The sequence below is a fragment of the Lithobates pipiens genome, unplaced genomic scaffold (assembly GCF_037356315.1).
Source record: "Lithobates pipiens isolate NorthernLeopardFrog02 unplaced genomic scaffold, aLitPip1_a1.2 Scaffold_19, whole genome shotgun sequence".
Taxonomy (NCBI): Eukaryota; Metazoa; Chordata; class Amphibia; order Anura; family Ranidae; genus Lithobates; species Lithobates pipiens.
In genome coordinates, this window is record NW_027507764.1 from 548528667 (window position 1) to 548672845 (window position 144179).

At 44.8% G+C, this 144179-nt stretch overlaps 1 protein-coding gene across 1 annotated transcript; it reads right to left on the minus strand.

Moving 5' to 3' along the window:
- Positions 1-9909: 9909 nt before the first annotated feature.
- ZHX2 (zinc fingers and homeoboxes 2) lies at positions 9910-100681 on the minus strand. The gene is made up of 4 exons (XM_077493273.1): positions 100429-100681; positions 45056-45127; positions 22972-25486; positions 9910-10978 (listed from the first exon to the last, which is right to left on the minus strand). The coding sequence occupies exons 3-4, from the start codon at positions 25345-25347 to the stop codon at positions 10973-10975; spliced, it is 2382 nt and encodes a 793-aa protein (XP_077349399.1). The 5' UTR covers positions 25348-25486; positions 45056-45127; positions 100429-100681; the 3' UTR covers positions 9910-10972.
- Between the last annotated feature and the right edge of the window lie 43498 nt (positions 100682-144179).

Here is a 144179-nt window from a genome sequence, read left to right on the forward strand (position 1 = left end):
CCCTGATGGCATGACAGTATGCCATGATTGAGGATGTTGGCACTCTGTGCTTCTATAGCAGCCTTTCTCAACCCGGGTGTGGTGGCATCCTGGAGGAAATAAAAAAAAAAGCTCAGAAGATGAGACTGAACTCCCAATCTCCAGCTGAACTGTACTTTGGTAAAAAGGAAGGGTGCGCAGTGCTCTCTACCTCCCCCTACAGTGCAGTATCTGGCTCTGAGTGACGGTATTGTACTGCAACGTTTTAAAAGGGGGTGTGTGTGTGTGTGTCCTATTTAAGAATGTACTATCAGAACTGATATTTTTAGAACTGGTTCGTAATCGCAGCAATGACTACCACTCCTCTGAAAAGCATTCCATGCCCAGATTGCTTTTCAGAGGCATGACAGGTGGTGGAAAGGCAATAAGTTGCCTCCTCCCCACCTATTTAAACCCTGTAAATGCACCATCACCACACTGCAACCGCCTGCAATGCACACAGTTGTGGGGTGGTTGCAGTGCAGCCCTATTCACTTGGGGGTATACTTCCAGTCACATGTAAACCCCCCCAGCTGCTGTCTCTGCAGCTAAAGGGGAGCAGTTGAGGGTGGTAAAATTGGCTTAAACACATGGCTTTACTGCCCCCCAACTTCACATGTGAACAAGCCCTTGCTTCAAATGTGTGTGGCTGCGTGTAGGGAAGTCCACTCATTTCAATGGGCTGCCCCACCCGCAGAAATGCAGGAAAAGAAGTTCTCAACCCCCTAAAATTGGCCAGTACCAAAGCACCCCGCATTTGCCAATGTCTGGGGTACCATTAGCAATTAGTAGCACCCCTAAAGAACAGATCATTGTGTGTCAGGAACAAATGCGATTTTGTACGTTCTTTGGAACACACAGTAACATGAACTAAATCTTGGACAGGGGTGCCTCGAGACTGAAAATACGTTTTGGGGCTGAGAAGCCGTGCTCTATAGTGGTAACAATACCATAGCAGGAGACGGGCAATAGATTATCAGGATGTGGGCACACTGCTGGAGGAAGAGCACACGCCGCTTCCTAACACAGGCAGGTGCTGCACATCATCACACCATGGCTGCTACAATAAGGCTGAAAGAGCTGCAGATTCAGCCATTCATTTCATTGACACTTACATTCCTTTCATCTAAAGGTTTCTACTTTTATTCCTGGTTTTCCTAAACAACAATCCTTGGGGTATTTAGCGCACAAGCAAAGTCTTGTTTTATCAGTTGCCGATTACCAAGTTGCCCAGTACAAGTACAAGGACTGTGGAAATGTGCATTACATGCCGTGCATAGACTCCCATTCTATTTAACATGCCCATGTACACCACGTCCAATATTCAGCACTATGTCGTCTTCACACAAAAAACGCACCTCACATTGTCTGCTCCAGACTGTCCCACCTTATAAAAGTCTAAAGTTGGGAGGTATGATTGTGAAGTCATTGACACTGATCCTGGGGTCCATGGCGGTCACTGCCACCAATGGCATAGCGCCCAACTGTCCCCGATTTTGAGGGACTGTCTCCGATTTGGAGCAATGTCCCTCATTTTGGTCTGATCTATATAATTGTATATAAAATGCACTTTTTATCGTTCAAAAAGTGTTTCCCAGTCCTAAACCTTTCACCTGATTTCAAATTGTTGCATTTGAAAATTCCAAAAGCCAATATAAAGGAACAATAGTGGTAAAAAAAAATAAAAAAAGCACTTGTGGGTTTAACCAATCTTGTTTTTTTGTACAATTCTCTTTAAAGGGGCGTGTGCTATGCCTGCATACTTTTGGCGGTAGGTGTCCCTCATTCCCATCTCAAATAGTTGGGAGGTATGCCAATAGCTGGGACGATGTAGTCGCGGACATCAACTCTTGGGGTTTGATTGCAGTCACTGACCCCAATGCTGGAGGGCTAGAATTGCAGTCACTAACACCCATGTTAAGGGATTATTATTGCCACCAATGCTGGAGGTTATTATTGCAGTCACTGACAGCATTGCTGGGGGTTATTATTGCAGTCACTGACACCAATGTTGGGAGCTACTAATGCAGCCACCAACACCAATGTTAAGGGATTATTATTGCCACCAATGTTTGGTGTGATGATTTCAGTCACCGACACCAATGTTAAAGGACTAGCCGCCACCGACACCAATTTTTGGTGTGACAATTGCAGACACTGACTGCAATGCCTGGGGCTACAATTGCAGTCACTGACATCAGTTGTTGGGGTTTTAATTGCAGTCACTGACACCAATGTTAAAGAGGAAGTAAATCCTGATGAGTTTACTTCCTCTTTGATTCCCTGCAAAGGTAAAGCATAATGGACTACTATGCATCGCATAGTAGTCCATTATGTGTCACTTACCTGACACAGGAGCCAGCGAAGTCACCGCTGTCCCCTGTAGTTCCGAGCATCCATCTTCTTGGTGGGTCTCGCTGCTCCGGCGCTGTGATTCACCGGAGCAGCGATGACGTCACTCCCGCGCATGCGCACGGGAGCCGAGACTCGCGGCATATGGCCCGCGATCTGTGGCTTACCCAGTGCGCCTGCACGCCGCTGTCTACAGGTAAATATCTCCTAAACCATATAGGTATTTCCTGGACCTACAGGTAAGCCTTAATCTAGGCTTACCTGTAGGTTAAAGTGGTTTGTAAGGGTTTACAACCACTTTAAAGTGGTTGTAAACCCTTACAAACCACTTTGACCTACAGGTAAGCCTAGATTAAGGCTTACCCGTAGGCCCAAGAAATATCTCCCAAACCTATATGGTTTAGGAGATATTTGCCCGAAGACGGGCACCGCTGTCTGCGGCGCATGCGCTGTAGACAGCGGCGCGCAGGCACACTGAGCGTGGCATCGTTGATGACGAAGATGCCGTGCGTCTCGGCTCCCGTGCGCATGCGCGGGAGTGACGTCATCGCGGCTTCGCCAAATGACAGCGGCGGAGCTGCGAGACCCCACCGAGAAGATGGATGCGCCGGAGTACAGGGGACAGCAGTGACTTCGCTGGCTCCTGTGTCAGGTAAGTGACACATAATGGGCTACTATGCGATGCATAGTAGTCCATTATGCTTTACCTTTGCAGGGAATGAGAGAGGAAGTAAACTCACCAGGGTTTACTTCCTCTTTAACAGACCATTATAGACACCACTGTTTGGAATTATAATTTAAGTCACTGACACAAGTTTTTGGCGTTACTGTCAGACACAAATGTGGGAGTTTATATTCCCCATTATGAAAAGAAATAATAAAGTGGACACTGTTTTAAATATCAGACACTAAATATCCTTCCAGCCATAGAATTTTTTTTTCTTTCAACAGGCATCCCATCATAATGCATGAATAAGAAATACAAAGTATATATATGCAAATATATATGTTTGCTAGTGGCTAAGACTTCTATCCTTTTTTTATACTTATAATTTAGGAAATCCTGTTCTGGCCATTGCCACGATGATTGTGGGCACGTGAAGCCCAATCGCATCCTCTTCCTGGATTAGCGATGGAGAGGTGCCGTAGCGCCGACTGTTTAGCAAGTTGCCATAAAAGGCAGGGACGGAGGAAGGTCCCGCCCCATTGTTATGGCAACATAGATAGATCCGCCTTAAATCACATCATTTCTTGTTGAAAAATAACACAATTTTTCACAACTTCCTGTCCATTAACTCCTGGGAAATTATGACTCGCTTTTTTTTTTGCCAGGAGCACAGGCGAGGGAGGAAGTGATGTGGAGCCGGAAGTGGCAGATTAGGAGCCACCACCTAGCAACAGGTCACTTTGGGTAAGTAAAAAAAAAAATTCACTCCGTTTCTCATAATTGATCAAGGACTAGGAAAATGGGGGGAAAAAAATAAATAAAAATTCAGAATGGAATGCTGCTTTAAAACATTTTCACACCATGAGTGCATGAAAACTGATGGGAAAACCACACAGATTGCACATGCAGAGATACCAGTTTTCATGCACATCAGTTATGTGACTGATTCACACTGTTGATGTCATGTCAGTTTTTTTTCCCATGCAGGTTGCAGATTCCTGCACAGAAAAAAATCCACAGGGTGTGGTGTGAACAGAGCACTTTATTTTTTTTATTTTTTTAACCCTGTTGTGGACATTTTTATTAATGTATGTTGTCAGATGTCCCCCAGTGTCAGTTTTGCTGTAATACTTTCATGTGAGGGTATTTGCATATACAGACGCTGGTGGAAGACCTTTGGATGCGGAAACCTTCCCGTGGACATGGCCGATCTGTTTGCTCTTTTAAGGATGTTTATGCCTCACCAGGGAACTGGCCACTCCATGGCGATCGCATTTAAACTTCTAAGTAAGCAGGTCTGCGTATTTGGGAACTATAGTATAACCATACAAAATAAAGGGCATGACAGAGTATGGCTCGCGTCATTGGTAGCAGTGTTAGTGTGCACACGGTTGTGTTCAAAACCATGTTGTTGCTGCATGGTTTTGCACACCACCGTCTGCACACGTCACTACTGCATTTCTATTTGAATATATGCATGCGTGTCATAGGTTCTTTTGAATGAATACAAGTGTCCGATTCCGAAGGCAGCAGTCTCTTTTGTCATCAAGGTGTTTAGTATAAATAAAAGTAGCTTGGCTACCTGGTTCAGGATATACTGAGCTTGAGGTGATACCAGCATCTCTTTGTGTTATTTGGATAGATAAATGAGCTTGCTTTTCCGGCTTTATATAATAGGGCTGTATCTGTGCTTTTAAGCGGAGGTCCACCCTAAAGTGGACCTTCCGCTCATTGGAATCCTCCCCCCCCCTCCGGCGCCACAATTGGCACCTTTCAGGGGGGCGGGGGGTGCAGGTACCTGTACAGTACAGGTATCTGCACCCACTTCCGGGATAGCTCTCTGCGGAAAGGGGCGTAGATTACGCCCCTTTCCGAAAGTGCCCCGCTGCCTGCTGGGAAACACACAGATCCCAGAGGCAGCGCGGCTCGCGCATGCGCAGTAGGGAACCGGGAAATGAAGCCGAAAGGCTCCACTTCCTGATTCCCATACCCAAGATGGCGGCAGCAGCACCCGAGAGACGATCGAGAGATCGGCTTCGGGTGCCGACATCGCGGGCGCGCTGGACAGGTAAGTGTCACTATTTTAAAAGTCAGCAGCTGCAGTATTTGTAGCTGCTGGCTTTAAAAAAACAAAACAAAAAAAACGCAGACTCACGCTTTAAGCGCAAAGAAATGATAGGCTTATAGGGAGAAGCTTAAATTTTCCCTGACAACCCTTGCAGAAAAACTGATGTCTCTGCACCATGCTGTGAACAAGGCCTAAAAGTTCCCTAGGTTCCCGATCTTAGAGGATAACGGCCATGAGTTTAGCTTCCTTCTATATAAACTATCAGCCAACACAGAACTGGTATATTAATTCCAATAATCTTATTTGGTGTCCAGAGGCCTCAGACATCACAGAACGCAATTTTTTTTTAAAATTTTTAAACTTACCTTGACTTTAAGGCCCCATGCACATTGGACATTTTTACAGCAGCTGTTTTTGACTGCAGATGTTTTTTGCTACAGTTAATAAACACCTCATCATGTTATCCTATGGCCCCTTTCACACTGGGGCAGTGCGGGCATCGGTGGTAAAGCACCACTATTCCGTCACTTTAGTGGCACTGTTCGGCCGCTAGCAGGGAGGTTTTAACCCCCACTAGCGGTCAAAAAAGTGCCGCACTGCCCCATTGATTTCAATGGGTAGGAGCGGTAAATACACCGATCCAAAGATGCTGCTAGCAGGACTTTTTTTTTACTGTCCTGCTAGCGCACAACTAAAGTGTGAAAGGAGCCTCTTTTTTCAGGTGCTATTTTTAGCGCTGTAGCTCCTGAAAAACGCCTCAGTGTGAAAGGGGCCTAAGTGTCCTTGCACACATACTCTGTTTTTGGCCGGGGCATTTTTTGGCTTTAAATAAAAAAAAAAAAAAAAAACGAGTGGGTTGGGAAGAGTTTTCTAGCTGTAGAAACGCTCTGTCAAAAAACGCTTAAAAACGCAGATAATGATCAAAAAGGCGGCTCGCCAGCATTTTCTGACGTTTTTGATCCATTGAAAAAAAAAAAGAAAAGGCCATTGCAAAAACGTTGAAAAACGCATTACAAAGCTTCTGGTGTTATTATAACGATATTTTAACACCCAGTGTGCAGGAGGCCTAAAAATGCAACTAAAAAAAATGTAAATTTCAAACCCTTTTTTTCTTTTTTTGGTAATGCATTAGAATGTCTGTAAAGTTTTTATTCTTATCTGTGTTCAGTGATATCTCCCTCATTTTCTGTTATAGAAGTTGGGTGAATCCATCCAAAGGTGACACAGACATGAATATTAAAAAAAAAAAAAAAAAAAAAGCACCATATTGGTAAATGGATGAAGGTTTAGAACTTTCGAGGTTTGTGTTGTCTGTGGGGGACACCTGATGAGTACCCCTTACATAACTTGTCCCCTTGACTCACTACTGATGCAAGGAGGGACTCCGATAGGCACACCTGATATAAGAGAGCACAGGTTCTGTTTATTCATCCTAAGGCCGGCCTTACATGGGTTGAATTCTGAAAGAATTTGCTTTTGGAAAATCTCATTGAAGAATTTTTCGCACCAGTGGTGGGCCGCACCAATGTACGATTTTCATGGCGCCATCGAATTTGAGCGATCGGACATGTTGGAAATTCTTTAAAAAACAAACTATTTTCTAATCAATGATGAGAGAATCGTGCGAGAAATATAATCGTAAAAGAAATGAGCATGAGTGCAAGAAAATAAAATTCTCAGAAAGAAAAAAAAAAAAAAGATTCCCGGCCACGAAAATAATTTTCTGTAGTAACATGAGGTGAAATTGAAAGCTTGGTTGGTGGAATTTTGAAATCTATATCCAAGTCTATAGTGAATCACAAAAAAAAAATGCACAAAACCTTCAGAATTTTGAAAGAAAATTTGTTCAGAATTCGATCCATGCATGGCCTGCATAATACATACTAGAAATCTTGGTTCCTTTCTGCATTGCCTCTGCACTACCTGTCAGACGTTACTTCCAGGTTGTGACTCGTGGTACAGAAGTGAACAGGGAATACTGGTTCCATGCATCTCTGTCACTACGGCTGCAAGTAAAGATTATTTTCATAATCGATTAGTTGGCCGATTATTTTAATTAATCAGTTAATAACCTTTAAAAAAAAAAAAAAAAAGTGTGATGTATAATTTAGTCAATAAGTTTAAAAGAAAAGGCAATTTATTCTTAAATATCTCTATGCAGTGGTAAATATAAATAACCAAGTATAAGGTTAGGTAGCAAAATATCTAATCCACTCTGAGGATAACAGACAGAAGAGAGATACCGCATATACTAGGGGTGCACCGAATTGTTTTTTTGGCTCCGAAACTGATACCAAAAATGAAAAATACACTAGGCCGAAACAGCACCGATACCGAAACATATTTAAAAAAAAAAAAAAAATTTTGTACAAGAGATGGTCAGAGACTGGGGACATGGTACAGGAGACGGTCAGAGACAGAGGACGTGGTACAGGAGATGGCCAGAAACTTCACACATGATACAAGAGATACAGTGATACATGATACAATGCAGCCTCACCAGTTGCCGTCAGATGCAGCCAGCCATTGTCCCCCGTTGCAGCCAGAGTGTCCCCCCATTGCAGCTAACCTGTTAAGAGAAGAGCTGCCTCCACCACCTGTTTGATCACAGCGCCGGGAACATCACAGCTTTCAGTTCAATAGCTGTGTGTTCCCGGCGGCGCGCCGTCAGGTACAGCCCCCCCCCCCCCCTTGTCCGGGCACTTTGATAGACAGATCATCCGTCCAATCCTGCGGGTGATCTGTCTATCAAATTGCCCGGACAAGGGGGAGGGGCTGTAAGTGATGGCACGCGCCCGGGAACATACAGCTATTGAAATGAAAGCTGTGATGTTCCCGCACTGTGATCAAACAGGTGGTGGAGGCAGCTCTCCTGCACTATAGCATGATATAGCTTTTCATGATGGGTGGCACCAGGGGCAGGGGGCGGAGCCCTGCCCCTACCCAGGCCACGCCCCATTTTCGGCTCCATTATCAGCTGTTTTTCTCTTTTGGCAAATTGCCGAAAAGGGCATTTTCAGCCGATATGTTTCGGCGGCCGAAATTTCAGCGCATCCCTAGTATATACCACTAAAGGAGAGAGATACCGTATATACCATTAGAGGGGAGAGATACCGTATATACCATTAGAGGGGAGAGATACCGTATATACCATTAGAGGGGAGAGATACCGTATATACCATTAGAAGAGATATACCATATATACTATTAAAGGGTGAATCTGGTAAATATCAGACTCCGAGATCATTTTTTTTATTTAAAAAAAAAACTAATTTCTTCCTTCAAAAAAAATAAATAAAATGTAATTTTAAGAACGTTTTTCGATTTTCTAATAATTAGTGGGGGTCAGATCGACATTCATTTTCAACCACAGTGACGGGAAAATGTGGAAATAGAAAACTTCATGGTCAATGGAATTTTCAGACACTATGTGGTTTTCGTTCAGAAATGACATTTGTTTTAAAAACAGAATGTTAAAAACAAGTGAAAATTTCAAACAACGTTCTTTCATTCAGCGAATGTACAAAGATTTTTCGTCTAAATATTTTCGCTTGAAAACTGGGCAGCATAAGGCTCGGTACATATTTATAGTTTGCTTTTGATCTGTTTCTGCAGTGCGTTTTGATTTTTGCACATGTGATTTGGTGCGATTTGCTGCAAAAATGTAGCTTTTCTGCAGCTTCTCCATTGAAGTATATTGAACCAAAAAAACACAGAAAAAAAAAAAAAAAAAAAAGTTCCTGACCCTTTCCAAATACACAGCGGCTGAAAAAAAAAAAAAAAAGCATAGATGTGAACGTAAACCATGTAAATGAAATGTAGTGCGTTTCTGCAAAAAGCATCAAAAAACACATAGAACCAGGTCTAAAGATATTTAGAAACATAATGGGGTTAAAAAAAATAAATAAATAAAATGTATCCCTTTATAGTACAAAAAAAAAAAAAATCAGATAATCACTACTGTAAGGGGTTACATTTTTTACTGTAGAACTGTGAAAATAATATTTACAGTAGAGCTGGGAGATTTTCACAAGAACAAAAAAAAAATAAAAAACTGCGATTTAATAAAAATAAAATCTCGATTCACTTTTTTTTTTTTTTTTTAATGGGACACCGCGCCGGTCCTGAGGAGCTGCGGGCAGGAGTTTTTAGGCAAGGCCGGCCTCACGGACTAGGCCTAAGCCGCGGCCTCGCCTAGAAAATCCTGCCCGCAGCACCTCAGGACCGGTGTGGTCCTGGTGGAAAAAAAAAAAAAAAAAATCGATTTGCTGAAATTTTTAATCTATTTGACCTCTCAATTCGATTCAAGATTTAAATAGATTTTTTTCCCCAGCCCTAATCTACAGTAGCGATTTGCCCCTTTTGTATTATAAAAGCTTTTAGGTTTTTTTTTTATAACCCATTGTTACTGGCCGATTAATAGATTATAAAAATGGTAATCAATTCATTTCATAATCGATTGTCAATTAGTTGTTTCAGCCCTATCTGTCATTCTACTGAAATTATGCCACCCCCCCCCCCCCCGCCCTCCATTTTTATTTTTACCTGCACCCCTGGATCAGATAGGCTAGATTTGGCTCTGCTTGCACAAGCGTACGCTATAGAACACTCTGGTGAATGAGGCTTAAGCCCCACTTTTGTTCATGGAAGGAGATAAAATCTTTACCAATTTTTAAAATGACAGCAAACACAAGGTTACAGATAAATACCTATAAATATATACAAAACGGAGAGAGAGAAAAAAAAAAAAACACAACACCACTTTTTCAATAGCAGCAGAAATATAAAGAAATGCTATTAAATCTTATGAACAAAGCAATAAAAATGGTTTTATTTAAATTATCTTTTGTAAGTTTTATTCAAACCTCCTAGTATATTTGTGCAGTGTACTGAAATGAGAACTATTTTTTTTTTTTTTTAATCATCATATACATTTAGGAGATGAGGGATCCAAACTGAGAAAATAAAAAGTTATTCCGAAAGTGCACTCACAGGGTAGGATAACCTAGGCCTAAAACGCGACAAACAAGTCTTTAGTTGTGCTCACGTCTTTCAGATCAATTTTATATATTAAAAAAATACAAAACAAAAATTAGTCTTTCTGAAAAATTAAACTATTCCACACATACATAATATTAGCGACTCCTTTTCTACGGTCTCTCTTTAGTACTTGAAGAACGATTGGGTAAACCTAAAAACCCCAGGAAGCCCTTTTAAATTTTAAGTTTGTGTCTAAATTGGCTGAATGTTGAAACCCTGATATGCCAATGATTGGTTATTCAGGAGAAGGCAGTTCATTCTGATAGAATAAAAAAAAACAAAAAAAACAACAACAGCAGATATTAAGATATCAGGTGCTCTCCTTGAGCTGGACGTTTTGCACCCCCCTCTCCCGCTAAGAATCTGACCCTCCCAGCTCGACACCCCAATAAAGGCTGTGGTCCCATTATTCCATGGCTCTTCCACAAGGACTTAAATATATATGTTCTATATACACAACAAAAGGAACAAATTAGACAACTTAGTGGTTACTAATTCTAAACAATGCAAATTTTAATAAAAAAAAAAAAAAAAAAAAGTTGCCATATTTAAAAAAAAAAAAATAATAATAATAATTGCGTATCCAATGAATCCCACACTTGAAAGCAGTTCCAGTAAAGAGGATATGGGCAGGGGGAATTGTACAAAGTCTGAAAGGATTTTAGTTCTTTGGCAAAAAAGAACTTTTCAGTTTTACAAACAAAAGACGAGTGCATCGACAGGGGGCTGATCCAAAAACAAAAAAAAAACAGCATGAATTCTTATTGACAGTAGGAAAATAAATCTCTGCTATAATCGTCAGTATTCATGATCTTCTCCACTTGCCCTTACACCTGGGGAAAAAAGAAAAAAAAAATTAATAGGCAGCACAAAAATAAATAAAAATAAAAACCACCCCATAAAAACACTGTTTTTAAGACTTCAATCCTGATGCTTGCAATACTCCACTGGGTCCACTCCCTCCTACCTGTAGGTTATTTTAAAGCTGAACTCCAGGCAGTGGAGCTGTGCCTGCCCTGCATGGGTTAACTGCTCATTTTTTTTCTAGGGGTTCAGAGAGCAGATACACACCACCTTAATCCTCTGATCCTCCCAGCACAAGACCAGTCCCTGTGGCTCCTGTCCCCCCCTGCAGTCTTGTGCAGTGGACTGTTCCTGACATCACCAGGCCCACAGACCTGCTCTGAAAATGAGCACGTCAGGGACAGTCCACCGCTGGATCGTGGGGGAGTGCCCTTTGCCGCAAGGATTGGGCGAGTATACATTTTTCTTTTTGTCCCTGGGAAAAACGAACAGTTAGTTAAAGTGAATGTAAAGTCTTGTTTTTATTGTTCCCCATTAAACTAACTATCCTTACCTGCTCTGTGTAGTTGGTTTTGCACAGAGCAGCCCTGATCCTCCTCTTCTTGGGTCCCTGGCTGGAGCTCGAGTGCCCCCACAGCAAGCAGATTGCTATGGGGGCACCAGAGCCGAGCTACAGCTCTGTGTCCATTCAGACATAGAGCTGCCGTTCAGCCCTGACCCCTCTCTATCCTGATTGGCAGCTGCGGGAGCCAATGGTGCTGCTGCTGTGTCTCAGCCAATCAGTAGTCTCGGACGGCCGAGGGACTCCTGGACATTGCTGGATAGAGATGGGGCTCAGGTAAGTTTTAGGGGGTGCTGCTACACAAAGGTTGCTTTTTATCTTAATGCATAGAATGTAATACAATCACATACAGTGCAGACACAGCCCCCAATTGCATGGGAAAACTTTTTACGTCCAGAGTTGGGCTTTAAAGCCTAACTGAAGTGTACAGTATATGCGGCCTTGGGTTTCAGAGGTTATACTGGGATGATGCCCGCAACTGCAGGGATCATCCCGGTCCCGTTTTTTTTTTTTTTTTAGAGCGGGCGATTGGCTTTCCAGGGATAACAACCGATGCGGCTAAAAGACACTTGATTGTCATCCTGAAGTAGCGGGCATCCCTGCCTCCCACCTCTCCGACCGGGCCTCCTGTCCCACTGGGAGACCCGAGACGCGATCCGGCACTTCCAGCGTCTAGCGCCACAGACTGGAACAAAGCTGTAAATGGCTTTGTTCCAGTCTCCTGAATGCAAATACGGAAGCAACGTCACAAAGTCACTTCCGGTTTACATGGCTGCCAATGGCGCCGGATTAAAAAAAATAAAATAAAAAAAATACAGTATTCAGAATCACCATTTTTGGTGATCTGAATACTTTGAAGTGTAAAGGAGAGATTGGAGGTCTTTTAGACCCCCGATCCCTCCATAAAGAGTACCTGTCACCACCTATTACTGTCAAAAGGGATATTTACTTTCCTTGTGAAAGCAATAAAAGTGATCAATTTTTTTTTTTTTTTTTAACACAATTTAAGAATATAAAAATAAATAAATAAGAATTTTTTTTTAAAGCACTTGATTCCCGCGACCTCGTGCAGCAAAGAAAGCACATACAGAAGTCGCACTCGCATATGTAAACGCTGTTCAAATCACATGTGCGGTATTGCCGTGATTGTCAGAGCAATAATTCTATTACTAGACCTCCTCTGTAACTAACCTAGTTGTTATACCTAAAGGGTTTCACATGTACTGCCACTTTAAGGCTGGCTCCACCCAGGAGTGATGCCAAGGGTCAAGGGGTATAGTAGCCATCTTGGACACATGTAAGCAGCCTAATAAGATGTACTGTCCTGAGATGCATGTTGCAGTGTACAGTGAGTACTGGAAATAAACTTCCATTGTTCCAGAGTCTTGTGTCTCTCACAACACAGAGGATATAACAGTGGCGACGAGGATGGGATTTACAAAGTGTCTATCAGTCTGAGAGAGAGAGACAAAGACATTGTGGATTGTTACCTGGATAAAAGCAATCACAGATCCCAGCAGGAAAATGTCATTGATCGGGACATTAAGTGAATTTGATGGAGAACAGACATCCTGGAGTTCCTGGGTGGAGAGACTGGAACAGTATTTCAGTGCAAATGGCATCCCAGGTGAAAGGCAAGTAGCAGTATTTCTGACAGTGGTCGGTGCTCAGACATATGACACTCTCAGGGATCTCCTTTTTCCTGTAAAACCAGCAACTAAGACATTGGCAGAGCTCCTGACACTGTTAGAGGGTCACTTCCAGCCTAAACCACTAGAGATTGCAGAAAGATTTCGTTTTTATCAGAGGCAGCAGCAGCCAGGTGAAGAAATTAAAGCTTATGTGCTCGCCCTTCACAGACTAGCCTCTACCTGTTCTTTTGAGGAGTACCTACCTACTGCACTGAGAGATAAGTTTGTCATGGGACTGAATTGGGACTCTAGCCAAAAGAGACTGTTAACAGAGAAAGACCTTACCCTTGCAAAGGCAATTGATATAGCTTCAATGATGGAAATGGCTGTGAAAGATACAGAGGAATTGAACCCCCAGGGCAGAAGAGAAGAGGTGAAACAAGAAGTTTTCAGAACAGCAGTCAAGCCCACAGTTGCAAACTGGAAATACAGACCTCCACCAAGCCGGGGGTCAGCTTGCTACCGTTGTGGGGATACAGACCATGATCACAAAGTCTGCAGGTTTAAGGATCAGACCTGTCATAATTGTGGTAAAACAGGACATCTGAAACGAGTTTGCCGGAGCAAGAAGGTGCGAGATAAACAACCTCTGAACCCCAAGACAAAGACCTATATGGTGGGAAGATATACATCATCATCTGAGTCAGAGGATGAGGAAGTGCTCCACAGATTAGACATACATCATATGCATTCAGCACCCTCTGCAATGACTGTAGAGGTAACCATTGAGGGAAAGAAACTAAAGATGGATGTAGACACAGGAGCAGCAGTTTCAGTTATCACTCAGAAACAATGGAGACAACTTCAGACCCGAACAACTGTCCGCCCAACGCCAATCAAACTGCAGACATACTCAAAGCAGATACTCCACCCACTGGGTTATGCAAAAGTGCAGGTATTGTACAAGGGTCAGACAAAGAGACTGCCATTATACATACTAGAGAATGGGGGACCCCCTCTCTTTGGGAGAGACTGGATTGCTCACTTTGGTATGCCAGACATCGCCATAAATCCCTGTAACACTGTGACAATTCCATTAGGAGATAATGAGGGATGGGTGGTGTCCCTGAAGCAGCGGTTCCCAAAGATCTTTGATGACCAGTTGGGAAAAATAAAGCATGATTGTGTGAGACTCAAGCTGAAACCCAACGCCCAGCCTAAGTTCTTCAAAGCTCGCACAGTACCTTTCGCACTCCGAGCAGGAGTGGAAGCAGAATTAAGTCGGCTGGAGGAACAAGGTGTTATCTCAAAGGTAGAGCACAGCGAGTGGGCATCACCTGTTGTACCAGTGAAGAAAGCGAATGGGGACTTGCGCATTTGTGGCGATTTCCGCATGGCACTGAACTCCCAACTGGAAATAGACCAGTACCCTCTACCCAGAGTAGATGACATTTTTGCCTCTCTTGCAGGGGGTCAAAAGTTCACCAAGCTTGATCTCAAACAAGCATATTTACAGTTTGAGGTCCATCCTTCTTCCCACAAGTTTCTGACCATCAACACCCACAAGGGACTGTATGAGTACAATCAGATGGTGTTTGGTGTAGCCTCTGCCCCAGCCATTTGGCAACGAAAGATGGATGAGATTTTGGCGGACATTCCTTTCACTCAGTGCCTGTTAGATGACATGCTCATCACGGGACGGACGGACCAGGAACACAAGCGAAACGTGGAGCTTGTGTTGGAAAGACTCCAAGAGCAGGGTCTGAAAGTGAACTTGGCAAAATGCCAATTCATGGTGCCGAAATTGGAGTTTTGTGGCCACCTTGTGGATGCAGACGGTATACACACCACAGAAGCCAAGGTTGATGCCTTAGTCAAAGCTCCTGCCCCAACCAATGTCCAGCAGCTGCGATCATACCTTGGCTTGCTGAACTATTACCACAAATTTCTGCCAGATCTGGCACACACCTTGTTTCCGTTGAACAAGCTTTTGGAGAAACACTCCAGATGGGACTGGTCGGCTGCATGCCAACGCGCTTTTGAAGTCTCTAAGCGGAAGCTGTTGGCGTCACGCATGGTTGTTCACTATGACCTCCAGAAGCCTCTGACCTTGGCTTGTGATGCCTCACCCTATGGTCTGGGGGCTGTACTGTCTCACATCTTACCTGATGGGTCAGAAAAACCAGTGGCATTTGCCTCCAGGTTTTTGACAAAAGCAGAAAGCAATTACTCTCACATTGACAAAGAGGCTCTTGCGCTGATATGGGCAATTAAGAAGTTTCATCTTTACCTGTATGGTAGGGAATTCACCATACTGACAGACCATAAACCACTCCTTCAGATCTTTAGCCCTGACAAAGGCATCTCTCAGACTACTGCGGCCCGCCTCCAATGCTATGCCCTGTTATTGGGAGCGTACAGTTATAAAATCCAGTATCGCGGTCATGATGCCAATCCTAATGCGGACGCAATGTCCCGACTGACAGGGAGGTCAATGGACTCCTCTCCACCGGTCAAGAGTTGTCGTTACACCAGCCTGTCCTTCTTGTCTTCTGGGGAGATAGCAGCCCATACAGCCAAGGATACCTTTCTGAAAACAATACTCTCCTGGGTACGGTCCGGTTGGCCTGCAACCGTCACACAGGATTATGAACCTTATTTCCGTAGGCGTATGGAATTAACTGTGGCTGGTAACTGTGTTTTATGGGGAGACTGAGTGATCATTCCACAGACCCTCCGGAGACACATTCTGGACTTGCTACATACTGGTCATCCCGGGGGGCACACGTATAAAACAAAAGGCCCGAGGCTATGTGTGGTGGCCAAACTTAGACTCGGATATCACAACATATGTGAATGCTTGTGCTGGATGTGCACAAACTGCAAGAGACCCTCCTCGAGGGTGCGTCCAGCCCTGGACTTGGCCCACGGTTCCTTGGTTTCGACTACACTTGGACTTTGCAGGTCCGATCAGAGGACACACCTTCTTGATCATAGTGGACGCCCATTCAAAGTGGCCTGAGGTCATTCCTGTTACTCAGCCAACAACTAAGGCAACAGTTTCCATACTGTTACATCTCGCTGCTACATTTGGATACCCCAGAGAAATCGTCACAGACAATGGTGCCCAATTCACCAGTCAGGAGTTTCAGCGTTTGACTGCCCACAACATCAAGCACAAGTTGACCGCACCTTACCACCCAGCTACAAATGGTCAAGCAGAGCGGTTTGTGCAGACTTTTAAACGCTATTTCAAAGCTACAGTGGCTACAAGTAAACAGCAGTCCCTGTCACCCCAGCAGCTGGACTCCTCCTTTTCTGCTTACAGAAACACACCACATGCAACCACCGGGAAAACTCCAGCAGAACTCCTTCTGGGTCGGCAGCCATGGACTGTTTTGGACATGCTCCGCCCACAAACAGTCCAGGAACATGTACTGCAGTCCCAAGACAAGATGGTCAAACACCATGAGGCCCCCGATTCACAGCCCAACAAAAGGTATGGGCCCGATCTTATGGGGCTTCCAACACCCGTTGGCTTCCTGCTGTCATTGCAGAGACTTTGGGACCCAAGATGTATAGGGTCTGCCTGGAAGATGGTTCCATTTGCAGAAGGCATGCGGACCAACTGCGCCCTCGTTTTCAACTGCATGAATCTCTGACGCCGGCTGAACCACCAGTGTTGCAAGGAACTGCTCCCAGCGGATCAGGATGCATGGGAACTGATGATTGGGGGGACTCTGATCTTTTGAACTCAGCTCCAACAGAGCCCTCCAGCCCTGGTCCGGAGGTTGGTTCACCCACTGAGCTGGGGGATCCCTTCTTGGCACCGCCAGTGCCCATTCCAGTCGACCCTGTTTCCTCCGATCCCGAGTCGATGGGTGCCCGCCCTCAACGACACTGTCGCCCTCCTGACCGGTTTCAGCTTCAAGTCCGGTTACGAGACTTTCGACGGGGGCCACCGAAAGTGATCCAATGACATTGTATCCCCACAACTGTCCCTGGAATCTTGCTCTCACATCTGGATGCAGGAAAAGTCCTGTGCATCTCTTGTGTTTGGAGGACTGTTATTGGACAGTTATTAGTTAATGTTTTGTGCCTTTTCTCGTTTTGTTTTTGTTTTGTTTGTTTTTTTAGGGATGGATGGAAGGTGTTATACCTAAAGGGTTTCACATGTACTGCCACTTTAAGGCTGGCTCCACCCAGGAGTGATGCCAAGGGTCAAGGGGTATAGTAGCCATCTTGGACACATGTAAGCAGCCTAATAAGATGTACTGTCCTGAGATGCATGTTGCAGTGTACAGTGAGTACTGGAAATAAACTTCCATTGTTCCATACCAGAGTCTTGTGTCTCTCACAACACAGAGGATATAACACTAGTAACCGTAAAAAAAAAAAAAAGCGCCTCCTATGGAGATTTTTAGGTACCGTAGTTTGTCGCCAGTCCACTAGTGCGTGCAATTATAAAGTGTGACATGTTTGGTATCTATTTAATTGGTGTAATATCATCTTTCACATTATACAAAAAAAATTGGGCTAACTTTACTATTTTTTTTTTTAATTCATGAAAGTGTCCCTTTTCCCAAAAAGTTGCATTTAAAACCCCGCTGCACAAATACCATGTGACATAAAATATTGCAACAATCGCCATTTAATTCTCTAATATATATATATGACAGTTGCTCTTTAAAAATGATGATTTAAATCAAGTGGATTTAAATCAAGCCTTTTTAATAGGTCCCTCCAGCCAACTCCTACGTGCTGTAGCGATGATACAAGACAGCAATTCCAACTAGTTGAATAAAACGATTTTTATTTTTTTATATTTTTTCTCCTGCCATTCCAGATTAGGGCAGTAGGTGGCACTGCAGGCAAGAGATAATTCCAGCTGCCTGTACACACTGAAACCCAGGAGCCGTCACACATGGTACCTCGTGGTATAGGGATGACGAGAGAAACTTAAAACTAATAGCTAAAAAACGTCTATAAATATTTATGGATGAGCAATCTTTGCACCTTTTATGGACACAAGTGACACCATTTAAATTATAAGTTCACCTTTTAACAAAAAATAAATAAAAAACACTTTTTTTTTTTTTTTTGCAGGTAAAAAAAAATTAAAAAAAAGCATTTACTATTTGTTTTGGGAGCCTGTAAAGCATCGCACCCACGATCAGTAGATCACCAGTGTCATGCAGGAATCCTACAGACTTCTCAGTGTATTGGTCTTCTCTTACGGACAGATACACTGTCAGGAAGAATGAAGAGCTACCAGAGCGCTCAACCGCGCCGTGGTAGTTCATTGAAATTTCAAGCCGAGAGCTGCAAAGGCTGTCAGGACTTGTAGTTTCCCATTCACAGAGGACTGTAAATGAATAACGTGGCAGAGCCCAAGATATGGGTGGAACATGAAACATGTTCCAAAAAGGTGAACTTGCATATAGTTACATAGTTAGTAAGGTTGAATAAAGACACCAGTCCATCCAGTTCAACCTGAGTGAGTGTCTACAATTATCCCTGTACATTGCACACTTACATCGGTCCCCACCCTCAAGGAGCCCACAATCCAACGTCCCCATTCATATACTAGGGCCAATTTTGTACAGAAGCTAATTAACCTACCTGCTTGTCTTTGGAGTGTGGGAGGAAACCCAGGGTACCCGGAGGAAACCCACACAGGCACAGGGAGAACATGCAAACTCCAGGCAGGCAGTGTCGTGGTTGGGATTCGAACCAGCGACCCTTTTTACTGCTAGGCGAGAGTGCTAACCTCTACACCACTGTGGTACTTATCCTTTAAAGTGTAAGTTTACCTTTACAGAAAATCTGTAAGGTGAAATTACACTGCATCCCATCCCCCCTCAGTCCCGCTGTACCCCAGTCCCGCGATCACCCGCTGTGAGACATCGGGTCACCGCCTTACTGGTCCAGGGATTTGACATCTCTGCGACTTTCTCTGCTCTTCTACAGCACCGACAGGAGGGCCTAGCCGGGTTCTGATTGGTCAGAGCTGTCCATGTGACGGCGCCAACCAATTAGAATGCCAAATGTACATACTTTTACGAGTTACGTTTAAGAGATTAAGCCTCAAGAATTTAAAATCCCGGACTGGTGAAGCGGCGACTGAATGTGTCGCAGCGGGTGATCACGGGGACTTCTGTATAGCGGGACCAGGAGGCGGTCCAGTGTAAATTCATCTTACAAATTTTCTGTAAAGGTGAACTTATCCTTTAAGGATGAATTGTCTGAACATTTAAAGTGACACCTTTTCAGCATGCCCCCATTGGCTGCTCCTTCCTCAAGGGACACAAAATAACCCAGTGCCTCTACTGTAGGTATATGTGACCTCCTCCCGTGTGACAGTGCGGACAAGTAAGAACTAGGCCCGAGCACTGCCAGAGGGATGTCACTACTCCCTCTAGGCTTCATCAATAGCCAAACACTGGGTATTTAGGTGGCCACTGCAATGGAGGAAAGGAGTGGCAGGTAGAGGACTGCAAAGCTATCTGTCAGTAGGGGGGTGGGGCGGGCATAAAACTTTCAATTTTCCCTGAAAAGGTCCAGTATCTCTTAAAATAAAACCTAAAAAGCCAAGTATTACCGATTATATTTCGATCCCACTGGACCAGTGCTTCCCAACCACTTTTCTTGTACCCCCAAACAGGACGTTTTGGAATTTCCCTTAGATAAAATACAGAGCCATTGATTTAAAGTACCTGTGCAAGTTGAATGAAATCCTGTAAACATGACTTGTTGGGGCCCTTTCACACGGGCCGTCCAATCAGGTCCGTCTGTCAGTTTTTCAGGTGGACCTGATCGGACCCTCTGTTCACCACTATGGAGAGGCGGATGTCAGGGGACACATGTCTGCTGACACCCGCCTCCATCCAATCTGATCCTGTCCTCAAAAAACACATGGATTGTTGGTCCTAATATCAATCTGTCAGGCGTTCCGTATCCATACGATTTCCCCATAGAGAGCGGGACTGTGTCTGTCCTGCACAGTGGAGTGGACACGGACTGGTCATCCGCCTGTTCAGCGGGCGTCAGTGGAACGATCCCCCGCTGAGCAACCAAAATCCGCTACACAGTGGTGCCCGTGGGAAATGGGCCTTAGTGGGAACTTGAGGACTAAGGTTCTGAACCACTGCCCTAGACTAAACAAGCATTAGACCTACTGCAAGGAGAATATCTGCTGCCTGCAGTTGGCCTTTAAACTGTCCATAGATATCAAAGAACAGTTAAAGTGTGGAGGTATGACCATTTCATTGTATTTTTTTTTTCCTGCAAGCTTGATGGCAATGTTGGGTTGCCATCAAGCTTGCAGGAAGCTTGATGGCAACCCAACATTGCCAGTTCACACAATGGTAGGAGGGAAGGAAAGGCACAGGGTACATACCAAAGACTTCACTGGTTAAGCTTAGGGAATAGCACCAACTAAAGGTACTTTAAAGTGGTTGTAAACCTCAGACATAAAATATTAACAAAGCATATTCCTCTATAGTGCTCTTAGAAGTGTAATTTCCCTCTTATCCAATTTGTTCCTCTGCTATCAGAATGAATCACGTCTGTCAAGTTTTCCTGACACCAAGAGAAAAAGGTGACAAGGGACGGATTTACAGCACACAGGCTGTTATTGGCAGCCTCAGCTCTGTTCCTGTGTGAAGGGGGGGCTCCTCCAATCAGCTATCACATCTCTCCTCACTGAGCTCTGCAGAGTAACTTCAGCTCTCCGCCCCCTTTTTTTCCTGACACCACCTGTACCGATTTTCCTCACTGCTGCAAAGACCACCTATGTAACCCCCCCTTTAGATTGCAAAGCACATATAAGCATGTGGACACGAGTGAGGTCTATGAGGTCCCGAAGAAGCGGTGTGCTGGTGACATATACTGCTCATGTGCTTCTGGGGTGGCACCATCAATCCTGTCACAACACCCATTCAGCATCCAATACATTACTCTTCAGACTACGAACCAGATTAAAAAGCCCGATTTCAACTTCAGTTAATATGGCATTTAAGTCAGGTATTTTGGTTACCTACACTGAACACTAAATGTCTTTAGAATTTACAGTGCCTTGTGAAAGTATTCGGCCCCCTTGAACTTTTCAACCTTTTGCCACATTTCAGGCTTCAAACATAAAGATATAAAAATTTTATTTTTTGTGAAGAATCACCAACAAGTGGGACACAATTGTGAAGTGGAACGAAATCTATTGGATATTTTAAATTTTTTTAGCAAATAAAAAACTGAAAAGTGGTGCGTGCAAAATTATTCGGCCCCTTTACTTTCAAGTGCAGCAAACTCACTCCAGAAGTTCAGCGAGGATCTCTGAATGATCCAATGTTGTCCTAAATGACTGATGGTGATAAATAGAATCCACCTGTGTGTAATCAAGTCTCTGTATAAATGCACCTGCTCTGTGATAGTCTCAGGGTTCTGTTGAAAGCGCAGAGAGCATCATGAAGACCAAGGAACACACCAGGCAGGTCCATAATACTGTTGTGGAGAAGTTGAAAGCCGGATTTGGATACAAAAAGATTTCCCAAGCTTTAAACATCCTAAGGAGCACTGTGCAAGCGATCATTTTGAAATGGAAGGAGTATCAGACCACTGCAAATCTACCAAGACCTGGCCGTCCCTCTAAACTTTCAGCTCAGACAAGGCGAAGACTGATCAGAGATGCAGCCAAGAGGCCCATGATCACTCTGGATGAACTGCAGAGAGCTACAGCTGAGGTGGGAGAGTCTGTCCATAGGACAACAATCAGTTGTACACTGCCCAAATCTGGCCTTTATGGAAGAGTGGCAAGAAGAAAGCAATTTCTCAAAGATATCCATAAAAAGTCTCATCTAAAGTTTGCCACAAGCCCCCTGGGAGACACACCAAACATGTGGAAGAAGGTGCTCTGGTCAGATGAAACCAAAATCAAACTTTTTGCCCACAATGCAAAACGATATGTTTGGCGTAAAAGCAACACAGCTCATCACCCTCAACACACCATCCCCACTGTCAAACATTGTGGTGGCAGCATCATGGTTTGGGCCTGCTTTTCTTCAGCAGGGACAGGGAAGATGGTTAAAATTGAGGGGAAGATGGATGCAGCCAAATACAGGACCATTCTGGATGAAAACCTGTTGGAGTCTGCAAAAGACCTGAAACTGGGACGGAGATTTATCTTCCAACAAGGCAATGATCCCAAACATACAGCAAAATCTACAAAGGAATGGTTCACAAATAAACGTATCCAGGTGTTAGAATGGCCAAGTCAAAGTCCAGACCTGAATCCAATCGAGAATCTGTGGAAAGAGCTGAAAACTGCTGTTCACAAACGCTCTCCATCCAACCTCACTGAGCTCGAGCTGTTTTGCAAGGAAGAATGGGCAAGAATTTCAGTCTCTCGATGTGCAAAACTGATAGAGACATACCCCAAGCGACTTGCAGCTGTAATCGCAGCAAAAAATGGCTCTACAAAGTATTAACACAAGGGGGGCGAATAATTTTGCACGCCCCACTTTTCATTTTTTTATTAGTTAAAAAAGTTTCAAAAATCCAATAGATTTCGTTGCACTTCACAATTGTGTCCCACTTGTTGGTGATTCTTCACAAAAAATAAAAATTTTATATCTTTATGTTTGAAGCCTGAAATGTGGCAAAAGGTTGAAAAGTTCAAGGGGGCCGAATACTTTCGCAAGGCACTGTATAACCTAAATGGTTTCCTACTCTGAAAATTTTTTATGACATGGTTCATTAGTATCAATATTAGCGAGAAGCAAAAGCACACAAAATTTACTCTTTTCAACATATTGCTTATCTTTGTGTTAATTACCTGGTTAGAGTCCTCATTGGGAGTATTTTCATACTCATAGTCCACCGTGTCATCTAGGGTATCCTGTCCAGTATGGCTCCAGCTGTCTCCACCATCTGAAATAATGTCCTCATCATCATGTAATGACCTGTTCCAGTCCTTGGGTTCACTCTCCGTATCGTATTTATCATCCTGATCAATGTCGAGCTGATCTTGAGCCGCCTGTTCCTGCATTTCCCCTAAACAAACCTTGACTTGCTCAGAATTCATTTTAGTCTTGAGCATAAGAAGATCAAGGTCCTCTTCGTGCAGCTGGCCATATTCCTGGAAATACTCCACTAGAATCTCTTTGCCTGCCTTTGTGGCCGACACCATTTTGATGAACCTTTTCCGCTCTTCTAAAGAGCGTTCATAATTTTTGCGGTATTGCTCCATCCATCTTAAACTGCCAGTTCGGAGAACACAGCGGTGATCCTTAAACCATTTTACAATTTCCGTCCTAACGAGCCCAGTCTGTGCTGCTAGTTGGTCATACTCCTGTGGAGACGGCCACTGGGTTCTTGCAAAGGTACTTTTTAACAGGTGAAGCTGCTCCTGTCTTGATTTGATCTGTGGGGAAGAGCCCCCAGAATGTGTTGTTGCCCCGTTGATAAATCCATCATTTTCAGAGCCCATAGAGTCTAAAACTTCTTGCTCCACAGAATCTTTCATCTTCCTTCTATCGGAGAACCACAAATCGATGTCCCTTCTGGACAATTTTGCCTCCGATCGCAAGCGATCAATTTCCGCTTGTGTGGGATACGGGCTTTTTGCAAAACTGTTTTCAAGACACTGAATTTGATCCTCTGTCGTCAGTGCAGCAGCCTTCCGGCCCAAATCCCTGTAATGATAAGGGCGACGGGTCCGGCCAGACAGCTGGTCTTTGATTAAGGTTTCACTGGTGATATTAACAAGACCTCTCTGGCTTCTATACCTATGGTCGCTAAACCATTTCTTAATTTCACTTCTGGGCAAGCCAGTGGCATCTATTAACCTGTAAACTTCGGCATCATCAGGGAACTGGCTTATGACAAAACTAGCTTTCAAAAGCGCTATCTGTTCATGGGTCTTTTTGCGCTCATGCCTTGAGGACACAGAATGTAACCTGTGAGTAGATGGAGATGGAACCTGTCCGGTACTCTGACGCTTTGGCTCAGGAGCCTCTTGGGGGCTCTGCATGGTGCGTTTCTGGGTTTGACTTGGAGTAGTGCCAATACTAACAGGGACGGAAGGAACCGTAACCACAGGAGCATTTGTTACTTGAGTAAAAACTAGACCGGGCTGACCGATGAATTGACACGGTACTGCAGTCTGGATGATCGGCTGTGCAATTTTAGCCGTAGTAGTTAAGGGGGCTGGTAATACTGTGAAGGTCTGGGGAACAGACTGAATAGTCCCATTGAACATTTTCTTTCTGGCCTCCTCTACCTCTTCTGGGGACCAACTTATACCATGCTTTAATCTCTGGGTAGCAAACCAGATTCTGATTTGCTCTTCAGGATGTTTTGAAGCCGCAGTCAACCATGACAGCTCTGCTTGTGTTGGGTAAGGAAATTTGTTAAATGAACTGATCAAAGTTACATTAGTGTCAAGAGCTGAGTTATATTTGTTGCTGTTCAGGGGCACCGCAACTTTTGGAAGAAGGTGGATGTTGGGTGGGAGTTGAACAGACGGCATGACGTGAGTTAGACCATCCCCAGAAATGCCGTTTATTTCTGGGAGAGATGCACTGATGCCAAACTGAAAGTCAAGCAAAGATTCCTCGTTCCTCCTTGATGTCCTCCTTCCATCCAATCGGCTTTTTCCAAGCTTCATAATGGGCATTTTAGGCATCGATATGCCTGACGCATTATCATCAGTCTCCGTGTTGTCGTGGGTGCTAGAAACATCACCACCACCACCCTCAATGGATTGTTCTAAGATAGTCTGATTATTGCGCTTCATGAGTTTTAATTTGAAGTTGCTCTCTCCGGGGTGATTCTTTGAATTGTGGTCGGATAGAGAATCATATTTTTTTGTTGTGAAGTTACATTCAGCACAAACATAAAGAGGATTAAGAATGACGTTCGGGTGTTGCATATCTACATGTTCAGTAAATTCATTAAGGTTCTGTGTTACGTATGGACAATACTTGCACTCGTAACCACCCTGAAGCCTTCTAGATTGATTTTCAGGAGGCTTACTTTCCACCACTTCATTGTTCTCAGCTGCCTTTTCTTTGTCCCCAGCCCAGTCTTTCTTGATTTCAGGACTGGGTGTATTAGCATTACTTCCAATGTCCATATCCTGATCATCTTGGTCCACAAGCTCAGAGGCCCGGACCATGCACGGTGTTGTAGATTTTCTCTTACTAGCCATGCTGCTCCTTTACTACTTCTTCAGTAGGAGGTTGAACAAAAAAAAAAAAAAAAACTTTTATAAGTTTATAATCCACAGATCATCCAGGATGAATTGTATTGTACTTCTGGAATCTGCATAGGTTTGGAATTTGTTACACCTGTGGGAAAAAAAAAATACATTAGTATTTAGCTTCCAGTACAGATATCAGCCATCAGGTATTTGTATTCTATCATCTTAAAAAGAGCGAGTTCACATGAGTGTGTTCTGTGGCTTTCAAACCTGCCTGCTTTGCTCTTGCACAATTATACAATTTTTTGGGATAAAGTAGACCAGTAGTTGCAAACACAGGGCCTCAACTGCAGTCCTTGACATCCCAAGGGGCACATGTTGAATATTCAATTTATTTAGTGACAGGTTACATTAAACTTCTCAAGATCACATCCATGATAGCTCCTTTTTTTAAATGAATGCTCCCACTACTGGCTGCTGGGCCTGAGGGCTGTACTATAAGACAGAGGGCGCAGATTAGGCAACATTGGAGTACAGAATGGCTAAAACCCATCAAGTGGATCCAAGGCGGGATTCAACAAAGCTGGGGACCAGCTGCAGGTTGGACCCCTCAAGTCATAAAAGACACTACTGAACTTTTTGGTTCCCTAGACTCTACTTATGAGATATGACTTTTGGGTAGACTGACCATTTACCAATTTCTAGTGGAGAAATGTTACAGCTGAACTCCTAATAGAAAAGTTAACCTTGCAATGCTCCATCCAATGCTTAGACTAGTGTAGATTTTTGGGGTTGGAGACCATGCTGGACTGACTCATGCAATCACTGGTCATGGGTGGGTGATGGGAGTGGGCGGGGGAGAAGAAGATTTTGCTTCCAGTGGCTTATGTGGCACAACTTTTTGGGTCCTGGGCTGCTACCTCTGGGTACAACCTCAAAAGTAGTTTCCACATGTGAAGATCAGACTGATGTATGTCTGAGTGTTGGGTGTGCTCGCTAAGGCAGGGTAGCTCACACATACATCATCTGATCCTTGTGCTACAGACACACCTAGTCGAGATTGTTCCTCATTTATTATCAGGAACAGCCCTCAAGAAGGGTAAGTCTTTGTTCCCCCGATGTTGGCTTGTCATACTTGCTACAATCTCCAATAAACGCCTTCAAACACGCCTTCTAACTTGTATATACTGGACACCGGATTGTCCTTTCTACGTACTTTTCCTATTTAGTCTAGGCAGATTGGAACATAATACTTACCTTAAACCACCAACCTACTCATGCCCCTCCTTGTCTTCCTTGCCTTGACTATTGAAACTCCCTTCTCATAGGGCTACCTCTCCATGGGCTATCCTCTCTTCAATGCTGCTGCCAGACTTGTCTACCTTATCTACCCTACCTGATATTTGGAAAGCCTCTGCTCTGTGAGTAAGGAATAAGGTAAGTGTTGTGCTTAATCCTTTTCAGACATGGACTGAGCCCACCCTTTGCCACCAAGACCAATGTGGCTGTTATTGCCTGAGTTTTGTCCTAGCGATAGTCATTTTTCTGTTTAGGAAAACCATAAATGAACAAGGCCATTCCTCACCTAAAACAGCAGCAGTGTTCATGCATACCTTTACGTTTTAATGCTATTCAAGTGCAACTAAAGGCAACATTTTTTTTTATTTTTTTTTTTAGTTTTGGATAGAATGGAGGATTAGAACCCTAGGGAAGTAAATTTTCCAAAGAGGACACTATTGGTGACGTGGGGATCTCCAAGAGATTCCCATAATTTGCAGGGATTTCCTCCAACTTCCTGTTTGACTATGGGACAGGAGGTGAAGGGAAATCTCAGCAATGAGACACAGATGACCAAAAAAAAAAAAAAAAAAAAAAAAAAAAAAAAAAAAAACACCCCTCCATCTACAATGAAAAAAAAAAAAAAAAAAAAGTTTGAATCCAAGCTGGGGGTGGCCTTGTAGCCACTACCTGGCTCGAGAAAACCGAAAGAGCCAGGAATAAATCAGCCACTCAGTGACTACATCAAAAGGCAGACACTTACTATTCAAGCATCTGTAAGCGCTATGGATGCTTCAACACAATAGCCAGCAGTGCAGAACCAGCATGGATGGGGGCATCTATTGATTTTCTCGTGAACCAGCATAAATCTCACCTCTACATCAGGGGTGGACAAATTTAATTCAGTAGCCAGTCTGCGTAATATGGAAGTTTTTTTTTTTTTTGTTTCGTTTTTCTAGACAACTAGACATAACCTCAAAAAGTTTGAATTTGAGGTACATTGGCTATCTGGCTCCTGGGATTTGTCCAGCTTTGCTCTACATCAGGGGTCTCCAAACTTTCCGAACAAAGGGCCAGTTTAATGTCCTTCAGGCTTTAGGGTGGCTAGTGGGAGTAGAAAAGGCCATGGCATCAGTGGGAGTAAACACTGCCCCATCATTGGTGTTAGTTGGAGGAATAGAGCCCAATTGTTGGTATGACCGAGAGGAATAATGCTCCATCAATGGTGAACCATCATTGGCGTCAGCTGGAGGAAGTGTCCCAAGGCCAGGGTAAAGGCAAGCAAAGGGCCGCATGTGGCCCCTGGGCCAGACCACTGCTCTACATTATGTAACTGCTGCAGGATCAGCAGTAAACAGATGGTGCACCCCTGTTTCAGATTACTATAGTTTTCAGGCACAAGTCCACATTATATTATGTGAGATTCGTAAAAAAAAAATAAAAAAAGAAGGCCTTGAATTAATCATTGTTCTGCCGCACACAAGACCGGCATCTCTACTCCTGCACTGAAAGCTTGTTACATATTTTAGCCGCATTTATCCTCATCAGAATAAGGAATGGGTTTGGTGCAGCGTGTACGCAATTGTAGGGCTCCGAGTTATAAATACACGACAGATGGCACTGCGACACCTTACTTGGGACCAACATCTGGATTCCTGACACCCACTGAAAACGTGTTATGTGTGGCTGACGGACTGCGGTAGAAAGCCTCTCTCGCTTCGAAATCTTTCAGCTTTTCCAACACACTAGAGAGCTACAACTTTTAAACATCCAAGGACATCCTTTAACATGAAAATATTTTTCTTTCAATGTCTCTTTGGTGATGGAACTGCTTTATGTGATTTAGATCCTCGAACGCACCAAATCCCTAATACGGCTATAGATAACTGCAATTATATAGCAGACAGTCTGTAGAGGGCTGCAGTCTATGGCCAATATGTGTATATAGGTTAGGGTTTTCTCCAATGGGTAGTCTTTTTTTATGTAAAGAAGCTAAGCGTTAGTAAACCGCACTTTTATTTTTATTTTTTTAAACCTTGCAAGACAATGGCATCATTTGCATACTAGCACATTATGCAAATACCTTAGAATGAAGCCCTCCAGCGCCGTGTTGTCACCACTGACAGGGCTTCCATCAAGGTTCCAGTGCTCCAGCCTTCTGATTGGCCGAGCACGACATCACTCCTGCGCATGGGAGTCGCGGCCACGGCATGGCGCTCTAAAGGGATGGCACAGGTATGCCGTCCCTTCAGCACGCATGCGCCGGTGATGTCAGAGGCTGCATACAGTGTGAATAACTCCTAAACCGTGCAAGTTTAGAAGATATTCACTGTACCTACAGGTAAGCCTAATTATAGGCTTACTTGTAGGTAAAAGTTACAAATAAGACTTTACTACCACTTTAATACTAATCTGTCCTCTCCATTTTCTTTAAACACAGCTAAACTGAATGTACTGCAGCTACACAGTGTGAATGATACAATTTAGGATCATCACATGCATTATTATGCCTTAAAGAGGAAGTAAACCCTAATGGGTTTACTTCCTCTTTGATTCCCTGCAAAGGTAAAGCATAATGGACTACTATGCATCGCATAGTCCATTATGTGTCACTTACCTGACACAGGAGCCAGCGAAGTCACCGCTGTCCCCTGTAGTCTGGAGCATCCATCTTCTCGGTGGGTCTCGCTGCTCCGCCTCTGTCAGCATACAGAGATGCTTGTGGATATTAATTTTAGTAAAAGAGGGGAAATTGAGCATTATGAAATGCCCTATAAACATGTAGGCAGGTTGAGAATGTGTAAAGTTTAGTTAGCCAACAGCTGGCCCAGGTTGGGGAAAAGGTTAACCGTTTTTAGCCCAGTTCCCGGGCCTTTGGTCCTAGCCAGTCCAACTGTGTTATAAAAAAGGGGCACCGTTGAGGTCCAGAGAGCGTGGGTTTTGGTGGGTCCAGTGAGTTCCAGCAGCATTTGTAAGGGCAGTCATTGGCGCTACGAAGGAAGCAGAGTTCGACGGAAGACATGAAAGCCATGGACAATGCCAGTATGGACTATCACCACATGGGAGGTATGCCTGGGCCACCACATTATTGTAGGTAGGATTAAGAAAAGGAGGTGGTTCACATGCTGCATTTCTCCAGTAAAGTTACGTTAACCATTCTGAGCCTGGTCCGCAGTTATTCAAGGGGGTGCATACGGGTTCTGGTGTATCAAAAGCACCTGGATCTGTAAATGCACTACAGGGTATGAAGCAACACCGCTGCGAAAGGGTAAACTTGGATAAGTCGAGGAGCATAGTTGCTATGGCTTACCAAGGAAGAAGGAAGCTACAAGCCACCAGTCGCTAAGTGTGGTAACTGGTAAGGTGACGGGTCTTGTGATAAAGGCTCAATGACTGGCTCCCTTCCTAGCGGTTGGTTTCCAATAGCAACCGGAAATCTATGGCCTGGTCAGGAAGTATGGAAAAGGAAAGAGTTAAAGAGCATCCATAAGGTTTGCGCTAGGTGCTCAGCGGGACCCCCCTCTGTTACTGGGAGGTAACAGTGGTAGCGCACTGGACTGGTGGAATGGGGGCAGGCTCCACATGTCCCTTCTAAAGCAACATACAAATTACAGTGTGGAGTGACAACATGGAAGAAGTCACTTTTCAGAGGAACTCAGTACTTTAATTACTGCACACAGTCAGGGAATTGCCTTAATGTTGGATTATTCACAGGACCGCAGTCTTTGCCAGGTCCCAGGCACTGGTGAGCGTGCTCTACGCGAGAGGTACCCCCACATGCATAGGTGCAGATGACACCGCCCACAAATACATGCTGTATTTCATTGACAGTGTGAATGAGGCGCAAATAATTGACAGAGGGTCTAACCCTGCCCCCATTCAATCCAAAATATGTCCACTGCAGATCACCGCTATTCCTTTACTTGGCAGTGCCTGTTTGCTGAAGCGACCATAGCTTCCATTGACATAAGGCTTACAGACCTGACAAGCTGGAATAGTCTTGTTCAGACTTGCAGTGAGAGGAAAAAAGTATTTGATCCCCTGCTGATTTGTACATTTGCCCACTGAAAAAAAAAAAAAAAAAAATCAGTCTAGAATTTTAATGCTAGGTTTATTTTAACAGTGAGAAAAACGCATTTCAACAAAAAAGTTATAAAATTGATTTGCATTTTAATGAGCGAAATAAGTATTTGACCCCTTCGCAAAACATGACTTATAGCGGTCCAAAATACCAAGCCATTGACTGTGCAAGATACAGAAAAACCAGAAAACATGCCCTGTTGGAGGTACTTTAGGACTGAGGTTGAAAACTACTGTTCTATGGGATTAAGGTCTGGAAACTTGCTCAAGAAGAAGCACCTTAAGGTCCTGGAGTGGCCTAGCCACTCATTTGTTGCCTTGGCCATGTGTTTTGTATCATTGCCATGCTGGAATACCCATCCACGACCCATTTTCAATGCCCTGGTTGAAGGAAAGCGTTTCTCACCCATGATTTCACAGTACATGGCTCTGTCCATTATCCCTTTGATGCGGTGAAGTTGTCCTGTCCCCTTAGCAGAAAAATACCCTCAAAACATAGTTACTACCTTGAGGTTTGACAGTGGGGATGGTGTTCTTGGGGTCATAGGCAGCAGCATTCCTTCTCCTCCAAAACAGAGTTAAGTTGATGCCAAAGAGCTTGATTTTGGTCTCATCACTTTCACCCAGTCCTCCTCTGAATCATTCAAATGTTCATTAGCAAGCTTCAGACGGGCCTGTACAGGTGCTTTCTTGATCAGGGGAACCTTGTAGTCGCTGCAGTATTTCAGTTCTTCATGGCGTAGTGTGTTACCAATTGTTTTCTTGGAGACTATGGTCCCAGCTGCCTTGTGATCATTGCCAAGATTCTTACATGAAGTTCTGGGTCAATTCCTCACCGTTCTAATGATGATTGAAACTCTACAAAATGAGATCTTGGAGCCCCCAGACCGAGGGAGATTGACAGTTATTTTTATTTTTTTTCCCATTTGCGAATAATCGCACCAACTGTTGTCACCCTCTCACAAAGCTGCTCGGCGATGGTCTTGGATCTGGTCTACAATCTTGTCCCTGACATCCTTGGACAGCTCTTTGGTCTTGGCCATGGTGGAGAGATTGGAATCTGATTGATTGCTTCTGTGGACAGGTGCCTTTTATACAGGTAACAAGCTGAAATTAGGAGCACTCCCTTTAAGAGAGTGCTCCTAATCTCAGCTCATTACCTGTATTAAAAAAAAAAAAAAAAAAAAAAAAAAAGACACCTGGGAGACAGAAATCTTGAAGATTGATAGGGGATCAAAAACTTATTTCACTCATTAAAATGCAAATCAATTTATAACTTTTTTTAAATGCGTTTTTCTGGATTTTTTTTTGTTATTCTTTGTCTCTCGCTGCTAAAATAAACCTACCATTAATATTATAGCCTGATCAAATTTTATTTTGCTGGGCAAACGTACAAAATCAGCAGGGGGGAATCAAATACCTTTTTTCACTCACTGTAAGCCTTACGTCCACGGCAGGGGAAGTGTGACATATTCCGCCTAACAGGCAGCCATCTAGTATGCTTAGCTTCAGCCCCAAGCCCCAGCTTTTGCTGCACACATTCACCGCTCAGTATATCCATTCCTATGGCTGCAACCGTACTCTATATAGCTGGGCCCATTAGTTCCTATGGAACTGCCATAGGAGCTAATGTGCAAGGATGATATGGACAGGCCTTTTTGCATAGACTGTGCATTACTGGGCAGGGCTGCACAGTACAGAACACGGAAACTGAGATAAGTATTTTGCTAGGTATTTTGCTAGGTGGCTGCCACAATACAGTAAAGAGCAAATTTGGAGGGCTTGTGCATGTCATAAAAGGGCAAGCCTTGAATCGGCAAAAAAATTGCCAGCATCCAGGCTGTTATATTGACCAAATGTCTTGAATTTGAACAGGAGTTTCAACATAGGGCCCATTCATATCAGCAGGCACAATTTATGCTTTGCATAACGCACACTCTTTGGTGTGTGTGCGAACCTGTAGGGACAGTGTAATGCACTGATGCTTTTTTTTTTTTTAACTTTATTGAAAGATCAAAACGACATTTCATTCAACTATACATCCCACACTGCAGCACACTGCTACACAAAAATTTCAACCCATCCTACTTTTTTCAAGCGCACACCAGTGCAGGGCATTGTGTGAACTGAAATATTAAGACACTTGCCTGGTTTTTGCTTTAGGACTGCCTTGGGCAATGCTGTCCAACATAGCTGGAGTGAACAAGCTTTTACTTGCTCCCTTTCAATAAACGCAGAGTTGGGGTTTAAACCATTCCCTTGTAGAAAGCCACAGGATGATTTTAGCTCAGAGTTCCTCTTTAAAAAGTGTTAATGTTTTAGTCGAGCACACAAAACGACTTCTTCCCTCGCTGCACAGGCAATGCTGGGAATCTGGTAACATTGGTGTGGCATGGCGTAACGCTTTCTCAAGCTCGCAAAATGGCTGCCTCTGTTTACGTGCAATGTGCACACTTTAACACGACCCCCCACAGGGAGAGGAGTATGGATCTACTCATCCGTACATAGCAGAACTCGGGAGCGGCTAAAGACAGTCACGTAATCAACGCATTAATAAGCCTAGCAGTAGACAAGCTGCGAGCAGAGAATGAGGTCATACTGCAGAAGAGAGCCGCCTGCAATTAACCACCACAGGGCTCAGTCACCAAATGACGCAGACTCCGGGAAAAGGACGCTACCTATGGGGAGAGGAGAGATTTAAAGTAATGCTGTCCCTTTTTCAAGGAAAATAAATAAAAATAAAAATGATTCAAATGTTATGGTCACTAATAGACCATGGCTGACTCGGTTACTGGCTAATACTGGTGAATGCACCACAAATCGATTTTCCGCAGAAGAGGAGAAAGGATAATGCATCTCTATGGAGACGGCGTAGGCTACACAAGAACGGACAGTACGGCTGAGTGAACCGCCTATCAAGCTTTGTTCCTTCCCTGAAATGTGCTCCGGTTTATGGTTTTCTATATAGTTATATTCAGGAAACAACTCAAGGCTATTTCTTAGGATTTAATCACATGGATGCTGTTTTTTTTTTGTTATGATCATCTCCTAAATAAAGAGGGGCACCATTGATGACCCAATTATGAAATATTGGGTCTATAAAAACGCGTAGCACTCAGCCCTTTACGATGGCAATGTCATATTGGCCAATCTTATAAAACATGTTTTAGTCATTATACTACTTGACCACACATGGTGACTGGGCCTGACTGGTGACACACGGTGACTGGGCCTGACTGGTGACACACGGTGACTGGGCCTGACTGGTGACACACGGTGACTGGGCCTGACTGGTGACACACGGTGACTGGGCCTGTACGATTCGCATGCTGCATGTCAGGCTTAGCAATCACGTGGGCGACCTCGAGAGGGTACCTGAAGCATAGTCTGTAGAAATGCTATGCGTTGAAACATGACCGTAACCCGGAAGGCACGACCTTTCTGGGTATTGATAAGTTTTCAGCTCACTGGAGGGGGGGGGGGGGGGGGGGGGATATTACTCGGGCGGGTTCCCAATTACAAACCAGATGGATCCATCAGGCACAGCCATATTATCCACATGGAATGTTCTGAATAATTCTGTATTCAATTTTATATTTTTTATTTATATATAATTTTCTTTGGTTGTTTGACTTTGACATTGCAGCGGTCACTTTTGAAGCGCTGGTTGCTTCATATTTTTCGCTAATTATTCAACTAAATGCGAGTGTAATTTTTATTTACAATGAAGTGGGGAATATATTTTAAGATACTTGCGCAATGAGCGGTGTCTTTATCTCATCCATACGATTATTGAGCCACATAAGGATCCCTATACCTGTTTCAAGCTGTGAGAGTGCCTGTTCCATTGTACTGACTGGAAGGAATCACCATTTTGAATTGGTGTCATATGTGCATTACCCATGCACTGACGGTAAGAGTCAGTCTTATTGGGTGACGGTGACAGGACCCTACTACCTTCCTATCCGTTTGATATGGTGGAGGGCGATTTGCTCCTGATTGGTGGAATCTCTTCTTCATATTGGGACTATTCATGCTTATGTTCTCCTGTCTGTACATATGTCTTTTGATTAATTTTTGGATTGTATCTATTACTTTTTGTGCACCACATTTTCTTTATTTATATCCTGTATATTGTCTCCAGCAATAATGTGTGAGCAGCCGTTTATGTTTTAGGTTTGTTTTTAATTAGTTACGTTTTTTTTTAAATTCGTTGTTTACAATCTGTGTATTGTGTTCAGGAAGACTCAAAAAATAAATAAATAATAATAATAATAAAAAAAATAAAAAATAAAATAAAAAAATCGAACATATTGAAAGCCAGAGCTCCAGTATAAGCAAACATGGTCTAAATAAAAAATATTCTCATTTGAATCTTGGTGTGTTTTGGGGAGAATACTCTCCACTTCCTGTCATGGAGATACAAGGTAAACAAGAGGAAATTTCTACCATAGTTTCATTGCAAGATACAAAAGGGGAGCAGGAAAAAAATCTCTACCTATGTCCCTATTGGAAGATACAAAAGGTAAGGGAACATTTCTACCAATGTCCCCATGAAGATACAAAAGGTGAATAAGAGGACACCTTGACCGATGTCCCCATTGGAAGATACAACAGGGAAGTAAGAGGACATCTCTACCAATGTCCCCATTGGAAGACACAACTGGTAAGTTAAAGGAAATCTGTAAGAAAGTAATGTCCCATACACACAGTTGGACATTCCGACTACAAAAGCAAGTCCGATTTTTTTCCGACGGATTTTGGCCCAAGTTCGTCTTGCATACACACGGTCGCACAAAGTTGTCGGAAAATCCGATCTTTCAGAACGCGGTGACGTAGAACACGTACGACGGGACTATATTTAGGGCAGTAGCCCATAGCTTTCGTCTCGTAATTTGTTCTGAGCATGCGTGGCACATTGTCTACACACGATCAGAATTTAAACGATCGGATTTTGTTGTCGGGAAGTTTTAGATCCTGCTCTCAAACTGTGTGTCGGAAATTCCGACGGAAAAAGTCAGATGGAGCCCACACACGATCGGATTTTCCGACAAGATCCGATTGCACATTTTCCGCCAGAAAGTCTGACCGTGTGTACAGGGCATTAGAATTTTAAGCTATGAGTTGGACCCTCAGATCCCTCCTGTATTGAATTGTATGGTAATGGTACTGTCTGCCCCCATGTTGTAAAGCGATGTGCAAACTGTTGGCGCTATATAAATCTCTACCAAAGTACCCATTGGAAGATCCCTTGCTTCGCTTCTTCTAGCGACAAGTTTTAGTTCCAGGGACAATCTCCAGGATAAATGGAGGGGATGACACTCCCACTGGGGGATACAGAAAGCAATAAAATCTTGACAGAGGTTGTAGCCCTTCCCTACACAATACAAAACAAAGTTCTGGCTATATATACTGAGACATTGGGGGCGTTTAGCTGATTTAATAGATGCATTTTTCCAGTGAGTCCACGGCAGCCCGTTATCAGTTTTAAGAGCGTAGCAGACAATTTTTATTAAAAGGAACAAAAAGGTTTATACACAGGATTTCGCACACATGGGTTCTTCTCCGGCAAATGCAACAATGAAAAAAATGCCAAGCCACCTGGCCCTTAGGCTTACTCCGCCTCATTTGCAGTTCCTTGCTGCCTAGGCCTACTCCTGGCCTCAACAGGATTCCCCAGCCCCCTGGGTTTGCTCACTGTCCCCCAGACTGCAGGACTTCCTCCAGCCTCCTTAGACTTGCTAGTCACCTCAGCTCTCCCGGACCCTCTTCTTGTCTCCTAGGCCCTTGTAGCCATCCCGACCTTCCCAGTCCTTCAGACCAAAAGTCCCCCCTCACCAAGGATATAGTCTCACACAGGGCAGACAGTTTTCCTAATAGGGGGTCTGTCTTTCAACAGCAGCCAGCTGCTCACACTCCACCTTCCACTTCCTACAGCTCTTACCAGCCCCTCGTTATATGGGCTGTGTGCATCTGGGCACAAACCCTGCTGGCTGTCCACAACACCTGGACACAGGGTTGGAGATCCCGTCCCACCCAAGACTCTTAGAAATCTCCAAACTACAGAGTCCCATCTGGCAATCGAAAAATCCGGAGAAAGCTGCCAAAGCAGTCTACTCCTCTCAAAATGTACACTCTGTAGTCGGCAGACATGCAACCTGTGTGTCCATTTTCAATCCCTTTCCATAGGGACAGAGCCTCGCTCTGTCACAATACCCCATTACCAGAAAGGTCATGCTGGTTTTTCAGTTCCACAGCTTTTTGAAGCGGCAAAAGATGCACACAAAGCAGAGACATAAGTTGCAGCAAGCACGCCATCAATATGCGTCAAGTTCTTTATTACAGAGAATCCTGGCACCTCATGTGCTTATTTCCAGCCTGGTGACAAATACCAGCTCTCCACAGGCTGCTGCAGAATTTCACTGGTAAATAGAAGTTACTACCTTGTTTAGATAGGAAATTTAGGACAAAACCCAATGTTCACCCAAGGCATGGATACTACGTGCCACAACACATGGTATATGCATGCTGTAGTGTGCTCTACTGGACACTGCATTGGGAGTGCCGTTCACAATGGCATACCAACACACAGAAAAGGTGCATTGTCATAATGCAAAAAAGTGTGAATGGGCCCAAAAAAAAAAAAAAAAAAGCCCATTCAGGGCAAAATGACTGTCTATGAAAAGTATTCATCTCTCCAATGATCTGATCCCCAGCTACTCTAGCCTCCACGAGTTGTAAAGGAACTGGGACTTTTATCAATGGCACCCACCCACAATGTAGTGCTTTGGCCTGCACGGTTTAGGAGATATACACCTTGCAAGCAGCTGCATGCGCTCTGAAGGTCCGGCGGATGCTCCCGGAAAAATCAGAGCTCCTTGCCGGAAAGGGGATGTCATCACGACTCTGGCCACTCACAGCGCTGGAGCCGCCGCGAACCCAGAAGATACGCAGAGGGAACATGTCAGCTCCCTCAGCGGGGACCAGGAGGTGATGCCGGCGCTTCGTTCCAATGTATTTCATAATGAGCTAGTATGCGGTACATACTAGCTCATTATGCCTTTGCCTTACAGGTTGTTGTTTTTTTGCGGGCATACAACCGCTTTAAGTCTATGAAACTAGCCTATGCTGGTTATTAGGTGCTGGCTGCAATGGAGGCACACATGGAAAGGGAGCAATAAGTTGCATGTGGTGGGGGTGCTTTTCAGAGACAATGTGACAGCATCTCTTAAAATGTCATGCCCAATGGTGACCAGAGTACTCCCTGAAGACATATGCCCACCACTAGTCACAATAGGTACCTCCTTTATAATGGCGATAACAGGTCCAGTACAAGTTCACTCCAAATGTCAAAAGTAAACCCATCAAATGCTCTGCAAGCGAGATCGCAAAAAGTGTCCCATTGCTTATGTGATAAAGCAAAAAGGGAACGTAAAGTTGATTTCTCTTGAACTACATTATATCCAAATTACCCCTAAAAGTCCCCTAAAATCAGAGAGGCTTATCAATAGTGTGCATCTTGCGGTATCTGCTCCTAACCAGGGCTTTTAGTTTTTGAAGTATATCATGAAACACAGATTCACTTCATAAGTTAGAATCAGAAATCAATCAATCACGTGTTGAAAAATATCATGCATCACATGGTCTAGTAAAATATTGAAATATACTCTCAATGGGCAGTATAGTGGCTTTGTGATCAGCAATACTTTGAAGCACTAGGGCAGTGATGGCGAACCTTGGCACCCCAGATGTTTTGGGACTACCTTTTCCATGATGCTCAACTACACTGCAGACTGCATGAGCATCATGGGAAATGTAGTTCCAAAACATCTGGGGTGCCGAGGTTAGCCATCACTGCACTAGGGTCATCTTTATCTGCATGGAGTTCGCATGTTCTCCCCGTGCTCCCAAAAGTTTCCTCTGGGTAATCTGGTTTCCTCCAAAGTCTAATTGGCTGCGATTTAAATTGGCCCTAGTGCAAGTGAGATGGGGACTTTAGATTGTAAGCTCCAGGGGACCAGTGACTGATGTGAATGTAAAGCACTGGCATAAATTGTCAATGTTATATAAATGTCCTATAATTGATATGTAATAGAATCAAAACTTGTTCATAGATAAAGTAACAGTGTGGAATTTATCTTCAGTGCCCCCTTGATAAAGTTGGTAGTGTTTGTTAACAGAAACAACATTCCAGCTGTTGTTCACACCATGTGGATTGTATGTTGGACAAGGCTGCCCAGCACAGGCTAGCAAGACAACAATTTGCCTCGAGTCCCACAACTCCGTTCCCACCACTTTGCTGCAGTGATATGCACTGAATAAAGTAGGACACGCTGTACCTTTTTCAGCGCAGCGTGTTGCAATGCAGTACCATACATCGCAACCTAATGCAGTGAATAAAAGATACATGAAATATCAGTTTGCAACATTTTAATAAAGCTAAGGAAAAAAAAAAGTGTGATGCATCAACTGCAATGCATCGCTACCGCACCCTTCACCGCTGGAATGAACGAGGCCCAAAAAGGGATGCCTAGTGCTTAATATGGGCAGCGACCCAACACTGCACCTGCCACACCTTTTCATCTCAGACTCCAATAATAGGACAGTAACCCATAGGCTGGGAATTACAGGAGAACAGGTGAAATAATTTGCAGCCGCAGCGAAATGAAATGAAGCAAAATGAAAAAGGGGAGAAATCTAGGTCAGGGCCTGAGCTAGTGACTGTAGAGCAGAATATATTTCCTGACAGGTCCGGCATGCACTGACTGATAGAATCTGCCTCCAGTCCAGGTCTGAGGACTCTCTGCACTTTCCTCAGCTGGGTAGAGCAGAATTGTAGGGACAGACTGTGCTGGAGTGACAAAAAATCCTGCTAAGGATTATGGGACAGACCCAAGTACTCAGACATAAGTGCAACCGCAGACCTAGTGTAACCCCGGGTTGTGTTTAAACTGTTAATCAGGAATTGATAAAGTCACATTGAGCCCAGGTTCACGCTGAATGTGGGTTTGAAATCGTGCGAGTTCAGCTGAACCCGCACAAATTCAAACCGGCAATTAAGTCCGACTTCGGGATGGGGGGGGGGGGGGGGGTGGGAACCATTTGAGAGACATCTGTGGGGGTTCATGCACAGGTGCCTATAGAAATCACCCCTGAAGTGCCAAAAGTAGTACAGGAACTACTTATGGGAAAGTTGCCATTGCACCGATTCGGACAGTGATGTTGCCGGCAATAGGCTACAATTTGACATGCGATTTGACATGTCAGATCAGCCCAATGTGAATGTAGCAGGGTGGATCTAATTTAAAACACTAGTAAAAAGGCTCGATTTATAATTTTTAAAAAGCAACTGTCATCTCTGTCCTGCAGCGGCTCCTCCTTTGACCTGTTGTTGACTCGCTGCCATGATGGATCTGAAATGACCGATGCTCTTTAAATTCTTGCTGGCAGTTAGAATCTTTAGTATTTAAAAAAAAAACGGAGGTTTCCCATTTAGAATAAGCTTTCAGGTTAGTAAACTCGCAATTTCAGAACCAATTCAAATCATACAGTTTGTAGTGTACATAGATTTGCAGAACAATGGGATAAAGGAATATTACTTAAAAAGGATAAAGAAATATAACTTTGTTTTATCTCATGGTTACTGTGAAATTGTGTGAATGCATCAATGCAGTGCATGTTATCTCAGCTTGCAGAGCTTGGATTCATTGAATGAGTTTACCAAAAAATTAAATATTGCAGACTATACAGTCTCATGCCACATAACTAAGCTCCATTTCATGCTGAATAAACTAAATTATTAATGTATCTTTAGATAGATTTTTTTACTGCAAAAGCATTTTATTTAAATGAAATGTAATAATAATAAAAAAAAATAAAAAAAATGAAAATAAAAAAAAATCTGATAAAAAAATAAATAAAAAATGTATCCACCCTGGAATGTAGGTTAAAGGTTCTTTTTTTTAAATCTTGAAACAGCTTATGTTTGAAAAACCTGATTCAGATGTACGGTTTTGTCACAATACACATTCAGGGGCAGCAGCTCTAAATTTGCTTCCACCTGATCCCGTTATCTCATCAAAGTAAATATGACTGCAAATACACTGTCTCTGCAGCCTCTAACAATGTCAAATATCCACAATGCTCCTGGTGGACAAAACGTTTCTGAACATAAAGGTGCAAGTGACAAGATCAAGCAGCACTTTTCTTTTTTTAAAGCTGGATTCCATGTTTGGTTTTATTGCATAGTTACATTGGTCCAGCCTGGGCTAAAAAGGACTGGACCAAACTAAAAAGGTAAAACTCCCCCATTTTGGATAGGGTTAGGGAGGGTTATAACCCCTGTGTTTTTTTTTCCAGCTTTGTCCCATTGGGTAGATTTCCTTTCACTTTTTGTCCAATAGTCATAACAGGAAGTGAGAGGAAATTTCTCCAGAGTATGGGAATCCTATGTTGTCACAAGGACTAGTGTCTCCATTAGAAGATTTCTCCTCCAGGGACAACCCAAAACGTGCAATTTTCTTTTACTTTCACTTCTGATAACCGTAAAGAAGACAAATAGAGATGGTGAATCTCCACAATAGGAAACAGACAGCAATAAAAATTGACAGGGGTTCTAAACCCTCTCCACTCCATCCAAAACAAAAAAAAAAAAAAAAAGTTTTGCCTTTAGTTACACTTTAGATATACCACTGATAGTATTTTTTTGATAAGTGAAAAATACTCATTGATCCTGACAGAAATTCAGTATGGTCCTATTCTTTAGTGACATTGGCCCTGCCCAATTATTCCTGGACTACAGAACACCTCCTGTGATGGAGCTGAGGGGGGTGGTGTTTTCTAGTCCTGATGCTTCCTGACTTATGGCGAGTGTTGTCACAGGAAGTGTGTTACTGGCAGAATCACCAGAAAAAAAAAAAAAAACTGAATACAGGCACCAGATCCATGGAAAAGCTGCATAGCTTGGCAAGCAACCAAGAGACCAAAGACCCATTCTTTTCTTGGAATGCAAGGAAAAAATAAAAAATAAAAAAAAAGGCACGGCTGGGTGAAATGGCAACAATGGCTAGTTGGTGTCAGAAGCCCACAGAGGTGCTACACTGTTGGGTCTCTTTATCAGCTACAGCAGTAGACTTAGGGATTTTTGTTTCGCTGAAAGGGTTAACACCGGCAAATAGATTTTCACTTCATAAATATATTAATGATCTCGGATTGGCCCAGAGTTCTCCTTTAGGGACATGAATAACTCACACCCTGCTCTGTCTCCTGACAGTCACCGCCTCTGAGTCACTGCCTGGAAATTTCCATGACATCATCGCAGTCTGACCGAGTGATGTCAGACTGGTACTTTGAAGGGCATTCAAGAGGCATTTAAAAAGGTTACGACACAAGCCTTTCCTGTTATTACAGATGGTAACCCTAATGAAACCACTGACCAAGCAGGACCAAAGCCATTTTATGTGCTGCAAGCAAAGCATCGATTTAAAGGGGAAGGCCAGATTAAATTCATGCATTTTAAGCATGAAGATAAAAAAACCTGCGTGCTACTCCACCCCAAGCCCCCCCCCCCCCCCACCCCTTAATACTTACCTGAGCCCAATCTCGATTAGCAATGTGCACAAAAACAGAATCTCTCTCAGCTCTTCTTTCCCATTGGCTCAGAGACAACTGCGGGAGCCATTGGCTCCTGCTGCTGTCAATCACCTCCAGTGAGGAGAGAGAGGGGGGCAGGGCTGAGCCCCTCTGAGTGTCCGTGGTGGGAGGGTTGTGGCAAGGAGCCAGGAGCACTGGTGAGGGACCTGAGAGAATAGGAGGATCAGGGCTGCTCCGTGCGAAACCATAGAGCAGACACGTATAACACGTTTATTATTTTAACTTAAAAAAGTAATAAATGTATTAATATTATTAATAAAAAAATAAAAAGTCGAGCCTTTAACTAACCGTAGGACATTAATGGACGTCCTTGGGTTAAAGTAGTTGTATGGATTTTTTTTTTAACAATCTGCAATTCCCTTTCAAGTAGAAGTGATTAGAGTGGCTTCACTTCTGCGGGTGTCTAATGGCGGAACCTGGGAGCGATGCGACCGGTGGCATTAGCTGCACGGAACAGAGAGAGAGGAACGGACATTGTTCGTCCCTCTCTGTGACCCTGGAAACCTGGGAGCGGTGAGTATGTCATCACTTCCAGTTCCGTCTCTTTGTTTACCTGGCCGTTAGGTACCAGGAAAGTAGCAGATAAGACCGATCTGTGTCTGATCAGACGCATGGCTGGTCAGAGGAGAGATTTGGGGACCCCAGATCTCTCCATAAAGAGGACCGGTCATGGCACATGCTGTCACAAGGGATTTTGTTGTGTAGACTTTTTTTTTCTATAAAATAATATTAAAATTTAAAAATTTAAAGCACACCCCCGTGCTTATGCAGAAATGCGAACGCATACGTTACTCCCGCACACATATGTGTAAACGGTCATCGCACCGCACACGTGAGATATTGTTGAACATTAGAGCCTCTTGTGTAACTAAACTGGTAACCTGTAAAGGCATTAAAAGCATCACCTATGGAGAATTTTAAGCACTGTAGTTTGCCACCATTCCACAGGCAGACGCAATTTTAAAACATGACATGTTAGGTATCTATTTACTCTGTGTAACATCTTTCACATTATAAATAACAAAATAAAAAAAAATTATTATAATATCGGGGTAAATATCGTTCTTTTTGTGTCTTTTTTAAAACAAAAAAAAAAACGCTGCACGAATACCATGCGACATAAAAAATTGCAACACCCATCACTTTAATTCTATAGGGCCTCTGCTAACAAAAGAAATGTAATGTTTAGGGGTTCCAAGAAATTTTGTAGCAAAAAACAAAAACAAAAAACGTAGGAGCGAAGTGTCAGCATTGGCCCGGTTACAAAGTGGGTAATATCACTTTATATATTTTGCCAGAATAACCCTTTACCATTTTCTCTCCTTTGAGAACCATAAACAAGGGCCTATGCAAATTCCCTCTGGTTACCTAGATCACAGAATATGAATCCAACTCCACTACTTAAAGCCCATCTCTGGGGAGAACGAAAAAATGCTCCCTTGCAGTTGGGGGGCTGCCCTCTACCGCAAGAGGCTAAGGCCAGAGGGCAGCAAAAAGCACTTTTACTAACCTAATCCTGGGCACTTGCCTCTGCTCCCCCATGATCTGGCCCTGTATGATGCCTTGGTGTTCTTACAGCCAATGTAGGGCTCTGCATTAAACCTCATGACTTAAAAAGGACATCTAACTACCAGAGTGTAGGTGAGAAAAGAAGGTGGTGTGCTACCTTATGCAGGCCATACACGGTCGAATTTCGAACGAATTTTCTTTTCAAAATCAGAAAATTCGTTTTTTTTGTGATCCGATGATGCCACCATTGATTTTCGAAATTCGGCCGACCAAGCCTTCAATTTCACCTCATGTTGCTACAGAAAAGAATTTTCTTGGCTGGGAATCTTCTTTTCTCTCCGTACATTTTCTTTTATCTCCGTACATTTTCTTTTATCTCCGTACATTTTCTTACGTTTCTCGCACGATTCTCCCATCATTGATCAGAAAATCGTTCGTTTTTCTAAAAATTTCCAACATGTCCGATTCCTCAAATTTTATTTCCGCACGAAAATCGGCTGTTGCTGCAGCCCACTAATGGTGCGAAATTCATACGAAAATTCTTAGATACGATTTTCGAAAGAAAATTCTTTCGAAATTCGAACCGTGTATGGCCGGCATTAGTGCTTTGGTTTGGCACCACAATGCACTTACATATGAATGATGCTGAACTGCACTTTACCTCAAACACAAAGATCTGATCCCAGCCTTAAAGTAGAATTCCATTAAACCTAACTAATCACAAAAAGCCCCCCTCCCCCCTTCAGAAGACTCACTTAACCACCTTCTCAGAAAGTTCAGAAGACACTTCCTATGGAACCATCTTTTCAAAATGGAGAGGATTAGAAGACACTTCCTATGGAACCTTCTCCAGAGACTGTTCCATAATGTCTCTGGGGGAGATGTTCGCTATTCAGGATCTGCCAGTGGTGGGGTAGATTTCAGCCATGGGGTGTAAGCACTGTGTCTGGTAACGGCTGAAGTAAACAGATGTAAGGATAGCCACAGCTAGCGCAATATATACATTCATGTCAACTCATTTAAAAGTCCTCTCTAGGAACACAAGGAAGTGAAAATCCCCTTTAAAAATGAAAATTTTCATTGTTGCTTTTAGTATTTCGGCTCATTGAAAAGATCATCCATATTCCACACAGTACTTCTCAAAAAATATGATCCAATCATGCTTGTGAACACAACATCACCATAGCATACCTCTTACCTCAGATCATAACTTGGTTATAATGGATCCCTATTCGATGTGTCACACAACGTTCCATGGTCTTACCATAACCTGCAAACAAAATAAGTGAATACGATAAGTCCCATTTGTCCATGAATGAAAACGTCAGTCCACCTCAAAAAACAGATGTTTTAGTGTTTGTTAGATGCTGGAGAGTTGAACCACCTGATAAATTCCTCCACCTCTGGAGAACTCTACTGACGAGAGCTCTGCGTAGTTCCTGGACACCTGCTGTGGCCATTATGAGAGTTTCACACTGTACTGAGAGGAGGAGCTGGGACACACAAAGGAGAGTGGGAACACCCCAAACAGCCAGGTGGGAAGGAAGACAATCAGGATTAATAATGGAAGGGGGTCTCACTGTTGGGAATATTTCAAATCTTAGGCGGTCGAGTCTGCCAAAACTGTCCTGAGCGCCTGTGTTGAGCATACAAGGAAGGTGCAAGTTCCGTCACCCTGGCACTTTCAATACACTGGAGTTGGAACAAGCATGTGCATATCAGGTTTTGGGTGGTTGTTATGGGCTAGTGACCATTTAGGTAGAGAAGCAAACAAAAATAAAACGGACTTAAAGTGAAGTCCATCTTCCGACCAGGTTTCACCCATATACAGGGTGTAGCACGAAACAAGCTCAGAATCCAGTGTCCTTTTCCTCAAACTGACCTCCTACTCCCTTACAGAATCTGGGGTTCTCCTCCCTGCGGTCATTTGCTTTGGATCAGCTGTGCATGCGTCCGCATTCACAGGAATCTGAGAATGAGAAAACTACAAGTCCCATCTTCCACCATGGTGAGTAGTCCTCAATGGAGCACAAGTGTTGTGATGTCACCATACTTGTAGCCCATCGATACTTACTTCAGTCCCATAGCTGAAAGTCTGGACCTCAGGCTGGAGGAGACAGTCAGAGCGTTGCACCCACAATCCACTGATCACGGTTGTAAAGCTTTGCAGGCTCCAATACAAAATTTTTATGTGTGTGTGTGTGTGTGTGTGTGTGTGTGTGTATATATATATATACACACACATACACGTTTATGAATCAATAGAAGTGCACTTCATTTTTCATTTTTTTTGCAAAAGGCAGACTATGCCTTTAAAGAGTTTTACCTGTATGAACAAGTCCGCAATCTCAGCTCCAGCCCTGAGTAATGTGGCAGCGTATCTCTGCTTGGTCTTAATCCAAGATCTACACTTGTATCACCGAAATTGATGAAGAGGGAGGAGATCTAGGGGCTGCCAACCCCTCCCCCCACCCCACCAACAAAACTGCACTTCAAAGTGAACCTGTCACACCAAGACTTGCTTTTTGCGCTTAAATTTAAACAGCTAGGGTTAAACCCCGGAGATTTTAATAAACACCATTGTGATGCAGTAATGTATGCATTATAGGCATAGATGCTACACAATTCATACATTTCAGCCTGCACTTCCCACTCAGGACACTTGTGTTGCAGCCCACTAGTGCAATTTGATAAAAATGCAGCAAGAGCGACCTTTGATCCACTGCACGTTAACGTGCAAACCAATGCGCGCACGTTTAACACACCACAGTACACTTGACTGGTGTGAATGGGCCCCAAAAGGTGTTTAGGCTGCATTCACACCTCTGCGTTTTCTAAACACGTGACAAAACGATAAAACGTGCGTTTTGCCACAGGTTTCAGAACATACTGCAGTCGTGTTTGCGGTGCCATTGTTAGTGGCACCCCAAGCGCAGGTAGCAGACACATTTTGTCAAGCATTTGTTGTGCGTCAAAAAAAACAAAAAAAACTTAATGCTCAATCTGCTTTTGTCATGCAGAGATTACACCGACCAAAATTTCGATTGTATATAAAATTGTTCAGTGTATGGTTAGCCACAACGCCAAAACTCTGTCAGATCTATTATAGTGAATATAAATGCTACCTTTTTTCTTTTCTTTTTTTTTTTTAAACTGATCGATATACAATTCAAAGTGATTAAATCTGCAAACCATCCAGATTGATTTAGACTTAATTTTGATCAAATTGAACCAGCACTGAGATACGTTCTTCATGAGTATTTATGAAACAGAGAAGCGGCCGATAACGTACGCTTGAAACTGAGGATAGTATCCCAACTACCACTCAAAATCCACTTCCCCAAGTGTGCTATATCAAATGGAATGGGATGTGGACTATTGATTGATTATTCCCATCGCATGAGATCGATAGGAAATGAAAAATCGATAATTTATTGAAGCATGTAATGCCAACATCTTATGAGCATTGTGCATAAAAATGCTTGAAATAAAAACTGTTTGTAGCACCCTGCATCTACCAATCAGATTTAATCATTCAGTGATGACAAGGTGTACCTGCAAAGCTTTAGACAATTTGTGTCTCACTCACATGTGCTTTGTTCTCTGAAGAGGTATCTGCATCCAGATTGCTCTTCAGAGAGCAATTGACAGGCGGCGAGGTGGCATTGTACCATCTCCTACTTTAACCCTGCACTAGTGCGACAACCACGTGCATTCCATATGCTTGCAAATTGGCCTCTTTCACTTGAATGGTTCGCACATGCAAGGCGGTATGACCACCGACGGGGGTAGAATTCCTGCCGTGGGCGTAAAGCATTGTGGCATGTGTACACCCCGGCTGCTTCTGCAGCTAAAATAGGTAGTGGTTGGGGGGGGGGGCATAAAAACACGACTCAAGCGCTGTGTTTTCTTCCCCTCAACTGTTAACGTGAATAAGCGCTTAGGCCTGATGCGCACCTCTTCTAAACGCCTAAAGCACCGCACAAAAAAACAGCTTCTTCAAGGCACGCCTAGGCGCATCCAGTATTTGTGTGCGTTCGTTCATATCATTGGCCAGAATATTATTTTATTCTGGCTATTGAAATGAATGAACACTCAAGCGTTAAACGTATGTTTACACATTTTAGTGTGCATCACGCGTCAATCGTTTCTTCTGCCTAAAACGCTCCTCTCCTGAACGTGCAAGCAAATTTTTTTACTACCTTTAAGTGGCTGTAAATGCCTGTGTGTGTATAGGCACACAGGCTAATAACATGAACTGGGGTTTAGAGGCAACCCCCCCCCCCCCCCCCAAAACGCAAATGCCCTTAAAAGCAGCATTTTTTAGGTATTTTTTTTTTTTAAACTGTATTTCTCCCCCCCCCCCCCCCCCACAGATCTGTCAGGTATGCACGATGTTGCCCTCATCACACCCAAGCATGGCAACACACACAAGGCCCAGTATTGCTGCAGACCGCCATTTTCGCATACACATTTTACCAGACAGCACCACAACACCCAAAACCGCAAAACGGATTTATTGTTTTACATCCCAGCTCACAAACGTTTTCACAAAAGATCTATCCTTTAAGCTGTATCAGCGCCGATTCTCTCCACATCCCCCTCTAGTCAGCCATATAAGCAGGGCTCTGGTGTTTTTATTTAGCTCCTCTCCCTAATTAATCATCTTTCCAGTGATGCCGCACTCCTCAGCCTCTCTCGTGGGCTCCCGCCTGCTTCTAATTGCGCCTCGGTCCACGCATTTCATATGCAGAGCTGCAACTTTTAATTATTCATTAGCATTTAGATGAGACTAGACGGGCGGCCATTTTGCTGGCCTGTGAAGCTATTGAAGTGGCTCCTCCGGTGTGTTTACCATACGGAACAATAGGGCAAGCCACCCTTTTACATTAAAAACAAAACAAAAAAAAAAAAAAAAGTCACCTTTGTATCTTTAAGACGTTGAAGCAGAAAAAGGCTAACAAAAAAAAAAAAAAAAAAAACACCACACAAGCTTTAGGCCTCATACACACAGGGTGGGTTTTTTCCCACCCTAGGATGCCTGTGTCCCCTGAAGGAAAACGCAGCTTAAAAAATGCACCGAAAGTCATGTTTTGGCATGTGCATTTATGCGTTTGGCATTAATGCATTCTACTTGCCAGTATACTCAATTACTCTGGCCAGTAGAATGCATTACCGTGCCTAAACATTTTTGATTTGATTTTTTTTTCCTGCCCCTAAACGCCTATGTGTGCATGGTCATAGACTAATATAGATGGGCGTTATAACAAAAAAAAAAAAAAAAAAAAAAAAAAACAAACACCAAGAAAAAAAAAATAAAAAATAAAAAAAATTGAACGCCTGTAAAGGTGGCGCTTTTGACTTCCTGTATGCATTAGGCCTTACAACCCACAGACTATATTTTTTTCCCAGCCAATTTTGTATAGTTTGGATTGGCTTTGGAAGAGTAAATAATTCCATCAAGCTTTGTTAGAGATCTATGACCCCTGTGAAGGTTTCACCTCAGGTCCTGTCCCTGTGACACCGAGGCAAGAAATGTGGGGAGCAGTTGTCACCAGGATAGAAAGCTACTAACCTATCCCTATTTTATGTTAGTAAAGGAGATCTTGTTACGGTTTGTGCCCCCCCCCCCCTCCTTTTCAAGCTAGAACTGAGGGGTATTCTCCACAAATGGGGCCCCGCAACAAAACCTGGCAGAGGGCTCCCCCCCCCCCCCCCCCCATGTCCAAAATGAAGGCTTTACTAGGGAAAATGACTTTCCTTACCTGTAAGGGAAATGTCCAGCATCAACACTACTTGATGGATATATTTTTTGTTAACCACTTGCTTATCGGGCCAATTCTGACACTCCTCTCATACAAATTACTTAGAACCTATATATTTATATTTTAGAAGAGGCCCTAGACAATAACATAGTTGTAATGGCAATTTCTTTTATGCATTTACATATCGATTTTCCAAATGCAATTTTTGGAAAAAATACACTTTAGTAAATAAAAAAATAAAAAAAACACAGAAAAAAAAAAAAAAATAAACACGAACACCACACAATATATAACCCAATTTTTTGTAAAATATGAAAGATGTTGTTACGCTGAGTAAATTAAATGCCCAACATAGACTGGTGCCAAACTACGGTACTTAAAATTTACAGAGGAGATCTAGTGCTGGCGATACCTCACGTGTGGCTTGAACACATGTAGGCATGACCTACAAGTGCATTCACCACTGTGCGCAAGCACGGGGCGGTTTAAAATATATTTTATTACTTTTATTTTTACACTCCCCCCTTTATATATATATATATATATATATATATATATATCTCCCTTTTATTTCTAATCACAAGGAATGTAAACATTCCTTGAGATAAAAATAAGCAATGACAAGTCATCTGTATGGAAACATCTGGGGTCAATAATACCCCGCATCTCTCCATTACAATGTAAAGTATGAAATAAAAAAAATAAAAAAATAAAAACACACACACACACACACACACACACACACACACACACACACACACACACACACACACACACACACACACACACTGATCTGACGCTTTAAAAAGAAAAAAATAGCCTTGTTTACATTGGGCCGGAACCAGATGTGACGTCATAAAGGCCGCTCTGGTCCTCCTAAGCCATAGAGATAGGCAGGGGCCATCTTTCTTCCCCTCATCTCTGTAACCAGCAGCAACCTCCGGATCGGTTTTCGGGTTTCCCAATCCGCCAAGTAAGCCAAAAAAACCCCACTGAAAGTGGCGAGTCCACCACGCGGACCACTTTTATCCTTGCCTACATGTGTTCAAGCCACACGTGAGGTATCACCAGCTGAAAAAAACAATATTGGGGCTATTGCATATTGCTGCAGCCATAACCCTGGAATGCCACCTCCTCCCAGGGACGTCCTTTGACTATGGCCCGGTAAGGAAGTGGTTAAATGTAGTAGTTCTTAAAGTGGAACTAAAAAGGCAAAATATTTTGGCTATAGTAAAGGAGGGCTTTAACCCGTCAGGTTTTCTGTGCTCCTTTGGAGAGATTTTCCTTCATTTCCTGTCTCCTAGACAAAGCAGGAAGTAGAGGAATCTCTGGCTGTCATCTAGAGCAGTGGTTCTAAACTTCAGTTCCCAGATACCCCCCAACAGGCCATGTTTTGGGAACTTCCCTTAGATAAAATAGCTCTTATCAATACCATATCATCGATATAAAGCAGCTGTGTAAAGAAAAGGAAAACCTGAAACCATGGCCCGTCGGGGGTACTTGAGGACTGCGGTTGAGAACCACTGATCTAGGTCACCAGAACTAGCATCCCCATGGGAAGATTTCATCTCCCTTCCTGTTCTGGTGACCACCTTAAATCTGGGATTTTCTTTTAGTAATAATGGTAAACCAGACAAAGAGGGTGACTCTCCCCAATGGGGGCACAGCGGTCGTAAACATTCAATTTCTTTAAAGAAAAAACAAACAAAAAAACACATATCTATATTCACCTGCTCTGTGTAATAGTTTTGCGCAGAGCAGCCCAGATTCTCTTCTTCTGGGGTCCCCCGCCGGCGCTCCAGGCCTCTTCTCTTCATCAGGTGCCCCCACGGAAAGCTGCTCTACCATGGGGGCACCCGTGCAGGATTGCTCCCAAGTCCCACTGCTGCATCCATTGATACAGACAGTGGGACTCGACCGCGTCACATCTTTTGATTGTCAGCTACTACCAATCTGTCCAATAAGGAGAGTGATAGCGGCTGGAGCTGCTGCGCTTGTGCACATGGCTGGATTGGATCGGGCTCAGGTAAGAAAAAAAGGGGGGGGGGGGGTTGCAGTACAGAAGGTTTTTCACCTTAAGACTTTGCAACCACTTTAACCCCAAAAGCAAACCTTTATTATATTGCAGATTATTATTTCTTAGATGTGATGACTGCATTTGTTTTCTTTCTATTTTCATCTGGTGATCCAGCCAACAAGTATGTTGTTTCTCAAAAGCACAAGCTCTCCAGCAGAATGTCAGTTCAGTTTACATGGATGAAAACAAATTATTCAACACTGGCAGGGGTGCTTTCAATTATCAGCTTTATGTAAATCCCCTTTATCCCAAAAAGGAAAACACTGTTTTAGTGCATCTAAACCTGCTAATACATTTACCACTCCCACCCCTCCCCCAGACTGACAATGCCGCTGTCTGCTGTGCCTCCTTTTCTCATCTATTCAGAGTTGTGTATCACCAATACGGGAGGTGTGTTACTGGCCAGATCACCAGGTGAAAACAGAAGGGGAAAAAGCCAAAGAAAAAAAAAAACTAATGCAGCCACCACATCTATTGATTGGTAATTTGCAAAATAATACATTTTTGGTTTTGAGTTAAAGCCCCAGTTCACATCGGTGCGATTGGTCATGCGATTTGACAGTTCCAAACCGAATGACAAGTTGCACCCCGTTGTCAGCAATGGAACTGTTCAAAGTGACCCGACTCATGTTGCGACTTTGAAAAAGGTTCCTTCGCTTCTTGTTTCCCCATTTCATTGCAACTTTAATAGCCTTCTGTCAAACAAAGTCACAATGAAATCAGGGATTTGCAATCGCACTGATCTGCGGCTTAGAAATTGCACTGAAGTAGCATAATTTCAAAACTGCACCAGTGTGAACCAGGGCTGATACCGCTTAAGCTATGGTTCACAACAGTGCGGCTTTTAACTCTCACTACTTCAGAGCGATTTCAAAGCCACATATCAGTGCGATTTAGATCAGCAAGTTCATTGCGGCTTGCAACTTCATTTAACAGAAGTCAGTGCAAGTCGCAATGAAAATCACAGAAAGGTAGCGCAGGAACTTTTTTCAAAGTCGCAATGATTTGAACGGTTCCCTTGCTGAAAATAATGTGCAATTTGTCATTCAATTTTGAAGAGTCAAATCACCAGGGCTCAGACAGATAGAGGGAGTCGATAGGGTCAGAGGGTTTACATACACTTTATATAAGAAGGCTGATGACCAAAAGATGGCTCCCTACCATGCCGCCTTGCCGCCCACAGATGTACGATGGCACAGGCAGGCAAATGGGAGTACAGGTAGGTGTAGGTAGGCGTACCCACAGGTCCCGGGAACTCAATGTTCTCCGGCGATCTGCGATTGCGGTGTGGAGAGGTAGAACGGGAAACAAGCATTTCCCTGTTCTGCCTTGTGTCCTGACAGAGATCCACTGCTCCCTGTGATTGATGTCATGTCCTTGGTAGACCCCCCCCCCCCCCACAGTTAGAAACACTCCCTAGGACACACCTAACCCCTTCACGCCCCCCCTAGTGGTTAACCCCTTCTCTGCCTGTGTCATTTACAGAGTAATCAGTGCATTTTTTTATAGCTCCGATCACTGTATAAATGACAATGGTCCCAAAATATTGTCAAGTGTCCGCCGCAATCACGATAAAAATTGTAGATTGCCGCCATTACCAATTAAAAAAAATAAAATAAAAAAATGCCATAAAACTATCCCTATTTTGTAGACGCTATAACTTTTGCGCAAACCAATCAATAAATGCTTATTGACATTTTTTTTTAACCAACAATATGTGGAAGAATATGTATCGGCCTAAACTGAGTAAAAAAAAAATATGTTTTATATATTTTTGGGGGATATTTATTGTAGCAAAAAGTAAAAAACATTGTGTTTTTTTTTTCAAAATTGTTGCTCTTTTTTTGCTTATGGCACAAAAAATAAAAAACCGTAAAGGTGATCAAATACCACCAAAAGAAAGCGCTGTGGTTGGGGGAGTCAATTTTGTTTGGGAGCCATGTCGCGTGACTGTGCAATTGTCAGTTAAAGCGACGCAGTGCCGAATTGAAAAAAGTGCTCTGGTCAGGAAGGGGTTAAAATCTTTTCGGGGCTGAAGTGGATAAAAATGCACAGCTCAGCAATCTTATGGCGGGGAATGAGCTGCGGCTGTTTTGGTGTCGCCTTTTAACCATCATGGCAACCAACACAGGACAGCAGGGCCCTCCGATCCTCGTGTATTGAATTGTATTGTCTGCTCTCATGTTGTAATGTCAGGTCTTCATAGGATCCAACATATATATATATATATATATATATATATATATATATATATATATATATATATATATATATATATATATATATATATATATACACACACACACACACACACACACACACACATACACACACATATACATACATACACACACACACACACACACACACATACACAGTATATAGGATCTAACTTAATTTTGGGGTTAATGATCCTTTTCAAATTGAAAAAAAGTAAATAAAAAAAGAAATACAAAACTGTTGCGGGTCTTTACAGAAATACTTTCTGCGTTTCCTCTCCCCCCCCCCCCATCTCTATATGCAGCCATTTGCTGGGGCTATGATGTGCTAATTAGTGACTCTGCACTATAAAGCTCGGTATTGGGAGTGTCTGATTAAACTCTGAAAACGCCATTTCCCAAACAGCCGCCGCCCCTCAACGCCCTAAAGTGTAAAAACACCCTCCTTGACCCCCCCCCCCACTCCTTCCAGTGCAAAAACAGCCCCTCCACCCCTCACCCCCCAAACTGACGTCAACATCACAGCCAGCCAACAATCCCTTGCCAGCCTTTGTAGTATGTAGCGAGCACCTCTCCCATCCCCCCTCTCAGGAGCCAGGATCGCTAAAGTAAAAAAACTGGGACAGAAATAAAGCCGGGGCATACATGTGACAATTTACTCGATTGTTAAGCAAATGAAGACATACAATTGGTTTCCATTGACCACAAGGAGATGGGATTGAAATTGCATGGATGGATCTAAGCTGGCCACACATGGCTCAATAGTCAGCTAATTCCTGCTGCAATAAATAAACATTTGAGCCGCTGTTGGCCCTACTGGCACCCCCAGGGGTCATCAAATTGGACTGGAATAAAAAAAAAAAAAAAAGTCATCTGAACAGCCAATCAGCTGCAGTCACCATTCGGGTAATCAGAGGGGAAATTGAGTGAATCTGAGAAATCTAAATCTGTATAGCTACACTGCATGCCTGGAGTTTGCATGTTCTCCCTTTGCCTCTGCAGATTTCCTCCGGGTACTCCGGTTTCCTCCCACACTCCAAAGACATGCTGGTGGATTAATTGGCTCCCATCTAAATTGACCCCAGTATGTGTAGAATGGGAGTTAGGGATTGCAAGCTCCATGAGGGCAGGAACTGATGTGAACGTATAATATATACAGCGGTGGCCAAAAGTTGTGAAAAATACTTTGTGTAATTTTCAAAAAGTCTGCTGCCTGAGTTCTTATGGCAATTTGTATATCCCCTTGCCGTCAAGCGTACACAGATGTGTGTACTCTGCTTTCGGGGGTTATACCGGGATGATGCCCGCAGCTGCATGCCCGGTTTATTAGCGCCGGCGATCGGCTTTCCAGCGATAAATACCGAATAGATAGATCGATAGAGAGAGTTTAAGGGTTCTAAGTAATTTTCTAGCAAAAAATACAGATTTTAACTCCAAATGTCAGAAATAAGCTTAGTCATGAAAGGGTTAAACTTCAGAATGTTATGAAGAGTGATCAGATGAATTGTAATTAAATTGCAAGGTCCTTCTTTGCTGTGAAAATTAACTTAATCCCATAAAAACATTTCCACTGCATTTGTGAAGACGACTTCAGGGCTCCAAGAAAGTCCAGCAAGTGCCAGGACCGTCTCCTACAGTTGATTCAGCTGCTGGATCGGGGGCACCACCAGTGCTGGGATTTCTCAGGAATGGCAGCAGGTAGGTGTGAGTACAAGACCTTTGGAGGATGGCCTGGTGTAAAGAAGGGCAGCAAAGAAGCCCCTTCTCTCCAGGAAAAGCCATCAGGGACAGACCGATATTCTGCAAAAGGTACAGGGATTGGACAGCTGAAGACTGGGTAAAGAAAAGGTGAGCGCCACCATCAGTCCTGTGTCATGCCAACAGTAAAGCATCCTGAGACCATTCATGTGTGGGGTTGCTTCTCAGCCAAGGAAGTGGGCTCACAATTCTGCCTAAGAACACAGCCATGAATAAAGAACATCCTCCGAGAGAAACTTCTCCCAACCATCCAAGAACCATTTGGTGATGAACAATGCCTTTTCCAGCATAATGGAGCACCTTGCCATAATGCCAAAGTGATAACTCAGTGGCTTGGGGAACAAAACATGGACATTTTGGGTCCATGGCCAGGAAACTCCCCAGACCTTAATCCCATTGAGAACTTGTAGGCAATCTTCAAGTGAACAATAAAAAAAATAAAAATAAAAAAAAGCCCCCACAAATTCAGACAAACTCCAAGCATTGATTATGCAACAATAGGCTGCCATCAGTCAGGATGTGGCCCAGAAGTTGATTGACAACATGCCGGGGCGAATTGCAGAGGTCTTGAAAAAGAAGGGTCAACACTGCAAATACTGACTCTTTCCATAAACTTTATGTAATTGTCAATAGAAACCTTTGACACTTATGAAATGCTTGTTATTATACTTCAGTATACCATAGTAACATCTGACAGAAAGCTACAACAGCTTCAACTCTTCTGGGAAGAGTCAAAAATACAACCGCGTGTGCGTTTTGATACATTTTCTATGCCTTTTAATGAGTTGACTTTTTGGCTTTTTTTCATATTTTTTTTTTATTATACCGCACCAAACCTGCCAATCCAAGCAGGATTTTACTAAACGCGGCGGACTTGCAGATCGGTGTGAAGAGTTAAATAGTATTAAATGCGCACATGTTTTTCAGATTTTTTTTTTTTTTTTAAGACAGGATGTGCAGTTTTGGCAGGATCAACAGGTAAAAACAAAGGAGGAAAAATAATGGTGCCACCACATTTAAGGATGCGTGTATGAAAATATATGAATCTTCTGTTCTTGGGTTTAGATATAAAAATGAAGTGTGTGTGTAATTCATTTAATCAGCATTGTTTTTTCTAACCCCCCCTCCCCTCCCTTGTACATCTCTATCCCACAAATTAACACCTTCGCCTCCCCATCCTGCACATTAACCCCTTCATCTCCATCCTCCCACTGCATGGGACCTATAAATTGACCCCTTTGTTTCCTCCCTCCTTGCCCTGTATGCACTCTAGCACACCATTGCCCATGGTGCATGTTTTAACCCCTAAAATAACAGCATGAATTTTCATTCATTCCAAAAAACTGTCACAAAAAAAAAAAAAAAAATAGAATTATGTAAAAGTAAAATTACATAACTACCAAAAATTTAATAATGTCATTACAATTTTTTTTTTTTTTTAAAGTGTTTATATTATACAGCAAAAAATGAAAAGACAATGGTTATTAAATACTAAAAACTAAAAAAATTTAAATAAACTCGTACCAGTCTCAAAAATTATATTAATTAAATGAAGCACAATGTTGCGTGACTGAGTACTTGTCAGTCAAACTCTCACAGTAGTAAAAACTGGGGGAAAAAAAAACGGTCTGGTAATGAGCTGGCCATACATGGTGCGAACTTCTTTCCTGCAACCACAGGTTCACTCATCACCACAAACAGTGCTTCCAGGGGAATCCCTCCTGCCAAGCAATTGTCTGCTCCCATCCCCACAAGCTGGTTGTACCCAAGTTGATCGATCAACTTGGTACATTCAGCCTGCTCATTAAAGTGTTACTAAACCCACAACAGTAAAATCAGTCTGTATATGCAGTAAAGCATGCTTGTTAATCTCACTGTGGAACCTAAGGGGTTAATCAGCTGCATTGTGTGAAAAGGCTGCTTGATCCTGTATGCACAGATCCTCCTCCTTCCACTGACTCCAAAACATGTGCGGAAATGACAGCCTTTGGAGTCAGACTGCGCATGCTCAGTTTAGTGTGTATTGCTAGAGGTTTTTTTTTTTCTTGGGAGGGTGCATGTGATTAGCACAGGGCCAATCAGCACTGCCCAAACAGAGGGTCAGGAGACCTGCAGCCTCAAAAGAATAGCTCAGTGCAGTATGAAAACTCCTCCTACAAGCTTCACCAGGAACTGATAGAAATGACAAGACTGCGATATACTGTGGGTGAGAAAAGGTATTTAGCAGTTTATATTTATTAAAACTATTGCATTTCCATGTCCTGTGTACTGTGGGAGATCAGATATAGTGAATGCAGGCTCCTGGGTTTTGTAACACTAAAGTCTCGTACACACGATTGGATTTTCTGCAGACAAAACCTCAGACTTTTGTCCAAAGGGCATTGGCCAGGAACTTGTATTGCATACAAATGGCAACGGATTGTCGGCCAAACAAACACGAACGTAGAGACGTACTACGTGGTTTCTCAGCTCTTTAGTGCCACCCTTTGGGCTCCTTCTGCTAATTTTGTGTTAGTAGAAGTTTGGCGAGTGTTGCTCCGCGCTTTTTATTTCATTTCTGAATGGCCGTTCGTCAACCAGACATGTTGTGGAATCGGAGGAGATAACGTGTTAAATTATTGGCCTTTGAGTTATTGCTTTGACCCAAGTCCAGTTTTGGTTGCTTTATTAATCGTGACCAATTATGTCATATGCCTTTGCTGTGGGAGCTCCAGGAGAATAATCCGGATGATTTTCGGCATTATCCATGGATGACGGACCCCTGCTTTCAGGCAACTCTTGGCATTTTTTGGTTGAATAATAAATGATTTGATTTGGTATATTTTCTACATTTTTGGATGCATAGAATGCACTTTTTGGTTAAGTTCTATTGGCAGATAGCATGTCTAATTTTATTTGTTTTCTTTTTTTAATGCACAATAAAAAAAAAAAAATGGTGTAGAATAATACTTGGCTATGCGTTTTACTTCAAATGACAGTTTGGGAGTAGGCAGTTACGTTTAAAAAAAAAAAAATTACAATGTAAAATTAACAAAGGAAACCAACAGAGTTGTATCTTTGATCTTAAAAACTACGGGATAATGGTGTTGTTGTGGTAACTTGCACAAAAAACAAACAAAAAATAACTAAATAAAAAAAAACGCATAATATTCTCGATGTCACTAGAAAAAAAAACGCTTTTGAAAATTTGTTTGCAAAAACTCCATCAGTAACACCAGCAAAGCAGCTTCATTGTTATCCCATTAAAGAAGAGAATTGTGCGCTGCATTTTGAGATTTCATAAGTTGCCATGAATTTTAATTCTCCATTACAAACGCCAGTTTACAAGACCAACCACTTTTGGCTCATCCTTGCTTCCGAGCATGTGTGTTTGTACTTACGCCCGATGGACTTGTGTACACACGATCGGAAAAATCTGACAACAGACCGTTGTCCGCAGAAAATTTTAATGCTTGCCATCCAATATTTGTCTGCGGAAAGTTTTAATGCACGCCATCCAATGTTTGTCCGTGGAAAATCCGATAACAATTGTCCGATGGAGCGTACAAACGGTCGGATTTTCAGCCAACAGCCTGTCATCACACAATTCCCGTCGGTAAATCTGATCGCGTGTACGAGGCTTAACGGTTCGAATCTTGGCCCGGTTAAGCAAGAAGCAGGTTTGAACAGTGTATGGCTGGCCTCACAGTGTAATCAAGTAGTTAATTGCCCCAAGGTCTGCGACTCCTATACAGGGGAAGGACGCACAGAACAAAACCAGCTGTGTGCATTTTTCACACATTTCATGCAGCATGCAGCGGAGACTTGTGTTTTTATTTGAAGGTAACAGGTCCTCTTTGGTGGGTAGCAGGGCTCAGTGTTGGGGAATTATCTAACAAGACTCTCCTCCTACTGCAGTACAGAGGAAGAAGGATCAAGCTGGTTCTTTGAGAGACGGATGGAAGAACCCCGCGGGCCGCGCCTGGCACAGACAACTGACGTGTGTTGAGATCTTAAGATTTCAAATCTCTTTGGTTTGGCAGAGAGGAGGAGTATTGCCTAATCGAAGCTTGATGGTTTCATTGACGGTTAATATGAAGCAACACTTCCCAAGTCCAGAGAGATTTAATCTGTTCCGTCATCGCACTTCATTCCGTGACCTTCAAAATATCACAAGTGCTCTGACGCAGCCAGCGAGCGCGCTGCAAAATGCCTCGGCTAAATCTGTCACAATGATTCGGGGGCCTCAGCTAGGCCCCGCTGTGCTCATTTCCACCGCCGAGCACCGCGCTTTCATCTGCGACCTGCCCCGGGCCGGCCGCGTCACTAAGAATGATCTGCGCCATTAACTCCATTCACTGTATTATTACAACAAAAACTCACACTGAAGAGAATACATAGGAATACTAGGAAAGGATTTGTATTTATGGATCCTTTAGTTGGCTGCTTCTTACATTATCGCAGACTATTCATTTTAATTATAGTGCAATGAAGGTAGCCATAGACGGGCTGAACCAGAGAATATCAAATTGATCGATTCCCCTCCATCAATACTAAACAACGCGGACGGAGAAAACTCCATTGTATTCAGACAGCCACAGCGCCCGCAGCTGTCCAATTCCCTCAACAGCGCCCACTTCTGATAGGATACGATCACTGCTCGGCCAACATCCCCACCCCACTGGCGCAGTCATTTTGAAACTGACTTTGTTTGAGCCAGGGAGTGCGTTTTTAAACACTTGTCCTCCAGAAGATTTACCCCCCTTCATGACCAGGCCGATTTTTTTGCTATACGGCACTTGGCTGCATGATTAATCAATAAGAATCAAAATCGCGATTCTACTTCCCTCCCGATCTTAAAACAACATTTCCCAATTCTATGCAACAAGTGCAGAAAGTTCTCTGCTCACTTCTGATAAAAAAAAAAGAATATATACAGCGGGGCAAAAAAAAGTAAAGCCACCAATTGTGCAAGTTCTCCCACTTAAAAAAATGAGAGAGGCCTGTAATTGTCATCATAGGTATACCTCAACTATGAGAGACAAAATGTGGAAACTAATCCAGACAATCACATTGTCTAATTTTTTTAAAGAATTTATTTGCAAATTATGGTGGAAAATAAGTATTTGGTCATCAACAAAAAAGTACGATTTCTGAGTCACAGACCTGTATCTTCTTCTATAAGAGACTCCTCTGTCCTCCACTCATTACCTGTAATAATGGCACCTGATTGAACTTGTTATCAGTATAAAAGACACCTGTCCACAACCTCAAACAGTCTCACTCCAAACTCCACTATGGTGAAGACCAAAGAGCTGTTGAAGGACACCAGAAACTAAGGCCTCTTTCACACTAACGTCCCGTTCAGGCCCGCCTGTCAGTTTTTCAGGCGGACCTGAACGGGTGCTCCATAGAGCTCTATGGAGCGTCGGATGTCAGCGGTGACAAGTCCGCTGACATCCGACCCGCTCCGATCCGAAAAAGTGTGACGGAGGAAAAAGCTATTTTTCCATCCGTCTGCGGATCGGATCAGGTGACAACGGGCACTGCGGTCCGTCGTCATCCGATCTCCCATAGGGGAGAGCGGCGCTGTGACAGGTCCGTCCCTGCGCAGTGTGCAGAGACAGACCTGTCATCTCCCTGCTCAGCGGGGATCGGCGGAGTGATCCCCGCTGAGCAAACGGATATCCACGGGGCGGATCAGAACTGATCCGCCCCGTGTGAAAGGACCCTAAATTGTAGACCTGCACCAGGCTAGGAAGACTGAATCTGCAATAGGCACGCAGCTTGGTGTGAAGAAATCAACTGTGGGAGCAATAATTAGAAAATGGAAGACATACAAGACCACTGATAATCTCCCTCAATCTGGAGCTCCACACAAGATCTCACCCCGTGGGGTGAAAAGGAACGGTGAGCAAAAATCCCAGAACCACACGGGGGGACCTAGTGAATGACCTGCAGAGAGCTGGGACCAACTTAACAAAGGCTACCATCAGTACCACACTACGCCGTCAGGGACTCAGATCCAGCAGTGTTAGACGTGTCCCCCAGCTTAGGCCAGTACATGTCCGGGCCTGTCTGAGGTTTGCTAGAGAGCATTTGGATGATCCAGAAGAGGATTGAGAGAATGTCATATGGTCAGATGAAACCAAAGTAGAACTGTTTGGTAGAAACACAACTCGTCGTGTTTGGAGGAGAGAGAATGCTGAGTTGCAACCAAAGAACACCATACCTACTGTGAAGCATGGGAATGACAACATCATGCTTTGGGGCTGTTTCTCTGCAAAGGTAACAGGACAACTGATCCATGTACATGAAACAATGAGTGGGGCCATGTATCGTGAGGTCATTGAAGATGAAACATGGCTGGGTCTTTGAGCATGACAATGATCCCAAACATATACATGTATGTATGCACACATACATATACACACACATATATATATATATATATATATACACACACACACACACACACACACACACACACATACATATACATATATATATATATATATATATATATATCTCCATCCATCCAGGCAGCCTGCCAAGTTTATCTCAATATCACTGATAACTATAAACAAAGTTAGACCCCTTTAAACACTGAGCCGTGGCCACGCTATGGCGCCACTCATTTTAGCGCTGTTTAAGCGGCACTTTTCCACCACTAGCGGGGAGCTCTTAACCCCCCGCTAGCGGTCGAAGGGGTTAAAAATGCCCACGTTGCCATGCTTCCGAAGCACTACCCATTTGTTGCAATGGGCAGGGTATATACAGCGTTTCCAAACTACCCCAAAGATGCTACTTGCAGGACTTTTTCTAACATCCCGCAACCGCACCACCCAGTTTGAAAGTACTCAGGCGGCATAGGAGGCATATTTCAGACGCTTTACAGGCGCTATTTCTAGCGCTAAAATGCCTGAAAACTGCCTCAGTGTGAAAGTGGTCTAACATTTCCTTCTTAGATCAAAGGGATGACATTTGGTCTGTAAAAGAGGCCAGTTTAACCACTTAAAGACTTGGGCAACTTTCACACTGAAGGCATTTTAGTGCTAAAAAATAGCACCTGAAAAACGCCTCCCATGCCACCCCAGTGTGTAAGCCCGAGTGCTTTCACATTAAGGCGGTGCGCCTGTGGGACGGTACAAAAAGTTCTGCAAGCCGCATCTTTGGGGCGGTTTGGGAGCGCTGTATACACCGCTGCTAAACCACCCCTGCTCATTGGAATGCATGGGCAGCGCTTCCGAAGCGGCTGAAAAGTGCTGCAACATGGACAGTTTTAACCCTTTCTTTAGCCGTTAGCGGGGGTTAAAAGTGCCCTGCTAGCAGCCAAAAAGCACCGCTAAAACGTCAGTAAAGTGCCTCTAACATGGCGCTGCCCAAGTGTGAAAGTGCCCTAAACCTTTTTCTGACACTTGCTGCTTGCAAGTTAAAATTTTTATTTTTTGCTAGAAAATTACTTTGCACCCCCAAACATATATATTTTTTTTACCATAGACCCTAGAGAATAAAATAGTTGCGCAGAGGTCTTTCAAATGCAATTTTTGGGAGGAAACAAATACACTTTAATGAAATAAAAAAAAGTTAGCCCATTTTTTTTTTGTATAATGTGAAAGATTATGTTACATCATGAGAATCGTAAATCTTTATTCCAAGCAAAAAAAAATAAAAATAATCAAGATTGTCATTTTAGCCAGAATTGCGCAGCTCTAATGGCATGGATTTACTGACAATTGCATGGTCATGAAACACTGTACACAAACAAAATTAATGCCCATTTTTCTCATGAAATGGGTCTTTTTTGGTGGCATTTGATCACAACTGCTGTTTTTATTTTTATTTTTTTTATGGTGCAAAAGACTGACAATTTTTTTTTTGGGGGGGGGGGGGGGGGGACGTGGAGTTTGGAACAATTTCTTTACTTTCTGTTATAAAACATATCCAATAAAAAACGAAAATAAAATAAATAAAAGAGAATATATAAAGATATAAATTTCTTCAGAAATTTAAGCCAATGTGCATTTTTTTTTTTTTTTAAAAAAGCCCAAAAAGCATTTTATTGATTGCTTTACGCAAAAGTTATAGTGTCTACAAACTCATTTTTATTTTTTTAAATGTTTATACTAGTAATGGTAGCGATCAGAGACTTATAGCAGGGGACTGCGATATTGCAGTGGGCATTCTGACACTTTGTGGGAACCAGTGACGCAAATGCAGTCACTGGTTTCCTACAAGGTAAGGCCCCTTTCACACTGCCGTGACCTAAAAATTGTGCGATTTTACCGCAATTTCAGGAAATGCCTGTGTAAACTTGAGGTATATGGACCTTAAGGGCCGGTTCACACTGCGACGCGAGGCGAGGCGACACGGCTCGCCTCGCCTCTCTCCCGCAAGTCGCCCCCATTCAGTGCTATGGAACCGTTCTGAGAGGAGCGACTCGAGTCGCTCCGACTCAGAAAAAAGGTTCCTGTACTACTTCGGGGCGACTTCGGGGGCGACTTGCATTGACTTCTATGCAGAAGTCCTCTGCAAGTCGCCGCTGACCCCCCCTGCAAGTCGCGGCGAGGAAGTCGGAGACGCCTCGCAGTGTGAACCGGCCCTTACTCGCAAAAAAAAAAAAAAACAAACAGACCAAAGTAGTACAGGGACTACTTTGAAGTCGCAGATATGAATGTTACCATTGGAAATCATGGGGTATGACTTGTCATGCGAGTTTGCAGTCCCAAGTCACACAAGTGTGAAAGGGGCCTAAGGGTTACAACCCAGACTGTATGCTATATATGTCCACACAAAGTCCATGACTACATATTCCGTTCATATTTGTACATGATTATAACCCATCAGGTTTTTTTTTTGCCATTTGTATCCTATTGTGGAGATTTCCCTTCACTTCCTGTCCCATAGCCACAACAGGAAGTGAAAGGGAAATCCCTCTTACATGCGGGAATCCTGGTGTGTCACCAGAACTAGTGTCCCCATTGGAAGATTTCCCCTCTACTACTGTTCTGGGGACAATCTAAAATGTGAGATTTCCTTTTACTCTCACTTTCAATGATAATGGTAAACAGTACAAATAGAGAGGGTGAAATGGGGACATAGCTGTTGTTGCGAACATTCTATCCAAAACTTAAAAAAAAAAGTTTTTCCTTTAGTTACACTTTAGGCCTCATGCACACGGGACATTTTTGCCCCTCTTAAACACCTTTTCTCCATGGGAGGAAAAAAAACAGCAATAAAATAAATAAAAAGCCACAATTTGCAAACGTGTTTAGGTGCATCAAGCGTCTAGGCGTCCATATAAGATATACGGCGGCAAGGTGGCACTGCTGCACCAGATCACTTCCCTAGTACATGATCTGACACTTCTGGGTAAGGGGTGTGCATGTGCACCACCAGCGGCCCGCTGATCTGCAAGTACCGCTGATTCAATGTCCGCCCATCATCCAGCACAGAGGCAGAAAGGTGGTCTGCCTATGTAAACAAAGCAGATCACTGCTCTGTCAGGAGGGAAGACATTAATCCTGTGTTCCTGCAAAGGGACACAGATCTCTGCCTTCCCTTAGTAAAAGCCCCTCCTACACTACACAAACACTGGCTAGGCATACAGTTAACTCTTTGATTAAGCCCTGATGTTAACACAGATATATATATATATATATATATATATATATATATATATATATATATATATATATATATATATATATATATATATTTTTTTTATTACACACACATCATACACATACACCCATATACATACACACACATCAGGAGCGTTTGAACAGAAAAAAAAAAAAAAAAAAATCTCTTGAGATGCCCTTTGAGCATATATGCATTCAAAAAATAAATATTGGCAAATGGAATCCACTAGCCCTCAACCGCTTGATACGCTTAAACGTGAGTGCAAACCGCAGCTTTAGGCGCATTTTTTAAGTGGCTTTTCTACTGCCGGGGGGGGGTGAACAAATGCTCAGCGTGCACGAGACCCACAGGTTATATTAGATTGCAGTGATTGGATATCAGCACATACAAGATGAAAAATGAAAAAGAAAAAAAAAAAAGAAAAAGAAAAAAAATACACCACAACCCACACACATTCGGACACTTGCCAACGGCACTTTCAGTAAGAGTGAAAAAATAAAATAAAAAATGCGCTCATCTTCTCCTGAAAGCCCATCCTGCTTAACAATGTTCACCGCGTCAAAAAGCTGAAAGCGATATATAAATAAAAGCTAAAAAACCTAAACCGCCGAGCACAAAAGGCCAGCCAGTCAGCAGGTTTAATGAGTAAACGAAGAAGGATTCAGTCCAGTAAACCGTCAGAGAGGCTCGGGCGCGCTGCACAGGAAGTCACTTGACCATTGAACTGCGCTTTCATGCAGCGAATGCCAGGAAGGTCCCACATGACAAATCCGTTCCCTGCCAGAGAAGCCGGCATGACCATATGCTGCAGCATAGTTTAAGGCTGTGGAAAAATACTGATTAAACGTTTTCTTTTTTTTTTTTTTTGCCATCCTCGTTAAAGAGCCGCAATGAATCTCTTCCGATTGCTGCAGTTCCAGCCTTTGCCCTCAGTTATCCTGAACGTGAATCCTCGCTATTTCCACAGACAGAGCAGCAGCCATTTTGTCTCCTGATAGAGGCCTGTTCACTATGTAGCACAGAGGCGAAGTCCTCATTGGAGTGCGGCGTAACTTTTGAAAAGGATCTGGTCAGTTGGCCAAACGCAGCAGAGAGACAGGTTCTCTTAGAGGAGACGTACACTGGCAGACAAACTGCCCTTTTACTCTTATCTATACTATCTCACCCTTCTCCCTCCACATACCCATATTTACCTCATTCCGACTACAACAGCCCCAAAAGTTTGTTTACATTCTGACCATCTCCCACCTCAGAACATGGCCCCATAGGAGAGTGTGAGGTGAGGCACTGGATGTGTCACCAGGAGGTCACCGCCATCACATGAAGGCAGGAATGTGTCTCGGGAGGGGGAGGGGAGAGTTTGCTTAGGTTGGAGCAATGAGGGGAAAAAATAATAAGAGCGCTTTTTCAGAAAGTTCACTTTTAATACATCCCCCCTCTGGCGATTCTCTCAGGCGTACCTCCCAACGTTGGAACTTGAGAATGAGGGACACCTAGGGATGGAAAAAACATGCAGAGTGCACCGCGACAATGGGCGTGGCTTAAAGGAACATGGTTAAATAGAGTCTAAAGCGGTATTAAAGTGATTGTAAAGGATCGTTTTTTTAACCGCTTCCCGTCCGCCTCACGCAGATATACTGCAACAGAAAGGCACGTACAGGCAGATTAACATCCCTGTATGTTGTCCTTTAAGAGGCAGCTTGCAGGCACGCTCCCGCCGGGAGCTCCGTGACCGCAGGTCCCGCGGACTCGATGCCCGTGGGCATACCCGCGATCGTCTCACTGTGAGATGCTAATGTAAACAAGCATCTCCCCGTTCTGCCTTATGTCACTGATCACCGCTCCCTGTAATCAGGAGTGGGGATCAGTGACGTGTCACACAAAGACCCTCCCCTCCAGTTAGAATCACTCCCTAGGAAACCCCAACAGCACCACCATTCGTTAACTCCTACACTGCCGGTGACATTTTTACAGTAAACAATGATCGCTGTATTAATGTAATGTATGGTCCTAAAAAAAAATCAAAATTGTCTGATGTGTCCGCCATAATGTCGCAGTCAAGATAAAAATCGCAGATCGCCACCATTACTAGTAAAAAAATAAAAAAAATAAATGTATCAATAAAAATGCCATAAAACTATCCCATATTTTGTAGAATCTAGAACTTTTGCACAAACTAATCAAACGCTTATTGCGATTTTTTTTACCAAAAATATGTAAAAGAATACGGATCGGCCTAAACTGAGGAAAAAAATGTTTTATATTTTTTTGGGGGATATTTATTATAGCAAAAAGTAAAAAATAATGCGTTTTTTCAAAATTGTCGCTTTTTTTTTATAGCGCAAAAAATTTAAACCGCAGAGATGATCAAATACCACCAAAAGAAAGATCTATTTGTGGGGGGAAAAAAAGGAAGTCAATTTTGTTTGGGAGCCACATCGCACGACCGTCAGTTAAAGCGACGCAGTGCTGAATAGCAAGTGCTCTGGTCAGGAAGGGGGGGAATCCTTCTGGGGCTGAAGTGGTTAAATAACAAACATGTCATACTTACCTCAACTGTGCAGCTCGTTTTGCACAGAGCGGCCCCCCAAACATCCTCTTCTGGGGTCCCCCGGAGGCTCTCGCAGCTTCTCCCCACATCAGATAACCCCCTAGGATAGCGATGGTGAACTTCGGCACTCCAGATGTTTTGGAACTACATTTCCCATGATGCTCAACTACACTACAACGTGCAGGAGCATCATGGGCAATGTAGTTCCAAAACATCTGGGGTGCCAAGGTTCCCCATCACTGACTTAGGAGAAGCGTTCTCCCGAGGGGGGGTTACCTTGCCGGCGCGCACCCGAGTCCAGGATTCTTTGTCCATAGACACTAATGCCGGAGGCCCTACATAAAAAATAAAATAAAAATTAAGTCCCCGCTCTGCTACTGCCTCCTGGGGCCCCACTGCTCACAAGCGTTGAAATGCCTGCAGTATGAGTATGCCTGTGCAAATGGAGTTAAAGAGGAAGTAAACCCTGATGAGTTTACTTCCTCTTTTTTTCCCTGCAAAGGTAAAGCATAATGGACTACTATGCATCGCATAGTAGCCCATTATGTGTCACTTACCTGACACAGGAGCCAGCGAAGTCACCGCTGTCCCCTGTAGTCCGCCGCATCCAACTTGCTGGTGGCGTCTCACAGCTCCGCCGCTGTAATTCGGCGAAGCCGCGATGACGTCACTCCCACACATGCGCACGGGAGTCGACAAATGCGGCAGCTCCACTCTTGGAACTGCCGCGCTCAGTGCGCCTGCGCGTCGCTGTCTACGGCGCATGCGCCGTAGACAGCGGTGCCCGTTTTCGGGCAAATATCTCCTAAACCATATAGGTTTAGGAGATATTGCTTGGACCTACAGGTAAGCCTTAATCTAGGCTTACCTGTAGGTCAAAGTGGTTTGTAAGGGTTTACAACCACTTTAAAAGTGTTACTAAACCCTGGACTCTGCATTCACTATATCTGGTCTCCCACAGTACACAGAAATGCAATTATTTTAGTAAATATAAAACTGCTAAATAAATATATTCTCATCAGCAGTATATAGCAGTCTTGTGACTTCTATCAGTGTCTGACTGATCACTGGTTTAAGCTTGTAGGAGTTTTCATTCTCCTCTGACTGTCCTATTAGGATGTAGGACCCCTGCCCCTTTGTCTGGACAGTGCCGATTGGCCCCTGTGCTGATCACATGCACCTTCCCAAAAAAAAAAAAAAAAAAAAAAAAAAAAAAAAAAACCACACACACTCTCTAGCAATACACAACAAACTGAGCATGTTCAGAGTGCCTCCAAGGGCTCTGTACTATCAGGAAATGGGTTGGGGGTCAGAAAAAGAAGGGGAGGATCAGAGAAGACAGGATCAAACAACCTTTTTACACAATGCAAAAGGATTAACCCCTTAGGCTCCACAGTGAGTATAACAAGCATGCTTTACTGCATATACAAACCGATTTTACTGTTGTGGGTTTAGTAACACTGGTAAAACAAAAGTAAAAAATATATAGATTAAAAACAGATATATAAAAAAAAAAAAAAAAAGAAAAGAAAAGAAAAAGAAAAAAAAAGGGAAAAAGGAAGTAACCGCAACCTCGCTTTAAAAGATTCAACATGCCAGTCCGGTTCACTTTACCACTCTGCAGATCAGGTAAGGGTAACTAATGACCCCAGACTACTCTACTACTCTGTCAGCAGCTTTGCGGAGACTTGTAACTCTTCGTTCCCAGACTCCGCCTGGTCGGCCCCTGGAGCAGACAATCCTAATTACTGTACATCCCATTCGTCACCTACGGCCAACTAGCAGTTTCCAGGACCTTTCATCGGTAACAGGACCTGCCCTGCTGGAATTCTAACACAGAAAAAAGAAAAACAAAAGCTCAAACCACAACACTCCTGGCAGCCCCCCCCCCCATAGAGCCGATGAGGGGTAATATTTCTATTCCTCAATAACCATCTCCGGCCCACCAATTTCCTCAGTAATCAGCTCTGGTGTACAAACACCCCACTAGATGGTCAAATGGGCAATCAACGCACACACAGCGTCTCCTCCAATGTGAAAATTGCTTTTCATAAACGCCACTCACAGCAAGCAATGGAGGAAATTGTTTAACAGATTACAGGATCCGGAGACGGGCGATTCCCAGCTTACATAAGAATGAGTGTAGACTGCGCATATGATCGCCTCTCCGTTCAGAAAACCCAGGACAATCTCACATATGAAATGGGGAAGATCCAGACAGCCACACTCCAATGAAAATGTCTATTGAATAAAAATCAGTCCATACAGCATATGGAAACAGTGGAATCAAAATAACTGACGCGTTTCACCCCCCTTACTGGTGCTTAGTCATAGCTGCCAATAGCTCACAATCTCGCATATGGTGTAAAGAAAAAAAAAAAAATGGGAAAAAAAACAGATGCAACAAACAAAATAAAGAAAAAAAATCTACATCTAATACATGCTACAAAAGCAGTGTTAATTCAGTGAATACTAAAACAAGCAGCCCTTGGCACACCTTTTTACTTTGATGCACCTGAAATGAGGGTTACATCAATACTGGATATCAGCCGATACCTTGAGGCCCGGTTCACACCGCTGCGGGGGGAGATCCGGATGTGATTCGCACAGCAAAATCACATCCGATCTCCGTAGCGATGCGAGTTCAGCCAGATAGTATGGCTGAATTCGCAGCGCTCCCGCAGCAAACTCGCACGGGACCCTTTTTTGGGTCCGCAACAGAATCGGATCGCATGGGGGTTCACACCATGCGATCCGATTCCTGTGCGAGTCGGCAGATCGCACTGCGATATGCGGACGGATCTGGGGGTGTCATTAACATAACATTGACACTCCCAGCCGTCCGCATAGGGCAGTGTGAACTGCCGGCGGGAGGTGTGCGATGCGGGTAAACGCCGCGGATTCGCGGCGTTCCCGCATCGCTATAGTGTGAACCCGGCCTTAGGGTGCGATTTGAGGCCATACAAAATCAATGGGTTCAAAATGCGCTGCAAAGAGTTACATGCGATTTGAACAGGAACTCAGTGGAATCCCGGTCTGCACTGTATGCGATATCCTCAGCCTGGTTTTACACAGGAGCGGTGGGAAAAACGGCATGCAGTTCAAAAAGGAATTGGACCACATTCTGGTTCAAACACATGTGATTCTTCGCAGTGCGATTTGAGCCCATGCATTTTGTATGGGCTCCAATTTCACTGAAAAGGTACTGGTTTTGAATAATTTGCATACGCACCAGTGCCAATACTCAGTATGGGCCGATACTGCTGCAACCCTACCTGAAATGCAGGGTGGATAAAAATCTGATTTAAAAAATAAAATAAAAGATAAGATAAAAAATAAAAACACACAGATTTTTTTTTTTTTTATTTAAATCAAATTGTAATAACATGTTTTTGGAGTAAAAATCTATCTAAAGATAGTTTTCTTTTTAAGATGCATTAATTCAGTTTTTTCAGCATGAAATTGAGCTTAGTTATGTAGAATGAGGCTGTATATTCTGCAATATTTACATTTTTAGTGAACTCATTCAATGAATCCAAGCTGAGATAACATGCACTGCATTGATGCACTCACACAATTTCACAGTAACCATGAGATAAACCAAAGTTCAGGAATATTCCTTTATCCCATTGATTTGCAAATCTATGTACACTACAAACTGTATGAGTGAATCAGTTTTGATATCGCTGTTTTACACACCTGACAACCTAACCGGAAACCTTCATTTTGTTTGGAAATGTTAAAGATTCTAACTACCAGCAAGAATAAGTCCTTACATTTAAAGAGCACCTGTCATTTCAGATCCATCATGGCAGCGCCTGTTAAATCGGGCATCCAGTCACCTGCTGCCGCCACGTCCCTCACCTTGTTGTGTCACTGCCGCATCACCAGCCGTCCCATTAAAGTGAATGGAACTGTCGGCGAGTCAACAGTGGTTCAGAAGGAGGAGCCTCTGCAGGACAGAGATGACAGTTGCTCTTTAAAAATTCTGATTTGAATAAAGTCGATTTGAATCAAAATGCACCCTGCTCCAATTGCACTGCAAAGCTGCCAGTTTTGGAGCATTTGCACATGTATGAGTGCAAATACTCCGTATCCGCAGATAATGGTGCAATCCTACATGAAATGTTAAGTATATCACTTTGGGGTGGACCGACCTTTACTTCCTTAGCAGGGGGCATGATGGTTCTCTGCAGAGAGACCACTGCTTCCAAACACAGAACAACAGTCCTTCCATGCAGCATGCTGGCATGGGACAAGATTTTCTGCTCAACAAGCCCACTTCTCTGGCTATTGGTCTGATAGAAAATCCAAGGACTGAGCGAGCCAATGCCATAAAACTTAATCGCACGGAGGGAAGCAGGTTTTCATTGCGTCTTTCATTGATTAGAATGCCCATCCACTTTCATCTACTGCAGCATCAACTTCCCACAGCTCCACGACTGCAATGTGCCTGGAATCTAATAAGTCACTGCAGTACTACAGCGTGTACTAATAAGCCCGAGGAGCCCTCATGGAGGACAATCGGCGTGAATGGTAGGGGAGAAAGAACGATCGCACACTACACAAAGCTGGAGTTATACAGGATAGCGACAGCAGAAAAAGCTTAAAGTGCCCCCACACATTCCAAGACGGAGCGTCCCCCTCCAATTATTAGGATTCTACAGGATTTGGAAATGTTATTAAAAATGAAGGTCATCCCCATTTTAAAGCTAAACTCCGGTCACAACATTTTTCATTTCAATATATTCCTCTAAAGCCACAGAGGACATAAATCCACATGGAGTACACCAATCATCTTTGCAAAGACAGATATTACCTTGTAAAAGTGGTGACAACATCAATGTACATAGTCTGCAGAGGGCAGAGCTGTGGGAGGAACGCAGCAGGTTCACCCAAATCGAGCCGAATCCCCTTACTTGGCTCAGGTTTTCTCTGTGTGTATTATGGATGTCCTGGAGATTGTCCTCTCTCTCAACCTTTTTACTCCACAGGGACCCTTGAAATAAGGTTTTTTTTAGGGAACGCTTGCAAAACCGATTCATTGGTGGTCAGTGCCAAGAACGCCCCTTGCACTGGTGGTCAGTGCCACGAACGCCCCCTGCACTGGTGGTCAGTGCCACGAACGCCCCCTGCACTGGTGGTCAGTGCCACGAACGCCCCTTGCACTGGTGGTCAGTGCCACGAACGCCCCTTGCACTGGTGGTCAGTGGGAGGAAAAACCCCTTTATTGGCGGTCAGTGAGAAGAATGTTTCTTACATTTGGATGTCATTGAGACTAATTCTTACATCGGTGGTCAGTGGAAGAATGCAACCTATAGGCTAGGTTCACACTAGTGAATCTGCGACTTGACCTAATTTTCATTGCAATTTTATAGTGTGTTTTTAATGCAGATGCTTTTTTTTTTTATTTGATAAGAAGGAGACTATCCAAAACTCTGCTGAAAACGCACTAAACACACATGTACACACATTTTTAGTGCATTGCCATTGAAGTCTATGGGGCACAAAACAATACTGCGCTACACCAAAGTAGCGCCTGTACTTTCCCAAAGTCACATCACAGTTGTGTTGCATTGATTGCAGCATTGAAATCAATTAGCGATGCAACTAACGATTATTTTCATAATCGATTAGTTGGCCGATTATTGTTTCGATTAAATCGATTAATAACCTTTAAAAAAAAAATTTAAAAAAAAGTGGGTCAAATTGATGTTCATTTTCAACCACAGTGACGGGAAAATTTAGAATAGAAAACTTTAGTCGAAGGAATTTTCAGACAGTGTATGTGGTTTTCGTTCAGATATTACGTTCATTTTAAAAACAAGTAAAAATTTCAAACAAAATTCTTTCATTCAGCGAATGTACAAAGATTTTTCGTCTGAATATTCTCACTCGAAAATTGATCCGTGTGACCAGCATAAGGCTTGGTGCACACCTATGCAGTTTGCTTTTGATCTGTTTCTGCGGTGCGTTTTGATTTTTGCGCACGTGATTTTACTGCAATTTGTATTTTTAAATTTTTTTGGGCAGATTAAAAAAAACACAAATTGCTGCAAAAACACATTACATGCTTTTCTGCAGCTTCTCCATTGAAGTATATTGAACCAATAAAGCACTATTTTGCGTTAAACGTCCCTGACCCTTTCAGATGTGAACGTGTCCCATAGGAAATCATGTAAATGAACTGTAGTGCATTTCTGCAAAAAGCACCAAAAAACACATAGATGTGAACCAGGTCTAAGACGTTTAGTAACATAATGGGGTTAAAAAAAAAAAAAAAAAAACTAAAATTAGCCATTTATAGTAGAAAAAGCAGATAATCATTACTGTAAGGGGTTCATTTTTTTACTGTAGAACAGTGAAAGTAATATTTACAGTAGCCATTTGCTATTTTTGTATTCTAAAGGGCTCATTTTAGTTTTTTTAACCCATTATGTTACTGCCCGATTAATCGAGTATGAAAATAGTAATTGATTAATTTCATAATCGATCGATTAGTTGTTTCAGCCCTAAAATCAATGTTATTTCCTTTGCCATCTGATTATGTGCGACCCAAGTCACACTAGTGTGAACCAGGCCTTACAGTGGTGGTCAAAATGCAACCCCTACGGACAACAAAAAAGATCACAGAATTCATGCAACTAGCTTGTCCAAGTGGCGTTGACCCCAGAAGACACCATCACATGGCAAGTCAATCAGCCACAGCTCCAAGAACCCCTAACAACCACCTCTGGAGCAGGGGTTCTCAACCAGGGTTCCTCCAGAGGTTTCTAGGGGTTCCCTGAGAAATGAGCAATTCCGGCCTCTCAGAGAAGTTCCATTGACATCATTGATCTCTAGCTATCTGTAAGGGGGGGGGAGGAATTCTTTCCACTGACCAATGCCTACAAGTATAGGGAGCATTCTTCCCACTGACCATCACACTAATGTATCAGGCGTTGTAGAAATAGTCATTTTTAGCAGAGGTTCCCGAGATCAGAACGTTATTTTGTGGGTTCCTCTGGGTTAAAAATGTTGAGAAAGGGTTCCTCCAGAGCAGCCTGGTTCAGAATAGCGGTTTTAGACTTTTGGTAGGACCTTCCTCTGGATGTGTGCTCTAGCAAAGGCTGAACATCAGTTTTATTGCAGTAACTATGGGCAGGATGTGTCCGAGCCTTACAAAGACTGCGTGTAATGCAACTTAGAAGCATAACAACACTGTAGCTCCACTGAGTGTTGTCAGTCACCCTAGGGCAGTGGTTCTCAATTCCAGTCCTCATGGCCCACTAACAGGTCATGTTTTCTGGATTTCCCTCAGATGAAACAGCTGGGGTAATTACTAAGGCAGTGAAACTGATCAAATCATCTGTGCAAAATAATGGAAAGCCTGAAAACATGACCTGTTAGTGGGCCATGAGGACTGGAATTGAGAAACACTGCCCTAGGGGAAGGGCTACTTGTACCATTTAAGGGTCCCTTCAAACCCAAAGCATTGGGCAGCCTTGCCCAACAAATAGACAAGGCAATCTGCCATATTTCCAGGACCCACCAACGCATTGCAGTGTCGTGCACTGTACTTTTACTTAACACAGCATGCAGCACCGCACTTAAAACAAATGAAATTTTAATTTTGTGGCATTTCAAAAAAGTTAAATATGTCATTACAAGAACCTCTGCAACAACAGATGTGGTTTCAGTGTCTGCATTTAGATAAACTTCAAGTCCTAGCAATTCACACTAAGCCGTTTACATTTGGCTACAGTAGAGAGATTAGAGTGCCGAAATGCTAGGTGCCAATCACAAACATGTTCTTAGGTGCCAAATGACCCCAGACATCTGTGCTTGCGAGAAACTAAAGCCAAGAAAAAAAAAAAAAAAACCCACACGCCCTACTTGAAACCCCCACAATTGACCAAAACATCCACCACTGGAATACCAAACACAGCATCTGCTCCCTCTACTCCCTACCCTTCCTCTACCCCTTACCTGTCCTTCACAGTATTTGTTTTGCTACCTGAAGTCAATTGGCAGATGAACAAAAAAAGTGGACAGCTCTCCCAAATATCAACTACAATCCTTATTGGCATTACAGTGCCATGGCAAACCTCAGGTGTGTTCTATAGCAGTGATGGAGAACCTTGGCACCCCAGATGTTTTGGAACTACATCATGGGAAATGTAGTGTCAAAATATCTGGGGTGCCAAGGTTCGCCATCATTGGCTTATAGTGAGACATTTCCGACTACACAGGTGGAATCTATCCTGATATAACCATGACCAAGATTCTAGAAGAAGGTTGGCCTCCTGCTCTTAAAGACTAAAGCTGACCACAGAGAGACTTACTTTGACCGCAAATGTACAAAAGAACATCTTGGCTGCATCCACCATCTCCTCTGTGACTAGATTTCATTACTTCCAGTTTCAGAGCCATCATTCTTAAGCTCCTACAGCCAGGAAAGAAGCTAATCAAGTATGATCTTTGCTTGACTAGCTGCACTAGAGGGCAGCAAAGATACCAGGGGTCTAGTAGACTCCTGATGTCTCAAAGACAATCCTGTCACTTGCCCAAAACCGTCACATGGGGGCTTGTTAGCCATAGCAATAAAGTTAAAGAAAAATAAAATACATACATTTCAATAAAAGTAAAAGATCCAACAAAAATGTAAATACTTCCCGTGCACACATACAAATGAAAAGATCCTACACGGTATGTAAACAGCGATTATGTGACAAATGTGTAGTGTCACCATGAATGTCAGAGTGAGAGCAAACATTTTAGGGCAGTTGTTCACAATGACATCTACACTTATAACCTGTAAAAGGTTTTAAAGCGTCACCTATGAAAACATTTTCGGTACTGTAGTTTGTTACCATTTAGAGCAACTTTGAATCTTGACATATTTGGTCTCCAATTACGTGACACAATGTCATGTTTTATAGTTTATCAAAACTTTTTGGGTTTTATATTGCATGGACTTCATTTCATTTTAGTGTATTTCTTCCTGAAAATCTGTATTTAATAGATGGCTGTACAAATCACAAAGTGACGAACTGCAACAGCCCCCATTTTATTCTCCACGGCCTCCGCTTACAAAAAATAGGTTTGAGGTTTGAAGACATTTCTAGATAATTTCAAGCAAAGAAAATGCTTATTTTAAACACACACATATACATACAGTATCTCACAAAAGTCAGTACATCCCTCACATTTTATTATATATTTTCATGTGACAACACTGAAGAAATGACACTTTGCTACAATGTAAAGTAGTGAGTGTTAAGCTTGTATAACAGTGTAAATTTGCTGTCCCCTCTAAATAAATCAACACACAGCCATTAATGTCTAAACCGCTGGCAACAGAAGTGAGTACACCCCTAAGTGAATAAACCTCCCCTAAGCCATTTTCCCTCCCCGATGTCATGTGACTCAGTGTTACAAGGTTTCAGGTGTGAATGGGGAGCAGGTGTGTTCAATTTGGTGTTATCGCTCTCACTCTCTCATACTGGTCACTGGAAGTTCAACGTGGCACCTCATGGCAAAGAACTCTCTGAGGATCTTAAAAAAAAGAATTGCTGCTCTACATAAAGGATGGCCTAGGCTATAAGAAGATTGCCCAGACCCTGAAACTGAGCAGCAGCACAGTGACTTAACAGCGGTTTAACAGGACAGGCCTCGCCATGGTCGACCAAAGAGGTTGAGCGCACGTGCTCAGCATCATATCCAGAGGTTGTCTTTGGGAAATAGACATACGAGTGCTGCCAGCATTGCTGCAGAAGTTGAAGGGGTGGGGGGGTCAGCCTGTCAGTGCTCAGACCATACGCCACACACCGCATCAAATTGGTCTGCATGACTGTCATCACAAGAAAGCCCGCAGTTTGCTGAAGACAAGCAGACTAACGACATGGATTTCTTGAACCATGTCCTGTGGTCTGATGAGACCAAGGTAAACTTATTTGGTTCAGATGGTATTAAGCGTGTGTGGCGGCAACCAGGTGAGGAGTACAAAGACAAGTGTGTCTTGCCTACAGTCCAGTCTGGAGCTGCATGAGTGCTGCCGGCACTGGGGGGAGGGATACAGTTCATTGAGAGAACCACGAATGCCAACATGTACTGTGACATACTGAAGCAGGGCATGATCCCCTCTCTTCAGAGACTGGGCCGCAGGGCAGTATTCCAACATGATAACGACCTCAAACATGACCACTGCCTTGCTAAAGAAAGTGAGGGTGAAGGACTGGCCAAGCATGTCTCCAGATCTAAACCCTTCTGAGCATCTGTGGGCCATCTTCAAAACGGAAGGTGGAGGAGCAAAAGAGCTCTAACATCCATCGGCTCTGTGATGTCATCATGGATCATGGAGGACTGGAAGAGGATTCCAGTGGCAACCTATGACGCTCTGGTGAACTCCATGCTGGAAAATAATGGTGGCCACAAAAAAATATTGACAGCGTGGGCCCAATGTGGACATTTTCACTTAGGGGTGTACTCACTTTTGTTGCCAGTGGTTTAGACATTAATGGCTGTGTGGTTGAGTTATTTTGAGGGGTCAGAAGATTTACACTGTTATACAAGCTGTACACTCACTACTTTACATTGTAGCAAAGTGTCATCACATGAAAAGAGATAGATAGATAGAGATATATATATATATATATATATATATATATATATATATATATATATATATATATATATATATATATATATATATATATATATATATATATATATATATATATATATATGTTTGGGGGTTTAAGCAATCTTCTGACATAAAAGGATTTTAATGTGAAAGAAGAAAAAAAAAAAAAAAAAAAAGTTAAAAAAATGGCAGTGAAAGGGTTAAAAACAGTGCTAGGTTGCCCATGGCCTACAGACCCATCTATAAAAATAAAAGCCCACAAGCGGCCCAATGCAGTCCCAACAGAATGTTTTCTCTGAAGAGGCCTAAACCAGGACAAAAAGCACAGCTGCCAGCACTCGGCAGCCGTAACCAGAGGAGCCTGAGAGCGTTCATCTGCCTGTGGACACCACGTAGCGTATGTCCGGCTAATCTACAATAAAGGAGAAGTAAAATTACAGCTGCGCTCCCACGTAGATATAAATGGAAATGAAGCACACAAATGGCATTGAACCAACCCACTGAAGCAGTGCTGTCCAAGTCACAAAACACATGCAGCCCGGATCCTGTTACACGACATCAAACAATAGACGCAGCAAACTCCTCAGCTAGCTCAGGGCCGCCAAAAGCAGCCAGCGGACACGCAGGCCCCATTGTTCAAGTCAAGCAAAACGCAGAAAGTTAGAAGATGCTGACAGACACGGATGGCGGGCAAACCCCCTCTACACAGAGCTCAGTCCATACTAGGCCTCACCTTATGTTAGACGTCACCCGGAGGCCCATATCACCAAATCTTTTGTGAATACCATCTCTGAAGTGTTCAAGAGCACATTAAAGTGTGCTCAGTTCCTCAATACCGTCACACCCATGTGTACTTTTCTTGCCTTAGAAATCAATAACACATGCAGTGCCCTCTGAAGAGCGAACACGGATCACTCTGGATGAGGTGAGGAATTGTATTGCCTCCTTACTGCCTGCATTCATTCCTTAAAATGGTTGTAAACCCTTACAAACCACTTTGACCTACAGGTAAGCCTAGATTAAGGCTTACCTGTAGGTCCAAGAAATATCTCCTAAACCTCCACGGTTTAGGAGATATTTGCCAAAAGACAGGCACCGCTGTCTATGGCGCATGCACCGTAGACAACGGCGCGCAGGCGCACTGAGCGCGCCGCTGTTAACAGCCTCCGTGTGCATGCGTGGGAGTGACGTCATCACAGCTCCGACAAATGACAGCTCCGGAGAAGCGAGACCTACCAAGAAGATGGACGCTCGGAACTACAGGGGACAGCGGTGACTTCGCTGGCTCCTGTGTTAGGCAAGTGACACATAATGGACTATGCGATGCATAGTAGTCCATTATGCTTTACCTTTGCAGGGAATCAAAGAGGAAGTAAACCCATCAGGGTTTACTTCCTCTTTAAACTGTCACTAAGGGCACAACTTTTGTGCAGTTTAGATACAGTAAGGGACGCAAGTTACTTTGTTTATGTTATCTGTGTCCCACTGGGGAGATCTCCCTTCACTTCCTGTCTCATAGCCAAAACAGGAAGTCAGAGGAAACCCCTCCACAGTGAGGCAAATCCCACGGTGTCACCAGAACTAGTGTCCCTATTGGAAAAATGTTTTGAGGTCAACCCAAAATTTGGGATTTTCTTTTTTATTCTTTCATATAAACAAGACAAATAACAGGCTGCAATAAAAATTGACCGGAGTTCCAATTCTTCTTCACGGAGGGGACTCCCCCCCCCCCCCCTTGTTTCTGCCAGTTTGCCCAAGAAACGATCCGAAGGTGCCACCGGCTGGTCACACAGGCATTTAAAGAGTACATCCACTTTGATCCTCTGCCCTCCATGGCCTTGGAGGGCCGCAGCGATTTCATGGCATCATTTACAGTCCAGGCTGAAAGTAAACTATTTTTTTTTTTTATTGAAAGCAAAAGATTTTAATTTTTTTAATCATCTTTTGCTTTTAAAAAGGTTAACCGGTTCCCGACTGCCGCATGTACTTATACATCGACAGAATGGCACGGCTGTGCAAATGGGCGAATCTGTACGTCCCTTTGAATTTTGGCCGCCATGCCATTACGTGCGCGCCAGCGCCTGTGCGCACCTTCCACTAGCTCCGTGAGTAGGATCGCTGCGATCGTCTCATGGAGAGGAAGAACAGGGAGATGCTAATGTAAACAAGCATTTCCCCATTCTGTCTAGTGACAGTGTCACTGATCACCGCTCCCAATTAAGTGTCACGCGTAGCCCCTCCGCCCCACACTTAGAATCACTCCCTAGGACACACTTAACCCCTTCACTGACAGTCACATTTAAACAGTAATGCATTTTTAAACGCACTAATCACTGTATAAATGTGAATGGTCCCAAAAATGTGTCAAAAATGTCAGATGTGGCCAACAGAGCGTTGCAGTCATGAAAAAAAAAAAAAAAAAAAAAAAAAAAGAAGAAAAATCACTGATCGCCACCATTACTAGTAAAAAAATAAAAATGCCATAAACTATCCCCTATTTTGTAGACACTAACTTTTGTGCAAACCAAACACTTTTTTTTTTTTTAACAGAAATATGTAGAAGAATACGTATCGGCCGAAACTGAGGGAAAAAAGGTTTTTTTTATACATTTTTGGGGATATTTATTATAGCAAAAAGTAAAAAATAATGCTTTTTTTCCCCCCACTTTTTTTTGTTTATAGTGCAAAAAATAAAAACCACAAAAGGTGACCAAATACCACCAAAAGAAAGCTCTATTTGTGGGGGGGGTCACATCAATTTTGTTTGGGAGCCACGTCGCACAACCGCGCAATTGTCAGATAAAGTGACGCAGTGCCAAATCGCAAAACGTGCTCTGGTCTTTGGCCAGCCAAATGCTCCGGGGCTGTAGTGGTCCATAAAGAAGACTTGCCATCCTTTAAAGTGCCTGAAAACTGCCTCCCATGCCGCCTGAGTGCTTTCACACTGGGGGCAGTTTGCTTGCGGGATGTTAGAACAAGTCCTGCAAGCAGCATCTTTGGGGCGGTTTGGGAGCGCTGTTCACAGTGCTCCCAAAACACTCCTGCCCACTGCAATGAATAGGCAGTGCCGCAACAAGGGCATTTTTTAACCCCTTCTTCAGCCGCTAGTGGGGGTTAAAAGTGCCCCGCTAGCGCCCGAAAAACGGTGCTTTACCACTAACACACGGTGGTCCCAGTGTGCAATTATTTCACCCTAGGGGCTATCACAAGGGATGTTTACATTTTTTGTAATGGGAATAAAAGTGATAAAAGAAAGGACAAAAAATAGGCAAAATAAATAAAATAAAAAGTAAAATATAAAAGATTGAAAGCGCCCCCCATCCCTCCGTGCTCATGCGCAGCAGCCAATGCACAAGTCATATGTTAATGGTATTTGTTTTGTGAGGTATCGCCATAAACGTTAGAGTGAGAGCAATAATTCTAGTGCTTAACCTCTGTAACTCTAAAACAGCTAACCTGTAAAGCATGGACCATGGAGATTTTTTAAGTACTGTAGTTTGTCGCAATTCCAGGAGGGTGCGCAACAGGTTGGGTATCTATCCATTTACTCGGCATAACAACGTTGGGGTAAATATTGTGTTTCTTCTTTTTTATTCATTAAAGTGTTTAAAAAAATAAATAAATTGCTTATGCAAAACTGCTGCGCAAATACCAAGACATAAAAAAATAAAAATCGCCATTGTATTCCCTAGGCTAGGGTGTCTGTAAAAAAATAAAAAAATAAAAATAAATGTTCACCAGTGTGATCGGGCAATGCTTTGCAGCAGGAAATACTGCCTGCCAAACATGACCCGTTCATCTGAATGGGACCTGCCACTGCCCATATTTATTGATTTATTTTTAACCAGTCAGGCTCTCATTACACAGTACACATGCGAGTATGCACATTAGGCCAAGCAAAACCCCACATAACATCTCCAGTGGGCGGTTGTCCATTCACAAAAGATCAGTTGGCTTAATTTTTTGCTGCGTTCCAACAGGCCACCCCACAAAAACTCTCACAAATGCATGCAAACGCACAGCAACCCATTACTGTGCACATAAAAGCCCAATGGAGGGAAGAAGTGCAAATGTGGATGAATAAACACAAATCAATTGTTTGAAAAGGCGCATCAAATCAATGCATGCAAAAATAAATATATAATGCATGCAGCTTCTGGTGTGAATGGGCCCTAAAGCACTCCTGAACACCATAGGTAGCCCACAGCACTGAGAATTCAGTTTCCCAGACGTCCCAGTGTGATCTTCTACAATCCATGCAAAACTGAAAACAAAACCTTTGGATAAAAGCTGGACTAGGAGATGACTCCAGGCAGTGAAACAAAAAAAAAAAAACCCTGAAAAACAAAGGAATTATGAGCTAGTATGCATAGCATACTATCTCATTATGAACTGCTTACCTGAGAACAAAGCCCTCACAGCCATCCTAGTCTCCCCCTCCGGGCCGTCGACATCTCTCCCAGGAGGTTACTACCGGGTATCGTGGCTCCAGCACTGTGATTGGTCGGAGCCGCAATGACATCACGCCTGCGCATGCGTGCCGTTGCTTCAGTTGGCTTAAAGCGGAGGTCCACCATAAAGTGGACCTTCCGCTCATTGGAATACCCCCCCCCCCCCTCCGGCGCCACAATTGGCACCTTTCAGGGGGGGGGAGGGGGGTGCAGGTACCTGTACAGTACAGGTATCTGCACCCACTTCCGGCGTAGATTCTGCAGAAAGGAACGCCCCTTTCCGCAGAATCTATGCCCCTTTCCGAAAGTCCCCCGCTGCCTGCTGGGAAACACACGGATCCCAGAGACAGCGGGGACCATCCTTATTGCGCAGCGCGACTCGCGCATGCGCAGTAGGGAACCGGGAAATGAAGCCGAAAGGCTCCACTTCCTGATTCCCATACCCAAGATGGCGGCGGCAGCACCCGAGAGACGATCGAGAGATCGGCTTCGGGTGCCGACATCGCAGGCGCGCTGGGCGGGTAAGTGTCACTATTTTAAAAGTCAGCAGCTGCAGTATTTTTAGCTGCTGGCTTTTTAAAAAATAAAAAACACGGCGGAACTCCCGGCGGACTCCCGCTTTAAAGAGGGAGTCCACTGGAAAAAAAAAAATTATTAAAAGCCAGCAGCTATAAATACTACAGCTGCTGACTTTTAATAAATGGACACTCACCTGTCCCAGGGTCCAGCGATGTCGGCAGCCGAAGCCGATCGGCTCTTGGCTGCTTGCCGCTGCCATTCTCGGTGAGGGAATCAGGAAGTGAAGCGTTGCGGCATCGGTTCCCTACTGCGCATGTACAAGTCGCGCAGCACAATGGGAATGGTCACACTGTCTCTGGGACCCGTGTGTGTCCCAGCAGGCAGCGCGGCGGGACAGGAAGAAGCATAGACTCCCGTGGGAGTCTATGCCTGGAAGTAGGTGCAAATACCTGTCTTAGACAGGTATCTGCACCCCCCTCCCCCCTGAAAGGTGCCAACTGTGACACCAGAGAGGGGGAAGGTTCCGATGAGCGGAAGTTCCACTTTAGGGTGGAACTCCGCTTTAAGTGTGCATGTGCCGATGACGTTGGCACATGCAAATACAGGGATATCTGTATGTGCAGCTACAGGTAAGCCTAATTATAGGCTTGTCTGTAGTTTAAAGTGGTTGTAAAGGGTTTACAACCACTTTAAATACATGAAACAATAGCCACAAAGGATAGAAATCCACTCTGTGTGCACCAATGGCCTTTGCAAACCCAGTTATTACTTTGTAAAAGTAGCAGTGACATCATCTCTGTGCTGTACTTAGCTTATGCAGAGAGCAGAGCTGTGGGAGGGGCTTAGCAGGCACCACCCACTACAGGCTGCCTGCAGAAAACTACAGGAGGGGGCGGAGACAAGACCAGTCATCCTGTACAAGGAGAGGGGGCAGATCAGTGGGAGGGGAGTAAGGCCCCACCCCCTACACGAGGGGGCGGAGACAAGACCAGTCACCCTGCACAAGGAGAGAGAGCAGAAGTGAGCGGTCTTTATTCAGGAAGGAAAAGTCTCACGCTGGGATTACTGCACAGATCTGGAACACATACACAAAGCTCACCAAGATTCCGGGAGGAATACACACGACGGACGGATATAGACAACATTTACTCAGTTCAGCTTTAAAAACACACACAAAAAAACAACACTACTTGCTCCCCCATTGCATCAAGCTGGACCTGACCATTCACTTCCTGGCCTCACCATTTCTGCAGAACTTCCCATCCATTCCTGGAAATGTGGCAGCCTGCACACCACAACCGGCTCAGACCTGACGGATCGCATGAGAGATTCTGCACACAACTCCAACCTCCGCTGAGTCACCAGATCAGAGAAAACCTCCAACTGCCAAGTGAAACCCGCGGCAGATCAATGAACACAGCGCAGCGCTGGAATTAACTTGTTTATATCTCTGGCTGACGGCAGAGTCAGAGCGTTGGATGGGCTCAGTGTCAGGCGGCGGTATCACACACATCGGCTGCTCCCATATCCCCACAATGGGCTTCCTGTTACTAGGCAACAAGAAACTATCCCAACTTTCCAAACTCATCAGGTCTTTTTATTTTTCTGACTTACAGTTCAGTGACAGTTCAGTGACACGGGATCCAGGCGCTGCAGAATGCAATCTAGCCACAGAAGATCTGAGCGCCATGCAAGGTTTTAGGGCCCACTGACATCTCCGCATTGCGTTTACCGCACACACGTCAATCCACACTGCGCACATTTGAACAAGCTATGTATCGCCCATGCACACAGGTGAATCAGCCCGTTCAGTGCGAATTACTGGCATCTTCAGGTGCAGCATACCGCCTGCTCCTAGCAGCCTGTCATTGACTTTGAAACACATGGCAGCTGTGCGTTGTTCTGAGTGGTACCTGCATTTGGACTCGTTCACATGTGCGACTAAGATCGCTTTTCAGAAGTGAAGCTATCTGCAGTTGATCACTTTTCAGAGGGAGTTTAAAACATTTGGTGACTAGGACTCTCAAAATGCTGCAGCACCACACCTCATCTGGGTGCACCAAATAGGTTCCATTCAGGAGCATTACTGCCTGAAAAATATGATGTGGCTGTGCATGGTTCCCTGCGTTTTGGCTCATTTACATGTGCAGGTAACAGTTGCTCCTCTGAAAAGGAATCTGTGGCAGATCACTTTTCAGAAGGCGTTGGCTAGGAGTATGCAAATGCCGCACAACTGTGTGCACTAAATAGGTGGCATTTGGTGGCAGTACTGCCGGGGGGGGGGGGTTCGGGGGGCTTACTGCAGTTGCTTTTCAGAGGAGCGCCTTTGTTAGCTGCATGCATGAATGAGCCCCCAAACGCAGGTACTACTGGGAAACAGCACACCCCCACCAGGTATTTCAGGCGGTACTGCCAAACGTCACCATTCAGTGCATGCGGTTGCAGCGCAGTGGTGCTGCACTGCGAGGGTCCTAGTCACCGCCTGTCAAATGTCCCCTGAAAAGTGTTCCGTAGCCGACTGCTTATCAGAGGAGTGGCTTTGCTAGATGCAAGTGTAAATGGGCCAAATCTACAGCAGCTCACTTTTCAGAGGGCTCATGAGTAGGACACTCAAAAACGCAGCATCGGTGAACTGAATCGGTTGCATTCAACGGCAGTACCATATGCAACATGCAATATAACTTTTACTGCAGCCACCAAGCATCACTGACATGACATGGGTACAGATATAGGCGGCTTCATTGCTTTGTTTTGGTGGGCCGTTGTGGGGTGGTAAAACTGTAGCTGAACCACCTGCATTTACTACTCGTGCGAATGAGCCCTTTAGGGCTGCACATGGTCAGGGAAAAACGCATTTAATGCATGCAGCCCAGTGACGAGTTGCAACAAATTCCATCCTGGCATAGACTGACAAGCAGTGGTTTATGTGCTGCGCCCTGTAACAACCAGGAGCCCATAAATGCCGGCATTTACGATGCATGAGCCAAACCACCCGTGTGAAACAAGCTCACTAAGACACATTGAGCAATTCTGGCAGTACCGGCACACGGGTGTGATGGCAGGTAGCACGGGGGGTACTTTTGGAACAAATGACAATGCAGCATACCAACATTTAATGCGGTAACATGAGTTCTACTGCAGCCCAACGACGTGAATCTGGCTAAATCATGACTGAGGAATACACCAGAAAATCTTCCATTGATTGAATGGGAAGGAGCCTTTCCCTGGGCACAGGCCAAACCAGCCATCACACTCCGAGAGAGCAAACATCTCCGCAGCGTACCATTACCAGGAGAAATAAAGGGCACCTGTCATGGAGCTGCAGTCAGACGATGACATTCTCCGTTTCCTGTGCACCGTGCTACTTTCACCGACAATATGGTTAACATACATACACACAATAAATAAAATATAATATACATACATAAACACACACACACACGCACACGCACTTCAAAAGTTATAAATTGATTTGCATTGCAATGAGTGAAATAAGTATTTGACCCCTTCACAAAAAACATGACTTGGTGGCCAAATCCTTGTTGGCAATCAGAGGTCAGACGTTTCTTTTAGTTGGCCACCAGGTTTGCACAAATCTCAGGAGAGATTTTGTCCCGCTCCTCTTTGCAGATCCTCTCCAAGTCATTAAGGTTTTGAGGGTGACGTTTGGTAACGCAAACCTTCAGTTCCCTCCACAAATTTTCTATGGGATTAAGGTCTGGAGACTGGCTAGGCCACTCCAGTACCTTCATGTGATTCTTCTTGAGCCACTCCTTTGTTGCCTTGGCCGTGTGTTTTGGGCCATTGTCATGCTGGAATACCCATCCACGACCCATTTTCAATGCCCTGGCTGAGGGAAGGAGATTTTCACCTAAGATTTGATGGTACACAGCCCTGTCCATCGTCCCCTTGATGCGGTGAAGTTGTCCTGTCCCCTTAGCAGAAAAACACCCCCAAAAAGCATAATGTTGCCACCTCCATGTTTGAAGGTGGGGATGGTGTTCTTGGGATCATAGGCAGCATTCCTCCTCCTCCAAACACAGCAAGTTGAGTTGATGTCGAAGAGCTTGATATTGGTCTCATCTGACCTCAACACTTTCCCCCAGTTCTCCTCTAAATCATTCAGATGTTCATTAGCAAACTTCAGACGGGGCCTGTACATTAGCTTTTTTAAAGCGGGGTTCCACCCTAAAGTGAAACTTCCGCTGATCGGAACCCTCCCCCCTCCGGTGTCACAATTGGCACGTTTCAGGGGGGAGGGGGGTGGAGATACCTGTCAAAGACAGGTACGGTATTTACACCCACTTCCGGGCATAGACTCCCATGGGAGTCTATGCCTCTTCCTGTCCTGCCGCACTGTCTGCTGGGACACACACGGGTCCCAGAGACAGCGCGGACAATTTCTATTGCGCTGCGCGACTGGGAACCGGGAAGTGAAGCAGATTCGCTTCACATCCTGATTCCCTCACCTAGAATGGTGGTGGCAGCAGCCGAGAGCCGAGCAATCGATCGGTCTCGGCTGCCGGCATCGATGGACCCCGGGACAGGCGAGTGTCCATTTATTTAAAGTCAGCAGCTGTAGTATTTATAGTAGGGATTTCCCCCGAAATTTTGGCCGCCGAAACATATCGGCCGAAAAAGCCCTTTTCGGCAATTTGCCGAAAGGAAAAAAACGGCCGATAATTGAGCCGAAAATGGGGCGGGGCCTGGGGCAGAACTCCGCCCCCGCCCCGCCCCTGGTGCCTCCCATGATGGGGGTAAATAGCGCAGGACTGATGCAGCCAGTGATGTCCCTCTGCAGTGAAGAGAGCCGTTTGGTTGAATAGAGCGCCGGGAACATCACAGCTAATAGCTGTGTGTTCCCCGTCGTGCGCCGTCACACACAGCCCCTCCCCCTTGTCCGGGGAACTTTGATAGACAGATCACCTGTCCAGATTGGACGGGTGATCTGTCTATCAAAGTGCCTGGACAAGGGGGAGGGGCTGTGTGTGACGGCGCACGACGGGGAACACACAGCTATTAGCTGTGATGTTCCCGGCGCTCTATTCAACCAAACGGCTCTCTTCACTGCAGAGGGACATCGCTGGCTGCATCAGTCCTGCGCTATTCACACCCATCATGGGAGGCACCAGGGGTGGGGAGGGGGCAACACTGTCTGCAACACTGGCTGCATCACTGGGGGCAACACTGGCTGCATCACTGGGGGCAACACTGGCTGCATCACTGGCGGCAACACTGGGGGCAACACTGGCGGCAACACTGGCGGCAACACTGGGGGCAACACTGGCGGCAACACTGGCGGCAACACTGGCGGCAACACTGGCGGCAACACTGGCGGCAACACTGGCGGCAACACTGGGGGCAACACTGGGGGCATCACTGGGGGCATCACTGGGGGCATCACTGGGGGCAACACTGGCTGCATCACTGGGGGCAACACTGGGGGCAACACTGGGGGCAACACTGGCTGCATCACTGGCTGCATCACTGGCTGCATCACTGGGGGCAACACTGGGGGCAACACTGGCTGCATCACTGGGGGCAACACTGGCTGCATCACTGGGGGCAACACTGGCTGCATCACTGGGGGCAACACTGGCTGCATCACTGGGGGCAACACTGGCTGCATCACTGGGGGCAACACTGGCTGCATCACTGGGGGCAACACTGGCTGCATCACTGGGGGCAACACTGGCTGCATCACTGGGGGCAACACTGGCTGCATCACTGGGGGCAACACTGGCTGCATCACTGGGGGCAACACTGGCTGCATCACTGGGGGCAACACTGGCTGCATCACTGGGGGCAACACTGGCTGCATCACTGGGGGCAACACTGGCTGCATCACTGGGGGCAACACTGGCTGCATCACTGGGGGCAACACTGGCTGCATCACTGGGGGCAACACTGGCTGCATCACTGGGGGCAACACTGGCTGCATCACTGGGGGCAACACTGGCTGCATCACTGGGGGCAACACTGGCTGCATCACTGGGGGCAACACTGGCTGCATCACTGGGGGCAACACTGGCTGCATCACTGGGGGCAACACTGGCTGCATCACTGGGGGCAACACTGGCTGCACTTATCTCTTTTATCAGGTCGCCAGTCTCTGACCACCTCCTGTACCGTGTCGCCAGTCTCTGACCACCTCCTGTACCGTGTCGCCAGTCTCTGACCACCTCCTGTACCGTGTCGCCAGTCTCTGACCACCTCCAGTACCGTGTCGCCAGTCTCTGACCACCTCCAGTACCGTGTCGCCAGTCTCTGACCACCTCCAGTACCGTGTCGCCAGTCTCTGACCACCTCCAGTACCGTGTCCCCAGTCTCTGACCACCTCCTGTACCATGTCCCCAGTCTCTGACCACCTCCTGTACCATGTCCCCAGTCTCTGACCACCTCCTGTACCGTGTCCCCAGTCTCTGACCATCTCCTGTATAAAAATATTTTTTGAAAACAGTCATTTTCGGTATCGGTGCTGTTTCGGTATCGGTTTTCGGCCTAGTGTATTTTTCATTTTCGGTATCTGTTTCGGCACCAAAAAACCCATTCGGTGCATCCCTAATTTATAGCTGCTGGCTTTTAATATTTTTTTTGTAGGTGGAATCCCTCTTTAAGCAGGGAAACCTTGCGGGTGCCGCAGGATTTCAGTCCTTCACGGCGTAGGGTGTCACCAACTGTTTTCTTGGTGAATATGGTCCCAGTTGCCTCGAGATCATTGACCAGATATTCCCATGTAGTTCTGGCCCGATTCCTCACCATTCTCATGATCGTTGAAACTCCATGAGGTGAGATCTTGCATGGAGCCCCAGACCGAAGGAGATTGATATTTAGTGTTTTTCCCCCCATTTGCGAATAATTGCAACAACTGTTGTCACCCTCTCACCAAGCTGCTTGGCGATGGTCTTCCAGCCTTGTGTAGGTCTACAGTCTTGTCCCCCCGACATCCTTGGACAGCTCTATAATCTTGGCCATGGTGGAGAGATTGGAATGTGATTGATTGCTCCGGTGGACAGGTGTCTTATATACAGGTAACAAGCTGAGATTAGGAGCACTACCTTTAAGAGAGTGCTCCTAATCTCAGCTCGTTACCTGTATGGGAGACAGAATTCTTGCTGTTTTATAGGGGATCAAATACTTAGGTCACTCATTAAAAATCAAATAAATGTATAACTTTTTTGAAATGTGTTTTTCTAGATACGTTTGTTATTCTGTATCTCACTGTTAAAATAAAACCTACCATTAAAATTAAAGACTGATCATTTCTTTGTCAGTGGGCAGATGTACAAAATCAGCAGGGGACTTTTTCTCTCGCTGTAGTTACTGAATCCAGAGCAAACAATGCTTTGTGACCCCCCCCCCAGCAACTGATCAGGCGTCATCCGTTCTCTACAAAAGTGGTTCTCAACCCTGTCCTCAAGTAGCCGCAACAGGCCATGTTTGCAGGTTTTCCTTTATCTTGCACAGGGGCTTCAAATCAGAGTCAATGGCTTAGTATTTTGGACAGCTATTTTATCTGAAAGAAAATTCCCAAAACATGGCCTGTAGGGAGGACTTGAGGACTGAGGTTGAGAACCACTGCTCTACAAAACCTGGAATGTATCTTGTTCTATGGGGGACACCACTTGTCTTCTGAAGATCATGGACATAGCCAAAAGGAGTCCAGAGAGGTTGGACAAGAGGTGGCCAACTTACTTGATACAGGGTGACCACTGACATCACCAAAGGGCCATAAACAAGAATATATAATGATAAACAATAGAAACAGCCAGACAGTGGAAGCAGTCCTCTAACAGCCCGTCAGAGACCGTGGGATTGTTACAATAGCCCGTCAGAGACTGTGGGATACTTTGATTTTCTTCAACTTTATCAAAGTGCCGTGATCTGAACTCCAGGCCAACTACAATTTTTATAGCAATTAGTAACTTATTAATGCAATAAAAAAAAAAAAAAAAGAGCATTTATTGAGAAACTTTTTCAGATCGCCCTATTGCAGGGTGACAGCGGTGAGAGACGGCGATGCGGAAGGCGGTTTATGTGGACAGCTTTATACCGTATGCCTGCATACTTAAAATGTGCCCCTTTTAATCATCAACCATGCGAGTTGCACTAGAGGTGCAATGTTAGATCTGGCGGCAGGCATCGAGTCCATACACACAATGTATACAGGATACAGCGGCCATCAAAGTGAACGTTAAAAAAAAAAAAAAAAAAAAAAAGCCATAATAAGAAGAGGAATGCTGGGATTCCCGGCAGCCCCGGCAAACAAAAGCCACCAGGAAACATTTGAGGACACCCCCCTACACGGCTTTGAAGTCAAGTAATCAGGTGGAGCAGAACAGCAAATCACAAGTGAACTTCCCATAAACAAGTTTATCTGACACTCCAAACTCATTCATTCCTCCTCCAAGTAAATCCTCCAAACATGTTTAACCCCCGGCGTTCCCGGCCATGGTCATCAAACAGGTTGAAGGAAAGGGGGGGGGGGGGGGGGAGACAAAAGAACTGCATGTGGGCTGGATGAGAAGAGAGTTGGCTTGTGTTTTCAGGAAGCCTCGGCTTCATTGAATGTCATTTATGAGATTAGTGGAGGGAAAACCGTGGTGAGCAAGGACCGGAAAAAACAACGCCGGGAGCAAGGACCGAAAAAAAAAAAAAAAAAAAAAAAAAAAAAAAAAACGTGAGGAGCAAGGACCGGGAAAAAACCGCAGGGAGAAAGAACCGGGAAAAAATAAATAAATAAAAACGCGGGGAAAAAGGAACCGGAAAAAACCTGAGGCGAAAAAAAAGAAAAAAACAGAGGGAGCAAGGACCAGAAAAACACCTAAAACTTCTCCCTACAGACCTCATCCACCATAGATGGGGCGAGATACACCTGAGACTTCCCATCAATTTAGGGATCAATCACATACTTTAGGCTCAATTCACATAGCACAAGGATAGGATTTTGATTTTTGCCAAGTGACTGATATTTTTAAATATTTAAGGGCTCTTTTAGACAGGCGGAAATGCTAACTGCCCCCAAAAACGCATAAGCCTTTTTTAGCAATTTTACATGCCGTGTCTCTGGGGTGCGATTTCAGCAATGGATTTGTATGGCTAAATTCGAAACATACTTATGCAGGACCCTGTATTGTCTGCTCCAGAATGGGATTGCATGGATGGTCACACACTTTGGATTCCATTCTGCAAATGCGTTTTGGAAACCAATTTCAGGGTGTAATTAAAGCAGAGTTCCACCCAAAAGTGGAACTCTCACTTATAAGCTTCCTCCCCTCGGGTGCCACATTTGCCACCTTTCAGGAGGAAATGGACAAACGGGGGATTGGTGTCACTGGTTCTCCCCCCCCCCCCCCCCCAAAAGTGTCAGATTTGTCTGCCACAGTCCCACTATAAAAGTCGCTGATCGTCACCATTACTAGTAAAAATTAAAAAACGATAAAAATTCCATACATCTATCCCAGTTTGTAGACAATAACTTTTTCACAAACCAATCAATACACGCTTATTGGGACTTTTTTTTTTAACCAAGAATATGTAACAGAATACTAATTGGTCTAAATTCATGAAGAAATTAGATTTTTTTATTAGAATTTTTTTTTTCTGCTATAAAACATATATATATATATATATATATATATATATATATATATATATATATATATATATATATATATATATATATATATATATATATATATGCAGTGCTGGGTCACAACAAATGGCCTGTGTGCATGGTAACCAATCAGCTTCTAACTTCAGCTTGTTCGATTAAGCTTTGACAATGAAACCTGTAATCTGATTGGTTTCTTTGCACAGCTGCACCAGATTTTGCACTCTCCAGTTTTAGTAAAATTTCCACCATAGTGAGTTCGCTTTGTGAACCGAGCGTGTTGTGATTGTTTCAGGGCCCCTTCACACCACTCCTACAGGAAGGCAATGGTGCTGACTGCACTTTTTTTTTTTTGAGAACTTTATTGAAATGTCTCAAAGTTTTTTGTTTTGTTTTAGTTCTGACAGAGTGGAGAAAGATTAGAGCACCTGTCAGGTTTTTATTGCTGCCCGTTTCCCTGTTACTGAGATTCACCCTCTTTCGGTTTTTCCTAGAACAGATATAAGGCCTCACGTACACGGCTGCTGGTAAATGGACGTTCAGAGGCAGTTGGATGCTTTTTTTCAGCTGCCCCTGAACTCATCCAATGTTATCTTATGTGTACATGTACACAGATTCGTTTAATGTCGTTTATAGGCAGTTGCGTTTATAGGCTTTTCTTTGAAGGCAAAAAAAAGGAGTTCAGACGCCGAAGTTTCCGATATTTCAGACACCAAATGTGGCTAAACATGGCTAATTTTTGGCCATTTTGAAAAAAATAAAAAAAAATTTTTTCAAAACACTTCTAAACACAAACGCGCGTAAACGCGGCAAAATGGACGTTTTAACTGTGAGTTACCATCTGTCAAGTTAAGTCGTTCAGGAGAGATTGTAAAAACGCCCCGTGTACATTAAGCCTAAAGGGGAAATCTTCCAATGGGGTCACTAGTTCTGGGATTCCCATACTTTGAAAGGATTTCCTCTCACTTCCTGTTTTGGCTATGGAACAGGAAGTGAAAGAGAATCTCCACAACCGGACACAAGCGGCAAAAAAAAAAAAAAGTGCGGTGCAATGGACTGTGGTGCACCATGCTACACTGGGGGGGAAAAAAAATTAAAAAATAAATCTTATGTGCTCATGAGATGACAAATAACACAACGCTCAGGTGTGACCGGGCCCCTGGAGCATAATAGGATTCCCCTTCTTGAGAGTTGTCGTAGTTTTGGGAATTGCGCATTTCTGCCCCAAAAAAAGCTAATTTACTTTATAGAGCTTCAAGTGTGAACGGGCCCATAGAGGATAATGGGATTCTACATCTTGAGTGTTGTCACTTCAGGAATCATGTGACAGGCGTGACGGTGACGGTGCTATTAATTGCTGAACCAGTTTGGTGCAGTGCGTTTTTGGAAAAGGGTCAGGGCCGTCCCTTTCTTGCACATAGGGTAACCCACTGAAATGAGCTGGATGCCCTACATGCGACTCACTGGAACGCACCTGTATGGTGTCAACCTATCCTTAGGGCCAGTTCACACCAAGAATCGCACAACGCACTGTGCGTTCCTGTACGATTTGAGCCCCCATTGGTACTTCTGTACCATGTGATCCATAGCAGGCAAATGTACAGAGTTAACCTGCATTTGGGGCATCGATAACATCCACACCTGCTGCAGATGGCAACTGCAGTGCGTTTTGAACGCAGGTTTCTGGGCACTGCATTCTGGTGTAAACGAGTACTTCGACAATAAGCCGCTGAGCACATGCAAATATGCGGTGGCCTCTCGGCAGTCGGGCTTTGGCACCGAGCACAAAAATGCGGCCTCTTGGTGGCCGCACTTTTTTCATGCCATAGCACTATAGGAGCTGTGCAGAGAAAAAGCTCCCGTTCGCTGCTTGCCACCGGCTCTAAGGGGTTAACGTGGTTGCAAACCTCAAACAGGAAAAATGAACGAAGCATATCCCTCTATAGTATGTACTTCTCTCAGTCCAGAGCACTAAGGCCCCTTTCACACTGGGGCCACGTTAGCGGTAAAGCGCCGCTAGTATTACCAGCGCTTTACCGTCATTTTAGCGGTGCTTTTCACCCGCTAGCAGGGCGCTTTTAACCCTTTGTTCGGCTAGCGGGGGTTAAAAGCACCCGTGTTGCGGTGCTTCAGCAGCGCTGCTCATTCATATCAATGGGCAGGGCGTTTTGGGAGTGGTGTATGCATCGCTCCCAAACTGCCCCGAAGATGCTGCTTGCAGGACTTTATCCATCCTGTAAACGCACCGATCCAGTGTAAGCACTCGGGTTTTCACACTGGGAGGCACTTTACAGACGCCATCTTTAGCGCTAAAATATCTGAAAAGCGTCTAAGGACCCTTTTGTGCCCTGAAAGTCATGCGATTTTTGCCACGACTTGGGACGCAATTTTTTTTGCGACTTGAAGAAATACCTGTGTAATCTTGAGGTCTACAGATCTCCAGTCGCATCAGAGTCAGACCAAATTAGTGCAGGGACTACTTTAATGTTACACAGGTTTGAATGGTACGACTTGCACAAATGTAAAAAGGGGCCTAAATGTCATTTCTGTCTGTCTCCTTCCTCCACTATCAGCATTAATCACTTCTGACAAGTTTCCCTGACACCAAGAGAAAAAAGGTGACAGGGGAAGGATCTCCAGACAGCCTCAGCTCTGTTCCTGTGAGGAGGGGCGGGGGGGGGGGGGGGGTCTCTTCCCTCCAATCAGCTCTCCTCGCTGAACTCTGCGGAGTGTAATTTCCATCTACCCACCCAGTTTTCTGACAGCTCAGACAAGCTTTATAAATTGTGGATTTTGAACAGATGCAGAGAAGACTACAGATAAAACAGGTACAACTTATGTAGGAGGATTGGTTTCATCTCTGTGTATATGGAAGGCTTTACAACCACTTTAAGGCTGAGCTCACACTTGCGCATCTGCATTTTTTTTTTCTAAATTTTTTTCAATGTGGTTTTTATGTGTTTCCCCATTGAAGTCTATAGACCTGATATCACATATTGACACTACAAAAAAAACACACACTTCTGTACCTCCAAGACACACATGCGAGAAATGCACAGGTGTGATCATACTACAAAGAAACAAGTAAGCCTTTTGTTGTGTGCGGTCGCACATAACATGGCACAGGTGTAAAGAATCCCCGGGTCATGTGACCACGGCTCCGATCACACCCACATAAGCAGAGCTCCCCTGAGCAGCCAGCTGTCACCACAAGGTTCAGAAAGGGGTGGAGCAACGAGCGCGCAAGCCATGGGTGCTCAACCTGTGGCCCTCCAGCTGTTGCGGAACTACAAGTCCCATCATGCCTCTGCCTTTGGGAATCATGCTTATAACTCACAGGAGCTTGCAATGCCTCTTGGGACTTGTAGTTCTGCAAAAGCTGGAGGGCCACAGGTTGAGCACATCACACCATTAATTTTTATTTTTTTTCTTACAACTTTATTAAAAATGTCTAAATGACATTTTATTCATTTCTACACACGGTGGCTCAGCAGTGCCTAGAAATGGACATTACATGGGGCCTTTAGGTGAGCTCCAGTCTATAAGCACCATTCATTCCTCGCCGCACCGCAGCATGCGCAATCTTTTCCTGCGCGCCCGCACGGTGACCCGATGCATTTTTTTAAGTGCATAGGTCCAGAAACCCAAAAAGAAGCATCTTCACCCTTTTCTAACGATTTAGCCCTTGTTCACACTGAAGACGGGTTTGAACTCACACAATTTCAAACCCGCATTTCAGTGGCCATTGGGGGGCGTGATTTGCAAGACGTCTGTCCAGGTTCACGCAGAAATGTCTATTAAAATCGCCCCTTAAGTCGCCAAAAAGTAGTGCTGGAACTAACTTTGGAATTCAGTGCTGTGACGCAAAGTTGGTGTCGTACCGATTGGGAATATGCGACTTGACATGTTAAAGAGGAAGTAAACCCTGATGAGTTTACTTCCTCTTTCATTCCCTGCAAAGGCAAAGCATAATGGACTACTATGCATCGCATAGTCCATTATGTGTCACTTACCTGACACAGGAGCCAGCGAAGTCACCTGTAGTCCGGAGCATCCATCTTCTCGGTGGGGTCTCGCAGCTCCGCCGCTGTCACGTCACTCCCGCGCGGGAGCTGACACGCGCTGCAACTTCGTCATTGACAATGCCGCGCTCAGTGCGCCTGTGCGCCGCTGTCTACGGCGCATGTCTTCGGGCAAATATCTCCAAAACCGTATAGGTTTAGGAGATATTTCTTGGACCTACAGATAAGCCTTAATCTAGACTTACCTGTAGGCCAAAGTGGTTTGTAAGGGTTTACAACCACTTTAAGCCATGCCAAAGTGAACGGGGGCTAACGTAGAACTATAGGCAAGCCCCCCCCCCCCCATTTTGGATATAGTAAGGAAGGGTTATAACCCTGTCTGATTTGTTTTTACCATCTGTGTCCCATTGGGGAAATTTCCCTTCACTTCCTGTCCCATAACCAAACAGGAAGTGAGAAAATCCCTGCAAATTAAGGGAATCTCTTGGTCACCAGAAGTTGTGTCCCCATTGGAGAATTTCCTCTTTTCTGGGGACAACTAAAAATTTGGGATTTTCATTTACTTTCAATAATGGTAAACAGGAGAAATGGGCGGGGGGGGGGGGGGGATCTCCTTAACGGGGGTACAGACAGCAATAAAAACTGAAAGAGGTTCTAATCCATCTGCACTCTATCCAAAACTAAAAAAAAAAAAAAAAAAAAAATGTTTTGCCTTCAGAAATACTTTAACCACTTGCTGAACGTGCTATATCCACATTCCGGCTACAGCGTGCCCGACCAGTTCTGGGAGGCTGTGATATGACGTCCTCCTGTGATCGGGCCCTCGGGTGGTGCCCTATGTTCGCTGCGCCCCCCCGGCACTGCTGATTACAGATCGGGGTAAACAGCCAATCAGCAGCTCCTTACCACGTGTCCAATCACAGATGTAAACACAAGCCTGTTATCAGCATTTCCTTTCCTCACCCTGACAGCGCAAGGAGGAGAGCCAATGAGCGGCTTGTGTGAAAGGAAGATTGGCACTGATTAATCAGTGCAGTCCCACCCATCACCAGCGCCACCCATCAGTGCGGCCCATCGCCAGCGCCACCCATCAGTGCGGCCCATCGCCAGCGCCACCCATCAGTGCGGCCCATCACCAGCGCCGCCCATCACCAGTGCACATCAACGGAGAAAAATGACCTGTTAGCAAAATTTTATAACTATAAAAAAAATATATATTTTTTTTCTTTTTTAGTTTATTTAGCAAAAAAATAAACTGAAAAAATAAAAAAAGCTCTATTTGTGTGAAAAAAAAAAAAGAAGATAAAAATCGAATTTGAGCGCAACTGTCAAAGTGTGACAACGCTGAAAATTGGCCTGGGCAGGAAAAGGGAGTAAAAGTGCCCAGTAGGCAAGTGGTTACGCCCTGGTGGGTGGGGCAAAATGTGTCCGTGGGAGTGGCCTATAGTCAAAGACTTGTAGGCTGAAGTAGATTTGATTTCTACACAGGTCAAATCACATGACGAGTCGCAGCGAATTTCCGCCAATCGCACTGTTCAAATTGGTGCGACGCTGACTTTTGCGGTGCTGCATCCATTTGAAAAAGTCGTTCCTGCACTACTTTTGCCGATTTTGGGTTCGATTTGCATAGACATTTGCCTTCAGATAAAGTCGCACGATTTCAAAGTCGGAGTCAATGTGAGGGGATTGGCTACCATGTACAGTTTTAGTAAATCAACCCCATAAGCAGCCCACCCCCGCCATCAGTCAGGCCCATGTGATCGATTTTTCTGCTACAACCAGCTATCTTACGTTGACGGACCACATTGCAAGTTGTTGCTCAACCATCATCTGATCGTTTTGTACAGCCCCCCCCCGCGATTGGCATTGTATGGTTGATTTTGTTTTCTGCCCCAACCAATCGACTTGTGTTGATTGAGATCCCGTCACACATCACTCATTTGTTCTGTCTTGTTGATCTAATTGTTTTAATTGAAAGAACATTGTACAGTTGTATTGCGCGGTGTATGGCCGCCAGAGAGATCCATCTATATATAGGAAAAGGTGCATAAAAAACGCCACTGATCCACCCACAACCAGCTTTTATTTTTCTGCCACAACCGATCGACTTTGGTCAATTGAACTCGTCACACATCACTGGCCCAGATCATTCTTGCCTCGCATGACTGATTGTTTACTTGTTCAGTTGTATTGCTCTGTGTATGACCCCCACATAACGATCGATCTGTACAACACGAGGAAGTTATCTGGGGGGGGGGGGGTGCTCTGCTATCTAAATGCAGATCTGGGGGGCTCCCTCAATGCTGATCATCCTGGGAATGGGGAGGGGGGTGCTCTGCATCCTCTATGCAATGTGGAAAAGGAGGGGTGTGTGCTCCCTCCATGCAGATCTGGTTATGGAGGGGTGCTCCCTCCATGCAGATCTGGTTATGGGGGTGCTCCCTCCATGCAGATCTGGTTATGGGGGTGCTCCCTTCATGAAGATCTGGCTATGAGGGGGTGCTCCCTCCATGCAGATCTGGTGTGGGGGGGGGGTGCTCCCTCCATGCAGATCTGGTTATGGGGGTGGGTGCTCCCTCCATGCAGATCTGGTTATGGGGGTGGGTGCTCCCTCCATGCAGATCTGGTTATGGGGGTGGGTGCTCCCTCCATGCAGATCTGGTTATGGGGGTGGGTGCTCCCTCCATGCAGATCTGGTTATGGGGGTGGGTGCTTCCTCCATGCAGATCTGGTTATGGGGGTGGGTGCTTCCTCCATGCAGATCTGGTTATGGGGGGGGGGTGTGCTTCCTCCATGCAGATCTGGTTATGGGGGGGGTGTGCTTCCTCCATGCAGATCTGGTTATGGGGGGGGTGTGCTTCCTCCATGCAGATCTGGTTATGGGGGGGGGGTGTGCTTCCTCCATGCAGATCTGGTTGGGGGGGGTGCTCCCTCCATGCAGATCGGGGGGTAGGTGTTCGGTCCCGGTAGATCGGAGACAGAGGAGATCGGTGGGCGGTCGGTGTGATCGGAGGGTGTCGGTGTGATCGGAGGGCGGTCGGTGGGCCCGGCTCTCTCCTCCTCCTACACGGACCGCCCTGTGTCGGTGTCGGTCGCCATATTTTCTGTTATGTCGACATCGGGAACGTCGATGCGCTCACCCCTCCCCTCCCCCTCCCGGGGCTCCCCCGCCCCCAACTTACACCCGATCGGGTGACAATCCCCCCGCGGTGACCGGCCCCTCCCCCCTCGTACTATGACCCGATAAACACCGGGTAAAGTTGTGTATGTGAGTTGTGTCGGTGGTGGTGGTGGGGGGGAGGGGTGTGATCTCCGGTGTGCCCCCCTCCCCGGTAGAAGTTCTCTCACCTGCGGCTGTACGGAGAGCGGACACCCGGCACACGATCCTCCCTTCTCCTCCCCGGCCATCGGGAGACACAAATCCTCCGACCATCAGCGGGGAATCTACGCCAAAAGCCACATGATCTGCACGTCATCCGCCCGATTTGCATACGATACCTCCCGCAACTCCGCACGATCTCCGCTCCGATCTTGCGCAAAGTTGCGCACTGAGATCTCCCCGGAGCGCCCATTGTCAGGGGGGCGGAGCGAGGGGCGGGGCCTACCGAGCACTTCACACGACACCCCCACCCCCCCTTCTATTCTACCGACCGGACACCGGGGGGGAGGGGGGAGGGAAGCGTCTTCTACGGGGGAGAAGAAAGTTCCCGGTGTCACCGAGACAACTGTTGATCCCGACCACGTGTGTGTGTGTGTGTGGTGGGAGATACAAACACATGGCAGAGGGGATCTGTGTGCTGGGGGGGCGAGAAGAGTATACAGAATAATAGTAAAGACACGGCAGAGGGGATCAGTGCTGGAGGGGAGGAAGAGTAAAGGAGTGACTAGTAAAAAACAATATACAGGGGGAGAGTATAAAGAGGGCTGGTAAAGTCCTGGCAGAAGGGCACACTTTTCGGGGGAGGGGGGGCAGAGTATACAGAAGACCAGTAAAGACATGGCAGAGGGGAGGAAATGTATAGAGAGTTATGGTAAAGACATGACAGGGGAAGCAGTGTGCTGGGGGGTGTAATAGATAAGGCCAGTAAAGACATGGCAGAGGAGAACTATACAGGAGGGGAGTGTAAAGAGGGCTGGTAAAGTCATGGCAGAGGGACACACATTGCTGGGGAGGGGGGTATACAGAATACTAGTAAAGACATGACAGGGGAGATCAGAGTGCTGGAGGGGAGGAAGACTATAGGTGTGACTAGTTAAGACATGGCAGAGGAAAACATTATACAGGGGGAGTATAAAGAGGGCTGGTAAAGTCTTGGCAGAGGGAAGCACTTTGCTAGGGGTATAGAGTATAGAGAATACTAGTAAATACATGGCAGAGGGGAGGAAAAGTATAGGGAGGGCTGATAAAGACATGGCAGGGGAAGCGGTGAAGGGGGGGTAATAAATAAGGTTAGTAAAGACATGGCAGAGGGGATCAGAGTGCTGGAGGGAGGAAGACTATAGGAGTGGCTAGTAAAGACATGGCAGAGGAAAACAATAACATAGGGGGGTATAAAGAGGGCTGATAAAGACATGGCAGAGGGGATCTGTGTGGTGATGGGAGCAGAGTATACAGAATGCTAGTAAAGACATGGCAGAGGGGATCAGAGTACGGCGGAGATGCAGAGTAGTAAAGACACAACAGAGGGGATTAATGTGTTGGGGGAGGAAGAGTATAAAGAAAAGGCCAGTAAAGACATGGCAGAGGGAAAACTGTGGATGGGGGAGTATAGAGAGGGCTGGTAAAGGCATGGCAGGGGGAAACGGTGTGCTGCTTGAGGGGAGGAAGACTATAGAGAGGATTAGTAAAGAAATCACAGAGGGGATCAGAGTAAAGCGAGGACTAGTAAAGACATGGCAAAGGGATCGCTGTACTAGCAGGAGAAAGAGTATAGGGATGTCTAGTAAAGACATGGCAGAGGGGAGAAAAAGTATAGAGAGGGTTAGTAAATACATGGCAGAGGGGATCTGAGTATGAGAAAGAGACAGAGTATTAAGGAAAAAACTAGTAAAGACACAACAGAGGTGATTCATGTGCTGGGGGGAGGAAGAGTAAGGAGAAGGCCAGTAAAGACATGGCAGAGGAAAACAATATACAGGGGTGAGTATAGAGAGGGTTGGTAAAGATATGGCAGAGGGAATTGTAGTGTAGGGGGTGAGGCAGATTTTAGAGAGTGACAGGACATGGCAGAGGGTTCATTGGGCTGGGTGAGAGGCAGATGGGAGCAGTAAAAACATGGCAGAGGGGTCAGTGTGCTGGGTGAGAGGCACATGGCAGAGGGGATGCAAGTGCTGGGGAAGTTATGGGATATAACGGAGACTAGTAAAGGCACTGCAGAGGGAGTCAGGGTTGTGGGGAAGAGGCAGGTTATGGAGAGGGCCAGTAAAAGCACGGCAGAGTTGTTCCAGCCTTACTGATGAGCCCCCCACAGAGGACACCTCCAGTTATAGGGTGACAGCTACCTCCCAGTGATACTCCCGTGTTGTCACCAGTGCCCCCTGGTGGAGAGCTGGCACACATTGCACGGCTCCCCCCATGTGACATAGTAACCCCTCCCCCCACCTTCTATATTCTGCCATGTCTGTCCCGGGTTGGTCCCACCCCATAGACCGGCCATACATGGTCATGGTCCACCCCGCTCAGCACAGATGGAGGATCTCCCCTGCCGGATATTGTATGCAGACGCGGATCCTGCAGCTGTCTGAGTACCTCCCAGCAGGGCTGACATCTGATTGGACAATATTCCACTCTACAACTTCTAATCTACATTTGTCAGGATGGTGCCAACAGGGCCGCCCACGGCTCCAATCTCCACCAATTTAAAAGGAACCCTTGTTGGGTGTTTACTGCTATCCGGGACCCCATTAGAGAGATCCCCCCGCACTTTCTGTCCTGATGACAACGGTTTTGCCAGACAGGAAGTGCGGAGGAAAAACTGCGGAAGAGACAGAAATACAGTGCAAAAGTATTCACCCCCCCCCCCCCCCTGGCATTTTCCGTGTTTTGTTGCCTCACAACCTGGAATTGACATGGACTGTTGGAGGATTTGCATCACTTAATGTACAGAACAGGACAACAACAAGATGTTTTTTATTGTGAAGCAAACAACAAATAGGACAAAATAACAGAAATAGTCAATGTGCAAAACTATTCCCCCCCCCCCCCCTAAAGTCAATACTTTGTAGAGCCACCTGTTGCTGCTATCACAGCTCCTTCAGATTGGATGGTTTGCACTTGTGAACAGCAATCTTCATGTCTGACCACAGATCTTCTATTGGATTGAGCTCTGGGCTTTGACTAGGCCATTCCAACACATTCACATGTTTCCCCTTCAGGCTGGGTTCACACTGCAGCGATGCGGGAACACCGCGAATCCGCGGCGGGTTCCCGCATTACATGCCTCCCGGCAGCAGTTCACACTGCCCTATGCGAACTGCTGGGAGTGTCAGTGAAACGTTAATGACACCCCCAGATCAGTTCGCATATCGCAGTGCGATCTGCAAACTCGGACAGGAATCGGATCGCATGGTGTGAACACCCATGCGATCCGATTCTGCTGCGGACCAAAAAAAGGATCCTGTGCGAGTTTTGGGCGGTTGTGATGCGAATTCAGCCATACTATCTGTATGGCTGAACTCGCATCGCACAGAGATCGGATGTGATTTGCACTGCAGTGCGGTGCGCATCACATCCGGTTCTCGTAGCCGCAGCAGTGTGAACCCAGCCTTAACCACATCCGGACCACCCACCTTCATTATGCATCGATACTCTAAAAAGGAATATCATTGTTATGGTAGCAGCGAGCTGCCGTAACCCCGGTATCCTCTTCTTCAGTGAGTGGTCCAGTTTAAGATAAAAGTGGTCTCTGTGGCGGATTCGCCACAAGATCACTTTTATCGGTGGCAAAGAGGGGCTCCCTCCGCGATCCGGTGCCCTCCGCCGCTGCCGACAGCTCTGTAAGCGGCGGAGAGCACCGGATCGCGGAGGGAGCCCCTCTTTGCCACCGATAAAAGTGATCTTGTGGCGAATCCACCACAGAGACCACTTTTATCTTAAACCGGACCGCTCACTGAAGATACCGGAGTTATGGCAGCTAGCTGCTACCATACCAAGGATATTCCTCTTCAAAGTACCGCCGTATATAGAAGGTCGGTGGTCTGGATTGGATCCTTCAACATGGAGACGAATGAGGGGAAGGTGGCCCCCACCCATCTCCATATCATAGCAGGGAGGAAGTGATGTCAAAACCTCACTTCTGCCCATACCTGTTTAAGGGTCTTTTTATTTATTTTATTTTTTTTAATTTTTTTATTCTTTTTAAATGACAATTTTTTTTTTTTTTTTATTGCATTTTAGTGTAAATATGAAATTTGAGGTCTTTTTGACCCCGGATCTCATATTTAAGAGGCCCTGTCATGCTTTTTTTCTATTACAAGGGATGCTTACATTCCTTGTAATAGGAATAAAAGTGACACAATTTTATTTTTAATTTTTTTTTCAAAACAGTGTAAAAAAGAAAGGTAAAATAAATAAGACTAAAAAAATGTTATTTTTTTTTTTTAAACGCACCCCGCCCCGACGAGCTCGCGCGCAGAAGCGAACGCAATAGGTGAGTAGCGCCCGCATATCAAAACGGTGTTCACACCGCACATGTGAGGTATCGTCGCGATCGGTAGAGCGAGAGCAATAATTCTAGCCCTACACAACGCAAAACATGCAACCTGTAGACTTTTGTACACGTCACCGATGCAGATTTTTAAGGGTAAAAGTTTGTCGCCATTCCACGAGCGGGCACAATTAGGAAACGTGGCATGTTGGGTATCAATTTATTCGGCGTAACATTAGCTTTCACAATGTAAAACAAAAATTGGGCTAACTTTACTGTTGTTTTATTTTTTTATTAAAAAAACGTTTTTTTCCAAAAAAAGTGAGCTTGTAAGACTGCTGCGCGAATACGGTATGACAGAAAGTATTGCAACGACCACCATTTTATTCCCTAGGGCAGTGATGGCGAACCTTGGCACCCCAGATGTTTTGGAACTACATTTCCCATGATGCTCAACTACACTGCATTGTGCATGAGCATCATGGGAAATGTAGTTCCAAAACATCTGGGGTGCCAAGGTTCGCCATCACTGCCCTAGGGTGTTAGAAAAAAAAAATATAATGTTTGGCGATTCTAAGCAATTTTCTAGCAAAAAAAACCTGTTTTTAACTTGTAAACAAATCTCAAAAAGAGGTTTGGTCCTTAAGTGGTTAAACCACTCAAGTGTTGCTTTAGCAGTGTGTTTGGGGTCATTATCCTGCTGGAAGGTGAACCTCCTTCCTAGTCTCAAATCACACACAGAGTGCTACAGGTTTTTCTCAGGAATATGCCTGTATTTAGCACCATCCATCTTTCCCTCAACTCTGATCAGTTTCCCAGTCCTGACTGCTGAAAAACATCCTCACAGCATACATCAGGCCAGAGCGCCTTCCTCCATACATCAGACCAGACCACCTTCCTCCATACATCAGGCCAGACCACCTTCCTCCATACATCAGGCCAGAGCGCCTTCCTCCATACATCAGACCAGACCACCTTCCTCCATACATCAGGCCAGACCACCTTCCTCCATACATCAGACCAGAGCGCCTTCCTCCATACATCAGACCAGACCACCTTCCTCCATACATCAGGCCAGAGCGCCTTCCTCCATACATCAGACCAGAGCGCCTTCCTCCATACATCAGACCAGAGCGCCTTCCTCCATACATCAGACCAGACCACCTTCCTCCATACATCAGACCAGACCACCTTCCTCCATACATCAGACCAGAGCGCCTTCCTCCATACATCAGACCAGAGCGCCTTCCTCCATACATCAGACCAGACCACCTTCCTCCATACATCAGGCCAGAGCGCCTTCCTCCATACATCAGACCAGAGCGCCTTCCTCCATACATCAGACCAGACCACCTTCCTCCATACATCAGACCAGAGCGCCTTCCTCCATACATCAGACCAGAGCGCCTTCCTCCATACATCAGGCCAGAGCACCTTCCTCCATACATCAGACCAGAGCACCTTCCTCCATACATCAGACCAGACCACCTTCCTCCATACATCAGGCCAGAGCGCCTTCCTCCATACATCAGACCAGAGCGCCTTCCTCCATACATCAGACCAGAGCACCTTCCTCCATACATCAGACCAGAGCGCCTTCCTCCATACATCAGACCAGACCACCTTCCTCCATACATCAGACCAGAGCGCCTTCCTCCATACATCAGACCAGACCACCTTCCTCCATACATCAGACCAGAGCGCCTTCCTCCATACATCAGACCAGAGCGCCTTCCTCCATACATCAGACCAGACCACCTTCCTCCATACATCAGGCCAGAGCGCCTTCCTCCATACATCAGACCAGAGCGCCTTCCTCCATACATCAGACCAGAGCGCCTTCCTCCATACATCAGACCAGACCACCTTCCTCCATACATCAGGCCAGAGCGCCTTCCTCCATACATCAGACCAGAGCGCCTTCCTCCATACATCAGACCAGACCACCTTCCTCCATACATCAGACCAGACCACCTTCCTCCATACATCAGACCAGAGCGCCTTCCTCCATACATCAGACCAGACCACCTTCCTCCATACATCAGACCAGAGCGCATTCCTCCATACATCAGACCAGACCACCTTCCTCCATACATCAGACCAGAGCACCTTCCTCCATACATCAGACCAGAGCGCCTTCCTCCATACATCAGACCAGAGCGCCTTCCTCCATACATCAGACCAGAGCGCCTTCCTCCATACATCAGACCAGACCACCTTCCTCCATACATCAGGCCAGAGCGCCTTCCTCCATACATCAGACCAGAGCGCCTTCCTCCATACATCAGACCAGACCACCTTCCTCCATACATCAGACCAGACCACCTTCCTCCATACATCAGACCAGAGCGCCTTCCTCCATACATCAGACCAGACCACCTTCCTCCATACATCAGACCAGAGCGCATTCCTCCATACATCAGACCAGACCACCTTCCTCCATACATCAGACCAGAGCACCTTCCTCCATACATCAGACCAGAGCGCCTTCCTCCATACATCAGACCAGAGCGCCTTCCTCTATACATCAGACCAGAGCGCCTTCCTCCATACATCAGACCAGAGCGCCTTCCTCCATACATCAGACCAGACCACCTTCCTCCATACATCAGACCAGAGCGCCTTCCTCCATACATCAGACCAGAGCGCCTTCCTCCATACATCAGACCAGACCACCTTCCTCCATACATCAGGCCAGAGCGCCTTCCTCCATACATCAGACCAGAGCGCCTTCCTCCATACATCAGACCAGAGCGCCTTCCTCCATACATCAGACCAGACCACCTTCCTCCATACATCAGGCCAGAGCGCCTTCCTCCATACATCAGACCAGAGCGCCTTCCTCCATACATCAGACCAGACCACCTTCCTCCATACATCAGACCAGACCACCTTCCTCCATACATCAGACCAGAGCGCCTTCCTCCATACATCAGACCAGACCACCTTCCTCCATACATCAGACCAGAGCGCATTCCTCCATACATCAGACCAGACCACCTTCCTCCATACATCAGACCAGAGCACCTTCCTCCATACATCAGACCAGAGCGCCTTCCTCCATACATCAGACCAGAGCGCCTTCCTCCATACATCAGACCAGAGCGCCTTCCTCCATACATCAGACCAGACCACCTTCCTCCATACATCAGGCCAGAGCGCCTTCCTCCATACATCAGACCAGAGCGCCTTCCTCCATACATCAGACCAGACCACCTTCCTCCATACATCAGACCAGACCACCTTCCTCCATACATCAGACCAGAGCGCCTTCCTCCATACATCAGACCAGACCACCTTCCTCCATACATCAGACCAGAGCGCATTCCTCCATACATCAGACCAGACCACCTTCCTCCATACATCAGACCAGAGCACCTTCCTCCATACATCAGACCAGAGCGCCTTCCTCCATACATCAGACCAGACCACCTTCCTCCATACATCAGACCAGAGCGCCTTCCTCCATACATCAGACCAGAGCGCCTTCCTCCATACATCAGACCAGAGCGCCTTCCTCCATACATCAGACCAGACCACCTTCCTCCATACATCAGACCAGACCACCTTCCTCCATACATCAGACCAGAGCGCCTTCCTCCATACATCAGACCAGAGCGCCTTCCTCTATACATCAGACCAGAGCGCCTTCCTCTATACATCAGACCAGAGCGCCTTCCTCCATACATCAGACCAGACCACCTTCCTCCATACATTTGGGAGTCTCCCACATGCCTTTTCACAAACTCAAAATGTCCCATTTTGTTTTTTTTGCTGAAAGTAATGTCTTTCTTCTGGCCACTCTGCCATAAAGCCCAACTCTATGGAGTGTACGGCTTATTATCATCCTATGTACAGATACTCCAGTCTCTGCTGTGGAACTCTGCAGCTCCTCCAGGATTACCTTAGGTCTCTGTACTGCCTCTCTGATTAATGCCCTCCTTGCCCGGTCCGTGAGTTTTGGTGGGCGGCCGTCTCTTGGCAGGTTTGCTGTTGTGCCATGTTCTTTCCATTTGGTTATGATAGAATTGATGGTGCTCCTAGGGATCATCAAAGATTTGGATATTCTTTTATAACCTAACCCTGACTTGTACTTCTCAAAAACATTGTCTCTAAGGCTGCTTTCACACTGGGGCGGGAGCAGCGTCGGCGGTAAAGCGCCGCTATTTTTAGCGGCGCTTTACCGTCGTTTTAGCGGCGGTGTGCTGGCGCTAGCGGGGTGGTTTTAACCCCCGCTAGCGGCCGAAAAGGGGTTAAACCCGCCCGCAAAGCGCCGCTGCAGCGGCGCTTTGCCGGCGGTATTGCCGCGGTGTCCCATTGATTTCAATGGGTAGGAGCGGTTTAGGAGCGGTGAATACACCGCTCCTTCACCGCTGCAAAGATGCGGCTGGCAGGACTTTTTTCACCGTCCTGCCAGCGCATCGCTCCAGTGTGAAAGCCCTCCGGCTTTCACACTGGAGTTAAAGGGGCCGGTTTTTTTCAGGCGTTACACAGGCGCTATTTTTAGCGCTGTAACGCCTGAATACCGCCCCAGTGTGAAAGCAGCCTAAGGCTCGGTTCACACAGGGGTGACTTGTCCAGGCGACTTCGCCGCCTGACAAGTCGCACTCCATTCTGTACTATCTAACCTTTCTAATAGGAGCGACTCAAGTCCGACTTAGAAAAAAGGTTCCTGTACTACTTTGGGGCGACTTCAGGCGACTTGCATTGACTTCTATACAGAAGTCGTTTTGCAAGTCGCCGCTGATCGTGTGCAGGTCGCGGCGCTGCAAGTCCTGCCGCCCACTGTGTGAACCGAGCCTTACTTGTTTGGAGAGTTCCTTGGTCTTCATGACAGTGTTTGGTTAGTGGTGCCTCTTGCTTAGGTGTTGCAGCCTCTAGGCCTTTCAAAAAGGTGTGTCTATGTAATGACAGACCATGTGACACTTATGCCGCGTACACACGATCGGAATTTCTGACAACAAAACCGTGGATTTTTTCCAAAGGATGTTGGCTCAAAATTGTCTTGCATACACACAGTCACACAAATGTCGGAAATTCCGAACGTCGGAACGCGGTAACGTACGACGAGCCGAGAGTAATTAAGTTCAATAGCCAAGCCAAGTTCTTCTGCTTGATTCCGAGCATGCGTGAGCTTTTGTGCAACGGACTTGTGTACACACGATTGGAACTTCCCGACAACGGTTGTTGGAAAATTTGAGAACTTGCTAGCAAACATTTGTGTGCAGAAATTCTTGACAGCAAATGTCCGATGGAGCGTATACACAGTCGGACTTTCCGACAACAAGCTCACATCCAACATTTCCCGTCGGAATTTCCGATCGTGTGTACACGGCTTTAGATTACACACAGATGGACATCATTTCACTAATTATGTGACTTCTGAAGGTAATTTGTTGCACCAGAGCTTTTTATGGGCTTCCTAACAAAGGGGGTGATACATACCCACATGCCAATTATCAGTTTTTTATTTCTGAAAAATAGTTTTATGTATATATTTTTCTAATTTTACTTCACCAACTTAAGACTATTGTGATCTGATCCATCACATATCATTCAGATTAAAAAACCATTGAACTAAAGGCTGTAATGTAACGAAATAGGTAAAAAGCCAAGGGGGTGAATACTTTTGCAAGGCACTGTAAAATGCCTGACAGGGGTTCTAGTCTTCCTCTAAAGAGAAGTGACTTTAGGACCTCATGCATACAGGGTGTCTGCCCAGATCTTCTGAACTCCTTCTATCCTGGCAGGAGAAAAGCTGCATTCTTCAAACACGTTTAGGCTTGTCCAGCGTTTGGGCGTTCATTCATTCCATTGGATAGTATATTAGCCACACCTCCCAACGGTCCCTGATTTCGAGGGACTGTCTGATTTGGAACAAAGTCCCTCTGTCCCTCTTTCCTCCCCATTTGTCCCTCTTTTTGGTCTGTTCCATATAATTTGATATAAAATGCACTATTTATCAAAAAGCGTTTCCCAAAGCTAAACCTTTTATCCAACTTCTAAATTGCTGCATTTGTAAATAACAAAAAGTCAGTATAAAGGAATAGTGGTGGTAAAAAAAATCACTTGTGGGTTTAACTAATCTTTTTTTTTTTTTTTTTTTATAATTCTAAATGAACCCTTTCCCTCTTTCCCTGCCAGAGCCGTTTTTGCATTTTTTCCACACGTTTAAAAATAATTTTACTAATTTTACTTACTTAATTTTTCACATGTGTCAAACACAAGGCCCGCGGGCTGAATGCGGCCCTCCAGGCTATTTCATGTGACCTGGCACATGGGGGGGGAAGGGGGGGGGGTGGAAGTGAGCAGACTGTGAAAGAGAGCTGATTCCTGCACACTATGCATAGCACACCCCCTAAACCCTGCACTCTGTACATAGCAAACCCTAAACCCTGCACTCTGTACATAGCAAACCCTAAACCCTGCACTCTGTACATTGCACACTCCTAAACTCTGTACACAGCATACTCCTAAACTCTGTACATAGCCCACCTCTGAACTCTGTACATAGCGCACCCCTGAATTCTGCACTGTGTACATAGTGCACCCCTGAACTCTGTTCTCTGTACATAGCACACCCTTGCACTCTTTACATAGCACACTCCTGAACTCTGTACATAGCAAGCTCCTGAACTCTCCACTCTGTACATAGCTCACCCCTGAACTCTCCACTCTGTACATAGCACACCCCTGAACTCTGCACTCTGTACATAGCACACCCCTGAACTCTGTACATAGCTGACCCCTGAACTCTGCACTCTGTACATAGCACACTCCTGAACTCTGTACATAGCGCGCTCCTGAACTCTGTACATAGCTGACCCCAGAACTCTGCACTCTGTACTTAGCACACTCCTGAACTCTGTACATAGCACACCCCTGAACTCTGTACATAGCTGACCCCTGAACTCTGCACTCTGTACTTAGCACACTCCTGAACTCTGTACATAGCGCGCTCCTGAACTCTGCACTTTGTATATAGCGTAACCCTGAGCTCTGCACTCTGTACATAGCGCACCCCTGAACTCTGCACTCTGTACTTAGCACACTCTTGAACTCTGCACTCTGTATGTAGCACACTCCTGAACTCTGCACTATTTACATAGTACACTCCTCAACTCTGCACTCTGTACATATCACACCCCTGAGCTCTGTACTCTGTACATAGCGCACTCCTGAACTCTACACTCTTTACATATCGCACCCCTGAGCTCTGCACTCTGTACATAGCGCACTCCTGAACTCAGCACTCTGTACATACCGCGCCCCTGAACTTTACACTCTACATAGCGCACCCCTGAACTCTGCACTCTGTACATAGCACACCCCTGAACTCTGCACTCTGTACATAGCACACCCCTGAACTCTGCACTCTGTACATAGCGCACTCCTGAACTCTGCACTCTGTACACAGTGCACCCCTGAACTCGGCACATAGCGCGCTCCTGAACTCTGTACATAGCGCCCCTTGTGCACTGGTGCGCAGTCATGTTGGAACAGGAAGGGGCCATCCCCAAACTGTTCCCACAAAGTTGGGAGCATGAAATTGTCCAAAATTTCTTGGTACGCTGATGCCTTAAGAGTTCCCTTCCCTGGAACTAAGGGGCCAATCATGAAAAACAACCCCATACCATAATCCCCACTCCACCAAGGGGGGATTATGTGCAGGCCAGTCAAGCTCCTCCACCCCAAACTCACTCATCCATGTCCATAAAGACATGGATGAGCGAGTTTGGGGTGGAGGAACTTGACTGGCCTGCACAGAGTCCCGACCTCAACCCAATAGAACACCTTTGGGATGAATTAGAGCGGAGACTGCGAGCCAGGCCTTCTTGTCCAACATCAGTGCCTGACCCCACAAATGCGCTTCTGGAAGAATGATCAAACATTCCGTTAGACACACTAGTAAACCTTGTGGACAGCCTTCCCAGAAGAGTTGAAGCTGTTATAGCTGCAAAGGGTGGGCCAACTCATTATTTAACCCTACGGACTAAGACTGGGATGCCATTAAAGTTCATGTGCGTGTAAAGGCAGGCGTCCCAATACTTTTGGTAATATAGTGTATTTGTTCTTAGGTTTATACACTCTTTAGGTCTGATCCTCCCAGTCTTCCTGATCACCAGCAGTGTTATGACCTAGTGAAGTAAATTGACGCAGTGGATGACCTATCACAGCTCTGCTCGTTGGTGTCTATTGATGTCACAGATCATGTGATTCTTCATTTCTTCCTGATCAGACAATGACGTCTTGGCTGTGTACACATTATGCAATGTCACCCAGGAGCCGTGCTGGTGCAGAGGATACAAAGACGGCCAGATCCCATAGCCATGTGTGAGAACTGCGGCCTTGTTACATATGCGCAATTCGATCCGCCATTTGTGTCTGTGGCATTTAAAGTGCATTTATAAGAACAAAACAAACCGTCATTAGCAAAATGCCACTTTGCACAGACGAGTTGGAGCTGAACTCCAGGCAAATGATTCAAATAGAATTACATGTAAAACTTTTTTTTTCATTTTGGATACAGTAAGGGAGGGTCATAACCTCTGTCAAATTTCTTTTATTTTTTTCATCTGTGTCCTATTGCAGAGATTTCCCTTCACTTCCTGTCCCATAGCCAAACAGGAAGTGAGAGGAAATTCCTGCAAATTAAGCGAATTCTTTGGGAACACCCAGCTCACTGGAAATAGTGTCCCCATTGGAAGATTTCCCCCTCTATTACTTTTCTGGGGAAAATCCAAAAATTTTGGATTTTCCTTTAACCACTTGCCGACCGCCGCCTGAACATTTACGTCAGCAGAATGGCACGGCTGCGCAAACGGGTGTAGCTGTACATCCCTTTGAATTTGCTGCCGTGCCATTGCATGCGTGCACACCGGCTGCGAGCTCCATGGGTCGGATTGCGGGTCCCACGGACTCGATATCCACGGGGATATCCACGATCATCTCACGGAGAGGAAGAACGGGGAGATGCTAATGTAAACAAGCATTTCCCCGTTCTGCCTAGTGACAGTGTCACTGATCTCTGCTCCCTGTGACCGGGAGCGGTGATTAGTGACGTATCACTCGTAGCCATGCCTCCTAACAGTTAGAATCACTCCCTAGGACACACTTAACCCCTTCCTAGCCAGCTAGTGGTTAACCCCTACACTGCCAGTGTCATTTTTACAGTCGTCAGTGCAAATTTATAGCATTGATCGCTGTAAAAATGACAATGGTCCCAAAAATGTGTCAAAATTGTCCAATGTGTCCACCATAATGTCGCAGTCACGATAAAAATCACTGCTCGCCGCCATTACCAGTAAAAAAAAAAAAATATATATAAAAAATGCTATAAAACGAACCCCTATTTTATAGACGCTATAACTTTTGCGCAAACCAATCAATAAACGCTTATTGCAATTTTTTTTTACAAAAATATGTAGAAGAATACGTATCGGCCTAAATTGAGGGAAAACCAATTTTTTTCAATCATTTTTTTGGGGATATTTATTATAGCATTTTTAGATTGTACGCTCCAACGAGCAGGGCCCTCTGATTCCTCTTGTACCAAATTATAATGTAACTGTACTGTCTGCCCTCATGTTGTAAAGCGCTGAGCAAACTGTTGCCGCTATATAAAACCTGTATAATAATAATAATAGCAAAAAGTAAAAAATAATGCGTTTTTTTCAAAATTGATGCTATTTTTTTGTTTATAGCACAAAAAATAAAAACCGCAGGGGTGATTAAATACCACCAAAAAAAACTCTATTTGTGGGAAAAAAAAGGATGTCAATTTTGTTTGGGAGCCAGGTCGCACGACTGCGCAATTGTCAGTTAAAGCGACGCAGTGCTGAATCACAAAAAGTGCTCTGGTCTTTGGCCAGCCAAATGGTCTGGGGATTAAGTGGTTAATTTCACTATCAATAATAATGGTAAACAGGACAAACAGAGAGGGGGCATCTTCCTAATGGGAACACAAACAGCAATAAAACCTGTTCTAATCCATCTATACGGACATGCAATGCGTTTCCATCCGATTGTCATCTGATCTGACCCACTGGGCAGATGGCGAACGTATCGCTAATACGTCTGTTCTCAATGGATTTTGTCAGTTCGGATGCCCGGTGGGTGACAGCTGACATCCACCGCCCCATAGAGGACAATAGGTGGCCTGAAAAACAGAGGGGCGGACCCAATCTGTCCGCTGGTGTAAAAGGGGTCTCATTGAAGCTGATTGGTTACCATGCACAGCTGTACCAGATTCTGTGTGCACCAGTTTTAGTAAATCCCCCCCACCCCATGATATATACTGTGTGTTGGAGTCTGTCACAAGAATTAACACAACTGATTTTTTTCCCCTGACCTATTAACATAGTGTTATTACCTGTTGATCCACTTCAATACCGGCCATTTTCTCCGCCTTCCTGCCCAGGCCAATTTTTAGCTTTCAGCGCTGTCACGCTTTGAATGACAATTGCGCGGTCATGCAACACTGTACCAATATGTTAATTTTGATCATTTTTTCCCACAAATAGAGATTTCTTTTGGTGGTATTTAATCACCTCTGTATTTTTTTTTTTTTGCGCTATAAACAAAAAAAGACTTAAAATTTTGATAAAAAAACACAATGGGGTTTATTTACGAAAGGCAAATCCACTTTGCACTACATGTGCAAACTACAATTGCAATGGGCACTTGAAATTGCACTGAAACTGCACATGGAAGTATAGTCACTGTAGATCCGAGGGCGACATGCAAGGAAAATAAAAAACAGCATTTTAGCTTGCACATGATTGGATAATGAAATCAGCAGAGCTTCCCCCTCATTTCAGATCTACCCCTTATGCCGCGTACACACGATCGGAATTCTCCATCAAAGTTTTTCCCGACGGAATTCCGATGGAATTCGGCTCAAGCTGTCTTGCCTACACACGGTCACATCAAATTCCGATCGTTTATAACGCGGTGACGTACAACACGTACGACGGGACTAGAAAAAGGAAGTTCAATAGTCAGTTGACAATAGCTTCTGTTTCGTAGTTGAATCTGAGAATGCGTGATTTTTGGTATGTCGGAATTGCATACACACGATCAGAATTACCGGTAGAAAGTTAGAACATGCTATCAATTTTTGCCTGGCGGAAATTCGGACAGCTAAATTCCGATGGAGCATACACACGGTCGCATTTTCCGATGAAAAGCTCTCATCGGTCTTTTTCTGGCCAGAATTCCGATCGTGTGTACGCGGCATTAGATTTACAGCAACTGCACTTCCAAGTGCACTTTCAGTGCAATTTCAAGTGCACTTTACACTTGTAATTTGCACTTGTAGTGCAAAGTGGATTTGCCTTTCGTAAATAACCCCAAAAATTTTTTACTTTTTGCTATAATATCTCAATCAAATTAAATATCCCAATAAAAAAAAAAAAAAAAAAAAAAAATCCTCAGGCGGATATGTATTCTTCTACATGTACAAGTTATTATTATGGACACGAGCACGCCAATTCATTTGTTAGCACCACATCCCAGAAATAGATAATAAAAAGGCACAACAAATTGGGACTTTATAGGTGCAAATAAATTTTAAAAATAAATCAAATATAATGTATAAAACATTACTTTACTTTATTTTGAACAACAAGATAAAAATTAATTCATTAGAAAAAAGAATGAAGAAAAAGGAGATGCAAATAATGGCAAGTACAGTTCATTTACAGCTTCAACAACACAGCAATATGTGATGAACTTCCCAACACGTTTCACCCATAAAACAGGCTTCCTTAGGGGATGCTGGTCGTTTACAATGTACGATGCCTTTTATATCTCCTAAAAACACAAGGACCAAGCACTGCCGGTGTTTTAAAAAATTAGGCGACTCGTGGAAAAAGCAAACCCCGTCACTTCCGGTGCGGCTCCATCACTGAAACAGCTGACGGCGGGCCTTTACCACGAATGCGCCAATTCACTGATATTAACAGCGCATGCGCAGGATATATATTTTAGCGGGGGAGAAAAATTCTGGACTCAAGTGGGCGGAGACTTGTGGGTGGGCGGGCGGAGCTGAACAGATGGTTAGAACGTCAGCAGCAGCCCCGCCCACCCCACGATTTTGTTTACTGGTCAAGAAAAATTATGGCTTCAAGCTGTTATTAGCGCATGCGCGGGATATTTGTTCAGCGGTCGACAAAAATTATGTACTCAAGCAGGCGGAGACTTGCTGGGAGGGAGAGATAGGAGCTTGGAGAGGGGGGCGGGGCCCCGTGCATAGCACTGACTACATATACAGTACATTGTTCTGCCAATAAACACGCCTCACTGTGCCCCGCAAACGCCGCCTCACTGTGCCCAGAAATCGCCACCTCACTGCGCCCACAAAATGCCGCCTCACTGTGCCCCACAAACGCCGCCTCACTAATATCAGGGAATTGGCGCATGCGCGGTAAAGGCCCGCCGTCAGCTGTTTCAGTGACGGAGCCGCACCGGAAGTGACGGGGTTTGCTTTTTTCACGAGTCGCAGGAATTTTTACAACACCAGGAGAACTGGATGTTTTGCTACATCAGAAAAACCATGCGCCAAAAGTGACCATAGATGGCAAATAGAGACCAGAAGGGCAGGTTCTGCAGCAGGCTAACGCCAGGGGCTACAACACCGACAAGCATTCTCATCACTTTGAAGTATCTCTGTGACAGAAAGCAGCATGCATGTGTCCCCTGGTTCCTGTCACAGAGATACTTCAAAGTGGTCAGAATACTTAGTGGTGTGTGGCCCCTGGCGTTAGCCGTCAGAAAAAGTCCTGCCAGCAGCTTCTTTGGAGCGGTGAACTCACCGCTCCTCCACCGCCCCGCTAGCGGCCGAATAGCGCCCGCTAAAATGACAAGGAAGCTGTGCTAAAAATAGCGCCACTTTACCGCTGACGCCCTAGGTGGGGTGGTGTGAAAGGGCTCTAAAACTCTTATCTGGTTATTTATTTATTTTTATCCCACCGGAGAAATATTCCTTCACTTCCTGCCTTGGAGGTGCAACAGGAAATCAGAGAGAACGAGAGAAGAGTTCCCATCTAATGCCGCGTACACACGATCGGAATTTTAGTTGGAAAAATTTCTGCTGTCTTACCTACACACGGTCACACCAAATTCTGATCGTTTATAACGTGGTGACGTACAACACGTACGACGGGGCTAGAAAAAGGAAGTTCAATAGCTAGTAGCCAAAAGCTTCCCTCTCGTAGTTGAATCTGAGCATGCGTGATTTTTGACGTGTCCGAATTGCATACACATGATCGGAATTTCCAATAGAAAGTTTTTCCATTGGGAAAATTGAGAACATGCTATAAATTTTTGGCAGACAGCTAAACTCCGATGGAGCATACACACGGTTGCATTTTCCGATGAAAAGCTCTCATCGGTCTTTTTCTGGCCAGAATTCCGATCGTGTGTATGCGGCATTAGACTTGCGGGTGTAGTTATAAAAAAATTGCATAGCTGTTTGTCCATCAAAACTGCATGTAATTTTTTTTTTCTGAGTGAATGGAGCAAAATCAAATGTTCTCAGGTGCTTGTTATTCATTGAAGAAAAAGGTTGTGAATGGGAAAAATACTGCATTATAGCCATTAGATGGTGCTAAGTATCATAGGATATAAGTATGCTCCTCAGCTCCATCTAGTGGCCATGATGTGGTATTTTCCCCATCCACACTGTTTTTCTTTTTTTTCAATGAATAACACTCAGGGGGGTTATTTACAAAAGGCAAATCCACTTTGCAGTGAAAGTGCACTTGGACGTGCAGTCGCTCTAAATCTAAGGGGTAGATCTGAAATGAGGGGAAGCTCTGCTGATTTTATCATCCAATCATGTGCAAGCTAAAACGCTGTTTTTTTTCTTTTTCTTGCATGTCCCCCTCGGATCTACAGCAACTTTACTACCAAGTGCACTTTCAGTGCAAAGTTGATTTTCCTTTAGTAAATAGCCCCCTGAGTCTGTAGGGAATTTTGCCCCGGGGGGAATCTGAATTACACATAGCCACTACAGCAAATCTGCAGGTCTGTATAGGTGATGCAGTCACTGAAATATGATACAGCAAGCATGTCAAATTTGAACCTGACTTCAGAAATGAGCTAAATGCCCATAGACACAAATCGTATGAAAAATCCCGCTTTCAAAGCGATCGTACGATAATTCGACTGTTAGTACGCAGCTTTCGAGAGCCGATCGCAAATAATCCGATCGGGCAAGCACAAAAAAAAAATTCTTGCACAATACCAGATTGTACGGTTTACATTTAATCAGTGCAGCTGTCACCTGAAAACACGACATCACTTCTGAATTTTTATTCTGTCGTGTGAGAATTTTCGTTAGTAACCTTTTTTACTTTCGATATGAGACAAACATGCAAAAAAAAACAAAAAACAAAAAAAAAAACGTACAATCATTCGTCCGATAATCTCATCGTCTGTACAGTGCATAAGAGAAACATTGCAACGATGATTTAGAATAGGAGAACGATCCTGAAAATACAATGTACTGTCCCTTTAAATTGGGCTGGCTAGCATTGGAGGGGTGATTTTGTGTAAATCACGCTGATGGCAGGTCGTAGCAGAAGAGGCCATAGAGCTGATTACTGCGAAGGTCTCTCTTGGATGAATCATCATCCGGTGCTGGTGGTGGGCGGATTAAAGGCTGCTGTTTAAGGAACTATAACTAATTGAGATTTTCCTCACTTGATTTAAAAGGAAAAAGAAAAAAATAGCTTTTATTACTTACTTACAGGTTACACGGTGCTTCATTTTTCCACTCCCTTCCCTTGTAGTACCGCTATTAAATTATAAGTAAACAGAATTGCTAAAATCTCATAGAAGATTTAATATAATTTCAAAAGTCATTTTCAATATTTTAAAGCTACGGCATTCAATAAAGTATATTTAAGCCCCGGTTCACGCTATGACTCGCATGTGAATCACACAGGATTCCTGTTCAACTCACATGCGATTCAGTGCAATGCAATTTGAGCCCATGTATTTGGGGCACTACTCCTACCACTGACACCAAGGATGGGGCACTATTCCTCCTACTGATGCCAGTGATGGGATGCTCTTCCTACCACTGACACCAATGATGGGGCACTATTGTTCCTGCTGACACCAGGGATGAGACGCTCTTCCTAGCACTGACACCAATGATGGGGCACTATTCCTCCTGCTAAGACCATTGATGGGACATTCTTCCTACCACTGTCACCAACAATTGGGCACTATTCCTCCTACTGACACCAGTGATGGGATACTCTACCACTGACACCAACGATGGGGCACTATTCCTCCTACTGACGCCAGTGATGGGGCACTTCTTCCTACCACTGACACAAAGAATGGGGCACTATTCCTCCTACTGACGCCAGTGATGGGACACTTCTTCATACCACTGACACCAGTGATGGGGCACTATTCCTCCTGCTGACACCAACAATGGGGTGCTATTCCTCCTGCTAAGACCAGTGATGGGACACTCTTTCTACCACTGACACCAATGATGGAGCACTATTACTCCTACGGACGCCAGTGATGGGACGCTCTTCCTACCACTGACACCAATGTTGGGGCACTATTCCTCCTACTGACACCAGTGATGGGACGCTCTTCCTACCACTGACACCAATAATGGGGCACTATTTTTCCTGCTGACACCAGTGATGGGACGCTCTTCCTACCACTGACACCAATGATGGGGCACTATTCCTCCTACTGACACCAGTGATGTGACACTCTTCCTACCACTGACACCAACAATGGGGCACTATTCCTCCTACTGACACCAGTGATGGGACACTCTACCACTGACACCAACGTTGGGGCACTATTCCTCCCACTATTCACTAAAGACATTGCTATCTCTCACTTACACCAACAGTCCAGCTCCCTTTAGTTTAAAGGACAGTAAAATCGCCGTTCTTATTTTTTATAGAAGTTGGAGATTCGTCCTGTAGATTGTCAGCTCTCATGGGCAGTGCCCTCGTCTTGTATTGTATGTACTGCCTCTCTTTATTTTCTAAAGTTCTGCACAAACTGTTGGCGCTATATAAATCCTGTATTATAATAATAATAATAATACAATACGATATAATAATAATCTGGGTGTGGAGACCGGAGACCACCTAAAAAGGGGGATCTTGGATTTTCGTGCAAAGTCCACTTTAGATAACCTTCCTCCACCTGCAGACGGAGGCTGGAGGCAGCCGTCCCCTGACCCAGACTCCCCCCCACCATGTGTCTCTTCTGCTGGCGTCAGTGCTTTTAACCCAACTAGCGTGAAACAGCTTTTCAAACTGGTCATCTGAATCGCAGCCTTGCGTGGGGGGAGGGGGCCAGGGTTGCATTCAAAGCACGCAGTCCTACCCCTTACGAATCAACCATTGCAGATTCCAATTCTGGTCGATTGGACAGTGGCTCAAATAAACTGCACATGTATACTAGTGAATATTCTGTAGTGTGTTGTTGATGCTTTCACTGATTAGAGTTGGGCCACAGAAGACATAGGCATCCCGAAGAGGTCTTCTGCTTTCACGTCTATTTGACAGAGTGTGCCTGCAAGTTAGACAGCTGCTCTTTGACAAAACGTGGGGCTACACATTATACAATTTTCTTTTACTATTTTCCTTTAGGCTGGGTTCACACTAATGCGAATTGGATGTGGGTTTCACCGCATCCAATTCACATGACATACAAGTGTGACCGGCTCTCAATGGATCCGGTTCACACAGCTCCAGGGTGGCCGCGGTCTGCATTTCAAAAGGGTCCTGTTCAACTTTGGGTCCCGTTCAAGTGCGAATTCAGGCAAAAATTAAGACCTGATTCGCACCTGAACCGGTGAACAGAAAGGCACCGGACCCCATTCTGGGAACTGCCGCCAGACATATGTGACATTATGTGGCGTTAAGCCTCGTACACACGATCGGATTGTTGGCCAACAAAACCGCGGACTTTTGTCCGAAGGGCGTTGGCCCAAACTTGTCTTGCTTACAAATGGCAAGGAATTGTAGGCCAACAAAGACGAACGTAGTTTGTACTACATTGTTTTTCAGCTCTTTAGCGCCACCCTTTGGGCTCCTTCTGCTAATTTCATGTTAGTAGAAGTTTGGTGAGTGTTGATTCGCGCATTTCATTTCGCACTTTTCATTTGACAATTTTCATTTTCGCGCTTTTCACTTAGTTTCTGAACGGCCGTTCGTCATCGTCAACCAGCCATGTTGCGAAATTGGAGGAGATAGCGTGTTATTTATTATTGGCCTTGGAGTTATTGCTTTGACCCAAGTCCAGTCCAGGAACAGGAGGAGGAGGATTTCTTGGACCAAAAATTAGTTGCTTTATTAATCGTGAATCATATGCCTTTGCTGCGGGAGCTCCAGGAGAATAATCCGGATGATTTTCGGAATTATCTCTGGATGGCAGACCCCTGCTTTCACCAACTCTTGGCATTGTTGACCCCCTATATTAAGAAGCAGGACACATGCATGAGGCTTTTATTTTATTTTTTGGTTGAATAATGATTTGATTTGGTATATTTTCTATATTTTTGGATGCATAGAATACACTTTTGGTTAAGTTCTATTGGCAGATGGCATGTCTAATTTTATTTGTTTTCTTTTTTTAATGCACAATAAAAAAAACGGTGTAGAATAATACTTGGCTATGTGTTTTACTTCAAAGGACAGTTTGGGAGTAGGCAGTTACATTTAAAAAAATACACATGTAAAATTAACAAGGGACACCAACATAGTTTTTGACTTTAAAAACTACGGGATAATGATGTTGTGTTAACTTACCTAGATAAAAAAAAAACATAATAATATTATTCTTGATATCACTAGAAAAAAAAGCCTTTGAAAATGCATTTGCATGACATGTGAAGGACCTAACCCACAGTCACTTCATCCACCCGTTAACCATAATATCTAACCCCCCTCCAAATCCCTTCACAAATGACATGACAATATTTTGGATTAAATGGCCTTGATGGCCTTTTATTAACATTTACTTTGAGATTAAATAAACAACATTTTAAATAACTCTTAACCAACTTTTTGTACTTTTGGGGTCTTAGAGGGGAACCCCACCCCACTGGTCACTGCGACAAACTTCTTTTACTTTAGGCCTCCAGTTGCAAACCCCCGGACCCGGAGACGGTACTCAACTTTCGCAGTGACCCACCTTTTACCCCTTCCAGGTTAACCCCTTGTTAACCAGAAGGTACCTGATAACCCCATCCACAGATGGGTACCAACCATGTTAACCCCATACCACAGATGGGTACCAACCATGTTAACCCCATACCACTAATGGGTACCAACCATGTTAACCCCATACCACTAATGGGTACCAACCATGTTAACCCCATACCACAGATGGGTACCAACCATGCTAACCCCATACCACAGATGGGTACCAACCATGTTAACCCCATCCCACAGATGGGTACCAACCATGTTAACCCCCATACCACGGATGGGTACCAACTATGTTATATATGCATATAACATCCATATTCTCCTCCTTCAAAGATCCAACCACTGCCATGGGCTGTCCGTACAGCCCCTATTATAATCAACCATACTCGGGAGGGTGGGTGGGAATCTTTTCCTTCGCCGCTCTCTACTGACGTCACTCCCTCTCCTGCCTACTAGTTTTCTAACCCGAGCTCCTCCCCTGCTCCGGCCACTCCCCTTTTCTTAAAGGAGACAAATTATTTTTCCCTACAAGCATGACTGTGCTGTCCACACCTGTCATGCCGTCCCTACGCTTATCCTTTTCTCTCCTTCTGCTCCGGGACTCTCTATAACTCCATCAATATCACCAGCAAAGCAGCTTCATTATTATCCTTTAAAGAAGAAGAGAATTGTGCGCTGCATTTTGAGATTTCATAATTTGCCGCGTCACGAATGTTAATTCTCCATTACGAATGCTAATTTACAAGACCGACCGCTTCCGGCTCGTCCTTGCTTTCGAGCATGTGTGTTTGTACTTTGAACTTTTGTCCGACGGACTTGTGTACACACGCTCAGAAAATCCGACAACAGACATTTGTCTGCAGAAAATTTTAAAACCTGCCATCCAACATTTGTCAACAATTGTCCGATGGAGCGTACACACGGTCGGATTTTCAGCCAACTGCCTGTTATCACACATTTCCCATCAGAAAGTCCGATCGTGTGTACGAGGCTTTAGATTTTTCAAACCTAAATACTTTCAATTTGATGTAAACAGGCAGACCCTCGTACTACATAGCTGAAGGTAAATGTAAAGAAAATTGAACAATAAAATTGTATAATGTGTAGCCAGCTTGAGCCCTCGCTCACATTGACTGCGGCTTTCAAATCGTGCGACTTCATCTCAAAGCTGCATTTCAGTGCAACTTCAGATGCAACTTGGAAGACCTGCGTGCGGCTTCATGCACAGATGTCTGTTCAAGTCGCACCCGAAACCTCCAAAAGTAGTGCATCAAATCGGTGCAGCACCGCAAAGTCATCGCCCCACCGATTGAAATCACATGACAAATCGCTCCAATGTGAAAGGGGGCATAGGACGCGTTGTGTTGTCCGTGCCTTTAATTAGCTGCCCCCCTAGTGTGCACCAGCCAGCATGTTGTGAATTGATTGAGTGGATGATCATTTTTTTTGGCATAAGGATCTCCCAGGTGGTAACAATGAAGAGCATCGGGGACAGTCACAAACATTCAATGACTTTGGGTCAATTTTATTTTAGTTTCTGTTAAAGTGGACCTAGCATCATATATACATATATATATATATATAAATAACTTAAAGGCAAATTTGTATTTAGCCCAAACTAAATAAAATAAAGTAGTTGTTCCACACTTCAGTGCTAAAAAAAAAACTAAATCATATACTGTACGTATAGCTGAGCTAAAAAAACTGTGAATATATAACAAATATGGTCACCAGAACTAGTGTCCCCATTGGAAGAATCCCCCTCTATACCTGTCCCAGTGACAACCCAAAATATAGCATTTTCTTTCAGTGACAACAGTAAACAGGACAAATAGAGAGAGTGAATAAGTATGCTTTTTGCTAGCACATTAACCGCTTGCCGACCGCCGCCTGTACATTTACGTCAACAGAATGGCACAGCTGCACAAATGGGCGTACCTGTACGTCCCTTTGAATTTGCTGCCGTGCCATCGCGTGCGCGCCGCCGCGAGCTCCATGAGCAGGATCACGGGTCCCGCGGACTCGATGTCCGCGGGGACACCAGCGATCGCCTCACAGAGAGGAAGAACTGGGAGATGCTAATGTAAACAAGCATCTCCCTGTTCTGCCCAGTGACAGACAGTGTCACTGATCTCTGCTCCCTGTAATCGGTAGCTGTGATCAGTGATGTGTCACTCGTAGCCACGCCCCCTAACAGTGCCATCGAGTGCACGCCGCCGGAGGCACATGCACTAGGGTTGCCACATCATCCATTTTATCCAGGACACATATTATTTACACAGGTTCTGAGGCTGATTTAATGCAGATAAGGCACCAAGTGAGTTTTAATTACCACCTTAAAGTGGTTGTAAACCCTTACAAACCAATTTGACCTACAGGTAAGCCTAGATTAAGGCTTACCTGTAGGTCCAAGAAATATCTCCGAAACCTACACGGTTTAGGAGATATTTACAAAAAGAGAGGCACCGCTGTCTATGGCGCAGGCGCACTATCGCCGTTAGCAGCATGCCGCTGCTAACGGTGATTTGCCGGTAGTGGCGGCTCCCGTGCGCATTCTCAGGAGTGAGGTCATCGCTGCTCCAGCGCTGTGAGTGGCCGGAGCAGTGATACCCGGAAGATGTATAGTAACTCATTATGCTTTACCTTTGCAGGGAAACAAAGAAGAAGTAAACCCATCAGGGTTTACTTCCTCTTTAATCAACCACAGAACCTGTGTAATTCATATGTGTCCTGGATTAAAGGGATGATGTGGCAACCCTAGTACGCACCGTGAGTAGGATTGCGGGTCCCGCGGACTAGATGGCCGCGGGGATATCCACGATCGTCTCACGGAGAGGAAGAACGGGGAGATGCTAATGTAAACAAGCATTTCCCCATTCTGCCTAGTGACAGTGTCACTGATCTCTGCTCATTGTGTTCGGCAGCTGTGATCAGTGACATGTCACTCGTAGCCACGCCCCCTAACAGTTAGAATCACTCCCTAGGACACACTTAACCTCTTCCTAGCCAGGTAGTGGTTAACCCCTTCACTGCCAGTGACATTTTTACAGTAACCAGTGCAATTTTATAGCACTGATTGCTGTATAAATGACAATGGTCCCAAAAATGTGTCAAAATTGTCCGATGTGTCCGCCATAATGTCGCAGTCACAATAAAAATCACAGCCGCCATTGCTAGTAAAAAAAAAAAAAATTATTAATAAAAAATTTGTAGACTCTATAACTTTTGCGCAAACCAATTAATAAACGCTTATTGCAATTTATTTTTTTTACCAAAAATATGTAGAAGAATACATATCGGCCTAAACTGAGGGGAAACATTTTGTTTATATATTTTTGGGGATATTTATTATAGCAAAAAGTAAAAAATAACGCTTTTTTTCAAAATTGCCGCTATTTTTTTGTTTATAGCGCAAAAAATAAAAACCGCAGGGGTGATCAAATACCACCAAAAGAAAGCTCTATTTGTGGGGGAAAAAGGACATCAATTTTGTTTGGGAGCCACGAAGCACATCCGCGCAATTGTCAGTTAAAGCGACGCAGTGCCGAATCACAAAATGTGCTCTGGTCTTTGGCCAGCCAAATGGTCCGGGGCTTAAGTGGCTAAGGAGGAACCGCAGTCTGCTCACATAGTTTGTAATAAAAACATCTTTGCCATTCTGAAGCTTCCCTCCAACCACTTTGCATATTATTTTATATATACTGTGATTCTGTACTTGCCAAATATGCTGCAGAAATCTCCTTCCACTAAGTCTGGCTGCAACCATTTTAACTGTGGGCAGCTGAAGCTGCTGCCTGTTCACTTCCTGGATTTACACAGACACACCTCCAGCTCTGCAGCTCTCATTGGCCCTCTTATGACTCTTCCCCCTCCCTTTCTGACAAACTCTAACAAAAGGGAGAGAAAGAGCTGTTCATGATGTCATAAGCCTAGGCCAGTGATGGCGAACCTTGGCACCCCAGATGCTTTGGAACTACATTTCCCATAATGCTCAGCTACACGGCAGAGTGCATGAGCATCATGGGAAATGTAGTTCCAAAAAATTTGGGGTGCCAAGGTTCGCCATCACTGGCCTAGGCTAATGACTAGACAAAAAAGATTGAAGGTCCAATTTAAATTATTGTTTCTGAAGAAAACAATCAGCAGAAAATCGAATAGTGTGTATGGGGCTTTAAGGTCAGATTTGTTTGCCGTAATGTCGCAGTCCCACTAAAAATCGCAGATCGCCGACAAAAACAATAAAAAAAAAATAAGAGTCCATAAATCTATCCCATGGTTTGTAGACGCTAAAACTTTTGTGCAAACCAATCAACATACGCTTACTTATTGTGATATTTTTTTTTTTTACCAAAAATATGTATAAGAATACATATTGGCCTAAGCTGGTGAATAAATTTGCTTTTTTATATATACTCTTATGCCGCGTACACACGAGCGGTTTTTCCGTCAGAAAAAACTTGGACGGAATTCCGCTCAAGCTTGTCTTGCATACACACGGTCACACAAAAGTTCTCTGAACTTTCGACCATCAAGAACGCGGTGATGGCCAACACTACGAGGAGCCCAGAAAATGAAGTTCAATGCTTCCGAGCATGCGTCGAATTGTTTCCGAGCATGCGTAGGAATTTTGCACGTTTTGCACACTAAAAACGCTGGGCAAGGTGAAACCTTCCAATGGGGTCACTAGATCTGGTGACAACATGGGATTCCCTTATTTGGAAGGATTTTCTTTTACTTCATGTTTTTGCAATGGTACAGGAAGTGAAGGGAAATCTCCTCTCTCAAAAAAAAAAAGAACAGACAGGGGTTATAACCCTCCCTTATTCTATTGAAGATGGAAAAAAAAGTTTGCCTTTACTTCTATTTTAAGTATTCATTCTGCAAATAGGGCTAAAATTGTGTCGGTGTCACGGGGCATTCCTGAGAGTTCCCAGGGATGTGCTTTGTACAGGATAAAAATAAATCTAGCATTTTACTTTACTATACATACATAAAGGCCTGATGGATGATCTCACGATTGCCTAGAGAGCCCCAGATCGATCTGTCATATGAAAGCACATGTAATCAGATATGTTTTCCTGCAATGTGCTGCCACGAGGCCATGAGTATAAATATGAAGTTCTGGACGGCGGTTTGGCGGGACCCGCAGTGTAAGTTAGTAACATGCAATTTGTTGGTTCATGTCTGTGAAATCTGGTTGTATCAGCTGAAATAGTTTCCACTGGAGAGTTGCTGCGTACGTCATTCCCAGACACGGCTCATTGTACCTCTGCCACAAGGCGACTCCATCATTCCTCCTCTGAAAGTCGCACACGGGTCGTCTTGTTATATCATTCAGAAAAAAAAAGAAGAATAGCCAAAAATACATGAAAGCACAACACAAAGTTCACCAATGAATATGGAAACTGCACAACTATTTACCCAAGTTTGTTTTGAGGATCACTGTAAGATTACTAAAGTAATCCACATTTAAAGTAGTTGCTGACATATACCCAGTGAGCTGACCGGCCTCTGGTGATACAGAGAGATGAAACAAATCCTCCTACATAAGTTGTACCTGTTTATCTGCAGTCTTCTCTTCTACACATCCCTTCAAAGTCTAGAATTTATAAAGCTTTTCTGAGCTGTCAGAAAAAGCAGGCGGAGAGCTGTATTTACACTCTGCAGAGCTCAGTGAGGAGAGCTCCGACAGCTGATTTGAGGGAAGGGACACACCCCCTTTTCACAGGAACAGAGGTGAGGCTGTCAATCTGCTGGAGGTCCCTCCCCTGTCACCTTTTTTCTCTTGGTGTCAGGGAATCTTGTCAGAAGGGAGTCATGCTGATAGCAAAGGAACGATGCAGCGGAGAGAAATGACCCTTAGTGTTCTGCATTGCAACAAAAACACACTAGAGAGGGATATGCTTTGTTTTAATTTCATGTCTGAAGTTTACAACCACTTTAAAGCGTTTTTTAAAGTTAATGTAAACCCTCTCCTATACCCAGTGAGGTGAACAGCCTCAGATGATACACAGAGATGAAACAAATCTCCCTACATAAGTTTTTTCATGTATATCTGCTGTCTTCAGCTTTCTACATTCTTTATAAAGTGCACATCCTGCTAGAACATTTTCTTCCTGTTTTAGCAGTGGGTGTGGATTCTGGGCATACACTGTGTGAGAGCTGATTGGAGAAACGGTACACACCCCCCTCTCCACATAGGCTGAAGAACAAAGGAACATGCAGAGCTGGACTGTGAATAGATAAGCTCTCTGCTTATCTATCTCTAAGCTCCCTCCCCAACACAAAAGAGAGGCACGGAGCAATGCCGAAGGTATTCGGCGGAGGGCCGGCATGACAGGGGTTAACGGGGGCGGAGCCAGGCAAGGGGTGTATTCCGGGGGACTGGACAGGTCAGAGTATGGGCGGGCTCCATACTCTGTGAGGCAGGAAGCGGAAGGGGAGGGGCCAATCTGCACGAGGAGCTGTGAGGGTAAGGAGCTTCCCACCCACCCGCCCTACGATTGGGAGAGATGGTGGTGACGGTGGGGAGAGGGGGTCGGAATACTGGTTGGTGGTTGTTGGCAGGGTGCAAGGTACTTGTGAAGGTCATATGGGCACCTAAAGGGCATGGTTTAGGGACCCGTCTGAGGGCGGCTCCCAGTTGGTATATGGGTACCTGCTAGTTGTCTCTGAGTCGGAGGCTTTAGCGACTTGAGGCCTGAGAAGTGGCTAGCAGGTACAGTCATGTGTTATGCCTATTGAACCTTGTGCCCCATGGTGGTGATAAAACGCAAAAGTGATATATAGATATATAGGTAAAAAGTTTTTTTACGTTATTTATGTTAATTATAAAAGTTATATTTTGGTTAATAAAAATAAGATTGGCTGTTGTGGCCAATTCAATCTACCCCGTGTTGTGTGATCATTGGAGGGTGGGATGAGCTATTGGTAACGGGTGCAGCCATAGTTAATACCATAGTCATGTTCAACTGCTCTTATCTCCTGTGTTGGATAACTTGTCAGAAGTGACTCTGCTGATAAGAGAGGAACGGAGCAGCAGAAAGACATGGGACTTAGAGCTTTGGAGAGAGATAAGTAAACACCACAGTTATGTCAGATTTCATGAATGGGGATTACAACTACTTTAAGGTTCAGATTTTCTTTTTTTTAAAGTGATTGTAAAGCTTTGTTTATTTAAATAAATAATAAATAACAAACGTATCATACTTACCTTCACTGTGCAGTTCGTTTTGCACAGAGTGACCCCAAACACTGACTTCTGGGGTCCCCCGGCGGCGCTTGCGGCTCCTCCCCACATCAGATAACCCCCTAGCAGAAGCGCTCTCCAGGGGAGTTACCTTGCAGGTGCGCCCCTGAGTCCATCATTTGCGATCCATAGCCGCCAAATGTATGACTTGGCCCCGCCACCCAGCGCTCACGTCATTGGATTTGATTGACAGCAGCGGGAGCCAATGGCTGCACTGCTATCAATCTATCCAAAGAAGAGTCGAGAACCCCAGGCAGAGGAAGACCACTTGCTTACAGGGCACTTAAACCCCCCTCCTATGCAGACCAATTTTCAGCTTTCAGCACTGTCGCACTTTGAATGACAATTGCGCGGTCATACAACACTGTATCCAAATTAAATTTTTATAATTTTTTTGCCCCAAACAGAGCTTTCTTTTGGTGGTATTTGATCACCTGTGCGATTTTTATTTTTTTTTTCAATGTAAAAAGACCGAATCTTCTAAAAAATTTTTTTATGCTTTGGCCCGCACTTCATTCATCTCCTGGGAGCCCTTTATTCCCAACCCAAGGCAAGAATCAGACTTCAGGGCCACCTCTCCGAACCCTTTCTGATTCGGAAAGGTACTAGACAGGGATGCCCGCTCTCCCCCCTCCTCTTCGCCATTGGCATTGAAACCTTAGCTATTTCCATTAGGAACCACCCAGACATTCAGGGAGTTAAATGCGGAACAGCAACACATAAATGCGCTTTGTTTGCGGACGATGTCCTCCTCTTTATAACCTCTCCCCTCACCTCGACTCCTAACATTCTCCAACTCCTCCGAAAATTTGGGGAGGTATCCGGGTTACAAGTTAATATGGCCAAATCGACAGCCCTCAATGTTTCTGTCCCCTCAGACCTTGTTATCAGACTCAAGGAGCATTTCCCTTTCTCCTGGAGCTCCCCGTCCATTACCTATCTAGGGGTCCAGCTTACGCACACCATCGAACACTTATATAAACATAACTACCCTCCCATGTTTAACCACTTTCAGACCGGACCATTTTGCTGGTAAATGACCAGAGGTCTTTTTACACTTTGGCACTGCGCTGCTTTAACTGGTAATTGCGCGGTCATGCAATGTTGTACCCAAACAAAATTTGCGTCCTTTTCTTCCCACAAATAGAGCTTTCTTTTGATGGTATTTGATTGCCTCTGCGATTTTTATTTTTTGCGATATAAACGTAAAAAGACCGCAAATTTTGAAAAAAAATGATATTTTCTACTTTTTGTTATTAGAAAAATCCAATAAACTCAATTTTAGTCATACATTTAGGCCAAAATGTATTCAGCCACATGTCTTTGGTAAAAAAAAAGTCAATAATTGTATATTTATTGGTTTGCGCAAAAGTTGTCACATCTACAAACTAAGGTACGTTTTCTGGAATTTACGCAGCTTTTAGTTTACGACTGCCTATCTCATTTCTTGAGGTGCTAAAATGGCAGGGCAGTACAAAACCCCCCCAAATGACCCCATTTTGGAAAGTAGACCCCCTAAGGAAATTGATAAGAGGCATGTTGAGCCCATTGAATATTTTATTTTTTTGCCTCAAGCGATTGAATAATGACAAAAAAAAAATTTTTTTTTTTTTTTTACACAAAGTTGTCACTAAATGATATATTGCTCACACATGCTATGGGCGTATGTGAAATGACACCCCAAAATAAATTCTGCTGCTTCTCCTGAGTACGGGGATACCACATATGTGGGACTTTTTGGGAGCCTAGCCGCGTACGGGGCCCCGAAAACCAAGCACCGCCTTCAGGCTTTCTAAGGGCGTAAATTTTTGAGTTCACTTCTCACTACCTATTACAGTTTTGAAGGCCATAAAATGCCAAGATGGCACAAAACCCCCACAAATGACCCCATTTTAGAAAGTAGACACCCCAAGCTATTTGCTGAGAGGCATGTTGAGTTCATGGAATATTTTATATTTTGCCACAAGTTGCGGGAAAATTACAAACTTTTTTTTTTTTTTTTTTTTTTCACAAAGTTGTCACTAAATGATATATTGCTCACACATGCCATGGGCATATGTGAAATGACACCCCAAAATAAATTCTGCTGCTTCTCCTGAGTACGGGGATACCACATATGTGGGACTTTTTGGGAGCCTAGCCGCGTACGGGGCCCCGAAAACCAAGCACCGCCTTCAGGCTTTCTAAGGGCGTAAATTTTTGAGTTCACTTCTCACTACCTATTACAGTTTTGAAGGCCATAAAATGCCAAGATGGCACAAAACCCCCACAAATGACCCCATTTTAGAAAGTAGACACCCCAAGCTATTTGCTGAGAGGCATGTTGAGTCCATGGAATATTTTATATTTTGCCACAAGTTGCGGGAAAATTACAAACTTTTTTTTTTTTTTTTTTTTTTCACAAAGTTGTCACTAAATGATATATTGCTCACGCATGCCATGGGCATATGTGAAATGACACCCCAAAATAAATTCTGCTGCTTCTCCTGAGTACGGGGATACCACATATGTGGGACTTTTTGGGAGCCTAGCCGCGTACGGGGCCCCGAAATCCAAGCACCGCCTTCAGGCTTTCTAAGGGCGTTACAGTTTTGAAGGCCATAAAATGCCAAGATGGCACAAACCCCCCCCAAATGACCCCATTTTGGAAAGTAGACACCCCTAAATTTAGGGGTACACTAGTGAGGCTAGGTAATAAATGGCGGGTGCCCTGAAACTATAAAAAAAATAACTAACCAACCAGCGTCACCTGTAACAGTTATATGGTGATCACTGGTGAAAGGGTTAACTAGGGGGCAATCAGGGGGCTTTATGCGGTAGTATATGGGGGTCCCTGGCGCTATAAAAAGCTGCGGCGAACCTAAATACCTACCTGCCTAACTAGCGTCACCTGTGACACTAATACAGCGATCAGAAAAACGATCGCTTATTAGGCTGGGTTCACACTGGAGCGATGCGGGAACGCCACGAATGCGCGGCGGGTTCCCGCATCGCATGCCTCCCGGCGGCAGTTCACACTGCCCTATGCGAACTGCTGGGAGTGTCAGTGAAATGTTACTGACACCCCCAGATCAGTTCGCATATCGCAGTGCGATCTGCAAACTCGGATCGCATGGTGTGAACACCCATGCGATCCGATTCTGCTGCGGGCCAAAAAAAGGGTCCCGTGCGAATTTGCGGCGGGTGCGGCGGGTGCGGCGAATGGCTGAACTCGAATCGCACAGAGATCGGATGTGATTTGCACTGCAGTGCGGTGCGAATCACATCCGTTCTCAAACCGCTGCAATGTGAACCCAGCCTTAGTGACACTGGCGACGGGGGGTGATCACGGGGTTAAACCTTTATTGGGGGGGTTAGGGGGGTACCTTAGAACTAAAGGGGGCTAACCCTAACTGCCCTAACAGTTATTAGTCACAAATGACACCCGCCGGGTGATCAGGGGGTTAAACCTTTATTAGGTAATAAATGGCGGGTGCCCTGAAACTATAAAAAAATAACTAACCAACCAGCGTCACCTGTAACAGTTATATGGTGATCACAGGTGAAAGGGTTAACTAGGGGGCAATCAGGGGGCTTTATGCGGTAGTATATGGGGGTCCCTGGCGCTATAAAAAGCTGCGGCGAACCTAAATACCTACCTGCCTAACTAGCGTCATCTGTGACACTAATACGGCGATCAGAAAAATGATCGCTTATTAGGCTGGGTTCACACTGGAGCGATGCGGAAACGCCGCGAATCCGCGGCGGGTTCCCGCATCGCATGCCTCCCGGCGGCAGTTCACACTGCCCTATGCGAACTGCTGGGAGTGTCAGTGAAATGTTACTGACACCCCCAGATCAGTTCGCATATCGCAGTGCGATCTGCAAACTCGGATCGCATGGTGTGAACACCCATGCGATCCGATTCTGCTGCGGGCCAAAAAAAGGGTCTCGTGCGAATTTGCGGCGGGTGCGGCGGGTGTGGCGGGGGCGGCGGGTGCGGCGAATGGCTGAACTCGAATCGCACAGAGATCGGATGTGATTTGCACTGCAGTGCGGTGCGAATCACATTCGTTCTCATAAACCGCTGCAATGTGAACCCAGCCTTAGTGACACTGGCGACGGGGGGTGATCACGGGGTTAAACCTTTATTGGGGGGGGTTAGGGGGGCACATTATAACTAAAGGGGGCTAACTCTAACTGCCCTAACAGTTATTACAGTCACAAATGACACCAATGCAAAAAAAAAAAAAAAAAAAAAAAAAATGACATTGGTGTCACTGTGACTGGGGGGCAGGGGTAATTGGGGGGGTGATCGGGGGGTAAAGGGGGGGTGTGAGTGTGCCTGGCATGTTCTACTGTGTGTGTAGAGTGTTGGTGCAACTCACCGATCCGCTCTCCTCCGTGTCGGAACGAAAAATACCGACACGGAGGAGAGAATACATCACTTCCTCTCCTGTGTTTACATTACAGGAGAGGAAGTGATGTCACCGGGGATTTCCATTCGTCGAGAGCGATCGCGAGGGGGTGGCCATGAATGAATGGCCGCCCCCTCATCCCGGATCGCTCTCGAAGGGATGCCGACCGCCGCAGGCACCGGGGGGGGGCCCGATCGGGCCCCCCACCCGCGGGCAGGCAGGGACTTATATATACGCCCATATGCCTGCCCGTGCCATTCTGCCGACGTATATCGTCGTGCGGCGGTCGGCAAGTGGTTAAGAAACTCAAACAGGACCTGGAGCATTGGTCCCTCCACAAGCTGTCATGGATTGGGAGGATCAATGCGATCAAGATGACTCTTCTCCCCAGACTATTGTATCTCTTCCGATCACTGCCGATACCTGTCCCCAAATCCCACATCCAAACCCTACAGTCAGCGATCATTAGATTCACCTGGGGCAAATCTAACCACAGACTCCCCAAGACAACGCTATTTAGACCTAGACGGAAGGGCGGCCTTGGGCTGCCTAATCTTTGGTGGTACTACCAAGCAGCACAACTCTGCCAGATTTCTAATGTATTTTCCAGAGGGCCAAAGCCTGACTGGCTCGAAATGGAGAGACAAGCTATCCCCAAACACACTATTGATTATCTGATTTGGCGCCCCCCGAAATCTAGACCCCCGATCATGGCCCCTACCCTCTCCCATTCCTTCGCTCTATGCGACACGCTTTTCAAGGCCAACATTCTCACCTCAGAATGGTGACCTCTTACACATCTCTTCAATAACCCCTCATTCCCACCTGGGAGGGATATTAGAGCATTCCAGTGGTGGATAGATAAAGGCCTTTATAGAATAGGGCACTTTCTCAACCCGTCTGGGCTACTCAAACTTGGGCATTGCATATCTAAACTGGAGATGCCAGACTCAGAAAGATTTCGATTCCGCCAAATTGCCCATTTCCTACACACTCTGATTTCCCATCATCCCCTCCCCCTTTCTATTTCCCCGTATGAACTTTGGTGCTCATCAGCCATGGACGTGAGGGGGGGCATTTCCCTGATTTACTCTGCTTTGGCCGATCCAAAGGAAAAGGCGAGATACATGCTGAGCTGGGAGCGTGACCTAGATATTGAATGGGATTTGGACACTTGGCACTCCTGTTTCTCGAGTGCCTTCAGGGGGATCCTTAACATTTCTCTGATGGAGGCAGACGTCAAGGTCTTCTCGCGCTGGTATCTGGTCCCGACACGTCTGGCCAAATTTTACCCCCAATCCTCGCCTCTATGTTTTAGGGGCTGCGGCCATCTAGGGTCGCTCCTCCATATCCTGTGGGAGTGCCCCAGGATCAGAAGCTTCTGGAACAAGACCTTTGGCCTTATTCGTAGAGTCACTGGTCTTGCTGTTCCGCAATCCCCTGCAATTGCCCTCCTGAATCAAACGATACCTCTAACCACTAAACATAGCCGAGTTCTGATTCATTTTTTCTTTATCGGTGCTAAAATGACGATAGCCAGGTCTTGGAAGTCCCCCAGGGTCCCCTTCCCATTACTTAAACAAAAGATTACCTGGATTATGTTCAACGAAAAAACTTCTCATTCAATTTTGGACAAAATAGACAAATTTAAGCGGGTGTGGGAACCTTGGGCCAACTTTATTGGGATCCTTCTATAAGACCAGTCTCAGGGCTCGGTTATTGTTTAGCCCCCAGTTCCATTATATATCATGATCTCCACGGACTCTCCTTGGTCCAGGCACCCCTCTCTGTACACCTATTTCTCTCTCTTTTTCCCCTCTCTCTTTCCTATTCTTTCCTTTCTTTCTCTCGTTCACCTCCTCTCCCTCCCCACGCCCTGTTGGACTGGGTTTTGGGGAATTTTAGGACTCAAGACAGGTCATAACAGTTTTATCTTTATTTTATTTTCTTTTTATTTTTTATCACCTTGTGGCCTTAGACCCACTAGCTTCGCACGGTCGGTCCCACTACTCCTGGGCCTTTTCCTCATAAGCTGTTTGTAGCTCTGTTAGTAGTTGGGACTCTCAGAGGCCTACACCTAGTCCACTGTACGTTCTCTTGATCTATTACTTATCCCAGTCATTTTTTGCTAATGTTAGGCATATAGCCCTCCAGTTACATCGGCAGGTTAGGGGGGTTTCGAGACCCCGGCACAGCGTGCTCCCTGTTGGGGTGTCGGGGCCTCGATCTTCCCAGAGGTTGTTCATGTATCTTTTGCGGCCTTTTGTTGGATTTTTTTTCTTATTTTTTTTTATGTTGACTGGGGGGTTTTTATTTTTTATTTTCTCTCTTTTTGATGTTTACTCAGAACACTGAAATTTACTGCTCGGACGGTACTGATATTTGTGGACTGGGAGCCTCTCCCTTAGCGGGAGGGGCCCATATCTCCTCCTTAGGTCTCTCAGTGTTTTTCTTATGTTTGTCTTTTTGCTCTCTGAGCTTTCATTCCTGTCTTGCAACACCGTTACTGTAATCCCCTGCGAGGGAACTAAGTTCATGTTTTATTTGCTATACTTTAATAAAAAATTAAAACTTCAAAAAAAAAAAACAAAAAAAAAAAATTATTTTTTTTATTTTATTTAAAATTTTTATAAGCGGGTAATTTTTGTCCGTCATTGATGTACGCTAATGAGGCGGCACTGATGGGCACCGATAGGTGGCAGTAATGGGCAACGATAGGTGGCAGTGATGGGCACTGATCGGTTACACTGATAGGCAGCACTTCTAGGTGGCACTGATAGGTGGCACTTGTGGGCATCGTTAGGTGGCACTTGTGGGCACTGTTACTGTTATAAATGAGACATAATTGCCTCTTCCTTTTTGGGACCGATGTCCCTTTAAGATAAGCCGGTGATTGGCTTTTTTTTTCTCCTCCGCTGTCAGCATGAGGAGAAAAAAAAAACGATCACCGAGCTTTTGTTTACATCATGCGATCAGCTGTCATTGGCTGACAGCTGATCACACGGTAAGGGGACGCGGCCGGCCCCTTACTCGGATCGGTGATCACCCGAGTCTCAGTGACTCGGTGATCACAGCGGAGCGTGCACAGTGGAGGCCGTCATATGACGGCTTCCTGGAAATTCACATCCGCGCTGTGGCCGTCATTTGGCAGCCGTAGCACGGATGCCAGGAGATTAAATACCAAACACATCATACGTTCCTGCTCTGTGTAATGGTTTTAAATTGCACGGAGCAGTCCTGATCCTCCTTTTCTCTGGTCCCCCATCGCTCCTCCTCCCTGCAGAGTGCCCCCATAGCAAGCTTCTTCTCTGGGGCACTCGTGCGTGCTTGCTCCTGAGCCGCCTCTGTTTGTCTATGAGACAGGCAGAGTGCGGCTTAGCCCCTCCCCTCCACTTCCTCCTCACTGGCTGTGATTGACAGCAGCGGGGAGCCATGGGCTTATGCTCCTGTGTCTCAGCCAATGATAAGGGAGAGACCCAGTAGAACTTCTGCTCTGGTGCAAAACGCTGGATCAGGATCGGGCTCAGGTGAGTAGAAGAGGTGGGGGGGGCTGAGGGTGGAGCTGCACAACAAAGAATTTTTACCTTTGTGCATAGAATGCATGAAGGAAAAAACCTTTAGCCTTTAGCTTTGGCCCTGTTGCCCCAATGGAAGCTTCAAATAGCACCAGTCAATAATAATAAATAAAAATAATAGTCCATTAAAACCTGAAATAATAAAAAAGCAGCAGCTTTTTCTGCAATACATACCTTCAATCTGGAGGTGTCCATTGCAATATTTCTTTTACGCCATAAGATATCCTCAGTCTTCAAGGTTAAATTATGGCCGCTATCATTGAACCCACTTCCTCTGAGCCCAAGCTGTCATGTAGCCTTCACTAAACAGTGAAGAACAGGAAGCAGCACAGTGACCAGTCCATCTTTTTGTTACTCTGATTTCTTCTCCTAGCAGCATGCTCCTTGTCAAAACATAAATGTATTGGCTCCTTGTGCTGCTTTTTTCCCATTCTGAGCTCTGCTGTACAGGACCTGCAGGAGGCTGATACCAGGTTATTTTCAGGTACTTACACCGCTTGCATTTAAATGATAAATGAATGAATACAGAACTGCAATAATTTGTGCTGCTTAACCACTTTGGGACCGTTGCACGCCGATATACGTCCTAACTTTGAAGAGGGATATCTTTGTTATGGCAGCAGCTAGCTCCCATAAACCTGGTATCTTCTTCTTTGGCCGGCGGTCCGGTTTCCGATAATGGTGGTCTCTGTGGTGGATTTGTAAAAAATGTATATTTAAGAGGACCTGTCATGCTTTTTTTCTATTACAAGGGATGTTTACAGATAATAGGATTAAAAGTGACACTTTTTTTTTTTTTTTTTAAAGAACAGTGTAAAAATAAAAAATAAAAGGTAAAATAAATAAGAATTTATTTATTTTTTTAAACACACCCCATCCTGCCGAGCTTGCGTGCAGAAGCGAACGCATATGTGACTAGCGCCCGCATATGAAAACGGTGTTCAAACCACACATATGAGATATCGCCATGATCGGTAGAGCGAAAGCAATAATTCTAGCCCTAGAACTCCTTTTTAAAACATGCAATTTGTAGAATTTTTTAAACGTCGCTTATGGAGATTTTTAAGGGTAAAAGTTTGTCAGCATTCCACGAGCGGGTGCAATTTTGAAGCGTGACATGTTGGGTATCAATTTACTTGGCGTAACATTATCTTTCATAATGTAAAAAAATTGGGCTAACTTTACTGTTGTCTTATTTTTTTATTAAAAAAAGTGTATTTTTTCCAAAAAAAGTGCGCTTGTAAGACCACTGTGCAAATACGGTTTGACAGAAAGTATTGCAATGACCGTCATTTTATTCTCTAGGGTGTTAGGGAAAAAAATGTATAACGTTTGGGGGTTCTAAGTAATTTTCTAGCATAAAAATTTTTTTTAACCTGTAAACAACAAATTTCAAAAAGAGGCTCAGTCCTTAAAGTGGATGTAAACCCAATGTAAACCCAATGTCATCCTTTCTAAACTACTGCCATAGGGGTTATCTAGAAGGATAAACATGCCTCCTGCATGTATCTTTACCTGTCAAATGTCTGTTATGAGACCCGAAAAACTGCAGATTTTGTGGGTGGGTCTGTTGTCAGTAGACTCCCCGCCCACCTCTACACCCTTGTCAATATGCATTTTCTCCTGTGTATTTCTTACATTGAACTTCTGCTATGATCTCTAACATCCAGTGAAAAGACAGGAAAGTAACCACATGACTAGGGATGAGCTCAGTGTTCGTCTCGAACACATGTTTGACTCGAACATCGGCCGTTCGTCGAATTCAGAACTTTGTGGCACGAACGGCCCACAATGCACTATGCAATCGTAGTTCATTGCTGGCTCATGATTGGCCAAGCATGCACTGTGAACCCGCATGCTGGGCCAATCACAGCGCTGGCAGCGAGGAGAGCCATAATTGGCCACAGGCAATTATAGCTCAGGGAGTTTAGTACACGCCCCGCACTATATAAGGCCACCAGCGCGGTGACCTTGTGTAGTGTGTTCCAGCGTGCAGGGAAAGAGCTAGATAGGCAGGGACAGTGTGTTCTTTTTTCAGGCATCTGCAGGAGTTAAAGTGGGTGTTGTGTGCCTCCAGCACAGTATACACCTGTATCTACCCTTTTATTCTGGTGTTCTCTAATACAGGCATCCGCAGGAGTTAGGCCTGATTCACACCTATGTGTTTTTAGTGCTTTTTGCATTTTGCAGATTTGCACTACAGTCCATCTAACATCATTTCCTATGGAACACGTTCTACAAGTTTAACCACTTTCAGACCGGACCATTTTGCTGGTAAATGACCAGAGGTCTTTTTACACTTTGGCACTGCGCTGCTTTAACTGGTAATTGCGCGGTCATGCAATGTTGTACCCAAACAAAATTTGCGTCCTTTTCTTCCCACAAATAGAGCTTTCTTTTGATGGTATTTGATTGCCTCTGCGATTTTTATTTTTTGCGATATAAACGTAAAAAGACCGCAAATTTTGAAAAAAAATGATATTTTCTACTTTTTGTTATTAGAAAAATCCAATAAACTCAATTTTAGTCATACATTTAGGCCAAAATGTATTCAGCCACATGTCTTTGGTAAAAAAAAAGTCAATAATTGTATATTTATTGGTTTGCGCAAAAGTTGTCACATCTACAAACTAAGGTACGTTTTCTGGAATTTACGCAGCTTTTAGTTTACGACTGCCTATCTCATTTCTTGAGGTGCTAAAATGGCAGGGCAGTACAAAACCCCCCCAAATGACCCCATTTTGGAAAGTAGACCCCCTAAGGAAATTGATAAGAGGCATGTTGAGCCCATTGAATATTTTATTTTTTTGCCTCAAGCGATTGAATAATGACAAAAAAAAAATTTTTTTTTTTTTTTTACACAAAGTTGTCACTAAATGATATATTGCTCACACATGCTATGGGCGTATGTGAAATGACACCCCAAAATAAATTCTGCTGCTTCTCCTGAGTACGGGGATACCACATATGTGGGACTTTTTGGGAGCCTAGCCGCGTACGGGGCCCCGAAAACCAAGCACCGCCTTCAGGCTTTCTAAGGGCGTACATTTTTGAGTTCACTTCTCACTACCTATTACAGTTTTGAAGGCCATAAAATGCCAAGATGGCACAAAACCCCCACAAATGACCCCATTTTAGAAAGTAGACACCCCAAGCTATTTGCTGAGAGGCATGTTGAGTTCATGGAATATTTGATATTTTGCCACAAGTTGCGGGAAAATTACAAACTTTTTTTTTTTTTTTTTTTTTTTCACAAAGTTGTCACTAAATGATATATTGCTCACACATGCCATGGGCATATGTGAAATGACACCCCAAAATAAATTCTGCTGCTTCTCCTGAGTACGGGGATACCACATATGTGGGACTTTTTGGGAGCCTAGCCGCGTACGGGGCCCCGAAAACCAAGCACCGCCTTCAGGCTTTCTAAGGGCGTAAATTTTTGAGTTCACTTCTCACTACCTATTACAGTTTTGAAGGCCATAAAATGCCAAGATGGCACAAAACCCCCACAAATGACCCCATTTTAGAAAGTAGACACCCCAAGCTATTTGCTGAGAGGCATGTTGAGTCCATGGAATATTTTATATTTTGCCACAAGTTGCGGGAAAATTACAAACTTTTTTTTTTTTTTTTTTTTTTTCACAAAGTTGTCACTAAATGATATATTGCTCACGCATGCCATGGGCATATGTGAAATGACACCCCAAAATAAATTCTGCTGCTTCTCCTGAGTACGGGGATACCACATATGTGGGACTTTTTGGGAGCCTAGCCGCGTACGGGGCCCCGAAAACCAAGCACCGCCTTCAGGCTTTCTAAGGGCGTTACAGTTTTGAAGGCCATAAAATGCCAAGATGGCACAAACCCCCCCCAAATGACCCCATTTTGGAAAGTAGACACCCCTAAATTTAGGGGTACACTAGTGAGACTAGGTAATAAATGGCGGGTGCCCTGAAACTATAAAAAAATAACTAACCAATCAGCGTCACCTGTAACAGTTATATGGTGATCACTGGTGAAAGGGTTAACTAGGGGGCAATCAGGGGGCTTTATGCGGTAGTATATGGGGGTCCCTGGCGCTATAAAAAGCTGCGGCGAACCTAAATACCTACCTGCCTAACTAGCGTCACCTGTGACACTAATACAGCGATCAGAAAAACGATCGCTTATTAGGCTGGGTTCACACTGGAGCGATGCGGGAACGCCACGAATGCGCGGCGGGTTCCCGCATCGCATGCCTCCCGGCGGCAGTTCACACTGCCCTATGCGAACTGCTGGGAGTGTCAGTGAAATGTTACTGACACCCCCAGATCAGTTCGCATATCGCAGTGCGATCTGCAAACTCGGATCGCATGGTGTGAACACCCATGCGATCCGATTCTGCTGCGGGCCAAAAAAAGGGTCCCGTGCGAATTTGCGGCGGGTGCGGCGGGTGTGGCGGGTGCGGCGAATGGCTGAACTCGAATCGCACAGAGATCGGATGTGATTTGCACTGCAGTGCGGTGCGAATCACATCCGTTCTCAAACCGCTGCAATGTGAACCCAGCCTTAGTGACACTGGCGACGGGGGGTGATCACGGGGTTAAACCTTTATTGGGGGGGTTAGGGGGGTACCTTAGAACTAAAGGGGGCTAACCCTAACTGCCCTAACAGTTATTAGTCACAAATGACACCCGCCGGGTGATCAGGGGGTTAAACCTTTATTAGGTAATAAATGGCGGGTGCCCTGAAACTATAAAAAAATAACTAACCAACCAGCGTCACCTGTAACAGTTATATGGTGATCACAGGTGAAAGGGTTAACTAGGGGGCAATCAGGGGGCTTTATGCGGTAGTATATGGGGGTCCCTGGCGCTATAAAAAGCTGCGGCGAACCTAAATACCTACCTGCCTAACTAGCGTCACCTGTGACACTAATACGGCGATCAGAAAAATGATCGCTTATTAGGCTGGGTTCACACTGGAGCGATGCGGAAACGCCGCGAATCCGCGGCGGGTTCCCGCATCGCATGCCTCCCGGCGGCAGTTCACACTGCCCTATGCGAACTGCTGGGAGTGTCAGTGAAATGTTACTGACACCCCCAGATCAGTTCGCATATCGCAGTGCGATCTGCAAACTCGGATCGCATGGTGTGAACACCCATGCGATCCGATTCTGCTGCGGGCCAAAAAAAGGGTCCCGTGCGAATTTGCGGCGGGTGCGGCGGGTGTGGCGGGTGCGGCGGGTGCGGCGAATGGCTGAACTCGAATCGCACAGAGATCGGATGTGATTTGCACTGCAGTGCGGTGCGAATCACATTCGTTCTCATAAACCGCTGCAATGTGAACCCAGCCTTAGTGACACTGGCGACGGGGGGTGATCACGGGGTTAAACCTTTATTGGGGGGGTTAGGGGGGTACATTAGAACTAAAGGGGGCTAACTCTAACTGCCCTAACAGTTATTACAGTCACAAATGACACCAATGCAAAAAAAAAAAAAAAAAAAATGACATTGGTGTCACTGTGACTGGGGGGCAGGGGTAATTGGGGGGGTGATCGGGGGGTAAAGGGGGGGTGTGAGTGTGCCTGGCATGTTCTACTGTGTGTGTAGAGTGTTGGTGCAACTTACTGATCCGCTCTCCTCCGTGTCGGAACGAAAAATACCGACACGGAGGAGAGAATACATCACTTCCTCTCCTGTGTTTACATTACAGGAGAGGAAGTGATGTCACCGGGGATTTCTATTCGTCGGGAGCGATCGCGAGGGGGTGGCCATGAATGAATGGCCGTCCCCTCGTCCGGGATCGCTCCCGAACGAATACCGACCGCCGCAGGCACCGGGCGGGGGCCCGATCGGGCCCCCGACCCGCGGGAGGCAAGGGACGTACATGTATGTCCTTATGCCTGCCCGTGCCATTGTACCGACGTACATCGGCGTGCGGCGGTCGGCAACTGGTTAAATCTTCAAAATGCAAAAATGCACTAAAAATGCCATAGGTGTGAATCAGGCCTAAGTGGATGTTGTGTGCCTACAGCACAGTAT

What these genes read in the sequence shown, in the direction of transcription:
- ZHX2 (XM_077493273.1), bottom strand. Translation starts at nt 25,347, where the DNA reads ATGGCTAGTAAGAGAAAATCTACAACACCGTGCATGGTCCGGGCCTCT.